At 39.8% G+C, this 131,824-nt stretch overlaps 2 protein-coding genes across 6 annotated transcripts; both read left to right on the top strand.

Annotated features, from left to right (window-relative positions):
- Window positions 1-24,355: 24,355 nt before the first annotated feature.
- On the top strand, window positions 24,356-27,040 carry LOC142079948 (uncharacterized). The gene is made up of 3 exons (XM_075144623.1): window positions 24,356-24,486; window positions 24,713-25,750; window positions 26,009-27,040. Exons 1-3 carry the CDS (start codon window positions 24,356-24,358, stop codon window positions 26,082-26,084), a joined length of 1,245 nt encoding a protein of 414 aa, XP_075000724.1. The 3' UTR covers window positions 26,085-27,040.
- Window positions 27,041-34,364: 7,324 nt separating this feature from the next.
- On the top strand, window positions 34,365-90,721 carry HACE1 (HECT domain and ankyrin repeat containing E3 ubiquitin protein ligase 1). Of its 5 annotated transcripts, XM_075145573.1 has the most exons (25): window positions 34,553-34,598; window positions 39,008-39,062; window positions 39,141-39,195; window positions 40,422-40,511; window positions 42,291-42,395; window positions 43,765-43,840; window positions 44,121-44,252; window positions 45,438-45,520; window positions 46,503-46,599; window positions 49,104-49,205; window positions 51,706-51,812; window positions 55,625-55,871; window positions 62,371-62,708; window positions 65,675-65,743; window positions 66,384-66,471; window positions 68,236-68,347; window positions 68,439-68,536; window positions 68,728-68,815; window positions 69,904-70,053; window positions 74,865-75,061; window positions 79,802-79,933; window positions 80,658-80,756; window positions 81,045-81,115; window positions 85,990-86,103; window positions 86,558-90,719. In XM_075145573.1, exons 2-25 carry the CDS (start codon window positions 39,047-39,049, stop codon window positions 86,658-86,660), a joined length of 2,769 nt encoding a protein of 922 aa, XP_075001674.1. In that variant the 5' UTR covers window positions 34,553-34,598; window positions 39,008-39,046; the 3' UTR covers window positions 86,661-90,719. The 5 variants fall into 5 exon arrangements, with proteins under 5 accessions (XP_075001675.1, XP_075001673.1, XP_075001677.1 ...); XM_075145574.1 differs by lacking the exon at window positions 39,008-39,062 and having other exon boundaries at window positions 34,365-34,598; window positions 55,625-55,775; window positions 86,558-90,720; XM_075145572.1 differs by lacking the exon at window positions 39,008-39,062 and having other exon boundaries at window positions 34,365-34,598; window positions 86,558-90,718.
- The last annotated feature ends 41,103 nt before the right edge of the window (window positions 90,722-131,824 follow it).

Raw genomic sequence — 131,824 nt, 5'->3', positions numbered from 1 at the left:
AGATGATCAAATGCTGGCACAGGCTGCCCAGAGAGGTTGTGGAGTCTCCATCCTTAGAGCTCATCAAACTTTGGCTGGACCCAGCCCTGAACACCCTGCTGTAGGTGACCTTGTTTTACTCCCCGCTGTAGGTGACCTTGCTTTGAGCAGAGGAGTTGGACTAGATGATCTCCAGAGATCCCTTCCCACCTCAGCGACTCTGTGGTTCTGTGATCTGTAAAATGAGGCAAGCCGTGTAGAAGATATCACAGGAGTTATGGTAAAAATGCTAACCTAAGCGAAAGACAGGATATTGAAAGAAATTTGTTTGACTCTGAAAAGATTCGTGGATTAATTTAACATTAAAGAGAAAGGAAAGGAAAATGTTAGCAAACGGAGGGAAAGAGGGAAATGTATCAAGGTAGAAACAAATTGCAAGGCAATGTAGTAGAAACGAGACTGTGCTGTAATAAACACGAGGTGTAATAAACACTAAACAAAGGGGTTCTGCAGAGGATGGACAGCAGGAGAATGTATGTTACAAAACCAGAAATACATAATCATCAACGCAAGGTAAGAGTTCAATAATAATGAAGTAGTAACAAAAGTACTTGATGGTGCCTGTCTTCCACAGCTCTCCAGGCACTTTCACAGAAACAAAACCCAAGCTTAAACACACAGCTGGGAGGGAAGAGGCTTGGTGCAGAAACAGAGCATTTTGCTAAAGGAAGCTCTAATACAGACTGGTTTTAGCCCTGGAAATAATACATAAGCAAAAAGTGAATTGCAACCTAGAAAATGGAGCTAAGCACAAACTTAATCAGAGCCAGCATAAATGGTATAAATCATTCAACATTAAAACTGAAACTCTGCCTACCCTGAGGGCAGATATCTGCAGCTCAGCTGGCGCTGTATGTAGCTGTATGGGCTCATCTGGGTGGAAGAGCTTGCAAGATCAGTGCTCAGGTAAGGCTGTGTCAAAATTAAGAGAAGTAAGAAAAACTAAGTTATTCTAAACTTAGGTTAAGAACACATCTGGCCAAGTCACTTGGGTAACTCCATGCTGTCTGAGCAGAGTTTGTAATGGTGGAATATGATACAGAGTTAGTGCAGTTAAAGTGCATTGTGCAAATTGGAGCTGATCAAGTGAGTAAGAAATTGTCTGCTGAATTCAGACCATGGGTTTAAACTAGTCTTTCAAACATATTTTTGGGAGCAGAGGCAACCAGCGTGGCTATCTTGTTCTCTGTCTTTCAATTACAAAAAAAATAAAGGAAAATTGGAAAGTCCTTTTTTTCTGCACATGCAGAGCAAAGATCTTTCAAAAAATTGATTGTCACGGAATGGGAAACTTTCCTCAAATCTGCTCACATAAAACAGTGACATACCATATATTGTGGTACATAGATCTAAATTTGTCTCCAGGAAATATATTCATTTAAGTCCTATTGGAACAGAGAAAACAGCGTATCTCAGGCTCCATGTCTTCTCATGGATGAAGACCTTTCTCTGCCTCTTGGCCAGTTGGCTTGGGGTAGCCAAGCCAAGGGTCTGTATTATTAAACTCTCTAGTACAACCTCATAATTGGAAATGGTGTCCCCTTCCTCCCCGCTAACTCCTGAGCCGTGCCCTACAATTGCTGAGGAAAGAATTAATTGGTTCAGTGTTTGTGTAGATGAGTAAGTTCCTGTGTGCAGACCCATCTTCTGGCACTGTTTAGTTTACTACTGCATGTGTATCCATATGTTCCTCATCACAGCACCTGAATGCCTCACAGCCATTAATGGATTTTATTTCTTACAACAGCCATGAAAGTAAAAGAAGTATTTTTCTAATTTTACAGATAGGAGATGTAAACTAAAAAAAATGTATTTTCTTGGTGTGGTTGATGGCTGTATGCCTGAGTTGGAAAGTGAACTACTATCACTTAATTTTTAGCCTAGTAGCCTATTCATTAGACTATTTTTTCTTATAAAGTAAAACCTTAAAAAGTTAAGCAAATTACATTTGATTACACAAATTTAGAGGTTATTGAGGTCGTTAGCAAAGCTGAAACAACTGAACATTTAAAGATTTACTATAGATCACAGAGATCTGAATAAATAAAACATCAGCTTTGAATGCTGCTCTGAGAGAACATCTGAGCACATCATGTGTAGAATTTTACGTTTAAGAAAGTGTTCAGTTTTGCCAAGGGGAATTGCAGATCTGACCTGATAAAATAAGAACAAGGTTCTGCAGCTTTCATCACCTTTCAGTTAAAAAAAAATGTGTACATATGTTTACACATTTTGTTATAACTTCTACACCACTGATTTACTAAGTCATCATATGCTAGTTCTTTGGGTTCTCTGTAGGGATACTGTAACATCAGATTATGATCTGATTTGAGGTAAAACCCCCAACAGTATAATCTTTAAAAAATTGTAAAATTTACAGTGCACTAAACACAAACGTATCAAACACAAGATGCCTTAAATGAACAGGAGTGAACACCATTTTAATTATATGGAATAAATATCCTGCATCAAGAAAGTTGGGGTGAATATTTGACCAGTTTTGAAGAAAAATGTCAATTTTAAAAAGAGAAAGTATTCCAAAGTTATAGGTGTAACATAATAGATACACTTACTTTTACTGACTAAAAGTAAGTAAATTCACTACCCTAAGTTCATCCCAATTAAGTGTTCATTTGGAGTACTTCATGAGAGGAGTTCAAGAGTCCTTGAATGACTGAAGAATTTTTTTGATGGCTTAAGAAATTCTTTTTTATTTATTGGTTACTGCTCCAAGATGATTATCAGATAAGATCAGTGTTCTCCTAATTGTATGTGCTACACTATGCAGCAGTGCTAGTTGCCTCTTACCATCCTTCCAGTGAGTGACTTTTGTTACTTACAAAGATATTAGCCTCACTCAAGGGCTACAGAAATTAAGACATAAAAGAATAAATTGTACAGTACCACTCAGTGAGTCACTGACAATATTAAATGTAGAACCAAATGGAATTTGGGGAATCCATTCTGCCTGTTAAATTTCTCTCTCCCATGGGAATCGGATTCCCTCACTGTTCCCTTTTTATAGCACGAGAATAAAAACATCCCTTAATGAAAGACTTTAGAGAAAAGAATTTTTCACAACGTTTGTTAACCACAACTCTCACTGCCTTTCTAAAAAAACAATTGCCAATCTGAGGAAGAGCCAAGAAAGCCTACAGAACTGTCTCCCTCAGCATGCCATTTTCTTAGTATAGGTGACAAATAGCGGGATTCACATACTTCAGCTTGATGGCACGCTGTGTACGCTACTTAAGAGCTAACAGTGGAACCCTCACTGATCAAACCACACCGAGGAGTTTTCTGAAGCTCCTTAATAGATATAGATACAGAACACTTCCTACCCTTCATTATAGCCCTTCCTAGGTCTGGATATCTAACTCTGCTTATAAATTCCTCTGCCGTTCAACCATAAACTGACACTTAATGAGGGGAGACAAGTCTCAAACAGCTCTGCAGAGCCATCCTATTGTGCTGCGCCGGACCTGGGAACATCTAAATAACAGATATGCTAACACAGCTGGAAGTCTGAAGAAAAAAGGATTCCTTTTTTTCTTTTCTTTTGTTTAACTAACCAGTTAGCAACTATGAAGGGGGAAATAGCAAAAGTAAGGAAAGGAGGAGATAAAGGCTTTAGCCCTTCATTATCTCTACGGTCAGGAAAAAAAAAAGAGTCTGTTAAGAACAGAAGAGATTTTCAACTGAGCCTGCATCCTCCTGCACTGATTCATCCTTCAGGCTCTGCTCATGAAAGCTGAACTATAGCCATGCAAGTCTTCTACAACTTTCATTTATTCAAGGGGACCTAGAGCTTAAAAAGTAAGTGGAGCAGGCAGAGAATAGGTGAGTTAGATTATGTGGGGTGAATTCTTTTTCTTGTTTTTTTCCTACCTGACATCTAAGTGTCAAGTCTATTTGTGTAAGGTTCACGGAAATAGAGAAAAAAAACCCCACAGTATCTTCAGTAAAGAGTTTACAATTCAAAATAAGAATGAAGATTGATAAGAAGATATCAGGAGACAATGAGAAGTGATCATGGCACACCAGTAATCTAACTGGTTGTCATATTTTCTGCAGGCATTATGGAAGAAGTGTAAGGGACCTATCTGAAAAATGATAATGAAATGGCCTTGCAGTAGAGAGCTCCTCCTGAGTGAGAGGAGCGGCACAGGAAGAATCACAAAGTTTTGCTTTTTTTTTTTTTTTTTTTTAATTTTAACAAATAGGCAAAGTAGAGCCTGACCTGAGACAGGAACTGACATCTTACTAACAAATGACTTCATCACCACAAATTGAGTTCAGTGGGGAGCGGTATGTGGAATGGCAGTCGGAGATGTGACAGCACTGCCCTCTCCCAGAGTCGGCAGTCCTGTCACCTGCTCTCTCCTGCATGAATGCTCCTGCTGAATCCCTGCTGACACGGAAGAAAGTAGACTGGGAGCAAATCAAACTCTTTGAAATGAAGCTGCTCTCTCATTCCCCCTTCCTCCCCCACCCCAAGGCACTCCTGACATCCTCCAAATTTTGTGTAAAGCTAATTGTCCCTTCCCTGCAGGGACTCCATCAAACAATGCTGCTATTGTCTCAGCCTTCCAATATGTCTACCCCAGGACTCGGCAAGGCAAGTGAAGAGCCTTTCTTCAGTACACTTTGAAGAAACTAAATAATCTTTTATCCCTTTCCTACTTACATTTTGTGTTAAATGAAATTGGACACTCTTTCTACTTACTTTCACCGGTACTCACCAACTAAGTCTGTTCTTTGAAAAAACAGCAGGCCACCATGCAAGCGGTGTGCAAACTACGTAATGGCTGCTAATCAATTCACTTTTGTCCAAAAAACTCTACCTAAGCAGGAGGGGTCTAGCAGGCAGACCTGCTCTCCTGTCCTCTTGGAACCTCAAACAAAACCACAACAGAGCGTGAAGTAAAGTTTCACTTGGGACAACCATTTGCTGTGTGTATGAAAGACACCAAAGTACTCTGAGGCAAACTTTCATGGAGTAAAGTACCATTGTTCCACTGACTTCTGAACCAATTCATCTATCAAATGTGACCTACATTACAGATTATGTCCTGACCTTTGAAGTACCACCACAGCTCTGCTCCTCTTGGGACAATTCAAAGCTCTGGTTGAAGTAAGGAAGGGCTGGAGACAAAACCTTCTCTGTCAAAGAGATACAGAGATAGAGCAAACTTTCAGAGAAGAGGATGATCTGGAGTAGGAAATGCCACCAACCCTTCTCTTTTAAAGACATCTTTCCATCGTTTGTGTCACTCATCAATGCTAACTTCAATTATTTTTTCTTCAAAGGGACTATTATTTTTGTTCTGCTGTTGCCTGATAACTGTTTCACCTAGCAATAAAATACTACAGGAATTAGGTTTTCTGACTACCAAATCGTTAATTTCAACAGGAAAGGAATTGGTGAACAATAATATTTTTCATAACTGTGAAATTGCTTTCTTGCCCTTTCTATAGTGTCAGATTTTTGCATACTCTTGAAGCTAGTCATCAGCTCTCCTTCATAAAAAACAAACAGAAAACCCCTCCTCAAAATTTTTTTGAACTTACAAGAGGAGATTGGAGGTTTGGTGAAATTTACTGATAATTCTCCTTTTTTTAAAATTTTATGTGGAAAATCACTTTCAAATTCACATTAGCAAAACTCCTAAGTTTCTTTCTTACATCTTCTGCATTACACCAGCGTCTTTCGTTATGCCAGTGAAACTTTCATTAACGGACCTGGCTGAAAGGTAAGCCCATAAAATCAGCCAGAAAAGCAAAAAATATTTTAGCCTGTGTTACGTCTGCACTTAAGCCTGTCAGTTATCTGGACTTATGTGGCAAAGTGTTGAAAAACATATAACTTAAATACCAAGTATAGGATGAGTTTTCTTCCTCAGCTAAACTGTGTCCCATCTCAGTCCCCTCGAAGAAACTCATATGTCTACAAGATGCCACCTTACTTTGGTCTTTGAGATACAAAAAGGATGTGAAAAATTGTTCACAGACAGCTCTTCCCTGACCGCACATCTGAGAAGGTTCAGTTGTGCTGTTGAGCACACCACCTGCACAGACTCATGTACACACAAGCACTCAGGGACGGCTACTGATTTACACACCATGGAACATGAAGGGAGGAGAAAACAGCATGTGCTCCAGGGAGATGCGAGGGAATTGAAAGCTTAATGCCTTTAGGATGTCAAGGCAATGTGCTTGGAGGTCTGCACATGTTTGCAAGACGCAGTGCTCGTCTTGCTGCCCTCTTGTAATTCTATGCTAGTTGTCTTCTCAGGCTATTCTGCCAGTTCCACTGTTTTCCCTCCATCTCTGAATTAGCCAGCATTTCCACCTCACTGATGGTAAATTGCATTGCCCTCTGCACCTGTGGACACATAATTTGGCAGACACATATTTTTGTAATATGATTATTTAAGTTACTAATATACAAATGAGCTCAAGAATGGAATAAACTGCAGGACACATTTCTAGGACAGCATATCTAGGAACTGTTTTAGTGCCATATTTGGAAACCAAAATCTCATAGGACTGCATTTAAGATGCTCTTTTTCCCTTCAACCAGGAGATTACTACTTCCACCAAGGTATCTTCCACTAATACACATTATAACAACTCTATGCATACATCCCAGGCTATACCACTCTGGGCTGAGGATTCAGTAATTCAGCAGCTGCTCAGATTTGTTTAAAAGAAAGTTGAGGCAGTAAAGCCTAGCTGACTGAGAGCTGGTGTAGACCTTTAACTAAGTCTAAGGTTGTGCTGACAGCAGTATTACTTAGAGCTTCAAAAACTTGAAACTTATATCCTACAGAGGGGAAAATACTTAAAAAGTACAGATCTGCACAAGCTCATTGGCCAAGCTCCCAGGTGGCTACAAAGTAAAAACAACTCCTTTTCCTTGTGTAGTTTAAGATAGTGTAGTGCTTTTCTTGTCAGACTCAGTAACATATATGCTCTGCCAGGGTTTGAAGGAAGGAAGGAAAAATATAGAATCATAGAATCATTAAGGTTGGAAAAGACCTCTAAGATCATCGAGTCCAACCGATATGAAAAAAGAAAAAATATATGTATGATGAACAGATGGAAAGAAATAGGGAAAACTTATTCTCACTGCTCAGCTTATAGGTCTGTCAGGATATTAAATAAATAAACTTTTTGTGACTGCCCAGAACTTGCTACGTGGATGCCCATTCTTCTGCAACTCACTTACTAAGGGTCTAATTTAGCAGAAATAGGGTCCATAGCTACATAAAGTCAAGCTTTTTCAGTGTTGTCACTGAAGTGATTCATCAGCTTAGTTGGCCTGACTTTAGAACTATTAATTCCTGAGACGTGGTTGTGAGTAGAGACTTTGTTAGAATCTCTTTTCTTCCTGTGAAACACTAATCTCCAAAGTCAAAACTCACCTTACACAGCCGCTGAAGCTATTTTTGTATATCCAAAGTTAATCCAGCTCTGAGCTATAGTAATGATGATATATCCCTTTAACAACAGGCATGGAAGTTTTACTCTGTGCTTTTAAAGCTGTCCCTAGCACATACTCAATTGCATATCGTGGGTATCTGACAGGCCAGTATCTGATGGGGTGCTATTATTCTTCTTCAAAGTTATCTAGTGGTTTAAATAAGGCAAAGATCCAAATCAAAATTTTTTTTGGATAAGGCCAACTTGAATTTTCATTTGTGTTTAAGCTCTAGTTAATGAACAACAATTGACTAAGATGATTATAGACTGGACACCTACATTTTTGATTAACCATGTTTAAGGAGCAAATGTTTGAGTCATGGGACAAATATGTAAATAGTGTTTGCACCATAATTTGTAATTGCATTAATTAATGCACATTAAAACACACCGACAGTTTATGAAAATGCCAGTGGAAAGTCATTATATAATGGGCAATGCGAATTATGGCCTGGCAGTAATTAACAATTAACTCTGTAATTAACTAAGTAATTAACTCTGTTGGGGAACAGAAAATATGAATGATTTTACTAATTTAAACGTAAAGCCCAATATCCCAATCTCAAGCAACGATCAGCACGATTCATTAAAACACGTAAAGCATATAGTGATACTTAGTATATTCCCCTGGTCTTGTCCACTGGCATTTTAGAGCCAGAGTTGTACCCACGACTTTGTGTTTTACAGCCGTTGATGAACTTTTTTCTAGGAACTTCTCTAGCTGCTTTTTGAACCCTTCTATACTTTGGGCAACCACAATGTCCTGTGGCAATGAGTTCCAGTTTCTTATGTGCTGTCTGAAATAATCCTTCCTTTTCTTCATATTCAGAATGCTGCCTGCAAATGTCACTTGATGCTCCATAATCACTTTGTGTGCACCTCTTCTGTGCTATTCCTGACTCTGCAAAGCTCTATTATACCTTCCTTCTCACCCCCAGCTTTGTCTTTGAGTATGTAGAAACTCGTCAGGTGGGAGCAGTTTCATAACTTCGACCATCCCTGACATCCTTTTATATCCTTTCTGAGCTGGGTGAGGGGGCACAGCTGCCCACAGTATTCAGTGGTGCAATGGCGTTTTCTATTTGTCCTTCCTTCTCTGTTGATTTACCCTGGAAAAAGGATCGTTCTCCCATGCAAATACCACAGGGCATTGTTGCTGTCTGCCCTTGGAAGAGATGGTGCCTGTGTGGAGATCACGCCTTGTGGGATTCTTTCTACCAGACCTAGCGTGGGACTTTTGTTAGGAGCCATCGTCAGCTCTGCAAAATAAAACGATCTCACATTTCATCAATGAAGGAATGGGCTCACTAGTCAACTAATTAACAAACTAGTAATTCTCTGGGGCTGACAAAACAGCCGGTGTCGGCCCTTGTTTCTAAACAAGGGTGCCCATATGCACGGTCCCTGTTGGAAATGGTCCCTGGCCTTGGTCAATTCCCAAGCTACGACTGGGAATTGCTTGGAAGAGGTGTGCTGGGCAAACCAATTTAGCAAAACAGACACTTCCGTTCCCGAGCCCGGCAACAGTCCCAGGCACTGATTTACTCACACAGAGAGAAGCTCCGGGGTGGGTAAGATCGGCACAGCGGTGTGCATGCTGAGTGGGTGGAGGTCCTCCCAAACCTGTGACATTGTATTTGCTCTGTATTTGGAGCAGGAGAAGAATGTTTGGAAATTAAATGAGTCCAGCTGTTTTCTTCTACAGTATACCTAGAAGACCTAGGAGACATAATAACATAAGAGAGCAATGCTTAGGATTGAGAAAATGAAAGATATGCCCTATTTATATAGAATATATATTTAAAGAAGGAGATGATTCATGTTAATAAGCAATTAAGTATTTATAAGGTAATCCAGGAATCAAGATCGGGTGATTGCAGAGGGGAGGGGAGGATTTTCTCTGATTTAAGATTAGGAATAATCAGGATTAGATACAGACATTAAACCGTTGGAGTACACAAGTTCTGCAGAGTTAGCATGTCTAGAAATCAGGTTTTGCTTAATAGCACATTAAAGAATTTTTAACATACATACCCATATACAAATCTGGTCTTGCATGGGTATAGATATCTCCCTAATGCTCTATTTAAATATTTATGTAAGGGCATAATTTATATATAAATAGGTAGATACTAATTCCTTTATGGCTGGATTCTGATTCTCTTACTCACAAGGAATAATATTCTGCTCATTATCCGATGCCTTTGCTATAAATAGAAAACTGACAAAAAATATTATTCAACCTTTGTTCCAGTTTTGTCACGGGGATTTTTTTTTTTAAGGAGAGAGACGAAAAATAATGTATTTCTCTTGTATATATATGGCTGCATGTACTTTTGTAGATGAATATGTTTAGATGATAGTTTTTGTTGCTTGCTTAATTATTTAGGTATGGTATGAAAATCAAAGTTGCAGATTAAAATAGCTATTGTCTGCTTTTATGAACAGTCAGAAACTAGGTCATTGCAAGAACTGGAAACACCCCAGTGGTCTGTCATAGGTCTGTCATGTTCTATCTTTTTATGTGTAGGTAATACAGCATATTGTTAATGTGAGATCTGGCATGTCTTATTCTAGCACAGCCTAATTTAAGTTGTGTCAGCTGTGAAACTTGCCAAGGGAAGTAGAAGCCAAGCACAGTCTGCGGGCGCTAGGCTGCCTTAGCAATTTTTATGTGACAGCTCAGAAGGTTTTTGACCTCATGCCCTAAACCTCCTTGCATATGCACATGAAAGTTTCAAAACTCAGGGTTTCTGCTCTGTCCCTCTGGGTGAGCTCCGCAGAGCACAGTCCTGGTGCTCCACGCAGCTTCGCAATGTAGCCAGGACGTGCGGCCTGAGCTCGGGGCTCTGCTGGTAGCGTTTTGTTCATGGGAAACTCATTCCAGTCTCTGGAAGACAGCGGTAGGCAATAAATTACTCTCCTCTGTAGTACTTACCTCCCCGTAGCCTTCTGCCGCTGCTGTTTCCTGTGCATTCCCGTCTTCTTGTCCTACGCGGCCACTGGCATCATGGGCGTACTGTGCCCTTGCTCTCTGCTGCCAGGTGCCCTCTTTGGCATCCCATGCATACCATGGGCAGCAGCTCGCTGGAGAGTGTCACTTTTCCTCCCTTCTGTAACTCAAGTTACAAATAACCAACGTATGAGAAAACTTTGCGAAATGGTCTGTGGCTGCGTGCCACTTTTTGGCTGTGGCTACATCTTCTAGCACTTTATCATTGCTGCTTTTATCATAGCTTCATTTTCCATGGGTTAATCTTTTTGTACATATGTTGCTTTCAGAAGAACTGACCTATAAATAGGGAGGGTTTTTCCAAAGAGTATGAAGTAGACCATTCACCTCTCTGATTTCTCTTAGGTGGCCCCAAAGAGCTCAAAGAGGGAAATGAGTAACAGCCTAAAATAATAGCTCAGAGTGATGTAAAACATTCTGCTTCTTGTCCTGCACACCCCTTCCTCTTTTCCCAGGATCCAGACCCCCTCCGTGCTCCAAGAAAGTTAATGAGATGATGATATAAACAAGGGTGACAAGACTGAGTATTCTATACAGCTATTTTTCCCAACTACATGTGTGTTTTAGATTATTAACTCTTCATTTATAAAGTTGCTTTCACTCATAAAGTTGAATTCTTCGGCAACAGACACAACCCAACGACAAACCTCTCTGAATAACAACAGATATTATAAGAAAGAAAAAATACTGTAATAAGAAATAATAATAAAGTTACCATTTATTACCATTATTACTTGTGTTCTGGTGCTCAAGGTTTGTCAGGTGCTTAGAGACTAACGGAGAAGGAATGACCTTTCCTCTCAAATCTAGATATGTCGAATCATCTTTTAAAATTGATGCTCGCTTAACCTCCCCCTGTCCCATGTTCTCAAGCCATGGTACCAATCAGCCAGCTACCTCCAGGACGTATCCCCAAGCTAACCTGCATCTGTTTTCTGGCTCCAGGGTCCCATAGGCCCCGTGCGGCTGAAAGGCCAGCCGACCAGCTGCGTATGGCAAGGAGGACAAGGGAGGCCACAACGTTGAGGAGCAAGCAGCAGTATGTGCTCAAAGACGCTCCCCAGCTACCGTTTTGTCCCTCAGCAGGTCCCTTGTTGTATGACCCCGTGCTTCAAGGATGGAGCAAGCCACAGGAACTTTGTCAGGTGTCCAAATTCAGGGAGAAAAAAGTGGGTGATGAAAATGTCGAGAGGTCTGAAAATTTCAAAATTCAAATACGGGTTTCACGTAGTACAGGAGAACACAAAAAAAGAAATCTGGAAAAACAGCTTTTCAGGCTTTTTTGGAAGCTGAAACCAGGATAATGCCAAGAATCCTATCCTTCCATGGCCTTGCCATGAGCTGTTAAAAAGAAACCTTATCTTACAGTACACATCACCCCCATTCGCCTGGCTAGCTCTTCAGACACACAACTAAACCATATCCCGCCCTCTGGGAAACCCTCCGGTGCCGGAGGAAAACGAGACTGCAACAGAAAACTGGTAACTGTGCATGTCTCACTGGGCTTGGGCTGGTTTGTTTTCTGCCTGTAAGTGCGTGTTCTGAAGGCCCGAAGTGATACTGGAAGCTGATGCAGGGGGGAAGGATGAGGGTAGTGGTTGTGGGTGGGCAAGTTTTTAAAATCAAAATAAAGTGGCAGAATAGGAAGATCAGGAATGTGATGGGTAAGCTTAGGAATGCAGGGCAGGAAATGGATTGTGAATTAGCATCTTGCCATAGAGGGAAGGTATACATCGTCTATCATCGTCACTGTCAATGGTTAAATCTGATGTTGAAAGAAACATCGATCTATAACTTTGTCTTAAAATGTTAGAACTAGAAAATCACATACTGAGAGCAGGTGAACAAGTGAATAACATTTAAGAAGCTGACTAAGCATCAGACAAGGAAAGAAAACTCTCTAATGGGATACAGTAACTCTATTAGCTGTCTTCAATGAAACCGGAGCTCGGGTTGTACTGACTAATGTAAAGTGACCCATGAAACCAAGTGCTCTAGGAGCTTCTGGAGTAAGAGCTGGGGAGCTACACTAAGCAATTTTGTGACGTGAACAAGCTCTTTAAATGGCAAATTCTAATAGACTGTGTTTAGAAATATTGAAAAATATAAATACAATTAACTGACTGGTCTGAAAATTTGATTTTTGTATGTTGGAAGCATTCGACTTTCTGCAGAAACTATCTCTCAGATATATTTTTAGATAAATTCTGGTATTTCATTTTCTTGCTGACATTTTATATTTCTCCAGTGGTACTCATTACAAAATAATTGATGAGTACTAAATCAATGTATGTTAACTCCTGAGTCTATGATTCTACATCCCTTGTGACTGTGGTAGTGGTCAATATGTCTAGTTGCTTTTCAGAGAAGAAAGTACAAAGGAAGGAACTGATTTTGTACCAAAAACTAGACAGATTCCAGACAAATTACAAGATAGAAGTTGAGAGAAACAAAAACCAACAGCTTTTCATTCTTTACCTTTTTACTTTCAATATTTGCAAAGGATTACTATAAATAAAGGATACTGTTATAATAAGTGATACATCAGGAAGAAGCTTTAACACCCCAAAACATTTTCTCTCCTCAATTTCGAAACATCCTACCATAACACGTCCATTTTACAAAGCACAGAACAGATCTCAGCAGAACATGAGTCATCTTTCAGTCAGGCACACAAATAACCTACGTCTGCAGACACGCTTGTCCCAGATGGCAGGTGACACTCAGCCATGGGATGCAGATTCAGACTTCTGGAGGCTCCACACCAGGGCATCTCCCTCCTCGCCCTGTATGAGCGCATTTTGGCTGTCTGCTTTGGTGGTAGTATTAGGCAGGGTTGTCTCTCTGCTCTCCTTCGGTTTCTTACCATAGGAAAGCCCAGAGCTGAGCCCCGCAGCACCTTTAACCTGCATATTAGGGTGCCTGCTCTCCTCAGAAAGCAGAAACAAATGGCCCAAGGGAGACCAGCAACCATCAAACAGCGCATTATGAAACCTGAAGACACAGCAGGTGAATTAAATTTTAGGGCCAAAGTCACTTTAGTAAAAGTGCCTTCACTTAATAGCCGAATGACAAGAGTTGGTCAACTTCAGTTAGGTGGTTTATAAGGCTGGAGGTGTGCGGTGCAGGGGAGGACGACAGCCTGCGTGAGAACCCTGTAAGCTGGGAGCCTAGAGCCTGCCTGCCTGCCTGCGGCGAGCTGGGAGCCAGTGAAGGAACTAAATGTTCAGGGCTTAATTTCCTGGTAAGTGTTGTGGTGCCTCGGGGTATTTCAGCTACAATTGCTGTGTAAGGGTTTTAGTTGTGTTCTGGGCAACCTATCTGGGATTGCTGAGGGAGCAAATGCTGCAGGTGTCATTGCACCTCACAACGAAGGAACCAAAAGCAAATCTGGGTCAAAGCATCTTTTGGTGTTTTGTCTGTTTTTTCAGAGCATGGGTAAGATCCTGCTGGGAAATTTGCCCATTGTGGCAAGGTCTCTGTGCAGATCCTGGGTATTACTTCAACTTTTTAAGCGCAGCTGAAAGACTGTATGGACTGCAGAAAGAAAGGGTTGAGTAGAGACACAGAAGCAGTCAGCAGCTTTGCTGCAGAACAGAGCAGAGCAAAGCAGCACAACGTGAACAACCAGCAGAAACAACAACAGGAGCTTGTGACTGATGGCGGTAGCTAATGGTAAACCTGGCTAGTGTGAGCAACTGGTACCAAGCACAAGAACATTGCTAGTGAGAGTAGCTAGAGGCAAATAGAGCATCCCTCAAAAAAAAGCAATTGAGAACACAACTCCTTCGTCAGCTTTCAAATGGCAAACTATGGGGGAATAGATCGCAAAGTATTCCAGGAACAACGATCAATATCTGTCACTTGGATGTCTCCAAACCTGGACTGGAAATGGAATTTGGACGTTGTCATTATCTTACAAGCATTCAGAACTGTAGGATGAGAACATGGTCAAGAATATTAGGAAAATAAAAACAGCTGTACAGGAAAAAGACAAAAGTCCATCTAGTCTGATACCCCAGCTCTGACAGCGGATGCTTAGAGAAAGAGTGTAAAAAAAGGGCAAGTGGGGAGTGACAAATCCCTGCTATGTCCTTCCTGTGAGTCTCAAGCAGAAGGGTTAAATCTTCAGCATTTTTTCTAGTAGAAACAAATGTGCGCAGGGACTATATTTGGAGCTGATCATTCGTTTTTTTGAATATGTTTATGACTAGGAATATTATTCTTAGATTACTTTCTCCACAAAATTTTCAACATGATAAATAGTTTTCCCTTATCTAGTTACTTATCAGGAAGGAGCCAATCAGTATAATCTACTGTAATTCATTAAGGCTGACATCTTGTGGCTGGTTTTTGTATGCCTTCTGCTCGAGTTTCTTAGAAAAGACTGAATTTCTCCCTTGGCTTAAATAGCTATTGTACATTTTCTCTATGTCACTGATTGTATATTAGCTACATGATTCTGAAAATTATTCAGTAACCTCAACAGGGAGCTGAGAAAAGAGGCAATGCTGGTACCAAAATTTACTTCCATTGTTTTTCAGAGCTTTATAGTTTTGAATTGCGAATGTACAAAAGCATTCTTACCACTGCAATCACAGCCCTCTTTAAGATGTCTCTGTTTACATGCTGATATTTACCAGCTTAAATATTTTTAAAACTGTTAGTAATCCTACCCTAGAACACTAGACAAACTTAAAGGCATTGGCTGAAGTAACAAGGGACTACACTTTAGTCTGAAAATCTCTCTAATGATGTTCTGTCTTTTGTGAGCTAAAAGCTACCAGCGTCCAGCTGGAGGGGCAGAAGGCCTGCCTTTTGCATGTATTTAGTCCAGATAGTTACTGGGAGCGCTGCTGTGCTCCCCAAGGTTTCATCATGTCTTTTACTGTGGTGCAAGCGTAAAAGACACACCACCAATGTCTGCAAACTAGGGTCCATTTCAGAGCACGAAACACTATTATTGCCAGCCCAAACAGTATAGCAATTGCTGCATTTTTTATTTAATCATCTCAGGCATGGCGTAATAATACGAGGCTACATCTCCATATTCTTCTGAATTTAGAGGTAGAAGTTTCTTTTTTAGACAGCAATTTGCAACTTGCAATATGATGATACAAAGCTGGAAAGTAATTTGGACAGTTATGTGAAACTTTCTGATCTTCTGTTGGTACTTTATTAGCTTGTTCACAGGCATCAACAACTTCTGCAGCAATACCTTACAGGAGGCTTCGGATACCAAGGGGGGGCCACCTGTATAGCATCAGCAGCAAGTAGCAGAGAAACAGCAGACCAATTCTCTCCAGTTATTATTGTGTTAAGGAAGGATGGAAGAACCCAGTATTCTCTGATATGTATATAATTCATTCATTTATTTCTTCGCTTGAGTTAAGGAGACTGCCTTCCTTTGAACTTTTCCAAATGACAGAATGCTCCCTTGTCTGCGCACAACTAAAATTAGCCCAGTTTTAATACACTTCCAAGAAGGAAATCAATTGATCAGGAACAAATTAATAGATTTTGCTTGTCCTTCAAAATAGAATCAGTTCTAGAATGACAGCAAATAGTGCCAGCCTGAATGCAATTTTTACAGAGTTAACGAGGACCTGAAACAGGGATAGATAATGAAAATCTCAGTATATCGTAAACTCTAAATTTGCAGCAAATTCAACAAAATAATTAGTTCCACTGTTCATTTAATATGTCTAGGTTGTTGTTCAGGATGTAATATAGTATTTCAGCATTGTTCACCTTTCAGGTTTCCTTATTGTGACCTTTGATGAGTATAGAGATAATTAATTACAGGACCTTAAGTCATGATTACCATTGCAGAACTGTAGATATGCATGTTCTAGAAATATAACAGAATATGAAGAAATTGCCATAATTATCTGGAGGAAAAAAAACCCTCACATCTGTAGAGAGCTGCAGCTGCACAGAATAAAGCTGCAACACAACTAACCAAAGACGTGGCAGGGAAAACATGACAGCCAGCAAGACTGTTACATGAACAGCATCACCAAAGTTAGAGAGACAAGGACAGAATAATTATTGACTTCTTATTGCCCAAGCAGATACTTAAAATAGTCGTCTCTTCACTGATTCTACCTAGGCGGATACACAGAGAGAAGCATAATGATTAGCAAAACAAAGGCTTGTTTCTATGTCTTGCTCACCTCTTGGTATCTTCTGCTCAAAAATCTTTTGTGCAGAAGATGGGTTTTACTGAAAGAAGAGTGATGCTGTCTTTTTTTTTAATAAGACATAGTTGTAAGCTTTTCAAACTCTAGTGAAGGTCTTGCAAAGTTAAGGGCTATGACATTATGGAAATAGTTCAAAGATTCTTCACTCTAATCCTTGAGCACTGTGGATTTGTTTCAAGGCACAGTAAAACTTCCTTTTGAGAAATTAATAGGGAGAAATGTAACAGAACTGACAGAATTGCTTCAGACCAGGAGCATAGATGTGTTAGACAAAGAGAGAGTTAAAAATATATCTCCGAGGCTGGATGCTTTATTACTGAGAAATTTCAGCAACTCAGCTTTAACGAAATGTAGGTAGGCGTCAAGTAGCACTAACTGCTCTACAGAGAATAGAAATGGATGCTGCACAAACTGTAATTGATGGTACTTTAGTTTAGAAATGTTGTTGAGAGTCAGTGTAAATCATGTGGGTCATAAAAATAGACACTAACATTTTTAACCTTATGTTAGGTTCTAATTAAAACAAATTAAAAAAAGATCTGTACCTCTTTGGCAGCACTGTCATAAGTCTCAGAAAGAGAAACCAGGATTTAGTATAGTTCATGTAGCAAAGCAGGAAAGAAATAGAAGGAAAGAATTCAATAGTTCAACAATGCAGATAAACTAAAACAAGAAAAAGTGATGGGGAGTTTCTCTGATGTCCTGACCCACAGCTACTCACCTGCCAACTGGCAGAACCAAAGCATCTGCAGTGCTTTCAGAGCCTTCTCTGAGTGAATCTCCCCCCCTTGATGAAATCTCTTCATACTACAATGAAAAGAAACCCAGCCGAAGTACACACTATTTGTATTTTCTAGAACACAGCCTTCAGTTCATCCATTAAAAGAAGATATTAAAATGGGTTTAAGTGATTATAAAATCAGCATTTTTACATAGGATAATACTCCTCAAAAATAAGACACTATATAGAAAGAATGTTTCTTATTTTGTGAGATAGTCTCTATCAGTATTGCTTTGTCACCTACAGCACAAATAATGAGGCTCAGAACTCAAATCTGAATACAGCCAAGTTCACATTTCATTTGGCGGTAGAAATAAATGTGGACATAATCCATATTATTATTATTATTGTCTTATAAATCCCATTGACAACAAGGTAAGGTTGCGTTGATTGTTTTTAAGACGGATATGCAAATAAAACAATTGATTTCCAGTCCGGATAACAGATAAAAGTGAAACAGCTTAATGCTACATTTTCTTACCCTCAATACTATTGACAACAAGGCTAAAGATAGATTTTGGAATCCAAAAAGCATCTGGAAAAACAAGGATTCATGTATATATGTATAAAGCCTATTTATCCAATGATACACAGCTAATATATTCTGAAAAGGTTACTGTAAGTCTAAACGCGGTAGCATTTTACGTGATCAGATGTACTAAAATACAGCTGTACAAATTAGTGTATAGTGCAGACATGCAGCTGCGCTAGTAGTGGAATTCAGAGAGACACGTATAGATCCTTCATCATTGTTTTCACTGGGATTATGCATGGTTTTCTGTCTGGAGTGGCTTGATCTGATTTCCTCAGTCCCTAAGAGCATCTCTCCAGCAATAAGAGCAGTCCTCTCAAGAGCAGAGGGAAAGCAGCATGGACTTGTTTTCTGTAAATGTCTTATGTTCTTTGATGGTAACATAGGAAAGAGGAAGGTAGCTGAAGTAGCTCTCTGTGAATTAAGTTGATTGCTACGATAATTCTGCAAAGGTCCTCTGTTACACAGCCTCATCTTCAGCACAGGCAAGTTCCTGCACAGAAGATGCAGGCAGTTTCCAACCTCAGTCTGCTGGCATGTCCAGAAGATGCTGGCTCAGCCCACAGGGAGCACGTGGATGTTGGGAAAAATGGCTCCAAGCCACACTCCGAAGATGTGCTGACTCCTAACACTGCAATGCAGCGGAGAAGAAAATCTCTGCTGGCAGAGCAGCTTCCAGGAAGAACTTAAATTGCACTCGTGAGCCCACTGCTAGGGAAGGAAATCAAGGCTAATGGAATTGCAGGGGGAAGCACATCGGAGCATGCCTGTCTATCTGGAGTGTCCCATAAAAATACCATACTCTGTTAGATTTTTAGTTCATTCCTTGATGAAACATAAGCTACCACACTATCTGCTCCTTCAGTATGAGTGGCAGACAAAAAAAAAAAAAGATACTCTTTTACCTATTTGTAAATATTTAATGATACTTTTCCTTTCTGAAGAGATTTGATCTTTTTTCAAGTAGTCCTGTCTCATAGTTTGCCAGTAACTGAATAGGGCGGGCTAAAGTGAATCTGAACTTCAGAAGAATCTCTTTTTTTGGTAAAAGGAGACAACAGAATATAGCTGAAATGCGCTTTCCCACATATTGAATCCATTCCTATATTTTGGCATCCAGTGGTGCTAAAAATGTCCAGTTTAGGACTGGATGCTTGGGCTCAGCACTGTCCGGGGAAGACTCTTTGTGAAGACCTAACAATCTAATGACAGACAAGATGCAACAAAAAATGAGATCCAAAGTTCACTGAAGTCTTTATGCCACAAATTTCTCTGGGGATTTAAAAACAGAAATATCAGTATCATTTTCTCTCTTCTATGCTGTAGGCTAACTAGCTTAAAGTTCTTATAATTTTGTGTATCTGTGTGAAGAATGTACAGAGGAAAAACAGAAGGAAAGAGCTGAAGGTTTTTATTTTAATTAGTACTGCATTCCCTTTCTGACAACAATCTGCATTCCTCCAAATACTGAAAATAAAATAATTTTTATCTCCGAAGAAGACTTTGCTCGTAGCAAAATAAATGTCACAAATAAATGTCACAAGTTTTAATTGTTTTGATGGTATTATCTTTTTGAAAAGAAACACAGTCTATCTCTGGTCTCCCCTGAGAATGCTCACGGCAATGAACTTCCTATAAAATCCAGGGACAGTGTTTCTCGCAGGGCTGATAATTGATTTGATTTCATTCACTGTGAAAGACAAATTTGACCAACTGCTCTTAGGCAGTTGAACATGACATCTTTAGATATGCGAGTGCAATGGACAGATATATTAGCGTCTGCTTATCTCGGTACTGAAGAGAACTCTGCTGACTGCATTCAATCAGCAAATGACTTAAAAGCTGTAAGTGGTAAGTTGGGAATCTTAGTCTTTCCTTGAGATTACATTTTTTTCCTTGACACCAAGAAAGTTAATAAAATTTGGAAGTATTATTGATGATACCTGTCATGGTGTAACTAATTTTAGCTAATTTTACTACTTTCAGCTAATTTTAGTCACTTAAAAGTTTTCAGTTTGAGACCTAGTTTTACTACAGGTGTCTTAAAGACACCTCAGAAGGTGTTTCATCCCTGTGTAATACCAATTTCTAAACTAGATGGAATTAATTACCACCTGGAGGTGCCTAATTCTCCATGGTAGTCAATATAAGCATGGACAGTAGCAATACCACTGGAAAAACACACTGTTCCAAGTGGGAATTTCCCAGGACACACTAACAGCTCATAGGGTTAAGCTGAGTTTTTTTTTGGATGATGAACTTTACTATATAGCAGTCTACTAAAAACAAAGACCCTTAGCCATTTGCAGCCCTCAAAGCAGCTGGGTGGATCTGCAGTTTAAGTCAGCCTCTGAAAGTGATACTGAAATTTGTGACTACTTACACTGACCACTGAGATCACGTTACCACTACCTGGTTTGCTTTTGGGCCTCCACTGGATTTTCCTTCCTTCAATTTTTATACAGTCATCAACCAAAGGAGTTGTTAGACTTCAGGAGATGCTTTTCCTTGTAGACTTCTTCCTGCTACAGTGGAAAGAATAAGGCTTCAAAGCTGCAAATGCCCATCAATATGTCCTATCTGTTTGGGAACGTCTTGGCAAGTAGAATGAGTTTGTGCAAGAAAACCTGAAACAGGGTCAAAAAATGCAGGAGCAAAATTAGTCAAGGGGCTTGGCTGATGATCTTCCCTGATAAGTCAGGGAAAAGGGTCTTGTTTTTCCTACCCTGATGAAGCCCAAGCTGTTTGGCTGGATAGCAGACCTCATGAGATCGGTAGTGGAAGACCCTTGTATTTAGGGTTGGGAGACTGTGTAGCTTATTGCTAGGGAAAGGAGTCAGGTAGTGGGTATCCTCCTTCCCTTCTTTCCTGAGCAGTTTGTGACAACGTGGAAGGTAATAACCATTGATTCTATCCATTCTGTGTCCCAAGAAGAACTAAGAAAAACCTTAAAATCACAATAAACTCAAGCAACTCTGGCTGAAGGAAGAGCAAGAGTTTATGTTGTTCTCTCTTCACTGTCTACCTGCTCTCTAGTAGCGTTTCTGCCCTGCTGACTGCAGATCACAGTGCACCCAGTGTTTGACTGTAAAACATTCTCTATTTAAAACAAAATTTACTAAGGATTTTATATCACTGCTGTAACAATCCTTTAACTTTTGAACATGCATCCCTAAATATATTTTGTGTTTAGCACTGAACTGGAAGCTAAATACATAAGAATTTATAACATTTTGCAATTGATTGCATATCCTTAATGCTTTTGTTTTGTTTCAGCCCTTTATTTTGATGCTCTTAAAAGATGCCACTAAATACCTCCTGTGGCAGTGGTGTACCCTTGAAATATCATTGCACACAGAGGGTCTCAAAAGACATTTGTTTAGAAAGGACATACATTTTCAAGTTTCCTTGCTTTTCTCCTCTTTGCTTGCTGTGATAAGCAAAGGCAAACAACGGTTGTTGTTCATACATGTTGTGGTTCTACTAGTAGGTGTATCCAGAATCATACACACACAAAAGGAAAGGGACCTCAAGAGGTCATTTAATTCATCCTCTACCCATTTAGAAATTGGAGTAAGCTCTAATCTTAGCCCCTGAACAACCTTAGTTCTTCAAAACTTGGAATAAAAGGAAAAAGCTCTGTATATGCTCACAGATTGTCACTGTTTAATAACATGCTAATATTGTTTGTTTCTATTAGCAGCATCAGCAGCCTTTGGCAAAGCTGAATATGAAGTGCTGCTGACTCGCCTACAGAAGTAGACTGAGCAGGGGAGAATTGCATTATATTGTTTATTTTACTTAGATAGAACTCGCATACTAATTTTTCTAAGGAACGCAAGTATGGAGACATTCTGTAGCTGGTCCTTTTTATTTCTTAATACCAATAAGATAAGAAAGAGAAAAAGACAACTATAGAATGTTTTGGACCAGTAGAGGTAGACTGACACAGGATGGATTTCAAAACCATGAATAACATGATGACACCTCATTTATGTCCTATTGCTTGTTCCATTATCTGCCAGAAGAAACACGTAATAAACTCACATTGGGCTAAATTCTTGTTGAATGTATCCATCAAGTACTTGCAGCAAAATAAATCACATTTTTCACATAATATTTTAGAAAGTATTTAATTTTTGTGCTCTAAAAAGTGTGTATAGGACCCATTTTTCATCTTACATCCGAGCCTCCACACTTAGGGAAAGCGTTCTGTACAAGTGCTGCAGGTGAATATTGTCCTGGCGACAATATCACGCCGGTCTGCAAAGGAAGGAGAAAAGTGTGGCAAGATCCAGGTAGCGGAACCCTGTGATCAGAACACTGAGAAAGCAATGTTTTGGCAACACAGCTCGGGATAGGCACATTTGCTCTTCTGCGGAGATCAGCAAAGGCATCCACACGGATTTAAAAATGCCAGACCAGAGCACATGCTGTTCCAGGTAAGAACTGTCATACCACATAAAGCCAGCCTGGCTTCTTATGTCTGACCATGACGGGTGATGAATACGTCCTCTTACATCTCTTGCATACTTACAGAGTTTATGGAACAAGGTGTGCACAGTGTGATTCTTTTCCTGGTTTCCACACCTGGTTGTGGAAGTCTGTAGTTCAGCGACTGAGTCAGATTGCACCTATACCCATCATGCTTAAAATCTGCTGATGACCCAGTACTCCATGAACTCTTTAATTTTTGTTGGAACACACTTTGCACCCTGGCCTCCACAACACATTTGTTGTAAGCTTGTTGCCTGTTAACTTCATTTCCTAGTCACCTTCTCCACACTGATAAGATTTTATAAATCTTTATCATGTCGACTTGAATCTGCCCTTTTCACATGCAAGGGTCCTAGGCTTGTTTGCTTTATCTCATAGACAAGCCATTCCACATCATTGACCATTCTTCTTGTTTCTTTTCGTAACTTTTCAGAGGTAATAAAACCTTCTTTTCTGAGCCAGGTTGACCAGATACGTGCCCATAATATTCAAAATATGTAATTTTTTTCTGCTTTTAATTCCTTTTACATGTTACAGAGCTATAAAACCAACAGCTTTAAATACTGTCTGTGGTAAAAAAAAGGAACATTGGTGAGGAGGATTGTAAACACGCTCAGCTGCAGCTGGGGTGTCGAAAAACACATATATCATACTAATCGTTGTTTGGCCTTGTGCGTTGGACAAGTAGAACATCTGTGTTTAGATAACATAGGCCTGTGATAGACTCGGAGGCACCCCGTTGAACATGCTGGAGATTTCCCTGCTGTGGGAAAGATCAAAGCACAGTGGTAAACTACGCCTGTGTGAATCCCTGATATACAGGCGAAAACAGCAGGTTCGGTGATCCTCTAGCAAGGACCGAGCTCTGCGGTGCCTGCGTTCCCGCTTGTGTGCCTGTGCCCGGGTGCTGCTTTGGGGACCCCCCGGTTTGCGAGGTAATGAAAATAAATTTACTCTTTGCATTTCATCTGTGGTTTTGTGGTTGTTCCTGTGTCCTGCCTGTGTCGGCTCACACATTTGGCATAGTCAGCAGGATCCAGGAACGGCCATGCCATGGCTGGCAAAAAAGTCAGGCCATGACGGTGACTCCCTGTATTCCGGGATGGCCCAGTACTGAGCGCTGGACCCCCATGGCCACTTTCCTGGCTACATAGGTTCTGCTGGAAGCATGGCCTGAAATAGATGGCAGGGCGGTGGTCACCCTCCAGACAGTTGAAACGGCTATGCGTGGATTGCTACGGAAAGCGGCATTGGATTCTTCTCTCAAGAGTGGGGAGATGGGGATGGTTATTAGTTACAGGTCTTAGAGCTCTTGACTATGAAGTTGTTGCATTACGGAGTACAATGAGAGAATTGGAAAAGGAAGTCGGGACTTTACAAAATGCAAAGGCGATTGTGCTAGGTAATTACTACTCAGGCAGAGTGGTGCCATGGGCTGCAAGATGCTGTAGAATGGTTGATAGCCACTATTGCTAATAAATGGGGAGGGTGAGTGAGTGGCTGCGTGGTGCTTAGTTGCCGTCTGGGATTAAACCACGACAGTCCTTTTTGGCGCCCAACGTGGGGCATGAAGGGTTCACGATAACAACAGATTTGATTGGAATGTGTTAGATCGAATTTGTAGCTGTTACTGCTGTTTAGCTATTTATCGGCAAGCTTCTGTGCTTGCCATGGGGCTTGCTTGCCTCACTGTATGTTAGAGTTGAGTGCTCGTTAGTGGCTGCTTTTTGCTTTTGCTACTTGCTGTACTGCTGTACTGCTGATCGTCTTACTCTGCTGTGCCTGGGAACATTTTGATAATGGCAATGGCTCATGTGTTGGTTACGGGATCCAATCCGGACATACTCAGTAACGAGAAGTATCAAAATGCAGTTTTTGAGAGGAGTGGCTGTCTCACTAAAACTCTTGGTTATACCAGCAGTGACAAATGCTACGGGTAATGCAGGCGCCCTAGCAAATACCTTGAGGGAAATCGGGGCCGTAACTTCGCGACCATCTGTGTGGGTGGTGAATAAAGTAAAGCTGGCAAAACCGAAAGGAGTTACGAGGAAACAAATGTGGAATGATCTTGTACAAGCCGGTGTCCCACAATCAGAAATAAATGAGATTACAACATCAGAAATGTTTCACCAATGGCAAAAGTCAGCGCCTACGTAAAAAAGCCGACCGCCCCTGGCCCCCCACCAACTCTGCGCCCGCCCTCTCCTCCAGCCGAGCGCCCAGATCCTGCGCCTCAGCCTGGGCCTCCCGCTCGCAGAACCGCTGCTGCCGGTCGAAGCCCCGTCCCCGGGCACGGCAGCGGGCGCAGCACGCCGCGACCCCCTCCCGGGGGGGGATCCGGCGGGGGCGGAGCCCCGGCGGGAGGAGGCGGGCTCAGGGACGGCGGGGGCAGGGCCTCGGCCGGCGGGGGCAGGGTCTCCTCAGCCTCAGCCCCGCCCACCCGCTCCTCCGGGACGGAGGGAGGCTCCGGGGGTGCCCCGTGGGCGGGCGCCATTTGGGCCTTTCCTGCCCTTGGGGGGCCAGAGCGCCCCGGCCGTGCTTGAAGTTGAAGTTGCCGAGGTGGCGGCCGGGACCCAGGAACCGGCTCAGCTCGATCTTGCTGCGGAACTTCTGTCCCGTGAGGCCCTGGCAGTAGGTGTCGGTGCGGCCGCAGGTGGCCCAGGATTTTCGGAAAGCCTCCGGCCGCTTCCAGCCGGGCCCCAGGGCGGGGCACTCTCCCAGCCCCTGCCATGCTGTCCGGGGGCGGCGGCCATGTCGCTCCCGCTCGTGGTGCAGCAACGGCCAGCACGAGGGCACCGCTGCGAGGCGAAGGGAGGGGCGGGGCCGCAACCTGTTAGTCTGGACGTGAAGATTCATATAATAACCCCTGAGAACGCCGCGTGGTTCTGTACCCCGACTCCTCTTGCTTTACATCCTCTATCGATATCAGATGCTGGAGTTCTTGTACTTCAGGGACCTTCGAGGAATACCTGTGCCTTCTCTAGAGGAGATAGCACCGGAACGGTGTTACCGGTGTCGCGAACCCAACAGCGAGTTGAAGCTCAATCTGAAAAAGCGCAAGCCACAGCTCTTCAGTCTGTGTGGGCAATTACCCCGCACCAGGTTATCAAATCTGGAGCGATACTAGCCCAAGGAGCTGGAGTAACGGCGCATGTGTTACTGGAAGGAGATGATACTGCTGTTTTCCTCCCTTATCGCAGGTTGGCTCGTCGTGCTTTGTAGTCTTGTACTACAAGCACATGCCCTGGATACATTTCCGTGAGATCAATATGCAAATACTTAGATTTGGTTGGCCTCTGCTGTAACTAACTCACCTGCCTTTGGTATTGAGGGAGGGTTAACAGCTGCAGATCTTTTGACAACGTGTTTCATTGGCGTGCCAACCCAGTAACTGTATTACAGAATTATACTATGTTAAGTGATTTTGATATTAATGTTTCTCATTGCTGTTTTTTCAGAGTAGGTAATGGCTGTACACCAAGGAACATTACAAAATCGATTGGTGGTGGACTATCTCCTTCTTTGAGACCATAAACACTGCTCTGATTTTGAAGGCACCTGTTGCTTCAACATAACTGATGAATCAGCCAGCGTAGAGGACGACATTCAACATCTCCAGGACTTAATGCAGAAACAATCTACTGGTGGTGCCTGGCTGGCTGAGAGGTTTAATTCCCTGCCAGGATGAGTGGGACACCTGATTCAAAGCATTATTGTAGAGATACGTTTATTCCTTTTTCTATGTTTATTGCATGGCTCTGTAAATTACCCTGCCCTACACCCCGCAAGCCCAAATGGACACCTCCAGCTTTGCCAGCCCCAGTGGAAGTGGTCCCTTGAGCGAGGGGGTGGAATATGGGAAAATAATGGAAGATTGGTGAGGAGGATTGTGAACACGCTGAAGTGACTTGCAGCTGGGGTGTCAAAAACCACATATACTAATTGTTGTTCGGCCCTGTGTGTTGGACAAGTAGAAGATCTGTGTTTAGATAACATAGGCCTGTGATAGACTCAGGGGCACTCTATCGAACATAGAATCACGGAATCATGGAATACTTTGGACCTTTAAAGGTCATCTAGTCCAACCCCTCTGCTGTGGGCAGGGACATCTTCAACTAGATCAGGTTGCTCAGAGCCCCGTCCAACCTGACCTTGAATGTTTCCAGGGATGGGGCATCTACCTCCTCTCTGGGCAACCTGTGCCAGTGTTTCACCACCCTCATTGTAAAACATTTCTTCCTTATATCTCGTCTAAATCTACCCTCTTTCAGTTTAAAACCGTTCCCCCTTGTCCTGTCGCAACAGGCCCTGCTAAAAAGTTTGCCGCCATCTTTCTTATAAGCCCCCTTTAAGTACTGAAAGGCAGCAATAAGGTCCCCCCGCAGCCTTCTCTTCTCCAGGCTGAATAGCCCCAACTCTCTCAGCCTTTCTTCATAGGAGAGGCGTTCCACCCCCCTGATCATTTTTGTGGCCCTCCTCTGGACCCACTCCAACAGGTCCATGTCTTTCCTGCGCTGAGGACTCCAGAGCTGGACGCAGTACTCCAGGTGGGGTTTCACCAAAGCAGAGTAGAGGGGCAGAATCACCTCCCTCGACCTGCTGGCCACGCTTCTTTTGATGCAGCCCAGGATACGGTTGGCCTTCTGGGCTGCGAGCACACATTGCCAGCTCATGTCCAGCTTTTCATCCACCAGTACCCCCAGGTTCTTCTCGGCAGGGCTGCTCTCAATCCCTTCATCCCCCAGCCTGTATTGATATTGGGGGTTGCCCCGACCTAGGTGCTGGACCTTGCACTTGGCCTCATTGAACCTCATGAAGTTCACACGGGCCCACTTCTTGAGCTTGTCCAGGTCCCTCTGGATGGCATCCCGTCCCTCAGGCGTGTTGACCGCACCACTCAGCTTGGTGTCGTCTGCAAACTTGCTGAGGGTGCACTCGATCCCACTGTCTATGTCACTGATGAAGATATTAAACAGTACTGCTCCCAGTATGGACCCCTGCGGGAAACCACTTGTCACTGATCTCCATCTGGACATTGAACCGTTGACCACTACCCTCTGGATGCATCCATCCAGCCAATTGCCCATCTACTGGACAGTCCACCCATCAAATCTGTATCTCTCCAGTTTAGAGAGAAGGATGTTGTGGGGGACCGTGTCAAAGGCCTTACAGAGGTCCAGATAGATGACATCCGTAGCTCTTCCCTTGTCCACTGATGTAGTCACTCCATCAGAGAAGGCCACTAGGTTGGTCAGGCAGGACTTGCCCTTGGTGAAGCCATGCTGGCTGTCGCCAATCACCTCCCTGTCCTCCATGTACCTTAGCATAGCTTCCAGGAGGATCTGGTCCATGATCTTCCCAGGCACAGAAGTGAGACTGACTGGCCTGTAGTTCCCAGGTCTTCCTTTTCTCCCTTTTTAAAAATGGGAAATGAGGTTATGTTTCCCCTTTTCCAGTTAGTGGGAACTTCACTGGATTGCCACGACTTCTCAAATACGATGGATAGTGGCTTAGCAACTTCATCTGCCAGTTCCCTCAGGACCCTCGGATGGATCTCATTGGGTGCCATGGACTTGTGCACCTTCAGGTTCCTTAGATGGTCTCGAACCTGATCTTCTCCTACAGTGGGCGGCTCTTCATTCTCCCAGTCCCTGCCTTTGCCTTCTCTGGCTTGGGCAGCAGGGCTTGAGCACTTGCCAGTGAAGACTGAGGCAAAAAAGTCATTGAGTACCTCCGCCTTCTCCATATCCCAGGTAACTAGGTCTCCCATTTCATTCCGGAGAGGGCTCACATTTTCGCTAGTCTTCCTTTCATCCCCGATGTACCTATAGAAGCTTTTTTTGTTGCCCAACAACGTCCCTGGCCAGATTTAATTCTATCAGGGATTTAGGTTTCCTAACCTGATCCCTGGCTGCTCCGACCATTTCTTTGTATTCCTCCCAGGCTACCTGTCCTTGCTTCCACCCTCTGTAGGCTTCCTTTTTGTGTTTGAGTGTGTCCGGGAGCTCCTTGTTCATCCATGCAGGCCTCCTGGCGTTTTTGCCTGACTTCCTCTTTGTTGGGACACATCGCTCCTGGGCTTGGAAGAGGTGATCCTTGAATATTAACCAGCTTTCTTGGGGCCCTCTTCCCTCCAGGGCTTTATCCCATGGCACTCTACCAAGCAGATCCCTGAAGAGGCCAAAGTCTGCTCTCCTGAAGTCCAGGGTAGTGAGCTTGCTATGTGCCCTCCTCAGTGCCCTAAGGATCTTGAACTCCACCATTTCATGGTCACTGCAGGCAAGGCTGCCCTTGAGCTTCACATTCCCTACCAGCCCCTCCTTGTTGGTGAGAACAAGGTCCAGCATAGCACCTCTCCTCGTTGGATCCTCTACCACTTGGAGAAGGAAGTTATCATGGACGCATTCCAGGAACCTCTCGGATTGCTTATGCCTTGCTGTGTTGTCCCTCCAACAGATGTCGGGATGGTTCAAGTCCCCCATGAGGACCAGGGCTTGTGAACGTGAGGCTGCCTCTAGCTGTCTATAGAGGGCCTCATCCGCTCAGTCTCCCTGGTCGGGTGGCCTGTAGCAGACCCCCACCGTAATGTCACCTGTCCCTGCCCTCCCTTTAATCCTGACCCATAAGCTCTCGGTCGACTCCTCATCCATCCCCAGGCGGAGCTCCATGCACTCCAGCGGATCATTGACATAGAGGGCGACACCCCCGCCTCGCCTCCCCTGACTGTCCTTCCTAAAGAGCCTGTGTCCTTCCATTCCAACACTCCAATCATAGGAGCCATCCCACCACATCTCCATGATGCCAATAAGATCGTAGCCCTGCAGGCGTGCGCATGTCTCTAGCTCTTCTTTATTCCCCATGCTACGTGCGTTTGCATAGAGGCTTTTAAGTTGGGCCCCCGATGAAGCTGTCTTACTGGCTGGAGTTCCTTTGTGCTGCTCCTCAGGTGCTCTCCTGCTGACCTGTGATCCTTCTCCAGGCTCTGGGCATCTATTGCTGGCACTGGCATCAAACTGGTAGGAGTGGGATGGATTGAGGTTCCCTTCCCCCAACAACTTTAGTTTAAAGCCCTCTTCACCAGCTTGGCAAGCCTATGACCGAAGATGGTCTTCCCCTTCTCTGACAGATGGACCCCATCAGCCCCAGTAGACCAGCTTTCTCAAAGTGAGTCCCATGGTCTAAACAGCCGAACCCCTGGCTGTGGCACCAGTCCTGGAACCATTTGTTGATTCACCAGATCCGACTTGCCCTTTCAAACCCCTTCCCTTTGACCGGGAGGATTGATGAAAAAACTACCTGCGCTCCAGAGTCCTTCACCATGGCTCCCAGGGCTCTGTAATCCTTCTTGATAGTCCTCAGACTGCTCCTGGCTATATCACTGGTGCCCACGTGAAACAACAGCAACGGAAAATAGCCAGTATTGTATGAGGCTTGGTAGCCTCTCAGTGACATCCCTGATATGAGCCCCCGGTAAGCAGCACACCTCTCTAGCGAGTACATCAGGTTGGCAAATGGGTGCCTCCGCACCTCTCAGAAGAGAGTCGCCTGCTACTATCACCCGTCGCCTTTTCTTAGTTGTGCTGGTTGTTACACGTGGGGCAGACTGGGCTGCCTTACTCAGCTCCAGCGTCTCTCCCAGTGTGACGGGTCTTTCCTCTTCAGTCTGCAGAGTGGAGAAGCGGTTCTGCAAGGGCACCTCAGGCTTCGGGGGAAGTCTCTTCCCCCTGCTGGTCCTTGCCATTGCAACCATCCATACTTCTGCATTATTGGCCCCCCTCCCATTGCGTGTGCCGGTAGGGGAGTTTTTGGCTGTTTAGCTGTGGGCTGTGGGTCCACTGCAGACTGCGGTTGGAACCAGCTCTCTAACTCCTTCTCTGCCTCCCTGATGTTAAACAGCCTTCTCAACACCTCCTGCAGCTCAGCCACCTGCTGCAGGAGGTCCTCCACCTGGGCACACCTTTTGCGGGCCGCCAGGTCTGCCGCCTGTCCCTGCCCCAGGAGGTGGTCTAGGCACTTCCTGCAGTCTGAGGTCTGCACTGCAGCCTCTCCTTTCAGCAGCTCTGTTTGCGTGGAGGCATCAGCCACCGCTGGGGTAGATGGTGGAGACCCCTCAGCCGGAGCCATGGTCTTCAGTCTCAGATGAGTGCCCGCTATTCTGCCTTGAGGGTCAGGTAGGATGAGTGCCCTTGACCTGTGCAGATGGTCACAGAACAGTGCCCGGTTGCTGGGTTATGTGTACGCCAAGTCTCCCACTCGGCCCGTGTAATGCCCCTCCTTCGAAGAGGCGCCCTCCCTGCGCGCCCTCCTGTGCGAACTCCCACACAAACTGACGTGCTTGAGATTCCTGCCCTGCTGCCAGGAAGATCAGCTACACTTGTGTGAATCCCTGATATACAGGCGAAAACAGCAGGTTCGGTGATCCTCTAGCAAGGACCGAGCTCTGCGGTGCCTGCGTTCCCGCTTGTGTGCCTGTGCCCGGGTGCTGCTTTGGGGATCCCCCCGGTTCGTGAGGTAATGAAAACAAATTTAGTCTTTGCATTTCATCTGTAGTTTTGTGGTTGCCCCTGCGTCCTGCCTCACTTTCATTCATAATTAAAACTAAAAAATACTCTTCAATCACCAATAAAACAAAGGCTTAAGAAAACAGATGGGCTTTCCAACGTTCTTGAAAGTTGATATTCTGACTATCAGACCAATGGAGACAACAAATTCCAGCGCTGAAGGTCCTTCACTGTGTATGCCCTCTTAGCATTCTCCAGGTATTTTAATTGACTGACTTTTAGATGGACTGCCTCAGCTGCTATCATCTACCAGGGGAGTTCAGGCTGTCATCCGGGTACCTAGGAGCTTTCTGAAGATCAGGCAGTGTTATTATAAGTTGGAGGTTTTTTTAAGATATGTAGGCAGGCTAGCAACCTGTTTTCCTCCTCTGAACCTCCATCTGATTTCTATTCTTTTTTTTTTCTCTTGTTAAAGGCTGTCTTAGAATTTAAACAACTACTCTGTTTTTATCTGCTATCTGTAAACTAAGTCTGATCCCTAAGAAGCACAAACTCCTTTCGTTCATCATCAGGGTGTGTTAAATTCACAAGTCTTGCCTGCATAATCAACATCTCAATTACCTTTTAAAAAACACTGTGAAAAATAAATCTGATAAAAGGACTGGAAGCCATCTCATAATTTCTTAGAGAAGACTGGAGTCTAGCCACCACATGTCTAGTAGATATTAGTTTGAGACAGGATCTTATTGATGCAGGACACTAATTTTTCTTTTCCCCCTTTTTTGACAGATCAAAAAAGTAAATACCTAAGCAGTTAGGTATTTAAATTTGTCACATGGAACTAGGTATTGTGGTACACCAGATCATCTCTAGTCTACAACAATATTCCATGTAATGCTAACCAGTAGAAACATACATCTAAGAAACCAACAGTTATTAAAATCGCGTTCAAATAATTAATTTTGCTGAGAAAAGGAAGTTGTTAGCTGGTATCTCATTTATACATTAATGATAAAGCTTCATTTGTTGTTAAGCTTATTAACATTTTCGAAATAGAAAATTTGCACGTCACAAATTAACTTACAGAGTTGTTTTCTACTGTGGGTATTTGGAACATTTATTTTTGAAAAATGGAATGGTTTTTTTTGACATTTTCACAGCATTCCATCACCCTTTGCTACAACATTAAAACTCACTCTATAATTCTATTCCTCCTCAACGATTCTGTATTTTCACTGAAAATTATCCTTCTCGCATTTTGGATTTTTTTATATTATGTAAATTGCTTATTTTTGTGATTGGGATTGGGGATTCTTGTTCAAAGAATGTTGAGTGTTACTGTGATATAAGTAATAAATATCTATTATTTTCCACAGAATTTTAGGAAGGGACTCCAAGGTTGTCATCCAGTCATCTCTTCATCCCAAAGCAAGATGAATGGATCTACATGACTCCTCTCATATGCTCCTCTTGCAAATTATCTAATCATATGTCTCCTCAGATAACCTATTCCACTACTGCTATGGCTATCAGGAAATATTTTTCTAGTATCAAAGCTAAATCTAAGCTCCAAATAATTTGAGGACAGTTAGGGGCTTCCTTGGGCAGATATGACTTTTATGTGTTTAGTTGTCTTCTGTTGATGTTTGTTCCATGAACTTCTCCAGTGTTACTATGTCAGTTTTCAGCAATCATCACATCATTTGGCAAGAACTGCAGTTGTACTATCTCTTTTTGTTTGCTTCTGAAACTAATTGTTACTAGCTTCGTTCAGTGTCCCCTTGCCTGACCGCAGAGAGTGAACAATAGATTGCCATCTCCTCTCTCCATGCCACTCATCATTTTTCCACTTCTACTATATCCTCTCCAGTGTTTCTTTTCTAGATAGCAGAGTTCCAACTCAGTTCCCACTTACATAGAAGCCAATCCATATCTCGATTGTTCTTCTTGTCCCTTCTGAACCTTTTCCAATTCTTAGATCTCTTTTTCTCCAATTTATCCTTCCAGGTCAGAGTCTTTGGAACATGTTATGGCATTATCTCACTGAAACGTTGTACAGAATGTAACAATGAAACCATTACACAGAATCAGATCATGACAGATCCCTGTGGATTCCCACACACTTCCTTGCATTTGGAAGTAGATCATTAGTAACAACTTGTTGGGGTATGATTATTCCACCATTTTTACTTTCTCGCTTTACAGTATTTTCATATGACTCACACTTCCCTGGCTTCCCTGATTACATTCAATAACACCTGAAGCATCATAAAGGCAAAAATACCTGACATTGAATGCTTCTTTACACTTGACAACATGCTGCCAGAAGAAGAAATGAATTGACAGGCTCACTCTGGCAGTTGTTTCCTTGTTGACTTTTAGGTATCTCCATTCTTCATTCTGGCACTTTTGCTGGACTTTCTAATAAATCCCTGGGTTTTTCTCCTCCACACGGGCAGTTACTTTGCCTGCTCTTTTTGAACCCCACCTGTCCTCCATGAATACACTTCAGCTAGGTCTTAACAAGTCTTAAGAAGGAGTTCATGAGGTGTAGCTGACTTGAGAGCACCTAACTGATCTTTCTCAGAGTGTAACAATTTCTCCTTGGATTCAAGTGCTTTATCTGCTTTGTTGTAGTTGGGAGTGACAACTGAAACACTTGACAAGAGAAGACTTGTCAAGAAAGACTTGACAAATAGTTTATGAACCTTTGTTCTTTGCTTCTCATGTCTTACTCTATGTATTATTGCTATTATCAAATGCTGTTTATATTTTTTTAGGTTACAGGTCCTAAATCTTCCTTTTCCTGTGCTTACTTTGAAAGTGCTAGTAAAGTCAATCGCACTTTTCATCCTTACTATGTGCTTCCTTCTTCATTTTCAGTAACGCCTCAGGTTTAAAGCTCTGAGAGTTTGGTTGGTGAAAACCCATTTCTCCCCAGCCTGGGACCTCTCTGATGAGCCTGGCTGCAATTTCAGGGCAGGCCTTGCAGCACGGCTGCCCCGTCCTGCTCAGGTGCGTTTGCCAGGCGCCATTACCTCCTGTAGCTCTGGGGAAGCCAAGGCCCTGAGGCCGCACTGGCAGGATCGCTCAGTAGAGGCGATTTCAAAAGGCAGTGATTTTTTTTCAAAAACTGCCACAAGCAGATGTTTAACTATCCGTATTCCACAGGTTTTTGAAAATTTATCCCCCGCCCCCCTTTTCTTTTGTCCCCTAGGGAAAAAGCAAACTGAATCAAGGCAGGCCGCCTCGCCACCGGCGCAGCCTCCGGCCACCGCGCCCCGCCTGCCCCGGCTCCGCCCACCGCGCATGCGCGCAGCCCCCCGGCCGCTGAGCATGTGCAGAGGGTCGGGGGCCGGCGGCGGCCTGGGGAGCCTCCGCGCCGCCAGCGCCGCCATGGGCTGAGGGGAGAGGCGGCAGGCGGCGCCGGCAGCGAGGGGTGTCAGCGGCTCCAGGCTGGGCGCCCCGAGGATGGAGAGAGCCATGGAGCAGCTCAACCGGCTGACGAGGTCCCTGCGCCGCGCCCGCACCGTGGAGCTGCCGGACGGTAGGAGAGGGGCGGCGGGGCGGCGGTCTGCCCCGGGGCCGCGGCGGCTTTCCCGGCCCGGCCTGGCCCGGCCCGGCCCGGCCCGGCCTGGCCCCACCCGGCCCGGTGGGGGTGAGCTGAGCCGGCGGCCGTAGAGTAGCCCCGCCTGGCAGGGCGACTCGGGAGAATGGAAACTGGCTCCCTCCCTCCCCCTCCCAGGAGCTTTTTTATTTGTAATGGCGATAACAACAACAGCAACGACTTCCCCGTCCCCTTCCTTTCCCCGATGTCCCGCCGCCGGAGGACGGCGGTGTCTGTCGCAGGGCGCGGGGTGCCCCTGCCCGCTGCTGCCGCCCTGGGCCCGGGCGATCGGGTGGTCTGGGGTGCTGGACCCTCTTTTTATCCGTTTCTAAATCCTTCGTTAGATGCTTCATTGATGACACGCTAGTGGTGACAAATCTTTGTTGGGTTTTCTTTTGATAGTGCTGAATTTTGTTTGAAAAGGTGTTGTAAGTCTCTGTCACTGCCTAATTTTTTTGGCTCTAAACTACTTCTTATGGGTGCTAGCCACCCGATATCGGGATGGACTTGAAAATACAGCTTCAGGCTCTTATGGCAAGTAGTTTAGTGTTCCAGCCAGGTCCAGCCTTTGGGAAGACTACCCCTGCAAAAGCTTTTGGATATGCAAAAGTTTCTGTTCCTGTGAGTCATGCGCTGTCATTGTACTTTCTTCAGGGTTTATTTTTACGGTCGAGTCTTTGGATGTCTGTCTGCCAGCTTTCATCTCCGGTGGTGGAGGAAGGAGAGTAATATTCTGTTTTCCCTCTGAGTTCCCTGTTCGGACTTCCTGGCTGCTGCACATGGGCTTGCCCCTACTCTGAGCTGCTACACCCTTTCCTTATTGTCACCTGTCAACAGTTTCAGTGTCTGCCAGTGCAGCTGCTCATAAATTTCACAAAATGACAGACAAGTTTCAGATGGATTTTGCTGCTGCTTGTAAGCTCTTGAAAGGCAGCAGTGAAAACTGACGTAATACTGTTAATGTAAGCTCAGATTTACAGAAATAATGTAGTAGCACCAGTTTAACTAATTGATGATGGTAATATAAATAATGCTTAGCACAACCTGTGCCGGTTGGAGCTGCTTTAAATTTACTCCAGTACTAGTGTAGTCAAATTCATTCTGAATTTGAGTTCAGCTGTTTTCTTCCTATCTTGGGCATTATTATCTTACACTTCAGAGTAATTATGTCTGTGGTAGTGCAAGTGCAAGCCCTGTACCTCCAGAACAAGTACTTCTCTTGCCCTGTAGAGCAGAAGGAATGTCAATCCTATGTATTCTCTAAGAATTACATGAAACAAATCACAGCCGGACTGAAATAAGGAGTTAAATGGACTTCAAGCACTGAAGTCTCAAATTGCATTCCAGGAAAACCTCCGTTCAATGGCCATCTAACTTTGGGTACATCTTAGCTCATTACATGTCTTCTTTCTTGACCTAGGTTTATGCAGGCCTGCCCAAGCTCTTCTTGAGAAGCAGGTTTGGGTTGTAGTGTTTTGCTCCAAACATGTCCTGACAGGATCAGCTTAGAAAATACCACCAGTCTAGTATGGCACGTGGTTTGGTGGCTTCTTGTGCGCTCTGTCTGGCCTCTTGAATTATGACCTTTTTTCCCCACATACATTTGAATAGTTTTAATTTGAAAGATACATAGTTTACCTCTCCATCCTTAAACTAAGAGTCATGGTACTCTCTTAGGAAATGGAGATTTATGTTTGAACTTCCTTATGCTGAAGAAGGCACTAAGTCCAGGTATTTAACTTCCTTTGCATGTGCTGTAGCCATTAGGGTATTACGTATGGTGCTGACACTTCTTTAAGATTGTGATCTCTGCCAAATTCAAGCCAATATATCTTATGAAATAAAATATTAAGTGTATCTTGTCAAGGCAGGATTCTAGATGATGAATTTTAAGTGATATTTTTTTTTTTTTTAAAGAAAGCATTAGTAGCTGAGTCCAGTGCCAGTGGATACCCTGGGCTGACCTTGCCAATAGGAAATAGTATTGTTTTTTTCATCACTCTTCTGAAGTATCCTTCAGCAGGTTTTTTTTGGGGCACTTAAGAGCTTGACACAAATTTCTGGATTCTACTATTAAGGCTCAGTGCCTGAAAACTAGGCCTTGCAGCCCGAAGTTGTAGGTTTTGGGCCCTTTGTTGACTCTGACTCTGCATTTTGGGTGCTTTTTTGTCTTTAGGTATTCATGACGTGAAATGCAAGCAAATTAGATAACAAATAAGTTCTGGAGTGCGTGAGGCGTATAACGCTTTTTCTGTCCCTGGTGTCATGTGCTTTTACCTTAAATCAATAGGAGTTTGTTTATGAATAGGCATAATATTTACCAAAAATAGGCACAAAAGCTCCTTAGTCCCACACCCTTTTAATTATTTCTGTACAGAAAAGCTCTGGGAAAATCTGCATATGCTCCACAGTGTAGATTCTGTTAATAGAATAGCAAAGGGCTTAGTTTTGTAACTATACCATAAACACTTTTTATGGCCCAGTTACACTCATATTTAACTACTGTCTTTTTCTAGATCACTATACTTCCAATATAGTTAAATTTAACTAGGATCAATATTAAGCATTTCAGTTAAGAGTGCTGGTATATTTAAAGCATTTCTTTTTTTTTTTTGGCCCCTTCTCTTTAATAGATTGTGAGAATGCGTAAGGATGTCATGCTCAGATTTAGTTGACGTTCTGAAGTTCTAGTTTTTGTTTCAGTTGGAGAGCTTTACCTTCCTGACAAGAGCTCAAGCAGGAAAGTTTTTTTTCATTTGTATATACTGGGAGCTAATCATGGATACATTTTTAAAAAGTGATCAAATCTTTTCCACAATTGATATTTGTTTAGCATCTATTTAATTTTATTTCCAGGACTCTCACTCTGTGTGTGTCCCTTCCCTCCCAGCCTGCCTCCACCTTCCCCCCAGCAGTCAGATTCTAGAGGTGCATGTTGGGGATGGAGTTATCTGATGCTCACAGAGCTCTGCCATAAGGAACAATCTATAGACGGTTCAAACTCTTGAACTTGTTGATGGTTAGAATTACGCTCTGTAGCTTTGAAACCAAATCATTTGGTGTTTTGAGGCTTGTGTCTCTTCCACCATGTGTTCACTGTAAGCAACATTGGGGTTTTTTTAAATTATTTTTTATAAATAACAGAATTAATGTAATTTGAATATGACTTATCTCTTTTCAGTGTTCAAAGGTAATAATAGACTAGCATTGCTTCTTTCTTTTGTTAGCTACAGACAGACTGCTTCAAATAGTGGGTAGCAGCACTAATCTTGGAGCACTGTAGAATAATAATAATGAATAGCATAGCTGCAGCATGATAAGGGTTTCTCTGACTCCACTTAATAACTCTGAAGAATTCTTTGTTTAATATTTGGTAAATGTCAGCTTGTCTATCTAGTGGAAGTAGTGAATGTATAGAAGCATGGTATGTAAAAGATATGAGAAGCTACACTTGTTTGGGTCTGTTTTAATTCTTCCTGTTCTGATTGCTTTGTAACTTTGGTATTTGGATCAATTAAGATGATGAGGAAAAGGTTCAAAATAAAAGTTTTTCAAGAACAGTCCTGTATTTCCATATCCTGGAACCATATACCTGGGTTCTCCCAGAAAGTGTAGTCCCTCCTGTCATAAGCTGGCATCTACGTGAAGAGTCTGTGGAGATTGTACTCCCAACAATGGGTAGTTTGCTTCAAGCTAGAAAATGGAATCGTTACACATCAATAATGATTAATAATAATTATTGTACATTAATATTATACATTAAAGCCTTTTAAGTTTTGTCAAATTAATCCTTTAAAAATAATATCTTACTCCAGAAAGTCTGTAAACGATGAAACAGGCATGTGTGCTGGTGTGTGCAGCAGTAGTACTGACAGAGACACAACAGCTGAATGTCAGTCTGTTCGCACCATTGACTTGGATCTTTGTGTTCTGGCCTTTTTTCATCGCCTTCAAACATGGAATATGAAACTGATTAGAAATTAAAATGAAATTTATATAATTCGGGTATTCAACTTTAGAGACAAAAATGAATAGTTATGGAGTAACTTAGTTTAAAGAAATCACTTCTACAAACTCATAGGTATCAGGATTATGGAAGTCACCTTAGAACACAGGAAACCCTTCTTTTTCAAATAATCTGTTTACTTCTTTTTTGTTAGCACACGTCTTAAGTACTTTGACTTGAGTAAAAGAATTGTCAGTTTAAAGAAATTGATGCTCCATTGAAAATTCTGTAATTATTACTTTGTAAAAGAAAAAAAGCCGCATTGAAATTTCATGTATTGCTATCCCGTTGATTACCTCTTCTATCTAAGTATGGTGGCTTTGTCTTTATAATGAAACTTTAGGTATGTATAACCTGTCTAAAAAGAATGATCTGTTGAACAATGGACATCTTAAAAGGTAAATAAGAGTTGCGAATGAATTTATTTTACATAAAAGACTTCTTTATGATAATGGAGTAACTTAATTTCTTCACAGATAATGAAACTGCTGTCTATACACTAATGCCGATGGTTATGGCTGACCAGCACAGGTAAGACCTTCTTTAAATTTCTTTTTTTTTTTTTTTTTTTTAAGGTCCGAAAAAACGGCATGTTTGCTAGAGTTGTAGTTGCTAGAGCACTCTCAGGGTTTCTGCTGCTGGATTGCTGAGATAGCGTCTGTAGCTGAAGTTAGTCACTGACTGTATGCATCCCAGCATATTCTTACCTGAGAGACCTGTTTTATTTTATGCCATAGACTGGAGCTGGGATTTGTTCTGTTGATACGCATAGAGAAATTGGTCCTAGGATAAGAACAAAAGCATTGTTTTGTAACTGGGTTGTAGCTCTGAGTGTGCATTTATTGATGACATAGAAGCTCGTAGTGTCATTAGACATCTTAGAAAGACATGGAGTAAGAGTTGGACAATGAGATTGATACTTCTGGGATTCCTCAGATGAGCAGCTGTTCCTCTTACCCAGTAGTCTTCGAAGTGGTTGGGACCTGGGAGCTGTATAGTACCAGCTAAGTGGTGCTACCTTCTGCTGAGTTTTGTAGGCAAGCAGGTAGTAACTCTTACTGAAACTATAAACTGTTTATCTAATCAGGATAAACATTTGTTCTGCTACATAATATCTTGTTGATATTGTGTGCAAGGGTTTTAAATTATGTGATCAGCTCATTACTGGAGGTTGAAATCACCAGTTCACTTGCAGTTTCACCTATTTTGAAATATTTTATCTTAACTAATATTTTGTCTTTGCTAATTCATTAGGGCTTGAAGGGTCCTATTTAAATTTCTTATCCTATTGGCATATCATGTGTCCTACTTCATCATGATGATTTCACATACCAGTCTTCCTTCTGAACTTTGCCTATGTTTGGGAAAGCTGCTAGTTATCTGGTTAGGGTGTCTGTGTTGCGATAAGGAGGAAAATGGGAATTTATTGTTTTTCAAACCAAAGCTATTAATATACTTGTTTTCCATATTTGTAAAGAAGTGATTTGGCCATCTGGTGTAATTCTTACTTGTTTACATTTGAAACAGTTGCCCAGTGTCACAGTTCATTTTTCATGTACAAGAACGAAGCGAAAGAGTAGAAGTACTGTTAATATGCAGATGCTTGAAAGCTGTTGGATCTCTTGTTCAGAAATTAGTTGGAGGGAAAAGAAATAGTGATCAAGTAAGAAATAGAGTACTTGTGTACAAGTTACAGTATATACTTTGCTTGGATATTGTGAGGTATTTTTTAATTAAAGTTATATTTCTGTTTGAAGGTCTGTCTCAGAGCTGCTATCAAATTCAAAATTTGATGTGAATTATGCATTTGGACGTGTGAAGAGAAGTTTGCTTCATATTGCAGCAAAGTAAGAATTACTTGAGTCCAGTCCAGAAGTTAACAATGAAAGTATTACCACAAATCTAAGGCACCAATGTAAGCTGGAAAACTCTGTAGTATCAGTTAACATTTTGTTTTTACACTTTTTTGTTATTTTGTTTGTTCTTTTAGCAATGTGCCTGCCTCATTGAGAGGACAGGTTTTACACATGATATCAAATAGCTTTCCAAATTCTTAGAAATTTGGGTGGATATCCCTTTCTGTGAAATCTCAGTCTCTGAAGGAGTGTAGCCATTATGTGTATCCTATATAGCTGGGTTACTCTTGCCTTTGTAGATTTAGTGAAACCTTGTCTTCAGGTGCTGCTTGTTTTTAAAGTATTCTAAAACAATTGGAAGCAGCTATTCCAAAGTACTTCATGTGACCGTAACTGAAGGGGATATAACTTGGCCACTTACTTCTAATAAATTTTTGTATCCTGGATAAAGGACTTAAATGCAAATTTCAAATCTGTGATGTAGATTATTTATTATTTATGTAGCTCTTCAATGGGGATAAATCTATATTGCCAAGAAACAGCCAGATTAACATAACCTTAATAGAAATGAACCAGATAGTTGGTTTTCTTTTTTTTAAATGGCCTTTCAAGAAACTAAACTTTAAACTAATGAATGAGTGTTCTATATGTGGGTCCCATTTTAAATATCTTGAAAGTTCTTACATTTAAACTGTTTTAAAAAAGTAAAAATAAAAGAAATAGTAGTAATATTGCATATAAATAGCAGGTATTTGGGCACAATAAAGGTAGAAGTTCCAGCTTTCTAAGCAGACTGTTTTAGAAATGTTTCCTAAACATTCCATCTCAGAATTACATGCTGCTTATATAAAATTTACTTAAGAAAGTACTTAAAGAAAAAAACGCAAGCAAATTTTTAGCATACATCTTAGAAGTATCTTTGAAAAGCTGTATTTATTGATCATAAAACCCAAGAAATTGTGTTACACTTAGTTTCTGGATTCTCTTTTATCTTGGCTAGTTGTTTTGTCATTAAGTGGTCGTTAAGATGCTGGTTTTGCACTTATTTTACAGCTGGTCTTCATTTTCTTTGGGTTGTTGTGTAGCAGTTCTATCATTGGGAAGACTAGTAACAATGGATAAGCTGGTCATGAGGGATACAAAAATACTATATGTTTATCCTCCCAATCAGCTCTTCCTCTTGAAGAGTTCAGGAGTAAGATAAACATATAATGCAAAGTTTGTGTTCTTGGTGACATTGATTATTCTGAAGAAAAGTAAAAGGGAGTTACAGATTCAAAACAAATAGCAAAGAAATATTTGTATGAGTTTTAGAATTTTTCTGATATTTAAACTTCTAAATGTAACTTCCAGACACTGAAGTGTAACAAAAAAAAAAGATATTGAAATTGTTATTTAATGGAAAATTCAGTCCTGTGAATAGATTAAAGATGAGGGAGGTGAGAGGAAATAGTAAGCAAAACATTTTAAACAGTTTGTTTTAAGCAATTGGCAGTCTTAAAGATTCATTGTTGGGTTTTAAAGTTACTAAAATCACATAGAAGACTAGCACCTATTTATTAATACAAGTTATGGTCAGTCCTCGCTGCATGTAAGTGTCTTTCCTTTAAGTTGGTGTAATTTGAACTATAAGGGTATAAAACCAGTTTTGTGTTAAGATTTTCTACTGAATGTAATATGTACATAGTATTGCTGTTGTCTTTACGTCAATATAGATTTGGTTTGTAAATATCCTTGTTACAGTTTTTCCCTTCCTTACTTTATTCTTAGCTGTGGATCAGTTGAATGCCTTGTTCTATTATTAAAAAAAGGGGCAAATCCAAACTATCAGGACATTTCAGGATGCACGCCTCTTCATTTAGCAGCAAGGAATGGGTAAGAAAAAGAATTTTAAAACTCTTAAACAGGTTTTGTGCATAATGCACTTGAGCTGACATGTTTTGTAATATTTTTGCATAGTTCAAACAAAATACTTCAGTTTTCACTTTTGAAAATAGGAATGGCATACTTACAGGGAATGTGAAGTTTAAAATCCATACTTTGAATCTTCAGAAAATAATTTTATGTAAATAGGAAGTTATATCTGAAGTGCCAGTTTCAGTGCCAGTCATTTTAGTGTTTTCTGTTAAGCAGGAGCTTAATGATTCTTACAACAGTGATTGAACAAAGGATGCATTCACCTTCCAGTTAGCTAAGTAAGAAAAGATTTCGAAGAGGACAGTGGAGGGTTTGGAAGGATTCAGAGATTTCAGATTTTTCTCAGATAGTGTCTCCAAGGAAATTTTTACTACAAGGAAAGAAATACAAAGTTTGCCTGCACAATATTAGGAGAGGGGGGAAAAACCCAAAACAATGAGCAAGCACCTTTTTAAGATCTTTTAAGATCTTATTTCTTGAATTGTAGTATGTGGAAACACACAGCTGGTAATGGTAATGTTGTTGTCTTCTTTTTAGAGCATGTATGTGTCACAGTACCTGAATTGTATAACAGCTGGTACTTGACATGAGGAGGAGGTAGTGTTTAGTGGCTTTTAGGTATGGGGAGGAGTATTTGGAAGAGAAGGGAGAAAGAAGCAGCCAAGTGGTACATGGTGAAATGCAGAAATACACACAGGAGACAGTTATGTGGAAAGCAGGCATGAGAAAGGTGTGAGAGGTACCAAATAAAAAGGAAAAGTAAGAGTAAACTCTTAAGGGTAAAGCACTTAGAGCATTAGAGAGCATTGAAAGACCAAACAAAACATGAAGTAGGAAAAACACCCCTACTTTCATTAAGGCAGTTATTGTACTTGTCAAAGATTTACATAGTGTTATGAGTGTCTCATTAAGTAATGATTTAGTGGTGTACTGTAAATGTGTTCACTGAAGTGTACTGATGATGATGAACTTCATGGATTTCCGTTCGCTGAACTCTAGCTTCTTGTCTTGAGAGCATAGTTCAGGCTGAACTGAAACTGTTAGAGCAGTGATTAAGCACTTCTACACTTTCCACAAAAACATTCAGCTACACAACTATGTTTTTAGCCCTATGCTGTCATATGCTACACTTGCACTGTATGAGTCTCTGGTGCTACTGATGATCACTTCTCTTTTTCACATGCTCAGTACCATACTCCTTGTAAAGTAAAACTACCTGCTATGATTTGTACAGTTATGAATTAGAATGAGTGGAGCGTTGAGAAGATACTCGGTCTTTGTAAATTGTTTTCCCTGGCTGGGTTTTAATGCACTCTTTTGTTTATAGCCAGAAGAAATGTATGAGCAAGCTGCTGGAATACAGTGCAGATGTCAACATTTGTAATAATGAAGGCTTGACTGCAGTAAGTGCTATTTATTCTCATGGTGCTCTTAAAATGAATGAAGAATTTGAAGACTCTCATTTCTTAAGCTTCTGCTGTTTTACAAGTAAATAAACAAAACTGCTGTGTGTCCAGTGCCCTTAAGAATCAAAAGATGTGATCAAAGTACCCAAGCATATGATATTATTGTTCAAAGCATCTCTTTGTGAAAATGTTGACAATAGTACAGTGAGGTTTAAAATCATATTTATGAAATACTTATATCGTTGCTAAAAGAAACATATAATCATTTTGTACTTAGATTCATTGGTTGGCTGTCAATGGACGAACAGAATTGCTTCATGATCTTGTTCAGCATGTCAGTAATGTAGATGTTGAAGATGCAATGGGACAGACAGCTCTTCATGTAGCTTGTCAAAACGGACACAAGACAGTAAGTTTTTAAATTTTATTAACACATTGGATTTGCGAAGAATTGGGTAAAGCCTCAGTGATGTTGTGTGTGGTTTTTTTATAAACTTCAGGCTAGTTATGCACATGATAATGGTTAGAAATGTGAAGAACTCTATTGTTTGTCTTAGTATTGACTGCATACACTTCCATGGGAACAACTAACTTATTCTTGTGGAGATGATTGATCTCAGTGTTTATGGGAGTTTAAGTGACTTACTGTATACTATTCAGCTGTTCTGTAGTACTATTATTGCCTTGTTGATTGCAGGTTTTGATGTAATGTTAAACATTTGAAAATGTTCTTCCTTACTTTTTAGAATGTGTTTGATTCATAATTGTACCAGTTATTATGTGCTTTTGAAATCTGAAATGATCTTAATTTACTGTGAATAAAAAACGAACACAGGGTTGGGTCAGTTAGATATTTAACATTAGAAGTAAACAAGTTCGCATAGACTTTTCTTTTACTGATCTGTGTGAATAATTTTTAGACCTGGCCTTGCATTAGGGCTGACTATTTACTCGCAGAGTACAGGTCTGGATGCTTTACTTGAATTGCATTACAGCCATGTAGAGTAGTGATCTTGAATTACACAAATTGTCTCCAGGATTATTTACAAAAAAAATTATCTTTCTACCCAGATCCTTTCTGTTGTCATTGTCAGAGCTCGACTTTGGAAGACCAAATTCTGAGAAACTGTTATCTATAGACTTACCTACTTTATGTGACTGGAATATAGCAAAAGTTGTTTGAGAGTCTGCTCAATGTTTTCGTATTTTAGAATTTGCTTACTTATTTCTCCCATTCTAGTGTGTGTTTAAAAAGTCAGTTTATGATAAGCTTGTTTATGGCTGTCACTAGCTTGAGGTTTACTTCTCTAAAAAGTGTCGTTTTCCTTTTTGAATGGCTTGTAGTTCCAGGGGTCTTTGGGATTAGCTGAAGTTCAGTAAAAGGCATTGTTATTAAAATGGGAAGTTCGAAGGAAGCTTTATGAGCTCTGACAGCAATGATTTTCTATACAGTGTTGAGGAATTTTGATTTTGAGATTCATTACTGAAAATTAAATCCTTCAGTGTAATTAGACATGTATGACACTAAATAGTTGCAAGCCAATAGACTTTTCTGTTGCACTTTTTCTAACGCTGGTATTTTCTTCTGTTCTAGACAGTTCAGTGTTTGCTAGACAGTGGTGCAGATATAAACAGGCCGAATGTGTCAGGGGCAACTCCGCTCTATTTTGCTTGCAGGTATATATTCTTAACTTTTGAATACTGTGCTAAAAGTGAAATTGATTCCCCTCCTTCCCCCTGCCACCTTCTGCAATCATACAATCATTGAGTAGTTTGGGTTGGAAGGGACCTTTAGAAGTCATTTAGTCCAACCCCCCTGCCGTGGGCAGGGACATCTTCAACTAGATCAGGTTGCTCGGAGCCCCGTCCAACCTGACCTTGAATGTTTAATGATTAGAAGTAAAACTTCATTGAAAAGCTTGTATCCGTAACCTTAATTGCTATGTCTTCTGTATCAGTCTTTCATTTCACCCTTTAGATACTTCTGTATTACATTTGTCAGTATATGCACTAAATATCGGTGAAGGCAATAGTCAACTAGTCTTTCAATGTGTTTTTAATGAAGTCAACATCTAATCACTGGTACCCGATTTCTCGTTTTCTTCAGCAGAAAGACTAGGCAAAACATTCACATGTATTGGTTAAAAGAAAGTAGAGCCAAGAGTGATGTATTGAACTCTTGTGCAAAAAAAGATGTTTTATCAATAAAAAAAAAAATCTTACTAATGTTAAAGCACAATTAGATTATTTTTTTCCCCAAATCTGGTACGAGTGAGCAAAGAACTCAGTGAAGAAAAATTTCTCTGTGAAGTAAATTAGGGTGTGAATTGAAAGAGCTCTTTTTTGCAGAAAATGCAGCTCATACATATTTAGGAGCCTAGACTAATGTGAATGATTTCTGAATGATGAGGGTGACTCTGGCTTGATAAATGGGCTGCACCTAATTTTGCACTGTGTTTCTGCAGTGGCCTTGAAAGGTATTAGAAGAATATAAGTGGCATTATCTTCCATCCTGTGTTTCTGCTTAGTTTCATACCGTAACTATTTGTTTTCTCCTAGCTTATGTTGGTTTTCTTTGTTAGATACAATAAAGTCAGATTTATCACTCATAGTAGAGCAAAAGTGCTGTATTAACTTTTCCTTCTTTTCTTTTGAATAGCCATGGTCAGAGAGACACTGCACAAATTCTTTTGATGAGAGGAGCCAAATATTTACCAGACAAAAATGGTATTACTCCACTGGATCTCTGTGTACAGGTATTGAGTTAGCAACACACTTTTTCTGTGAACTTCTGTCACTTACTACAGTGTCACCTGATCAGTGTTATCTTTTTTATTTTTAAGGCCTATGAAAGATGGTAGTCCTTTGGCAAAACAGAAATGCAAAAATAATTTTTTGGCAATTAAATTAATCCTATAGGCAGGTTCCCAATTTGTACCCTTTGCAAAAATCTTTAACATCTTTAAAAACTTTGCAAGATTAAAGCCCATGAGGAACAAAGAGTTTGCGGAACTCCATTTGACTACGAAGTTTGGGAATCCTTGGTATAATGGTAATAGTTTCTGTTTAGGTGCTTAACTCTTAACAAGTAAGAGGTAAAGGCATGCAGAAAGGAGTGATTTTTTTTTTTTATCTCAAGTAATAGATTTTCTTTTCTCTTGAAGAGATATTACTAATAAAAACAAACAAAACTTACATGGTGCTGACTGTTACTTTTCAAAGGTATTCCAAATACTACATCTGGATGAGGAACAAAAGTCTTAAGCATTTTCAACTACTGTGCAAAACACAGTCTTTCTTGTTTGATAGCAAATATTGGTTGTACTGCTTGCTAGGGTGTCTTTTCTTGATTTGTGAACAGCACTTACACATTTTTCTGTAGAATCAATTTAAGGTCAGTGTGTAAATAACAGCTAATGCTGTTATGGAAGCAGAAGCCTTTGAACCTTTACTAGGTTGAATGGAAGCCTTTGAACCTTTACTAGTAATTGGCAGACTAGAAAACTGTGAACTAAAAAAAAAATCACAGCACTTAGTGGACATCACATTACCTTGGTGCATGTCATTAGTTTGGCAAGATAAAGTTGAAATGTTCAAATCTTTTGCTGTACTAGTACATTATTTTAATCTCAAGTTATTTAATTTCTGAAGATTCCTCATGTGCCTAAGACCTGCAGTTGAAGTAGCTGTGTGTATGTGGTAGAGACTGCTGTCTTCCGTACCTGAATATTTTGGAATGTTTAACTCTGAAAAATTTATTTCATAGACTATCTGTGGAAGGTCTTGATCAAGTTAGGTTACTTACAGCATTTCTTTTTGCATATAAGAAACCCTAGTAAGTCTTCAGCTCCGGTCGCTCAGAAGTGCCAGATCACTATACTGTCTCACTACTGACTCAACTCTGAAGCTCAGAGTTAGATTTTTTTTTTCTTTATTATGGCAAAATGATTTACCATTACCATAAAACCACGCGAAGTCTAGTTAATTTTGAGGCTTTCTGCAGCCACAGACCTGTAAGACAGTATACCAGTGTGTACTTAATGGTACTAAGTTTTTTTTATGATTAGTGTTTTGAATGTCTGCCTCAGGGTCCAGTTTTACAATCCCTAGGGCACCACTTTATACATCAAAATTCTGTCAACTTTTTGCAGGTGTGAGTAGTGACACCTAGTGTTTGTTGTTTTGTAGTGATGGTCTTACTGTGTGCGAGATCATCTAGTTTACAAGTTCATGATACTAGGTAAAAAAGGAGAAAAAATATTTTCTCTCCTCTTACATCACGGGTTTTATTGTTTGCTTACAGGTTTGCTTTTCAGAGTAGATACATGTTTTTAGAAGACTGAAATTGTGGATTCATATACTTCTTGCCAACATGGTGTTACCTTGATTTTGAAGAGCTGACTTTCATTAATTCTTGCGGATTCTGAGTGGTTTTAATTTTAATACTTAATTTCTTGGCACCAGCAACAATTAAATGAATCTGTTTAATGAATCTATTATCACTGAAGTGAGTTATAAATTATCATGTGAAGGGAAGGAACCTCTGGAGTTGCAGCATTCAATACATTACATGGTCATTTTTCCAATGTAGAATTTGATGTGTATTGGGGTGTTAGGTGCCTGCTTAAAAATGCAACTGTGTTAAATAAGAGTTATACAAATAAACCACAAATTAAAGTTCTGTCCTTTCAAAAAAACATTTTTTTCAAAAGGTTGTGGAGTTAGTCTGAGCTGTTGATCTAAGGCACAAGTGGAATCATACTTGTGTATTAATTTTAAAGTTAAAGAACCCTTTCATGGGTTTATCCTGTTTCTTCCTTTAACAAATCATATTTGTACCTTATGAACTTTTAGGAAAATACTTGTTTTGAAGGATTAGATTCTGGGTGTAATTAGGTAGACATGTGTCATCCATCAGCAATGGGAAGAGAAGCTAAATATTGTACTGTTTTTAATCTCTGGTGAATTGTTAGGTGAAGTGTTGTTCAAATTTAACTTTGGCTTTCTAAGTATGAAAGTGTTTCAAAAACCAGAAGAAAGGGAGCGGATATATGTGAGCCGATATACTGAAAGAATTTGATTCTGTCTTCTGAAAGTTTTGTGATATCTAACTTTGGTACGTTATTGAATTTCAGTGTATTTAGAATTGGATTTCTCCATTCACTATTTAAAAAATTGTAGTTTTAATGCCTGTAATAGTATAAACCCCAATTCTAATGTTTCTTTTAATAAAAATGGTTTTTGAACTATTGCTTTTTAGGGTGGTTATGGAGAGACTTGTGAAGTCTTAATACAATACCATCCTCGACTTTTCCAGACAATAATTCAAATGACGCAGAATGAAGATCTACGGGAAAACATGGTAATACAGTATTATGTGTTTTGTGTTTTATAGTTACTGATCTGTCTGTGTTGTGGAGATCTGATTGCTTAATATAAGTGTCCTGATTAGAAGACACTACCAGCAGTTGGCTGTCAGTGCCACAGTAGTTGACTACTCTGTACTTTTCTTTCGCCCGTGGAAAATGTACAGTCTTCACATAGTTTTAAACACAAGAATTTGGGATTAAATGTAGGATCTCTTTTAATTTAGTATTCTAACGTTGCGTATTTCGCAAAGTGATCTAGATAGTGTAAGAATTGAAAGAGCAGACCTGTTGCAAGCTTCAATACAAAGGTGCTGGTAGAGAATGCTATATATAATTGCTTTGTGTAATGGGGTCTGTTTTCCTTTATTTAGTGGTTATCTGCAGATACCCATTCTAAGATGTGACTTGAGGGTTGAATCATCTAGAATGAACTTGAACATTTGGAGTATGAGCACTCACCTGTATGAAGTTGCCTTGTACAATTAGAGTGTAAAAGATTGCAGCCAGAGTTTCATTTGGTTATTATTGCTGTAGATGAAACTATTCTGTTCCTTTTTCAGTGGTTCTTGTATACCTTGTTTCTTTTGTTGTTGTGGGGTAGTGCAATGTAAAGCAAAGAAAAAGCAAGGAAAAGAATTTTTGTTTGTTGATTGTGTAGGGGGAAGGAAGCATGGGGTGTTTTTTGCCCTTTCCAAATCTAGCTAGCTGTGGGTTTTTAATATATTGTTTGCTTGAAAATAACTGCAAACAATTTTACAGACTAAATTTGGGGGAAAAAAAAAAAAGGAAGAAAGAATAGATTTAGTAAGGTATTGGCTGCCACTTCACTGAACTTGGTTTGCTAGATTTTTGAAGTTCTTAATGGGATCACAGACAACAATATTTTCACTAGAAGACTGAGGATTTATGAATCTATATAGAAAGTGTGTTTAAATTTCTGAGACAGGGTTGAGTTTTACAAAGTAAAATGACAGGTGAGAATTCTCAAAGTGTATGTTAGAAGCATGGGGAGATGGTGTAGATGATTTCAAATAAAAGAGAAAGTTAAAGAACTGAAATCATGGAACAAAAAAGACTTTCTACAGAAAGGTAAATGGCAAAACATATTATCGTATATTGTAGAAGTGAAGACAGTAAGTGAGAAAAATGAATGTTTCGTCTGTCTGAGTAATGGTGGAGGTGTATGCAAAAACAAGATCTGAATGAGAGGGTATGCAAAATATATTAGATAATATATATTAGATAATACATGGTATAGTTATGCTTCATTGCCAAAATGGAAGCGTATTTTAAGTATGGTTTTCTATGGCCAAGTCTGAGCTGTTCTGCCCAAAGACTGGTAATGACCAGTCCATATTATCTGGAAGTGATGACAAGAAGAGACTGGATGTATGTTAGAAGTCAGGACTCACATTTTAAATGTTCTTGACAAACTGGAAAAATTATCGACAGGCTGCAGGGAGAAAGATACTGCCTTAGCCATTTGTAGCTAGAGATTCAGCTGAACCTTGAGAAAAACTTTCATATAGTCGAGGACAGTGAAGTATTAGAAGAGATCAGTTAGTGAAGCTGCAGGGCTTCCAGAGTAGAAGACATCTGAAAACCAGGCAAGCAAATTGGGTAAGCCAGTTTAGATTGCAGATACAAGGGCTCCTGCCTTGGGGCAGAGTGTTGGACTAGATGTCCTTGATGAGATTCCTTTTCTTTCCACCTTTCTACAAGAGAAGGTAAGAAGGACTACTGAACTTTCTGAAAGCGAGAGGGAATGGAATAAATGAGGATACAATAAGAATGCATGAAAAGCAGTGCCAGTGAAGAGTTAGTTTACCTGCAAAAAAAAGTCTAGGCTAAAGAAAAGTGTAGAACAAAGGAGTTGAAGGCAGGGCAGTGTGTGAGCATTTGCAACATCTAGTCTTTGTGAGCCAAGTGATGGTATTAGCAACAAAAAGGACGATTTTGAGAAGAGGGTAATCATAACAATTATTGATTAGCAGGGTATGACTTCTTATCGAAGGAAGGACATTCAGTATCTTGAGCAAAACTGAAGGTAGTGAGAGCAAACTCTAGGATCCAAGGCTCATTTACACTGTGTCATAAACCAACCGAGGAGTGAACTGGGGAGACAGGTAAATTATGAATTATGAAACTGAAAATATGCTCTTAGCTTTCAGAAGTTGAAAATATATCCTACTAATTTTTCAGATGAAAATAAGTTGTTCTTATGAATTAATAATACATGCTTAAGCATTCAGCGTTCATAGCATTCCAGAATATTATATATCCTGTAGTACATACATTGGGACTAGAATGTATATCTTTTCAGTAATCTTTGTAAATTATAGTGAAACATTAAGTGAGGTTAGATTAGACATTGGACAATATGGACGTACATTAATATTGCTAGATATTAATGCTTGGGTGATAATGTTCTAAATTAAATGTTCATCTGATGCTCCATGACACTATGTAATTTCTTTTGTTTTAATGTATCAGTTGCGGCAAGTTCTGGAACACTTGTCTCAGCAGAGCGAAAGTCAGTATCTTAAAATCCTAACAAGTCTTGCTGAAGTTGCTACAACAAATGGTCACAAACTGCTTAGGTAAGTGTGAGAGGATAATAAGTAGGTTGATAAGCTACCTGGTAGTTGGTGCCACTTAGTAGTTTTGATAATCTTAACTATCTGATGCTGGGCACATGCTGGAGTAGGTGGATCTTAAATCTGATTCTGTATGACAGTGTGTGTTTAGATCACTGTCTTCACGGGGACTTAAGGTGTCCTTGTATAGCTGCTGGTGCCTAGAAGCTTGAGTTGCAGAGAAGTGTATTTTTTGTTTGGTTCATTTGGCTATGTCAGCTCTAGGAAGGGAAGCTTTTTAGCCAACTATCAATCATTCCTTTTTTTTTCCCCTCTCCTTTTTTCTTCTCTTCCACATCTTTACTTTTCTGCTTTATTAGTATGTTTGAGGAGAGTTTTGTTACTTCAGACACCTGTCTCATGTTTGCTGGCTCTGATTGCCTGCTGTGGCTACTAATATATATGAGACCAAAAATTTCATCTACCAATGTGCTGTCTCAGCAACGCAAGAAGTGCTTACTTGGGGAAACACATAAAATAGGCAAGCATATTTTCCTAGTATGCTTTCCTAGTTTTTGTGGCATCTGTTTGAGGGAGTTTGTGCAAAACGCCTCATCTGTAATCTGTTGGAACACCAGTAACGTTTTACTGTTTGCAAAAGCTAGCAGAATTTGCTCTAACCTTTATGCTTTACTAGAAGCTAAGAAAATCTTTCCTGAAAGAAGTCAAGAGCGTAAAGGCAGGAGTGGAAGTTCCTTACTAACATGTTCTGGATGGTTTTTTGGAAAAGAGAGGTTTAAGAGCATTCTGTAACCAGAGGGGCCTGTCAGCGTTGGTTGTAGAGGAATAATGAATGCTTCTTTTCAACTGAGGCCGGGGCGGGAGGAACCTGTCAGGTAGATGGAGACTAAATAATATATTCTTAGTTTTAGATGCTTTTTCTTTTTCTTCCCCACCAGTCATGTTAAATTTGGATGGAGCTTGTAGATTGCAGGTCAGAACTCCTAGACAATGCTAGGAAATTCATGACGCCATTAATCACAGTCTTGCTCTGATGGGTGTTCGCCTCAATGAATGAGCATAAAAGACTTAAACCCCTCAAATGTTTGGTGTTAAAGTGCATAGACATATTAATGACATTTTGTTGCTGCAAAGATAACTTTTTGAAGAACTTTAACTGTTGTTGGGCTTCAGTGTGTAATCAGCTTAACTTGCAACACATTCCTTTTGTCTCCAGGCTTCATTAGAGCCAATAGATCTCCCACAAATAAACTGTGATAAAGTGCAAAACCATTCTGCGGGAAAGGGTTTCAAACTTGCTTTGTATGGGGACATTATCAGAAGTTGTGATAGCTGGATTAGGTCATATGAGGCAGTATTTGTTTCTATTTCAGTATCTTCAGAGATAAATTAAACTGATTGTGTGTTTAGATTTGATTTATCGCTGTTATTGCTCCGCTGTATTGAGCAATGCTCCCTTAGTATGGCTATAGAAACAGCACCTATGTGCCCATACTGTCTCTGAATTTGAGCCGGTATGTACTCCTCTACTGCTGCATGTGGGTTTACTAGCAGAGGCTGAAGACAAGTTGGAAGCTTTGCATTGTGTTGGATTGAGCAGGCATTTCCAGAGATGCCTGTGCTTGAGGTGTCCTGTGGACTCTTACTGGCCCGTTTCTCTTTGCCACTTTGTAATATGTCACAAGGGAAATGGAATTATTTTCTTTTTCTATTACAAGATACAGTTTCACAAGAACTGTGTCTGTTCTCTCCAATTCTGTTCCTTGTCAAAGGCTTCAATCTCTACTTCTACTAAGTATTTCTCAGTTGCTTTAGTATTAACATAACGAGGATGAAGGTAGTACTTGGTGAATATAGACTCTCTGAGCTTGGGCCTCTTTCCTCTCTCTCCTCCTTCCAACAAATAGTGTGTAAAATGCACTCTGTACATGAAAACCTCCAGTAATGATACTCTTGCATGGCTGAACTAGTATCATCACTGTTAGTTCTCTGGGTGCTAACCCACAGCCCATTGCTGTTGGGTTTGTTTGTTGTTTAGTTCAAAAATATCTGAAGTTGTTTTTTGTAATGCTTCTAGCAGGTAGCCAGGAATGACACCAGGCTTCTGCCTGAGGACTTCTGCCTTGAATACCAGCAAGGAGCCTGTTCAGTTAGCATTACCTCCATCACATATTTCCTCTTTCCAAGAAATAATTGTACTGTGACATGATTTGGTCTTGCTGGTGCAGATTGGGCCTAGCTGAATGTTTACAAACATGCTAGGAAAAGCTTTAGTAAACTATTAAAAGCACTTTAAGGTCTTCCTATGTATGTGGGTGCTCTTCCTGGAGACCAGCAGATTTAATCTGAAATTTCACCAAGAAGATACTGCTGCTGAGGGGTGATAAACCTCAATTGAAATTTTTTTTTCCCAATACTTAAGTTAGCTTCTTCAGTTAGCTTCTTGTATTCATAGATTCTTGTGGTATATAAGCAAAGATTTTACAAATGCTAATTTGTGGCTGTGACCACAAATTCTGGTAATACAATTCTGGTAAGACACTTACAGCCTGCTAGTCAGGGGATTTTCTTTACCTGGTTAAGAACTTAACATGCCTACTGTTGCACTGTTTGCTCTTTGTGTTCCTTTCTTATCTTGATTTACTGAAAACTTCTCTGGTTAAAGTCTAGATTGTGACAAGAAAGTTGTACTTTGTATATCAGTTCAGTAAAATTGTTAGTATGTGGCTTTTTAAAATTAACGCCTCACTGACAGTCATTAAAATGTAGTGCTGAAAACAAATAGGTCTTCTTTTACCCATGCCATAGGGAGTGTGAGGTACTGCGATGTTACAACTAGCTGTGTTTCAGATTTGTGAATTAAGAGAGCATCAGAGGTTTACAGCATCCTCTAAGACGTCAGTTTTCTGGTGTATACTGATCTTATAGTTAGAAAGCATGCTTATAAGTTGCAAGTACTTTAAGGATAGAATTGAATAGGTACTCACTTATATTTATAAGTGAGTAGAGTTCAGTAGAAAAAGTTTTAATTTCTTGCAGTTTTTGTTATGTGTTCAAGACAGAAGAATTCTTACTGCTTGGGGTTTAAAGAAAGAAAACCAAGTCAAATTTGGTGGAGAATGTTCTGCTTGTGCATGAACTCATTAATATCTCATATTCTACACTGTATTGGTACAGAGTTCAGTGTTGGCCAGTTCAGTTAAGAAGACATAAAACTTCTAATATATTTATTGGATAAATAAATAACATAATGGTGCTTTTGTGTAGTATCTTTTAGATGATGTTTCTTTTGAGTAGAAATAGTGGCATCTTTACCATCCTGATCCCTTGTCTGATTGAGGTAGTTAATGGGCATTTAGGATAATAGCTAGGTGAGGATGGGCTGTGGCAGCATATCTGATTATTCAGTACTCTTTTATCATTGGATGCTATCTTTTCTGGATTGAAAAACATTTTCATGTGGATATCCCAATTTGTTTCATATGTCGAGATCCTTACTGTAGTAAGTTGAATTTCTTACCAGCGGTTCATAAGAAGTGTACATGTGTGTAAAAAAACAAATGAAGTATTTTGCAAGATCTGGAATTTGCTATTCTTATTTCACTTCTAGTTAAAATTATGAGTACATGTTAGTAAAATTATAGTGCTTATATCTGACTTTGGGGCTGGTGCAGGAAAGTTAAAATTCATTAGGGTTTAAAGCTTAGGGTTTTTTTCAGCGTGTGACAGACCCTACCATTAGATTGCTTACTCCTTAATATACTACACTGTTTAATCTAGGAAAAGAAACTTAAATATTCCATTTTTTCCCCCAGCTTGTCAAGTAATTATGAAGCTCAAATGAAGAGTCTCTTAAGGATCGTGAGGATATTTTGCCATGTCTTTCGCATTGGCCCATCCTCTCCCAGTAATGGAAATGACATGGGCTACAATGGAAATAAAACTCCAAGAAGTCAGGTGTTCAAGGTCAGAAAAGTATATGATGTTGTTAGGAAGATAGACGTTAAAGAGATGAATTTCACAAAGCATGCATTCATTAATCAGACATCTCATGAACAGGAAGTAAGTTTGGTTGATGTCCCTATCCCTTCTTAAGTTAAGCCTACCTCTTCTCCTTAATTATTTTTTTTTCCACTGGATTCATTTAACCACTGATGCACATCTCATCTTATGATTTCTGTTTATTTCTTATTTAATATATTGTTTATTAGATGTTGAAGGTTTAGTTACCCAGCTGATTTTAGTAAACTTTGTTTTTATTTCTATTATGCTATTTAAGAGTGTAGTAATTTCAAAATGTGGTAGTATTAATATAATGAATTGTATTAATGTAATTTCAAAATGATATATGGAGATTCATTGGGAGTTCTGATCATTCAGTTTTATCCAGCTTCACAAGGTAAATTAAAATAGTTGAATTCTTAATCTGTTCATTGTTTTCACTGTGACCATGAAGTTTTTTCCCAAGTTGTTCTTGAATTTTATTATCACATGCTTTGAAACATACCAGCTTACTACCACCCTTGCAAGGTTATTGATTTATAGCTGTTCTCAAACACTTGCTTTAGGTGCATGCCATTTAGATGTTTAATTTCTGAAGGTTTTTTTTTATACTTGTTGGTTGAGGAATCCCTCTGTAGAAAATCATAGCTTGCCTTTCTGTAAAGCAGTCCTGGTTTCCTGCATGCCACTTGATCTGCATTGGGTATATAACTGACATACTATTCAGAGCACCTAAATAATAAGAACTGACGGGTAGTCTCTTTTTCCCCCCCCTGTCTTCCTCCATACTCTCACTTGGCACAGTTCGTATCACCAAATTTAGATGCCAATGATTACATGAGAATTTTCGTTAACCTTCACGTTTCTTCCAGAGTGTTGTGGAAATGATATTTTGAAATTACTGCATTTATTTGATGATATGTGTTCATCAGGTTACTTCTAATGGCTTTTAAGACAGAGCTATATTGATAAGGTCGTGAAAGATGATACTCTTAATTCCAGCTATATTTAGTTAAGTAGCTCAGTTTTTGCTTAAATTTCTTCTCTTGGAAAGAAGGAAAGCATTAGACTATTTAAAAAACAAGCACAGATGTTTGTTTTTCTGATAGCAAAATAGTTTTAATAACAAATTGATTTATATAATGAATATAAAACTAGTGATTGAGTATGAAAAATACTGTGTCCAAAATGTAATGCGTTGTGCAGTATGCAATGCAATAATTGTCCTTTAGAGTTGTTCACTAAAAGATATTGAGCTAGATTGGCACATTTTGAGTTTAACCAGATTTCCATTTTCAAAAAACAAAGCCCTACCCAAATCACAAGAATAATTTTATTAAAGACAGCATTTTCTAACAGTTTTAATGAAATTTTGTTTAAATATACCTGATTAAATAACAAGCAGATGTTAAATACAGGAATTTGCGCTTAGTACAGAAACTGTATGCAGTGAGATATTCTGTTCCCTTTCTGTGTAGATGTTCTGCTACCTTTTTTTCTTCAAGGTTTTCGGAGTAGCTGGCCTCATCTCCTTGCATTTTGTGTTTGCTCATAGCCCAAAAAGGGAAAAAGATGAAGGTTTCATGCTTTTCAACTCCAGATCATTTCAGAACCCACTATAAAACAAACAAAAACATTCAATTGCAATTTGTGAAGGAAATTGTCTTTCAGCAGAATCACTTATCTGTGTGCCCAAACTACTTTGTATGCTGAAAGAATTGTTTCTTGATTTAGTATGGAGTTGAGTCTTGTGCAGTAGACTTACATTACACAGCTGGCATGGTTGTCCCAGAAAATATCAGTAATTCTTAATTGTGTAAAAACAACATTTATGTTTTTAATAAATGAGCAAAATATATACTACTGTTGCATTAACTAACAAAACAAAAATTTCGGGATGATTTAAAAATTATTATTGCTATTATTTTGAATTATTTATTTTAGAAATATATTAAAACTGAGGCAGCCATTCATTAGGGCCACTGTTGTCTCCATGATATTTTTAAGGTTGATTTAAATTTCAAACTCAAAAATACAAAACTTCTGATGAGAACTTATTCTTGTTTGGGAGTGGGGCACACAGGTCTGGTAATGCTAAGTTAATCTTCAGTTGTGATTGGATTAGCTTGCTCTTCCCTGAATTTACAGTAACTGGGTAGTGGGAGATAAGACATAGTGCTGAGTCAATTGGGTGGCTTCCTGTTCTCTCTTATTTCTACCTTCCCTTTCCTTTTTCTGTTTTGTATTTTCCTTGAAAACGTGGTTGTGATAGTCCCTTTCACCTTCTGGGAGGAGGGAGAAAAGCCCACTATATCTCTAGATTATTACAGTGGTATGGAGGCTACTTGAAGACCTGGCAGTTGTATGTCTTCATTGGTAGCAGTACTTGCATGTGGGACATGCAGGTCAGTGACAAAGAACTCCTTTTCTGTTTTTTTATTTTATTTGAGTTTTCTTGAATATAGGCTGTGTAACTGTTTATTACTGACTATTAAGGGAAACCACAGAGGTTGCTGCTCCAAAATGTGAGTTAAATCTGTATTAAAAAAGGCAACATGGAACTTAAAGATTTTAAATTTGAGATCCATATTGAAAGTTTTAGTGGAAAATGGCTTTAAATTGGAATTTGCTGCTGACGTTAAAATTCAGTTGTGGGGATGAATGTTGTAGATAATTTGAATTTTGATACAGGTTTTATGGGGAAAAACAAGTCTCTGACTGCTGTTTCATGTCCCATGTAAGGTTTTAAGTACTTTCCAGAGCCCAAGAACATGATATAGGGTCACCACCCACTTCTCTGGATGCTGTTTATTTGAGCGAGTGAAGACCTCTAGATATTGTCTATATCTATATAGGAAGCTAATCAGTTGTTCAATACTGTCTTCTTTCAAGAATGGACCTAGAAACTTGTATCTGGGGAGGATTGAGGGTAGCAGTGGCAGTAGTTCTGTCTTGTGGTACCCTTGTGGGATATGCAGAGAAACATTATCAGGCCTTATTGCATGGGATAAGGGATTGTTCCCTTTCCTTCTGAATGCACTGCTGTTAGGTCCAAATAGATCTGTACCTGATGACCTTTAAAGATGTATGTCATAAGTCCTCTTAAAAAGCTGGTGCAAAAATATATTTTATCCAGTATAAGAAATGAAGAAAAACTTTCTTCTGGCATTTTTCTTAATGCTTGTTAAGGTGTTCTGTATTAGTATACTGATTGAACATATTTTGAAGAGTTGTCACTGTAATCTAGCTTGGAAGGGATTGAAAATGTGAGTATATCTTGATCTGAGGCTACTGAGGAATATTATTGCTTGACAAGGACAAGAAAATCAAAGGGCCATCTTTGCTTTACTCAAGTTCCCTATATGTAATTGTCGTGGTTTAGCCCGGGAGGCAGCCAAACACCACACAGCCGCTCGCTCGCTCCCCCCCACCCCACAGTGGAACAGGGAGAGAATCGGAAGGATAAGAGTGAGAAAACTCGTGGGCTGACATTAGACAGTTTAATAGAACAGAAAAGGAAGGGAAAATAATAATAATAATAATGATGATAGGATATACAAAATGAGTGTACTCGCCAAGCAATGCCCCAAAAAACCAGTGATTGCTACTTCCTGGACACACCTACCATTGGTATACTGAGCATGATGTCACATGGTATGGAATACCCCGTTGACCAGCTGGGCCAGCTGTCCCGGCTATGCTCCTTCCCAGCCTCTTGTGCACGGAAAGCTGAAAAGTCCTTGACTAGTAGGGTACGTAGCAACAACTAAAAACATCAGTGTGTTGTCTACATTCTTCTCATACTGAATCCAAAACACAGCACTAGGAAGAAATTTAACTCTATCCGAGCTGAAACCAGGACAGTAGTTCATTGCAGGCATGGTCAATTCAGGCCTATCCAAATGCTTTAAAGTGGAAACACTAGCTAATTAAGACACATTCTTGTACTGATCTTGCAAGAAACAAAATGGCCATTGAATTTTGACACCCAATCTTGAAACAAGCTACTGCTAACTCAAATGAGATCTTACCAGTGAGAAACTTTATGAATAGTAATTTTGACCAGGTTTGTATTCATTACTTTTTCATGTATCGCTCTTCCAGTTGCTGTTCAGTATGATGACATATTAGGGAAAGTTGCTGCAAAATCTTCCTGTCTAGTTGAACAAAGTTGGGAAGCCCATAAAATTTTTTCCCTCATTTCAGATACTACTCTTTTTTAGAATTGAATTGACTTCTGTGCTGTGACATGGTCACTTCATGGATTAGTGATCTCCTGCTCCCTGTGTCTTAAAAGACTAACTATCTGTCACCTGGCAAAAGATTTTGCTCCAATGTCGCAGTTTGAATATGGGTTTGATTTCTAGTGTCTTGCTTTCTAGATGGGTAAAGAGGAAGGCGTTGCATAGCTAAATCCTTGTATTTGAGAGATGAGGTGTGTAGCTGTAAAAGCTTGGTACTTCATCAGACTCAGATGTGTAATTCCAAAGAAACTTTTCTGAAATGTGAGATATGAAAACTGAAGATTGAGCGGAGGTTTGTGTTTAATATGCGGTTCATGGTAAGAGTGGACTGAAGAATGCTGACTTGTAGTTTTGAAAAAATGTTGCTAATGGTTTGATTGAATGTGTCCATATTATACTTGAAAAGGTCTGATCATAACATAAAATGCTGACACCCGTGGGTATGGAGGTGGTGGGCAATATTTAGAGGAGTGCTTTACATCCTGAAGTTAGACTAGAAAAAAGGAAAGTGAAATGTTGAAGTTGCTATGCTTGACTACACTTTTGAATGAGTTTGTGATCAGAATCTGTGAAAAACTAGCTTTGGAAAAACAAATCAGTTGCAAGAGTTCTGAAAGGCATGCTAAGTCTGTGGGAAATAAAAGATAAAACACAAGATATCAGCGGAAAAATGGTGTTTGGCAAGCTAAGCATTAAAAAGTTTTGGAGAAGAAAAACTACATTTTAGTATTCTAGTAAATAATACCTAGTTTCTTGTGAGTTACATGTTAAGAACACAGCTGCATTTTAATTCTTCCATATATTCAGTGAATCCTATTTTCCATTAGAAAGTTCCTCTACATTATGTTTTGTGGTGGTCTGCCAGGTAGGTCTTGGGAAGAAGCTAACTGGATCCTGTATGCAGCCATTTATGTAGAAAATGGTACCTACATTGGAGGTATTCAGAACACCATCTAGAGAAATGTGTGGTTGCTAGCAGTACAAGGATTAAGTGAGTCTCAAACAGTATGTTGAGCAAAGCCTACCAGTCTTAGAGATCAGGCTGGCTTTCCCCAGACTTCTTATTGGGGAAAAAATGGAAGCATAACAGTAAATTTTTTAATGGTAAATTGCAAGAGAATTTTTTTAATACACAACTTTTATGAGAAGTAATTTATTCTGTATTGAGAGTGTGTGGCTATTAGGTGTACTGGCAGTGCTCCAGATAGTGTAGACTTCTGATATGGTGTGCTGTGAATAGCTCTTAATCTTTAAAGGCAACTTTAGAACATGAGAGCATAATTTGCAGTGTCTGCTAAGTCTTTGAATGCTTTAATTGTTGAAAAGTGTTGATGCAACAGTAATATATGGAAAAAGGAGTGCATTTAGAAGCTCACTCTTACTTTTGGAATGCAATGAAAGACTTGAGTCAGAATTGCCTCCCTGCAGGATGCACATCCCTGTGCTCACTAGACTGTATGCTTGTGAAACATCCCCTTAAATACCATGAAGGGACAGCACAGTCAGCCCTCATGTTTTTTTGGAATGCTCTTGAGAAAGCCACAGGTCTCAGCCCTTTCTCTCCTCTGTAGTAGGCCTGCACCTCATACCAAATGTGTAATGATGGAATTGCACCTGCTTTCAATTATGTTGGTTTTAAGCTGCTGGTAGTGAATAAAGAGTGACTTTGTTAAAATAAAATAAAATTTTATAGCTTTAAAAATTGATACGTGATTCTACTGATACTTGTTTCTATTTCATAAAGCTAGGTATTAGTGACCCTTACTCTAAGACATCTGAGACACTAACAAAATGAGCTCACACTGTGCATACAGCGCATCTTACTAGATATGTGCATGAGTCTGAATCTCAGTGGCGTTGTCTGGGGTTTGCTCCATCTACCTGGTAGAGGGAGCTGCTTTGACCAGGGCCTTAAAAAAGAACCGATACGCTCTTATTCTGGAAACTCAGCATGTGAATTACTGTCTCTCTGCTTGACTGCAGCAGTCAGGCAGTAGTGTGCTGTGTAACAACCGTGAGGCCAAACTCTGTTAAATAGTTCAGGGCTTCACCCTTTCCAAATTATTTTATCTTTATTCCATCTGCTGCTTGATTATTTTTCTTCTATATGAAATTTTCTCTTTGTGCTCTATGGCTGCAAGTACAGAATTTTTTATGAGTATTTGACTCTTATCTCTAACATGACTTCTAAAGGATCATTTAAAGCTTTTAAATGTGCATGATATTTATTTGCCTGAAGAGGATTATCACATCATTAATATTATCTAATGTCAACATGTTTCTTTTTTGTCTGTTTTTGCATGTGTTTATTGCAGCCGCTGGAACTGCTCTGGCATTCTCTAGATGAATGGCTCGTTCTTATAGCCACGGAGCTGATGAAAAACAAAAGGGACTCTGCCAACATTACTTCTATTTTACTGAAGCAAAAAGGACCAGATCACCAGGATGCTACTCCTACGCCTTCCTTTGCTGCTGCAAGAACCGAGGGTAGAAAAGAGTTATCCACTGACACCGGCGAGTCAAAAACATACGATGTTGCCGGGAAGCAGGAAGCTTGTGCTGATTGCCAGGATGTTATCTCCATGACAGCGAACAGGCTAAGTGCTGTCATTCAAGCCTTTTATATGTGCTGCTCCTGTCAGATGCCTCAGGGGTAAGGAGGGGATCCTGTTTGTTGCCGAAACTGTTACCATTTTAAAAGCATATATGCTTTCTTGGAAGAATGTTGGTGCTGACCAGGTGATATTAGTGACAGTCAAGGGTATGCTTTTAAATGCTTTCACTAGTTCAATTATTTGAATGCTTTTTTTTCGGCTTTAATGGCACCAAACAGCACATCAAATTTTAAATTTTCCACAGTGGTGCTGCGTGTGAACGTAACTGTGTTGGGGCAGATTTCATATTCAATGTCTAATGGCTCTTTTTAATCATGTGGGATACTTGCAGGAAATGTAATTTTGATCTCTTGAAACTTAGCTGTTTCTGCTATTGATTCTTAATGTGAAATTACCCTAAATTTAATGTGATTATCCAACAACAACTATAAGCTCGGAAAAAAAAGTGAATTATCTTTGTGTATGAAATGACAGCTGGGGCAAAACCTGTTTGGCTATATTGCAGAAGTTTATAACAAGGAGAGTTTAATCTCAAAGTAATGCTCATTTGGAATCCTGTCTGGGTTGGCAAACACAGTTTTGTATGGAACAGGCACTACCATTTAGGCAAATTTAATATCATCAGTGTCTGGTTTAAAAAGAAAAAAAGTGTGTCCACTGTAACTGAGATCTTAGTCTGTCCAAGGCTGGTATGGATTATATTTGTGAACTTGCAAGGAAAGGATCCTTTGACCCTCTTGAGTGGAGGATTAAGCAAGTATAATGGTATTACAAGCTCCCTGAGGAATCTGGAAGCAAGGTTCCCCACTACATGACAACGCTTGGTTATTCCCAGCCACTGGAAGGGTTTTTCTTTCTCTGCCAAACCTAGTGGAATAAAAGCTTTCAAGTCGGCCAGTGCTGTTTGCCTGGGGCACACTCCTCTGTGGACACTCTGGAAGATGATCTGGGGAACAGCATGTTCCACAAGCACCTCAGTACTTCAACTTTTAATTTTACTTCAGCTTGAAAACAGAACTGCTGGTTAGCCATTTCCCTTGAAAATCTCCATCAAACCTTGCTAAGATAAAATGCCAGTAAAGTATTATTTACAGTAGCCAGATGAAAAGCAGAAATGTTTATAGAAGTGATTAAGTACATTTTCCACCCACCAATTTATCCCTTTATACCAAAATTCAATTGGAGAGGTGACTTGTCTCCCTGTGTCCAGGTGACTTGCTGATGGGCCTTGCCCAATGGGTCTATCCCTATGCATAATTTATGCTTCAGGTTAGGGAGAACTCCTGTGGATACTACATCAGTTTAATTGAGAGTTATCACAGAAGCCAGGAGAGTAAGAACTGTTTCAGTGACAACTGGGAGAAATCCCTGGGATGCAGGAAAGTAAGGCAGAGCACACCTGAATTCTGTGTTGCTTTAGGGCTTTTCAGAACTGTGTAGAGAAGCACAAAGATCTGAGACTTCCTCTGTTTTACTGAAGTTTTCATGTTAGTAGGAGTAAATGGCACAATGGTGTAACTCAGTACTGCTGCCATCTTCAAATAACATTTGAAATTATAACAAATGACATTTTCAGACAAAATAATTTAAAATTACTCTAATTTTAGATTTGAGTGTCTTTATGTTTAATGGAGGAGAGTAAACAGAGCTCATAGCTTCCATTGTTCCTAATATTCATACAATAAAGATGGCATTTCATGCTTAAATGGGAAATTAGCTGGTTTACATTTGAAATATTGAGGTTATTTTCTTTTACTTGCCACAATTGCTGTTCTTCTGCAAATGCTGATATTGAATCTGGGCATTCTTTGTTAATATACTGAAATACAGTGTTCCAAGTTTTCAGCATTAAAACTGACAAGTGTATGCTAAGGTTTTTTTCCCTTCTCTGTATATTGCATTTTACAGCTTGTATGGCAATTTACAGGTAGACAGAGTTCATTTGCTTTCAGGGAAGACTCTTTTAGTTGTTTAACTGTTTAGTTGTTTAACTTTCAGATCATCTCTCAGACAAGAAGTGTGTTTAAAATGTTCATATTTGGTCTCTGGAAGATTTTATTTGCTTATTTGTTTTTTGTGTAAATGAGGGGAAGGATATGGTGAAACTTGTTTCTTCAAAAGCAGAATAAGGGAGAGGAGGAAAATAGCTCAGTTTTAAATAAAATGAGCAGCTCTTGTCTAAATTGGTGTGGGGAACAGCAACAGTTCTAGGATTGTTATCCTGACTTCTTAAAGTACTATTTTTCACAGCCTTTCAAGGCACTTGATGAGAGGGCTTTATTCTTGTTTGCAAGTATTCATTAGCTTTTGCTGAAGCTAAAGGATCCAGTTAAGAATTTCTCTTTTTAAAAAATGCAGAACATAGATGTAAATAAATGGAGTAAAATTTGCACCCAGGTTAATCCTTGCCTTGGTCTCCAGATATATATAGGAGAAAAAACAAAAGTCCATACTGGTGTATGAGACGCTTGCCTGGCAAGTAATTTTGTTATTTCATGAAGCCATTAAATACCACCTTGCCCCCATTATTAAGCTTGCTAAGTTTGTAATGTTATTTCTTCCTGGCTGTCTTCCTCACTTACCACAATTTGCAAGGTGAATGGTGGGAGTTTTATACAATGAACAAGAATATAGAACAATGTGCATATCATGTATATTGTGCATATAATATCAGCCCTTCCATATATGTACTTCCATTGTTGTACTGAAAGCTGGAAGGATGCAACAGAAAAATGTGTCTCTCCATTAGTTTGAGCTTTTTTTGTTCATATAGTTAATAACATTTGGTGATCAGGTTGCTTGATCTTCTCGATCATTGGTATTTTTGCCTTTTTTATTAGTTTATTATGAAATCTTAATGCTGCTGAGCATTTCATGATTGACTAGTTAAACAACATTAGTTTCAATTTGCATAGTATTTTATTAAAAAAATCCAACAATTTATGTAATTCAAATTCTTTTCAATTTCATTAACCAAAAGCATCTTACGATTTTCTTTGAACAGGATGACATCGCCTCGTTTTATAGAATTTGTCTGTAAACACGATGATGTCCTTAAGTGTTTTGTTAATCGGTAAGCTTTAAGAAATATGGAATTTCTAATTTCTCCCTCCCCCGTCCCCCCCAATAATTCAGACTTGTATTTTTCTTCTTACTGAGTTGTCTTTTTAGGTTATTGTTGTGACATATGTATCATATGCACTTTAATGGTCCTGCCAAATTCAAGGGAGTGTATATTAATGATCCAGAGCTCAGGCTTAAATGAACTCTTCCACATGTGTAAGCGATCCTTTCGTAAGATTCTGTGAGATTTTGTGAACAAAATCTTTTTCACAGAGCAACAGAATAATTTCCTTAATGGATTCTTTCCTCATCTTTGTCCAAATAAAGCCTTCCCTTTTGAGGCAGATGAAAACTTTCATTCTTCCTCAAATTTGTTATACTTAATGACTCCTTAAAGTCATCTTTGTACACTTGGCTGTTTCCAGAGTTTCTCTGGGACTGCCCAGTTTATAACCTTGCTTATATCCTCCATGTTCAAAGGATGAGGTAGTATAAGTCATTTGGAAACAAGAGTTAGGAAAACATTATGAAATAGAGGAGTCTGGAACTTTTCTATCTGACTAGTTGCATTGTCCCTTTACATAGACTTCGTGTGTCATGAAGCATTATTATTAGATCACTAACAGGTTTCTAACCTATTTTTCTTTCAGAAATCCCAAAATAATTTTTGATCACTTTCATTTTCTTCTTGAGTGTCCTGAACTAATGTCCAGATTTATGCACATCATAAAAGCTCAGGTAAATGTCAGAAGATGCTTGGTTACAGCTTCTATGAATATAAAGAGAGTGTTTTGTTTAAAAATAATATTTTTAAAAAATCCATTTGGGGAGGATGGAAGAACTAAGTGTGGCCTCCAGTGCTACATCCCATCTGGGATGTTGAAAGTTCAGATTCTGATGGATGATGAAAGATCAGATGGCAGCTGGATTTCTGTACTTTGAAGTGTTTAAAATTCATGTGTAAGTCTATTTAAGATGACCCATGTTAAATATGTCTTGCAAGTCCAACTTCCAGTTAAACAGAGTTAACGTTCTATTATTAAATCTATTTGTGCACATATAATAGATTGAGCTTTAAAATGCTGTGCTTTTTCCTTAATTGACTTATATTTTGGACAAACCAGAGTATAAATACACCACTATTAGTTGGTTTGGCCATAGCTGATTAGTGGCAGCTCCTTCAGTGAAACATCATGTTGTCTTGTTACCCTTTGCTATTTCCTACCATTTCTGTTTGTTTGTTTGTTTTTTTCAGTAAAATCCTGATGTCTTGCATAACCTAAACTCACTTTTCAGTTTAACATGGGACGTGAATTCAAGACTGAAGAGTTACTCTAGGAAAAACTAGTGTAGTTAAGTGGAAAAATTAGTGAGCAAACACCCATATGGAAGTCTGCTGCTTTACATAACACTGTAGCGTTAAGCATCTGCCATGTTTTCATCACTTACCTTTAAAAGATTATGATTGTCTACATGTAGCTCAGAAAGAGCTGTGTATTTGGTCTATTACAAATGAAGATGGTCTTTGGGCGATAATGAGCTATTTGGAACTCCTTCATGTAGTGCACACTGGTGTACTTTTGCTTTGTTCTGTACTAGGTTCCTTACATTAAAATATTTTGGTCAAAGACAGAATTTGCTGAAAACAAAGGTAAAGTTCCTTTAACTAACCAGATACCGCCCCCCCCCCCCCCCAATAATTATTGAGAATCTGTTCCAAAAGCTTTATTTCTTTAGTTGTGAACAGTACTGTGCCTTTATTTTTAGATGTACATTGTTTTTGGTGATCCGGTTTCATTTTTAGGACATGGTGTAGGTGTGTTGTTTACTCATTCTTTGGTTGAAATGTGTGTTTTTGAAATTCATTACCTATGAATAATGAAGAGACCCTGAGAACTGATACCCTGTTTGTTAGATCAACTAAAAGTACGTGCTGTGAATCATGATAGATGAGAGAAGCCGTACTTGTGTCATCTCTGTCTCAGAAGAACTGCAAAATGTTTATTTAAATACTGAGTCAAACAAGCTAGGACCTTCTCACCTAGGAATTGCTTTGGAAGGTTTCTGGTTCCTTTGGGCTGTTGCTTGTTGTCAATGAACTGTGCTACAAATAGACTTGTTTATATCACTTGTGCTTCTGTGCTCAGCTGTGTTTGATAATCAGTAGTGTAACAGAGGCCAGTGACTTACTTCCTATCTAGATTCATACCCCCCTCCCCACCTGCTATTTTTCTCCTGTATAGTGAACTCCGATAGCTATTTCTAGGTAACTGGTGGTCCAGTCTTTCCGCATACCAGACTTCAGCAAGCACTCAAGGGCATGTCTAGTCCTTTCCTCTTCCCAAAATACTGTGTAGCGTATTGAGGAAGCACTGAGTAACTCTCCACACATCTCAAAAATGAATTGAGAAGTATGCATAACCATTTTCCAGTCATGCTTATGAGAGAGGAATTATTCAGTTGAATGCATCTATATGATATGGTTTACCCCTTGTTTTGTAGCCATTTAAAGATCGCTGTGAATGGTTCTATGAACATCTGCATGCTGGGCAGCCGGATTCGGACATGGTGCACAGGCCTGTCAATGAAAATGACATCCTTTTGGTTCACAGAGGTATTGTATTGTAAACAGAATTAGTATATCCTTGAAATACATTGAAATATAATGAATTAAGATAAAAAATTAATTGGTGCTTTGTACTTAGATTCTATTTTTAGGAGTAGCTGTGAAGTTGTGTCTAAAGCAAATTGTGCAAAACTAAAGCAGGGGATTGCTGTGAGATTTCATGGAGAAGAAGGCATGGTGGGTAAAATTGCATGGTTTTCTTTTATGGTATTTATATATGGAAATACTAATTCTCTTTCACAAGTATTGTTTAAATCCTAATTTAAAATAACTTTTATACTTTAGTAAGAAATATGTGGTTACCCATTGTAACTGTTTGTGCAGTGAAAGTTCTATGTACTAATATGTTTTATTCTTTTGACGTGCAGGGACAGGGTGTGGTGCGTGAGTGGTTTGATATCTTATCCAGTGAAATAGTTAACCCAGATTACGCTTTATTTACCCAGTCAGCTGATGGTATGTCTCTGCCTTTTTTTTTTTCCTAATTTTAGGGTGTCTTCTTTTATAAAATCATTTTTATAATCCAAGAAAAAAGTCACTTAATTGGATCACTGACAGAATTGATCTCGTATATGGAGAGAAGTGATCTATTAACTGTACGTTTTTATAACTACAGATGAAATATTTGTTTTAATTTGAAGTTTCCTTGATTTTGTTCTCCTTTTTTGTAAGAGGAGAGCAAGTTGTTGGTTTTGAGTCCATGCTATTTCTGCCTGGTAGTAGTAGGACATAACTAGTAGGACTTTGAGAGCAGCGTAGAAAGTGTTTTCCTTTCTTCTGCATCTGCAAGGGAACAGTGGAGGTATTACTTTTTCCTTTTAGAAATCCACAAATTCAATCAGTTCATTTTTGTGGTAAAACCAGATGGTGATCTCCACTGGTCTACCTTGTATTTGACTTTCTGTCTTTTGGGTGCTTCATATAAAGCAAATCTTTATCAATAAAAGATTTCACATCATCATCAGTGATAAATGTTTTGCTTTCTACCTTACAAAGTCTTGGGAAGTGGCAAGGGATTCAGTCAACAGTAGAGGTATAGATTGGTTCCTGGAAGTTAAAAGGAAAAGTTCAGGGATGTCTGTTTGAGGTGATCTTTTCCAAGGAGACTAGGACTGGAATGTCTCCTGTCTCTATCTGGCTGAAGCCAGATGAAAGGAAGCGGATGCATTCTGATCCTTCCTTTTGAGCATGTTCACAAGTTGATAGAAGCGTGGCCCATTAGAGTGAGCAAAAAATGCACATGGCAATACAGTAAGATGGAGGACCAAATTTAGCAGATCATGATTACCCTTATGTTGATGATAATTATTTCAGAGTGGTGCCTTGGAGAGTGGCTAAGCAGTATCATTGTAATAATAAGTTGTCATTACATTCTAATACATTTCTTTCTGATGTCTTTTTGATGTAAACAAAAAACCCCAAACAATCTTCCAGAATGCCAAAATAAAACTCTCTCAGTGGTTTCAGATGCTTACTGTATTTGATAAATATGAACTTCGCTTAAAAAAAAAATCATGAAACACAGTAATCTTTTTATTTTATAGGAACAACTTTCCAGCCCAACAGCAACTCTTCTGTAAATCCAGATCATTTGAACTACTTCCGTTTCGCGGGCCAGATCCTGGGGCTAGCTCTGAATCACAGGCAGTTGGTGAACATTTACTTCACAAGGTCATTCTACAAACATATTCTTGGTATGGTTTTATTAAAATCCTGTTCATTAGTCATAACAGTTGTCTGAGCGGTAAACCTTTCCCTTTTTTACTTTTGTGTGTGTTAAAAGTGAAAAAGTCTTGGAAATGAATGTCTTGCTAATCTTTTACGTACATCAGACTCACAACATAATGTGGGAGTAATTGCTATTCCAGTCTGAGCCTCTCTTAGGAACTGTTATAGTTGCAAAATACAGAAATACATTAGCAAAACTATGTGGAAATTTTATACAGTTAGCAACTTTTAATAAAATAGCCAATCTTTCAATTTATATTTGAATATGAATCTTAAATTAAAAACAAGGAAGGCATCATTAATCTGTCTAAAGCATAATCATATAATTTATTTGTCTTTAAGGTTGCTGACTAGGAGTGCCTGAAAGGCAGACAATTGTTTTTGTGGTGTATGTAATTCTTTGCATCACAGTTGTGAAATTCATCTGTCTTGTCATGTAATGTCATTCTGTCAATGAAAATAATCGTTCCCTAGTTAACTTAGGACAAACTTACAAAGTTGATAATGTTTATGAACTCTGGCAAAAATCTATCAGCCATTTTTTATTATGCCTGCAATTCTTCAGTTGTGTAAAACAAAGTGAATCAATACTGTTGCGAACCTCCGTGTCTACTCCCTCCAACAAATACTGCTTATTTCCTGAAATAGTGTTTCAGAACTAATGCAGGTTCATCCTGTCTCTTTCCTCAGGAAAGTGAACTTATATGCTTACCGTAGCATTCAAGAGGCTTGGTCTGAAGTCTTTATAAAAATATAACTTTTCTTTTTAATAGAGAAGGACAGCTGTTAGCTGGTGGTATCTGTGGTCTAGGGCTCTTCTCTGCTCTTCTTTGAGAACCTTTGTACCTCTTGGTTGTCAAATACGATGCCCCTGTTCGGCATTGTCATGAAAAACTTTGCTTCTTGCATGAAGATGTGATGGAAGGGTAAATTCTTTTTGCATTCCTGTTACTCCTCCAAGTACATAAATTCTTTTCCACTGCATGCAGAATTTCCTTTGTGTTTAAGCGCTATTTAATCTTCTTTATCAGATAGCTTGACGTCGGAAGCTTTACTTTTCCTCAAGAACCACTCCTTACTTTAAGACTAGCAAGGTTTTCAAGGGTTTGTTTGCATCTCATCCTGTTTTTTTGTAATCATTCTCTCTACCTACTGTCTTCCTGTGATGTTTGCTGAGCCCAGAACAGATCAACTTCAGATTTACTGTTTCTCTTCCCTGAAAGTGTTAAGGGAACACTGTTCCACTTTGTCGATGGTGCAGGCTCAGTCATCTTCTTGACAAAGGGATGCATTTTTCTTCTCTCCCGCAGTACTGCTTTCTGCTGCAGGAGACTGACTGTGTACTGGGCAAGAGGCAATGGAGGACAGCCAATCTGAAGCAGCACCATGTTGGCAATGCCTCATCAGGCCTCCCTAGTCATTGATCTTCACATAGGAAAGTGGTTTCAAAGTAGACATATCTTTGTGTGGCACAATTTGGCACTGACTTAAGGGTTGGCCTCTAACATCAAGAGATTCCTCTGTGTGAGCAGAATAATGATGCTCACGGGCTAATCTCTATGTGATGTATTCACAAATGAGAAAAACGTATTTTTCTGCTATTCAGTGACACTCTGAGAATAGTCAAGTGTTGCTCTTGTCACCTCTTTTGGAAATGACTACTAATTAATTTGGGTTCTTTTCTAGTTTGAATCGTGGTTATATACTGGATTTGTTGGTTTCTGAATTGACGAGATGACCTATTGTTTACTCTTTTTTCTTTTTTTCATTTTGCTAGAATAACTGTTGCAAACCAAACAGCGGTGAGTAGTCTGTTAATAAGATATCGCCAGTCCCTCTTAGTAAGGTCTTGTCATTCTGTTTCACAGGCATCCTGGCACTCTAGAGGTTTGTGCACATTCAACTTCTTTAAGTTCAAAAGGTTCACAGGCTTTTATCACTTCTTATCAGACACAGAGAACTGGAAAAATTACACCTCCACTTCCCAAAGCAGTTGATTTTTCTGCCTCAATCACAGTGGTTTATTTCAACCTTTCCAAGGCCTTTTCCCTCAGCTTTGTGCATCTCCTCTCTTCTTGCTTAAGGAACCTGAGTTGCACAGCAGCAGATGCTCCGAAGGGTTTTTGTTTTATTTTTGTTTCAGGTTCAGCTACGGGTTATGCTAACTGTTGTTCATGCCAAATACAAATTACCAGGTTACAGACATAGAGATTCCCTTCAGCTACTTGTCAGGCCTTAAGTAATGGAGTAGGAAATCTTTCGAAGCCTGAGACCGTTTCCATTCCTTTAGTTTATCACCTTGCACCGAGATCCTTGTTTTCTGTAGCCTTTCCTATTGATGGCACTGAATCCACCAGTTGTGTGGTAAGATCTCCTGTATCTGAGGAACAGTGTGAACCCCTTTCAAAGGAACTCTTCTCTTTAGTCAACAGACATGACGTGGAAGTGCCTTAATTAGAAGCCGAAACCGGTATGAACAAATGTGGCTACTTTTTTGAGACTCAGGTGGGTGCATCACCTTTTTTCACTGATGAATTGAGATCTTTCTGCAACAATATCTGGTGGGCAAGGAAAGATCACCAACTTAAGTGATGACGCAGCTAACACACAAGCAATGTGCTTTATAAGATGCTAGATATGTAGCTTGCATGATTTTTTTTGTGTGCCATGAAATCAAACATTGTTGTATAGGTCTTCATGTTTATTAGGCTGCACTCTATTACAGATGTAGAACTGAGGCAGAAATATAGTCAGAAATTAATAAGGCCTCTTAGTTTTTTTTTTTCTCAAACTGCCTATCTGTCCGCCTTCTGCTTAAACAGGGGAAGAGAAGATAGTTTCACTAGTGCTGTTGTCCAGTTACTGTGTATTTTTTATAAGGGCCGGTTACTTTTCTGTTTGGAAAAGGAAACTTCCTCCTCCAACCCACAAAGACACATAGCAGATAAATTCCTAACTGTGCTATCTGCTGTTAGACTTAAGTCCCCTCTTTCACGGTATAATAGAAAATACTCCTTAAAATGGCATAAACAAAAGCGAAAATTAATTTCTGGGTCAGTGTGTATTGAGCTGGAGGCCTTAAATCCTTGAGTAGTTACTGAACTTGTCTCGGAGCTTACCTGTAGTATCTCTTTGAAGTTCTGTGTTGCACAGAAATACCTGTTTATCACAATTATGCAAAGATAGATTTCTCTTCCTTTTCAAGCTACAGGTGCCTTAAGGGTATAGCAAGAGAAAGATACATAATATTTCATGGGATTCAAATTTTGTCCTGATAAATCTGACGGAGTTTCTTTGTAACTGCCTGGCTTGAGTCTATTGATTGGTAAAATACCTGTCCAGCAAACGAGTGAGCCTAGTGCTTTGGTCTCACAACATCCTGACTATGAGTGTAGTCTCATCATAGTGCTCTAGTTCAGTTTCTTCTCTAAAGGAGTCTGATTCCTACTTTTCAGTGTGCTTCTTTTCCCACGTTTTGCTTATATCCCTCAGACATCATTACTTCCACATTTCATATGTGAAATGCACATATGCTTACAAGTTGGCAAAAGTGAAAGTCCTCTAGAAACTACTAGACAGGTGTTAAATTTTTTTTTTTGAGAGAGATGACAGTGAAAAGTCATTAGTAAATTATCTATCCCTCTCTAAAGCTGGAGTGTTGCTTGATTTTTGTTAGAAAAACAATGCCTTACAGCTTGTGTATGCACCATTTCAGCACTAGTCAGCTCTTCCAGGGAAATACTGTAACAGTTTTTGCACTTACATATTTGCACTGGCTGCTAACCTTTGAATTTTGTGTTACCCTCTGGGGTAATGCTTCTGCAGTCCATAGTGTGCTAAGACTTCTACTAATGGGCACCCTTGTGACACTTCACAATGCACAGAAGATGGTGAAGCACAGAGAGTACTTCCCGATAACTTGCTTTTCTACTACCATCCTCAGCCCCTGCCCCGTTTCCCAGCTATTAATCTGTCTTGGTAGAGTTAAATATCTATCATGACAGAGTTAAAGTAGTTGGGGTTTGCTTTCTCGTGTAGTGAAGAGGGTAGTTCTCTTGCACAAACTCAGGGTCACCTTGTTCTGGGCAACTTTGCTAAAATTTGTTTGAGTGCCATGTTTGCTGAGGGGCTGTAAATAGGGAGTTTCTATACTTGGATAAAAGTCAAACTTCTAGCAAGTCTCCTCTTAATGCTTCTAAATGACTTGCAAGTTCAATTTGAAATGTAAAATTCCTTTACGTTTTCTTCAACTGTATAGTAGGTCTCATAGCAAAAATGATTAAAAAGAAGGAAACTGAAGAGCAAAAGAGGTTTCTAAGTACAGAAAGGTTGTCTTTTTTTCTCCCCAGTTCTAAATAATTTTCTGAGGGAAAAGATATTATTATATAGAGAAATATGATATCTGGGTTTCTAAAAGTTATGTAGAAGATGTTAAGATTTTTTAGGAAACACATTTAACATTGTGCATTCTGTATGGTTAGATGCTTTTACTGAAATCTGTTATTGAGCTAAAATTGTGCAAATTGTTGCTCAAGTGGTGTGCCATTTGCTTCATTGGGAAGAAAAACATACAGAGCAAACTTGATTCTTTAATACTTTTAAAATGTGGTAAGTACAGTTCTGCTGTAGTTAGTAATGGCGAATCCCTTTTTCCCTTTTCCTATTACTGCATTATTCTGGTTTCTCTCTAGAGGGCAATCTTCTACCATATATTAACTTAGAACCCTCTTTGTTTATCCTATTTATTTGAGGGGTTTTGTCTCTTTGTTTTTTCCAGGTATACCTGTAAATTATCAGGATGTAGCATCTATTGATCCAGAGTATGCAAAGAACTTGCAGTGGATTTTAGATAATGATATCAGTGATCTGGGTTTAGAGCTGACCTTCTCTGTTGAGACTGATGTGTTTGGAGCAATGGAAGAAGTGCCATTGAAGCCCGGGGGGGCAAGTATACTTGTTACACAGGAAAACAAGGTGAGTATTCAGGTTTATTTAGAAGTTGGTAGTATAAGAAAAGCGATTGGACTGACTTTCTGAATCACTGGAAGCATAAATGGTATACTCGTTTTGAAGGAAATACACATACACAAAAAAGTTGCTGACACTCTTCCCTCTTTTTCTAGCTTAGCATGTTATAGAAATAGTACTATTTAAAATCTCTATAAGTATTCAGGTTTGAGGTGGTTCTTTCTGAAAGAACTTTTGAAAGGAAAATAGGATCAACTTTAAATGACGGGTTTATTTTAAAAGTTACAAATATTCCTAAAGTTAAGTCATGAGTATATATACCGGGAAGGTAAAACAGTAGTAATTGCTAAAAGTAAAATTGTAGGTAATGTTGCAAAGTGTGCTTCCTGCTAGGGCAGTCTATGGCACTGGATTGCTCTATAGTAACATATGGATAATTGACAGAGTAAAAGGCTACAGGAAGCTTTTTCAGCCATTTGCAAGTCACTTGCTGTGTATATGGAAATAATCTACCTTTTAAATTTACTTTAATAGTAACAGCTTGGAAAGTCCCTGAGTTCTCTGCAGCATTAGTTCAAAAACGAATATGGAAAAACACAGCCAGATTTTGAAAATCAGCTAGAAATTAAGATAGACATCTGTCGAATTGAATTCTGCAGTTACCCACTATGTAGTTTTGAGTAACTGCAGGAGTGTCAGGGGTAGACCTGCAATTTTTTGTATGATTGCCTCTTTTAAACCTTATGTCTGCTTTGTGTTTTGATTTTTCATTTGTGTTGAGCTAGCCTAACTTGCTTTGTGTACACAGTATTCATTCAGTGCTACCAGTCGCGTAGACAGCTGCTGTATTGGTAAATGGCCACTTGGTGTCAGCGTTTGTTCTAACAAAATTTTAGTTTTTGTTGGAGCAATTGGCACTGGATTCTTGTATGCTTAATCCTCATTTTCATTAAGGCAGACTGTCATTCCAATAACAGAAATACATATTATTAGCCTGATTCTGCACTGTTTCCTGCAATATAGTCATTCATGAAAGAATACACATGGCAAAATAAGTCTAATTGTGAAGGCAGTGGATGATTAATTTCTTTATTACCTATCAGAGAAAGCAAGGATGTTGATTCTTGTTTCTGGGCAGTTTTAGCTTCTCAGTCTATAAAATAGATGTACTTGGCATAAATTGTGGTTTCATAACTGTTTAAAAACTGTTATCAGTTAGCATGAAATTAGAAGCTTGCCAACAGGAGGATACCCTCAGTCATTAGTAGCTTACATTGCTCTGTTAACTTGTGACTTGGGGCACTGACTAAAACGGGTGGTTGAACATGTGTAGAACAGATGCATCCATTTTAGCTCATCAGCCTTCCTCAGCTGTGGCAGGAGGGGACAGGAGCTTGTGTAGCTGTTATTTGAAAGGTGGTAAGGAACACATGAATGTTGTGGTAGCTTTGAAACTGTTAATATTAATTGATTTTTGAATTTGAACTTGCAAAACGTGAAGTCAACAAACATTTGAAAGATGGCACTGTCTCTTGTTCACTGATTTTGACAATGGCGAACCAAGTCGTTGAAAATTGTAGATCTGTGTTTTAGCGGCATTTGGGGATTTTTCCCAATTTCTTTAATGTGACGTGGTTTTGCAGTATGTTTTAGCTTAGCAGTTGTAACAGGTTAAATAGGAAAGTGTCTTCTTTACTTTATAAAACATCTTTTTTTCCTGCAAGAGAGATCTTTTTTTTTTTTTCCTGCCTTTAGCTGAGGAATAAAAGATCATTGTTTAAAACTCGTATTTGCTATACCTCTGGAGAAGAAAATTCAGCTTCTAAAGGAATTCGCTGTGTATGCACACTAGCAGATTACCTGTTTAAAGGATAGCATTTTTTTAAAAAATGAAATTGAGTGAATCTTTATTCCTTAATAAAAAACACAACCAAAACCAAACAAACACCCCCTCTACCCTCCCCCGCAAAAAACCAAACCAACAAACCTGCAAAAAACACCTCCCCCCGCTGTTTGTAAAAAGTTGTTTTCTTTGAATGAGGGAATTTTCTTTTTTTTACATCAACTGCACAATAGGTGAATGGTTTTGGGACCATACGATGTAAACATTCCAGTCTTGCAATTGGAGGAACATGTAGCTCCAACTGAAGTACGGGTTATAGTAGTGGTTCAACTGCCTTTTGTCATGGTAATGGAGAGACTTCAAAGGGAAAAGTCTGGCTTTGTCCAGTGTCCACGCTATGCATTTCTCTTTGTTCTTTGCTGTGTATATTTTTGCAGCTTTCTACTTAGTTTTTAGGAAAAAAATAAAATGAGAGCTAGGCAAAGTTTGACCATATGCTATTTGAAAAAATGGTGCAAATCTCCACAATCCTACGGCTTTCTCTGTCTTTCCAGGACTTGTCTGTCTGTGAGCTGGCCGTGCTGTTTGGCAGTAAAAAATTACGTGTTTGTTTCAAACAGCTTTGGAATGGAGCTGCTCTCTGAATCTGAACAGCATAATGAACATTGATTCTTGTCTCACAGTATATGGGGCTGTGAAATCAGGGAAGCATGATCTGTGCTTGAGTTACCTCAAAGGAAAATACAAAATAACCCCTCACCCAAACTAGACTTTGTCATCATATTTGTGATGTCCCTCTGAGAGCATATTGATATTCAATCAAATCTCCCCTCTTAAAAGAAGGCTGGATTGTACCTTTTATGCACTATGTAGGGATGCATATGTAGATCTGAAATTATATAGATATTTCTGTTTTGTAATGTGCTCCTAAGGCTTCTGAGAAGGAATAAAATGTAAATGAAGTGAACAGAGGGAAAAACAAATTGACGAGTTTTTTTACAGGCATATATTATGTAAATTCTGTGGTACAGGTCTTTCAGCATGCACCAGTGCTGATAGTCAGAACGCTTGGCTGTTCCAAGCTATTTAAAACATTTTTTGTTACACTTAAAGCACAGCAACTGTTTTCTCTCATAATGAAAGTGTTCAATGTAAATATTTTTGTAATGCAGAAAATAAGTGTTTGTCATATTTTTTCTAATGGATTTTTTTAAAATAAGATTGTGAATTTTTCTTTCTACAACCCTGTTTTCTGAATAGCCTAATTTATGTAACAGCAACTTAAGAGATGTAAACCAAGTATTTCTGATCATTGAAGACCAGTGTTAACACTACTTCTAATCCTGGTATTGCTAAAGTTTCTGATTTCTTCCTAGAGCTGGTAAGATGTATTCACAGGGGCTGACTTTTGTCTAGTGCAGTTAATCTCCTTTGGCTTCCCCTCTAATTCTTTAGAGAGAAGGGAGGTATCTTCAGTTCCACTGACAGTAGAAACAACCTAGGGAGATTACTAGATTGAAACGAGAATTTCAGGAATAGCTCTGCAGTGGAAGATATGATTAGGTAATGTTCCTCTTCTGAGCACTTCACAAAGTAATGGTCTTCTCACTCCAATAAAATGGTGGTAATTTAAAAGTATCTTCCAGCTGCAAAGCAAATGACAACCCCTCTATACTTCCATGAATGTAAGGAACTGCCTTTGAAAAATATTACTCTGTTTTGAAATGTTTGATACTTCATTCTGTTTTTCTGAAAGGGAAGGAAAGAATGCTTGGTTGCTTTTGTGCAGGTTCAGAACCTAAAAGTTTAGGTTAATGTTTTTAAAAATAAAAATCAAGGTAGTGTTTTTGTAAGATTGTCTTGAACGCAGGTGATAACTGAGATGGTTTAATTGGGAGATATGTTTCATGATTTCATTATTAAAAATCATGATTAGGAAGTCAAAGCATTGCTTTGAAACTGAGTACCCTAAATAATCTAGGAATAAATTTTGTTCTCAAGCAGAAATCTCTTTTCTTGAGTAAAGAAACTTTATTAGACTTGCATAGTTCTGTCAGGGTAGATGAGACATGCTTATACAGCTGTAATGTAGGCACTTTTGTCTGTCTCATTCTAAAAACCTTCCTCCATTAACCGCCTCCTAGGCTTTTGTGTTTTGAACAAAAGCAAAGTTCTGGTGGATTCCTTTTCTAACTGCCATCTTTTAAAGGGGACGGAGCCCCCAGATTTCTAAAGCATGTAAACTATGATATTGTCTATTCACATGGTTATGGTATAAATGCTTTTCTGTGGGTTTTTTTTCCTTTTTAAAAACCGAGGAGATTTTCAAGACTTTCTTCTTAAAAAAATTGAAATTGTTATTAAGACAACAAAGCTTGCAAGTATTGTAAGTAACATATTCTGTTAGACTTCCAGAGAGAGGGGGGAAGCAAGAAAGCTTTTTGGCTCACAAATATTCCTTCAGAAGTTTACCCTTTTTCCTGAGTTATGTTAGTTTGCTTAATAGAATATTTTTCTTTACAAACATTCCCTTGTTTATGTCCTTAGATAATCACAACAGTGGTTGTATAAGATGAAGCATGACAAACTAAATTTTATTCACTTCCTTTATCTTAGTCCAAGTCCCTGTTTTTTGATTCGTTTGTATTACAATTTAAACACTTCTGTTTGGGAATTGTTTTTGGATGGAAAGAAAGGGGAAGAGCAGACGGGGCTCTGACCTCTGAGGGGCCTTCTGAATTCTTTTGGGTTGCTTCCATGTGTGAAAAGCATAGGGACTCTTAACATCTTACAGTAGATGAGATTTGTAATGTATTAAGGACTGCGTTTTTGTGTGTGTGAGTTTGCATGAGCACTATGTATTTTTGCTATGGTATATCTTAATGTTGTTTTCTACATTGCAGGCTGAGTATGTCCAGCTTGTCACAGAGCTTAGAATGACAAGAGCCATTCAGCCTCAGATAAATGCCTTTTTACAAGGCTTCCATATGTTCATTCCACCATCTTTGATCCAGCTTTTTGATGAATATGAACTGGTAAGCAGAAATGCCTATACTTTTTTTTGTAATACTTTGTTCAGCATACTTCATCACTAGTGTAATGATGTGGAAGTAAAGCTCAGTACCCACAAAATAAACATTTTGTATCTTTCACTTTGGTTTTGCTTCCTGGGCATCTATCAGTGAGGATCTTAATATGTGTATTCCTGCTTATCCTAATTACTTACAATGACCATCTTCCTGGAATGTGATAACTTCATGTGCCAGTGATAAATACCTTAAATTGTAGTTTCAAAATGGGATCAGTATGTTGTGGCCCTTAAACCTTTTCATATTTTATTTGGGAGTACAGAAGTTCTTTAAAAGTAAGGACTTGCTGTCTATTGTCTTTATCTTTTCTGAGTCACAGAATCAAATTCCAGTAAGTTTGTGTGGTGGTTTGATCTTCTGTAACCAAGACATCTCAAGTTTTGTCTCGAGTCATGCCAAAACTCAGAGCTTTTTTCTTTTAGGTTCTTTGGCAATAATTTCTACCTCTTGATACTGTGTGCTTAAATTTAAACAGACCATGCGAAGTTACCTGAATTCAAGAACCTTCTTACATTAAAATTTAGTTGTAGGTTCCATAAGGTTGCAACTAAACAGAAAAAGCATTGTAATTTTACTACTTCTTAAAGCATTACTTTTTAAATTAGCATAAACACTTGAAATGAATGGCTAGTCAGGAGGACTAATCACAATCTGTGTGCTTCTTCTGAAGGAGCTTTTGTTGTCTGGTATGCCAGAAATTGATGTGAATGATTGGTTAAAAAATACAGAATACACCAGTGGCTATGAGAGAGGAGACCAAGTTATACAGGTAAAATTATTTTTTTTAATAATGTAGACTGTTGCATTTTAATCCAAAAAAAGGTGCTGCCCTTGTTGTTGTAATTTTCTGTGTGTGTTTATGGAAGCTTATTTTGGCTGAAATTTGTGGAGGTTTTTTATACTATGTTGCTATATTAAGTGACTTAGTTCTGTATGAATTTCATATGAAAATTACCATCATTTAACACACAAATATTCCATTTATTGTTTTACCATTGTCTTTTCAAGTACTGCAAGTATTTAATGGAAAATACAAACTAACTTATTTTTCATTTAGTGGTTTTGGGACGTTGTGGAAGAACTAACTCAGGAAGAGAGAGTATTGCTGTTACAGTTTGTTACAGGCAGGTGAGAAACTCTTCTGTAATAACGAATATATTGTCTGGAAACTCTGAAATGAGTCAAGAGACTTCAGATTACCATACATGATCATCTAACTAGAAACTGTTTTGCATACTTTGGTATTCCATATGTTAATCAAAGTAGACAAAATGTGTGTTAATATTTTTGCTGCCTGTATTGCCAGCAAAATTATTGATTGCGTATTTATTATACTTAACTACTTTGCAGGAGGCCTTTGTATAGTTAAGTTGCTGTCCCAGGCAGTTTTTAACAAGGCAGTAGTGAATTTAACTGTGCTTTATGTTCTTCTTCCTGTTGCATATTTATGTGGCTCTTGGCTTCTCCAGTAATCAATATAGGCTTTAATATATGAGAGAACTAAGTATCACTTCAGTCAGTGTAAACAGAACATCCTTCTCCTAAAGCTGAGTTGAATTTAACATCAGTGCAGCGTGTCAAGATCAAGTGAAGATGTAACCTTATGCAAGACTCTGTTTGCTTTATATAGGATTTCTGTCCTAAATTCTAGTTGCTTTTCAGGGAAAGCCACGTCTATTTCCTCTATGGTTTGGGGGCAGTGGGGGAAGGTTTTGAGCAATAAATGCCACTGTGAGCTGGGTGACTTGCTGAGTTTGTGTATATAGGCATTTTGCAAAGTGGATCCACAGACATACATGTGGCAGCTGGGCTGCGTAATCCGTGTCTTTTTCTGGTGGCAGGTAGAGATCGCACCATCTTCTTAATTTGATGTTTCCTTCATATTCTAGGATTAGTAGAGTAGTTGACCTTTTGTTTATAAGTTTTGTGGTTAAGCAATGGTAAAATACAAATTAAGATCATCAAACCTTGTGTTTTATACCAAGGAATTTCAGTCACGGATGTATCGTCAAATGGCACAGTCTTCAAATTCTGTTAGTTTCACTCGATATATCATGAATTTCATTGGTTTTAGGGATCACAGGTAATTTAAGAAACTAATTTAAGAAACTAGTTCTGTGCACATCAATCTTTTCTTTTTGTCCTCTGCAGAAATGATTCCTGCAGTTCTAACTGCACATCTGTTGCACGCCAGCTGCTGGTCTTTCATTTTTAGTGGACTAGTCCATTTCTAAATCTAGATGGCAAATAAGGATCTTTTGGATGTAAGGTCATGTTTCAGATGCTTCTTAAAACATTCCAAATGATACTGAAGTGGCATTCACTATTTTCATGGCATTTGGGATAATCTGCTGGTTTCTAAGGGATGCTTTCTATCAAGTAAACAATTATGTTGTCTGATTAATATGTGCCTGAGCACCATTCATTTTGGTCACAAATCACATACTGACTTGTTCTTACCCATTTCTTGTTAGTAGGACAGAAATTTTTGGTATTTTAAGAACTCTGGGCTGGAGTTTAAAAACAAATTGCTTAGGTTTTTTCTGTATCAGCTAGTAGGAACCCGTTGTGTTTTTTCTTCAGTGGTTGAAATGTAATAGGTATGTTTTTCTGTAAAAACTAACTTTTGAAAGTTACCTGTAATAGTGGTATGCAGCTGACATTTTTGCACATAACTTCGCAGACAGTCCTAGTTTCTGGGCGTGGAAGATTTAGATGCTGTGTTGTCTGTGAGATAAAACTCCAGTTAGTCTAGTCTAGGCCAGTATCTTAAATAAAGTTTTACACTAAACATATACCTGATTTCAAACTATGATCTTTTTCTGGCATCACATTTCCTTAGCGAAGAATTTGTTTCTGTGTGTACTGTTGGCAGGCTGCATTCAAAATTCTTATTGTTTTTTCCATTTCCCTTTAATCTCTTCTGCATATTCATTAACTTGATTTTTTTTTTGTGTGTGTGTGAAGTGGTACTATTCTTTCTTTCCAATCAAAGACTATGAAATTAATTTAGCAAATTAAATAAAACAGTTATATTTATGATTGTCTTCAGTGTTTCTCTGACATCTCTAAATATTTCTTAAACTTTGCCTTTTGTCTTCTTCCCATATTCTTGCACTTTTTTCTCTTCAATGTAATGAAGTCTTGCTTTGGTAGTTTCAGTGGAGATACCATTGCATTCATCATTAATACCAATTTTGAGACATCTTTTAACAGTAAAGTATTTGTTGTGAGCAATGTGTGAATAGCAGATTCTGTGTGTTTGGAGGTCTTAGCACACTCAAGAAAAAGCCTAAATATTCTTGTGCCTCATGCTGGGGATCTGAAAGTTTACTTATGCACCACCTACTTAGGGGACTTAAACTCCTTAGGGGAGTCCGTAGTTTCTGTTGAGTAATAAGCTGTATGCTATTTTAAGGGAAATTCATCATATTTGATAAATGTGATGGATATCTACGACTACTTTTAAAAGTAAAACAAAACATAAGGGAACTGGCTTAAAGTATCTCTTCTACACTCTTTTCAAGTAAATGTATGCAAAATCTGTAAGTGGAGAAATAGGTAGAAAAGTTAGGATTCAGGTAAACTTAAACATTTCAATAGTGTTGCAGTTTCCAAAGCTATGAAATTGTATTGTTGCTCTTGCTGAAGGCTGTTTGCACATGCAGTAAGAGAGGTAAGATCTTGTGGTCTTATTTGCACATATTTGGAGGGCTTTCTTTACTATATTGGTTGTGTTTTGCTTGGAAAGAAAACTCATTCTTGGAGACATAAGTTGGCAGCCATCTGTTACTTTTAAATGTTCAAAGCCCTGATCATACGATATGATTTTGACCTCTTGTATGAAAAACATTTTAATAAGTTAGATTGTAAAAACTTTTAGCTAATAGTGGGCTGAATGAGAAATTTTCAACAATTAGGTCTGTGTTTTATTGCTCATTTGAATGTGGAATTCTCTTGGTTCATCAGAGGAAAAAAAAAAGTCACTGCAGGGGGGGCAGCACTGTATTAGAAATGCGAGCCGAAACCATGGTATAAAAGATAAAACAGTACCACTGTAAAATCTTTACAACTGTTCTGAATTGTGGCTATGAGCAGAATTCCATTTGTATGTCACAAATAGTATGCTGCAAATAATCAGTTCTTCCCTCCATAGTGGTTGCCTTACATACCAGTGCCAGAACTGTATGCCCAACGTTGCTGTCATTAAGCTACGTGATACAGATTTATCTGTTGGATACTATAGGTAGCTCTTAAAGGTATGTTTAAAAAGTGTTACTGCTAGCTGTGTCCTAGCTTCTTAACATTTGGCACTAGTGACCCTTACTCTTTTGCATTTTTGCCAAGTAGTTTTACTGTGAGTGGAAACGTTACTTCATTCTTCTTTTCCATTCTTGCTCCTGGTTTTTACAGTCACTTTGATTTTGTGAATATGGGAGCATTGCTTTTAATGTAAGTACCTGTAATCCAAAATTCTAACAGCTGTTTTATATTTTATGGAAGTTTTATTTTGTTTTATCAGATTCTTTCTTTGCTAGCTACAAAGTTGCGGAATAGCTGAGGCTGGAAGGGACCTCTGGAAATTGTCTAGTCCAACCCCATGCTCAGAGCAGGGTCAGCTAGAGCTGGATGCTCAAGGTCTTATCCAGTCAGGTTTTGACTGTCTCCAGGGGTGCTGACCCCTCAGCTTCTCTGGGCAAGTTGTCCCAGTGTTTGACCAACTCACAGTAAAAAAGTTTTTTTTTTTTTGCATGTTTAAATGGAATTTCCTGGATTTCGGTTTGTGCCCATTGCCTCCTGTCCTGTCACTGGGCACCACTGGGTGCTCCATATTGAGACTTGAGATCCATCTTATTTATTCCTCCCTTCAGATATTTATACACATTGATCAGGTTCCCCTGAGCCTTCTCTTCTCCAGGCTGAACAGTCCCAGCTCGCTCTCTTCCTGTGTCGGGTGCTCAATCCCTTACCATCTTTATGGCCCTTTGCTCAACTTGCTATAGTATGTCCCTGTCCCTCCTGCAGTGGGGAGCTAGGAGCTGGACTCCAGATGTTCCTCATGGAGTACAGGGAAAGGATCACCTCCCTCGACCTGCTGGTGACATTCTTCCTGATGCAGCCCAAGAGGCTGCTGGCCTTCTTTGATGCGAGGATGCATTGCTGGCTCACATTCAACTTCTCTAATCCTTATCCTTTCATTATAGTTTTTTGATTTTTTTTTTTTTTTTTGGGTGTGAGGGCTGTGCTAACAACATGTTACCTTGTAATGCATACCAACTTAAGTTGATGTTATAAAAATACCTGAATGTTATTCTATTTGTCTCTGTTAGTTTAAAATTATAGGGAGGGACTCTGAAGACTACGGAGTTATTGTCCATTTACACCCTGAGTAATCCTTGAATAATACATTGGTAAAAGGAAAAAAAATTGAGTAATATGATTAAGTGAGAATGCATTCCTGAAGATGCTAGTGATTTTTTTTTTTTAGTGTGTTCTGGTTTTGCCATAGGTTGTCACTGGGTGATAGTGTAACTGGTTTTATTAGTTTCTTGAAATACTTGGTCTGAAGTAGTAAATGAAAAGACATGTCAAGGACACTTTGGTCAGTTGTCCCACGGATAGTAATCGGAGAATAAACCTTTTATGACGCAGTATTTCTTAAACTGTAACTATAAATAACCACAGATATTTGCCTAAACTGAGATAATGTTCTGTTATAAAAACTGGTTGTAGAAATGAGTCCTCTTTGCAAACAGAATTCTCTTAAATATCATTCAAAAAATTTGATGCCTAATGTAAATGGACAAATGCGTTATTCAACATTGTAACTAAAAGCATTTAGACAATGAGAATTTTGATGTGGGTAAGAAAGAGGGAACCTTGATAAAAGTATTATTAGTAACTCTCTAATGACTAGCAGTAAGAGATATTTGCAGTGTAAAGGTTATATTTTTTGGCTTATAACATTCCTGTAAAGGTCTAATTTCTGTGAATTTTCTCAGTTCCAGGGTGCCTCATGGTGGCTTTGCCCATATAATGGGTGGCAGCGGATTGCAAAACTTTACAATTGCTGCTGTGCCGTATACTGCAAATCTTTTACCAACATCAAGCACATGGTATGTTAACTAGTCTCATTGAAAAAATCTTAAAAACGGGGCTTTTGCTTGTTAGTCACAGTCAAAAGTACAGTTCTTTTGAATATTTTCATTAAAAGGCCAAAAAAAAATTTAGGCAGTTTGTGGAGTATTCACTATCCAACATGAAAGTGGTGGGTTTTAATCCAGATGATGTTACATTATGTTTGCTCACTGTTTACTACTTCATTTTGCTTAACTAAAGGCAGTGGGATCAATAAGGGAATATTCAAGTTAAATTATTGTATTACAATTTACTGAAGTGAAAAAAACCCTTAATTTCCTGCAATATATTGAAATGCTCAATGATACTGTAATGCAGCACAGGTTTGTTTTCTTCCATAAATGTGACATCTTCAGGGTTTTCAATCAGAAAACTTTACTGTTGGGTTTCTTGCTGAACTGTGGTGTGGCTTTTTTTTTTTTTTCTTTTCAGCATCAACATGCTCAAGTTACCTGAATACCCAAGTAAAGAAATACTTAAGGACAGGCTTCTTGTGGCATTGCACTGTGGAAGCTATGGTTACACAATGGCATAGTGAAGTCTAGAGGACTCATCTGACTACTGATGTGCAATTCAAAGTGGCAGAAGTAATTTTGGAAACTGTCGATAGAAAAGCAGCTTAGATGCTGCAGCCCATTGGCAGGGCTGGGCTTCAGAATTCGTACAGGATCATCAGCTTTTCCTCCATTATATGTTGTCAAAGTAACTGATACCGTCATGACAAACTTCTCGGTATGCTGTAGTTTCGTTTTTTAAAATGATGGATCTGTATGGAAATCAGTTTACATGCTTTTCATTATTACTTCAGTCTGAATCAGGAAGTTTGTCAGAATTTGTTTCCACCGTTTACTTTGGGTTTTCAACTATATGGTTGAATGACATTTGCATTTCAGTTTACTTTGCACTCAGATGGCATATTACTAATGGACAGACTTGTACTTTATGCCTTGTTGCATGTGAAAGTGCTGTTTATTTTTGCAGAGAACACTATAGAAAGTTCAATTTCGATATTGTACAGTAAGACAGATCTGATGTATTTTCCATTTCTTTGCAGAGTAACAGAAATAAAATTTTATAACTTTTTAGTATTTTAATGTATATAGTATGTAAAGATAAGACTGTTATCACTGGAAAAATAACAGATGAAGTTAATATCTAATTTATATTAGAATTTACACTATATTCTACTAAATATTTAAAGTATTTGTGACTTTATAGTCAACTTGCAGTTTAGAATTTGTAAATATTATTTAAGATCTATATCCATTTGTCTGAATGCCTTTACTCTTTCCTTGACATAATTGTACGTTCGAAAGGTATTATTAAATTTTAATATTTTTACCAGAATCTGAATGTGACAAGTTTGTGTGTCTTCGTGGGTGGTTTATTCTTTTTTTCCTCTGGGTTTTTATTCATCTTACTGTAATCTAAATTGTCATGGAAGCAGCATTTGAGAAGGCATTGTCAAAGTGTATGGTTGGGCATAAGCAAATGCACAAGGCAGGAACTTATGCTTTTTGAGGTTAACTGGCAAGACTATAATAATTAGAATCTCATGTCAAAATTTATATAAAATTAGAATATATTACAGAAATAATATGTAAAAATACACAGCAATGGCTCATCAGCAAGTGTTTTTGATGATAAGTGGCTGCACATGTTGGGGTAGATGATGCATTTGCATAACTGCTTTTTAGGGACCCTAGGGTAGGATTACATTATTGTTTTGGTTCAGGCTAGGAGTGGTTTTTTTGGTTTTGTTTCATTGTTGTTCGTGTTTGTGTTTTTTGGTTTTTGTGTGGTTTGTTTTTTTTTAATTAATCTGGTCATCCCTGCTTGTCATGCTTTTGCTTCAGAGAATGCAAACTGGATTCTCTCCAGGTGAAACTAAACAGAAAAACATGATCCACAAATTAATCAAATGCTAATGGATGAACATCTAATTAGGTCTGCAAGACCTAACTGATCTGAAGAGGTGATCTGTAGAGTTAGTAAATGAGTTCAGGCATAGCGAACCCCCCAAACACGTAAATTTTAAGATTCAGGACCTCAGCACAAACTGTTTGCTACTGATCCATTCATGTTTTCCTACACTAAGTGCTAATACATGTGTAGCCTGAGTTCATTAGCTGATTTGTCTAGGCTACTTACTTGGTGCTATTTTTTCAGATTTTACTTACTTATTTTAATCTAAAGCATACATAACCTCTCTGGGGGTGTGAGAGCGAAATCTGTGGACCATCTGATTCAGTGGTGCCACCGTAATTTTCCTTTGGGCTAAGCTTTATACATAGACTTACTAGCTTTTTTTCCCTTTCAGTTCTGTTTGTGCACATGTGTGCATAAATGGTGGTTTAAATTCTTACGCAGTGTTCGTGACTGCAACTTAAGGAGAACACTGCTTTTAGCCAAAAGAGCAGACTTTTCCAGCAGGGCAATCTAGTGAAAGCTGGTTAGACTGTTGCTTCAGTCAGTGGAGAGATGCTGTTCGTCTCTGGCATGCTCTAGGAAGCTTAGAGTGTTTAGATAGCTTAGATGTTTGAGGCTGTGGGGAGTTCTAGTGTTAAATCTCAGTTATCTTGGATCCTTCAGTTAGCAGAAATGCGTTATTCTGCACGCTGGGCAGTGCTTGGTTCCCTAGCTATATAGCTTATTTCTTTGTGTGCCTCTGCAAGGTAGATTGATTGCAGGACAGTGTTTTGAGCAATACAAGGTATTTGTCAGGAATTACGTATTTGTTTTCTTTATGTAAACTGGGATTTTATCTGAGGGTTTTACTGTAGATACTGTTGTCATTAACTACTATGCAATCTGTGATTTTTTTTTTTTTTCATTTCACATCTTCTGTTTCATGATAATATACAGCGGTTTGCAGGAAGTGGAAACCTTGTGTACTCTGGCATAATGTCCAAAACATGTCATACCATAAGGCTGAGTGAAGGGGGAAAAAAAATCAGATTCTTTTTCTTTTTTTTTGCACTTATACTTTTGTATTTTACTGTAGGTGATGTAGGTATCAACAAGCTGAATTTGGTCTCAAACAGTATTCTCAAAATGCTCGGCAACTGGTTTTGAATTGTAACGGAGCGCAGAATTTTAATGTTCTCAACAGTTCCCTACGACAGATCTCCCTGTTACAGCCTCACAAATGGTTCAGAAGCAGATTGCTCCTTCCTTCCCCATACTGATGTTACTCATGTCCCGTATGAAGTATCTTGTAGTATTTCTTGTAATATTTGTACTCCCTTGATATGTCAGAATGAAATTTTGTTAAAATACTCTTGTAATAAAAAAACATGATGAAAATATGTAGAAAATGGGAATAGAGCTCTTGATACTGGACCCTTGGTGTAACAGCAACCTTGTTATTGTTTGTTTTGATCAGGTTTTTTTCCTGCTGAAATGCTGAACAGTACTGTCTGCTGCAGTTGACCATGTGAAGTTAGCAGGATTTAATTATTGCATTGAAAGACTGTTTTTAGGACCTTGTGCCCTATTAGCAATGGGGTATGAAAAGCCTGTTGAGAAACTATAACTTAATATAGCTTATAGTTTAGAATGATGAATTGGTTTATATTTGTTCTCTCCCACTGTGCCACAACAAGGCAGGGTGAGTGTTTTATCTTGAAAAGAACAGAACAGATGTCTTGTCAGATCATAGATCATGAGTGCTCATTAACTTTTATTATCTTTATGAAATGTTAGATAGCAAAGCCTAGTTTTTGATGCTTGAAAATGTGTTGTGCATCTAATGTTGCAAAACCATTAAAACCATAAACTGTGAAATGTGGCTTAATGACTTCTACTGTATGTTCTATAGTCAGTAAGATTGAAAAGGGAATTAGAGGGAGAAGGTGGTTAGCCTGAACTTTTCAGAGACGTGGAGACTTCCACACGTACAGTAGAAAAATATTAGGACCACCTATGCTTTGGAAACGTGTGAACTCTCTGTTTAAGAGTATAAACTCAAAACTGTAGTTTTAGTTTAGTTGGACTGTTCTTGAAGTCTAAAGAGTTGGTTCAGCTCTGCAAGTACAGCTCAATAGTGCCTCAGAAAAGCCTTGCTCTTCCACTTCCAGACCTGAGCAGGAGCGGAAGCTCTGCTCAGTGATGGCCGACCTGGGTGTATGGTGCATAGAGCAAGGAAGGGGAAAGAAGACTGCTCAGATTGCTTTTCTAAACCTTTTGAATAAATAAATAAAAAACCTTATTTGCCCCTCACAATATGCAGACAAGCGATGCTCCGTAGGTGTTCCTCCAAGTCTTAACGTGTAGGTAATTTTCCGGTAATACTTCTATGGCATTGCACATGAATCAGGTGTAGAAATTGAACCAAGCAATTGTCATTCCTTTTGCACATGTAGTGGGTTGATCTTTCACTCTGAAGGAAAGTAGTCTTTGCAGTTCTGCTCCCTGGACACAAGAGGTCCTTTGCTGTTCCGGCAGTGGAAGTCTTTTGCTGGCACTTCCTTCCAGTGCGCTCTGCCAGGCAGGCGTCTGTTGCTGAAAAGCAAAATCCAGAGTTCCCTCAATGATCGAGACTTAAATTTTTTAACTGATTGACTCTAAAGAATGCAGCTGCTGAATGCTTCCAACAGGATTAATTATTTTTGTAATAATGCTATTTTAGTTCTTTGTGTGAATTGTTCTTGGTATTATTTAAACACAGTTGCTGAGTTCTGGATCCTTGGTTCAGTAAAGACCCTGGCTTTGGTTATGCGTGGTTATCTTGAATTCCTTGCAGTGTACTACTGCTGATTGTGTGTCAGTAAATTTTGACAAAAGGCAGATTTCTCAATTAATAAATTTTTTATGTTTCTTCTAGAGTATAAAAAAAAAGCCTATCATAATCAGCAGTCTTGCTAAGAGCACCCAGTCACCATTTTAAAGACCTTGTAAATAACTGCTTATTATAAAACATTCTATTAAAGACATGTTTCAAGCAATTATTAAAATACTAAAGGATATTGAAAAAGTACTGTAGCATATCCCACTTTCTAATACAACTTTCGTGTTGATAATTTCAAAAAGTCCAGTGAGTTCACAAAGGAAATTTTTTTTTTTTTTAGGCACCTTTATGAAGAAGGAAGACAGCTAGTGAATTAAGGAATGCCTTATCTTAATACCTTTTTCCTATTGTAACACCACTGCAGCCTCCAGAGTGGAGACAATATTCACCTTAAAGGTCTTATAATCTGTAAAGATAGGGGTGTTTTGCTGTGATTCTTTTTTTTTTTTTTTTTCCCCTTCCCAATTTGCTTCTGTATCTTAGCTTTTGGGGAGTAGTGTTCATCTGGGGAGAAAAGGCAAAAGAGGAATAGTGCTTCCTGGCCTAGTGATGGGGGAAGCAGAGGAGAAAGTTGAGAGCAAGTACAGTAGTGCTGGTAGTTGAAGAAGGAAGGCTTCTTCCATGAGGTCTGATGTCTGCTTAATGCTGGCAGACCAAAGTGGAAAGCAGGACTTCTTCAAGGTTTGTTTTCTCTCTTTTTCCCCGTCTTACATACTTCTCTTTTTATGCATGTTAAACAGAAGTTGTTGGCTCATAATTGAGGTCAACCTCAAGTCTCTTGATTAATCAACAGAGATGCGAGGAGGAAGAGCAGACGGGATGGCTTCTAGAAGAAATCTGAGATGGTGTCAGTATGTGATGCACAGGAACAGCTGTTTGCCCGGGAACCTTTACAGTAGTCAATCCCTGCTTCTGATGCAAGATTATTTTCTAGGAGCTGCTCTTTCTACAGAAAGTCTTTCTGGAGTGGGTACTTTAGGAAGCCTAATAGCTGCAGTACTAAATCGAACATATTGCTTTATTGACTGCCATTCTGGTACCCTCTATTCCAGGTAGTAGGTAATCGGTTCCCTTTGCAGAAATCAGAAAACAAAGGTGACACTCTATGAGAATTTTTCTTGCATGTTAGAAAGAATGCTTGAAGAAAACCAGCTGATTAATTAACAGACTGATAAATATGAACTGTGGTAAGAGGAAATGTATGACCCTGTCTTAATTCTTACCAGACAGACACAATGATCTGTGTTTAGCACCTTTTATCTCACCACAAGCTTTTGGAATGTGATGCAGATGTTGAAGAGTGGAGAGCAAGAAGGTATTTTCCCAAGACAGTTTTTAGATTTTGAAGGCTAGTTTCTTTTTCTCTGTAGTTTCCATGCTATATTATATATAATATATAAGAATATATATTAAATATATACATTACAGAAACCCAAAGCATTTGAATTATATAATATATTTAAAATACATATACAATATTATTAGTACTGCTATAGTAAATGCTACATACCGAAGTGTTTTTTAGGCTGTGGAGATTTTGTTTTTTCCTCTATTAATGCTACTAACTGGATTATTTTTGCATAGATTAAATAAAGTAGGCTTTCAGTTTTAGCCTTGTAGTTGGGGATTTTGCATGTATGTTTGTTTTCCTTACCTTCATTTTGAAATAGTGGGTGGGTTTTCAATTAGGCTGTTGGAATTATGGGCGAATCAGTAGTTTTCATATGCAGCTGTTGTTACTAAGAATTTTTAACATGTCCATAGAAGAGTATTTTTCCAGTTAAGAAGTAAAATTGGCCAACTACTAAATGGATGTTAAGAACCAAAGCTTTAAATCAGCTAGATTAAACTTCCTCAGGGATTCTTGAGTTGTAAAGATAAGTGCTTTTCAAGTCAGAACATCTGTTTATACCTAGACTTAGTATAGATAATCATACAGCTGATAGACTAGAGACTGATACATGTTTTATAGACACACTTGTCAATTCAACATTTTTTTTACTCTCTAAGGACAGTAACAGAGTTAATACACTTCTGTGGGACTAGCTGTAGCTTAGAGGCAGTAGGACTTAAACCACGTAAAGAAACCTAGTATAAGGTTACTGGCTTACTCATATACTTAGTTTCCTTTGAAAATAGCTCTATACAGTTAGGTAGATTGAAACATTTCTAGTTATGCATATGAAGCAGTATTTCTAGTTGCAGTTATAAAAATCTGCATGTAATTCAAACTAATAGAATAAATTAATAAAATTTGAATTAAAGTAGAATGAGTTTCCTATGCACCTTTAGCTTGGGTTTAAAAAATGGCGTTATTGCATGTCTTTGCATACATGGCATATAATTTAGTTGGAGCACATTATTTTTTAAATGCTCACTTCGTATGTTTGAAATGTTACAGATAGGCTCAAAATATCAATAAGAGGGGCTGCAATGGTCCATCGAAATATTTCCTCTGAAATCAGTGTCTTCCACTCATTTTGGTCTCTTCATGTCACTGACTGAATATTGCTAAATTTTCTCTTGCAACACAACCCTTCCAATTTCTCACCCAGATTTTTCTGGACCATTTTCTCTGAATGTAACATGTACCCATTGATAGGAATAGCAAATAATATCCCTAAACATCTGTTAATTTTTTTCCACGAGAAATTGTTAAAAAAAAAAAGTTATGCTAATATGATTAGAAACTGATTAATACCAAAAGGTCTAGGATTTCAGCATGAGTGCAAACACTGTAAAGGCACGTGTCCTTGAGCCCGCTGTTTACAGCTGTATATACTTGCTGCATTAAGTGCTTGTGACATTCTGTGCCAAGAGTTCAACTGCTGAGTTTCATACAGCGCCGAGTGATTCATCGGGATTATTAGGATTCTCCTGGGATAGCTTCACTGTACTGATTGCCTCTGACAGATCAGTTTGCTTAGATTAAAAAGCAATTGTTGCTGTCTAGTCAAATTTATAACTTCTGCTAAAAGGAAACTGAACCCTAGTGCTGTCCAGTGTATAAAAACACCTTCGTCTACAAATCATGTGGATTGGAAAGAAAACTGACTACTTGAAGAACGATGCTGGTTTACATGCACATGGGCAAAGATTTCACAGGTATCTAATACACAGCTTGTCTGTGCTAATGTGATGGTTTCGGCTGGGATAGAGTTAATTTTCTTCATAGTAGCTGGTATGGGGCTATGTTTTGGATTTGTGCTGGAAACAGTGTTGATAACACAGGGATGTTTCCGTTACTGCTGAGCAGTGCTTACACAGAGTCAAGGCCTTTTCTGCTTCTCACCCCACCCCACCAGTGACAAGAAGCTGTGAGGGGACACAGCTGGGACAGCTGACCCCAACTGACCAAAGGGATATCCCATACCATATGACGTCATGCTCAGCACATAAAGCTGGGGGAAGAAGAAGGAAGGGGAGGACGTTCAGAGTGATGGCGTTTGTCTTCCCCAGTAACCGTTACACGTGATGGAGCCCTGCTTTCCTGGAGATGGCTGAACACCTGCCTGCCGATCGGAAGTAGCGAATGAATTCCTTGTTTTGCTTTGCTTGTGTGCGCGGCTTTTGCTTTACCTATTAAACGGTCTTTATCTCAACCCATGAGTTTTCTCACTTTTACCCTTCCGATTCTCTCCCCCATCCCACTGTGGGGGGAGTGAGCGAGCGGCTGGGTGGTGCTTGGTTGCCAGCTGGGGTTAAACCACGACAGCTAATAAATTTATTCTGACGTATTTAGGTGAGTCTATGTATAAGCTTTATTTTAGATTAATTCTTCTAATTGCTGTCTTTGTGGAAATAAAGTGATGCAGCTATTGATTGGTATTTGGATGCCTGTGGATGTTATGGCAGTATGGCTTTTAGGTGTATGTCATCTAAAGGAAGGGATTGTACTATAGGGAATCTAAATTCCATAATAGATTAGGCCTGGTGAGCTGGCCTGGAGACAACTACTGCTCTTTACCCCTGATTTGTGGCACATATTAGTGATGTTCTAGGTGTAAGACGTAAGCAAGAGAAAAGAGAAAATAAAGGGTAGAAGCACACTTCTGAAAATGAAGAGGATCTTCAGGGAAGAGGTGAGTAGTGTCCTGAGTGTAAATGTAGAATAACAGATGTGTTTTCGACAACAGATATGTCATTCAGCTGGTGGGTGGGAAAAGTGCCCGGGCCTCCTCGAGATGTGATCCTTTTTTCTTCCCCACCCGGTCCGATGGCCGCAGTCTGTTGCCACAGAGACTGGGAAGACTGGTTGGGCTCGGCAGGTCTAGAGGAGGGTTGGTGGAGATGGTGAATTTTCTCTTTCATGTTTGATACTAGCTCAGAATGAGTCTTCTGCTGACTCGTCATTTTGGTATTTCACCCCTCCCACCCCCCTTCCCCTCCCGCCATGCCTTAAAGTAGATTTTCTTGGCAGTACGTGCTAAAGCAAGTTAAGCTTCTGCTGAAAGGGCACCGCTTCAGATTGTATGCAAGAAGGGGCTCCCTCCTGTACAGACAAGATGCTCCCCATGCAGCACAATGGCAAGTGTAACTGCTGAAATGCGTCTCTAATTTAAGAAAACTTCAAATGTGAACTCCATGGGCAGGACACATGGGGGGTAATTATCGTATTTGTGCTTTTGGTCCTTAGCTCGTTGACATCTTTTTGAAATGCACCTTATTTATGTTGCCTGTTTGTCTTGGAAATAGTCTGTGTGTGCCTGTGTGTGTACTTTTAAAAAAAAAAAAAGTTCTGAATGTGAATATTACCTTCCTTGCCAGCAAAGAGCCGTTTTCCTGACTTTACTCAGAAGTTATTCACACACAAAGGTTGAAAATCCAGTTGGATGAAATTCAAGTAGATGTTGCTTTCTTTATTTAGGTTTGGGGTTCTTGTGGAAGTGTTTTTATTTTAGCATATTTAGAATCTCCATCTCCAGTCTTGACTGGATTGTGGCAATTTAAGAACTGTCTTAGAAAGACCAGACGAACATATTTAGTCTTTGCTCCTCTTTACAGTTTCTTTCTGTGTATTTGGTGATGATTTCCCGTGTCTTCGTGATAATGTTACCAGAGAAATGGACTGAAATAATTGAAAAGGATGAGTGACTAACTGTGATAACCTTTAATGTAAAGCTATGCTTTCTGTAAGTTGTATTAATATTTTGATTAAAACTGTTCAAGAGACCAGCTGTGTGTTAATTACATCTCATAGCTATGTGTACTTTATTTGTGTGTGTGTGTGTGTGTGTGTGTAAAAGCCTGAAGAAAATCTTTTCCTTACTGTCTTTCACAGAATAAACCCACCTTTGGCCACGTCTTGCACTGCTGGACTGTAGGTTTTGTTTCTGCTTCTGCGTCTGTCTTGTCTCCAGTACCAAGCTTTTCTGTTAGTCAGTTGCGACTGGTTTGATGTGAGTTCACCAGGGACTTTTGCTCTGGCGTGTATCTTTGTGCTTAACAGCCAGCAAAGTTCAATGGACAGACAGATTACACAGACTGCCGAAGCTCAGGTTTGATGTCTACTTCTGCCACTGACCTCCTTTGTAACCTTAGTAAATCACTTCGTGTCTCTGTACGTAGGCCCATGCTATTATAGTTAGACTGTGAACTTCTGAGGAAAGGAGACACCCGTTGTGTGTCGGTGTGATGCCTCACAGAACAGATGAGTTCGGTAGGGACATCTGGAAGTATCCAGATGTAGCGTCTGTATTTTTACCCAGGGTTTAATTCTGGTGACTGTTCCTTGAGTGGGGCCTTAGCAGCCTACTTGCTCTTCTTCTGTCTCACCATACTGCTGAGATCTTCTGGCAGCTGGAGCAAACCAGAGCGGATGGCTGTCATAAACATGCAGTTAGGAAACCTCTGTATCTTGAAAATGCTATTCAGTGCTCACTGGTCACAAATTTTGAAAATGGTAATAAAGTTATACAGATACATATATCAGCCAAACACTCTCCAAGGCTTGCTTCTTGTGTCTTGTCTTCCCCTGTCACCTTGACTATATGCTTGGTAAAGTATGGGGCAATAGATTCATTCCTGTGATCTATCTGGGAAGTGAGCGTGTTTAAGAACTAGTGAACTGGTGGGGATGCTCCATAAGTGTGACTCAGGTGCTTTAACTTGACCTAGAGGCATCATCTTCTCAAGAGCCTTCATTGCTTTGTTGCTGGAGGCTTTTGCATCCAGAAACTGATGGCCTGAATGGAGAGGTGCATTTGATAAAGGTGGAAAATCCCCATGGTTTAATGCTGATTCCTTAACTTTGAGATAAATAAGTTTCTTCTGACAAAGTTGGAAAGTTGCTTTTAAGCAGTAGGGGTCATCTTATGGGAAATCTTAGTTTCTCCTCGCAGCAGAAATGAAATTCATTTTCAGAGGCCTTGATGTCAGTGTCACGCTCCTCTTGTTGAAGTCTTTTTCTGTATCCATTCAACATTACTTGGCAGCTTCTGTACCAAGACTAACCACCTAAAGTTGAACCCACAGTCCATCTTGTGTCAATCCTACCTTTTTTCTATACGTACAAGCTCTCAGTAGTACAATCTATACTTATGAAAGGCTGCCTTTTTTTCCTCTGTTATGTAGAGACTCTGACACTAAATCTAATATGTGCCTTCCATATACATTTGCTACAAATAATGTATTTTTTTTAGTTTAATAAAAAATAAAATGTGGCAGGGTAACCCTGGCTGGACACCAGGTGCCCACCAAAGCTGCTCTCAGCTGAACAGGGGAGAGAAAATATAACGAAAGGCTCGTGGGTCAAGATAAGGACAGGGAGAGATCACTCGCCCATTACCGTCACGGGCAAAACAGACTTGACTTGGGAAAAAAATTAATTTAATTTATTACCAATCAAATCACAGTAGGATAATGAGGAATAAAACCTAAATCTTAAAACACCTTCCCCCCACCCCTCCCTTCTTCCTGGGCTCAACTTTACTCTCAATTTTCCCTACCTCCTCCCCCAGCGGCACAGCGGGACAGGGAATGGTGTTGTCTCTGCCGCTCCTTCCTCCTCAGGGGGAGGACTCCTCACACTCTTCCCCTGCTCCAACGTGGGGTCCCTCCCACGGGAGACCGTTCTCCATGAACTTCTCCAACGTGAGTCCTTCCCACGGCCTGCAGTTCTTCATGAACTGCTCCGGCGTGGGTCCCTTCCACGTGGTGCAGTCCCTCAGGAACAGACTGCTCCCCACGGGGTCACAAGTCCTGCCAGCAAACCTGCTCCAGTGTGGGCTCCTCTCCCCACGGGTCCACAGGTCCTGCCAGGAGCCTGCTCCAGCTCGGGCTTCCCACGGGGTCACAGCCTCCCTTGGACACCCACCTGCTCCAGCGTGGGGTCCTCCACAGGCTGCAGGTGGATATCTGCTCCACCATGGACCTCCATGGGCTGCAGGGGGACAGCCTGCCTCACCATGGTCTTCTCTGCTCCGGCGCCTGGAGCACCTCCTCCCCATCCTTCTCCACTGACCTTGGTGTCTGCAGAGTTGTTTCTCTCACATATTCTCACGCCTCTCTCCCGCTGCAGTTTCTCCTGTGTGTTTTTTCCCTCTCCTTCTTAAATATGTTACCACATATTTAGAGGCGCTACCACTGCTGCTGATGGGCTGGGCCTTGGCCAGCGGCAGGTCCCTCTTGGAGCCGGCTGGCATTGGCTCTGTTGGACATAGGGGAAGCTTCTAGCAGCTCTCACAGAAGCCAGCCCTGTAGCCCCCCTGCTACCAAAACCTTGCCATGCAAACCCAATACATAAAATAAAGCCCAATGCCTATATTTTAGCAGGTTTTTTCTAACTTAAACTCCTGAGTTATTTTTCCCCAGTATTGCACTGGCATCATGCTCTAAAGGCTACTGTTGGTGTGACTGGTGTAGGTACATGCCTCCTGCTTCTGTAAAAATTTTCCTGGAGGGGAAAAGTGAGTTGGGTGTTGGTGCTTCCTATAAAGTAGAAAGCGGTTTCTGGATGGTGTAAAAATAAGTAAGTGTTTTTTGATCTGTTCTGCTCTGCGCTTTGTATCTCTGTAAGATGAAGAGTTACATACATGCAAAAACTTTAAGTTTGTATTTGAAGCAGGCAGCACTTAAAGAAAAGAAGAAGTTGGGGAGCAAGGGTGGGGAGTTTCTTGGTTTTCCAGAAATGTGGCAGTCTCTTCATCCAGGGTGCTATCCTGCAGCTCTACAGAGATGCTGGTTTTTTTTAAATGTGTCTTGTTTTTCTGTGACTGTGGAATATGAGGTCTTTAAATTTCATGCCATCCTTCCCTTCAGAGAAATCAAACTTCACAGCATCAGGAATGTTTCTGAGCGTGTCTTGATGAAGGCAAGGATAGAAAGCAGTAAGCCAGCAAAGGATCTGCAAGGTCTGAAGGTCTTTAATTCTGAAGGTGATATATAGCCAGGTGGTGATATATGCCAAACATCAGCTCCTACCAGCCCTAAAAAAAGGAGTGCCAAATATAAATCTATCTGAAATATTTCTGTTGCTTTTTCTGCTTTAGAATAACTATCTACCCTGATCCTGGACCATAAAGCTGTGCTAGTTCAGTATGTCTGAATCTGCTTAAGTAAGGGAACTTAATTATTTGTGATTTTTGTGACATTTGTATTTCCCTGGGTGTAATGCAAAGATCGACATCATCAGAAGCAAGAAAATATTTCATAATGAAAGATACGAGCCATGTATGTAGGTGGCATAACTTCTCTATCTCTGATTATAGCACATGAAATTCAGATGGTGGTCTCAGAGTGTACAGGGCTATTTGCAGAACACCTACTTTAGCTGACACTTGTGTTTTCTTTTTGACTGCAGGAGAGTTGAGATATTGGTGGCACCCAGCTTTACAAGCGAGATCATCTTGCCAGCCATTCCATTAAATATTATAAGACATTGTTACTTCAGGGCTTTAAGCTGCTTTTTTGGCATATAAAGTTACATCAGAAGGTAAACATCTGGTTTTGTTTTGCTGCACGCTACATGCAAAGAATGAATCAGTATCATCAAGCAATGGGAATGCATTTAAGCATAATTATCTTGAATTATTTGCTGCTGAGTCTCCCTTGCCAGTGGTAGAATGCTCTGATGTCTATCTTTGCAGGCCTTAAACCTGTCAAAGGCTAAACTAAATGCTGGCCATCCTGTACATCAGGCTTCTGTAACTTGGTTGGTAAAGGAAAGTCTCTATTCAGAAATCTTTGCTGAACTTCCAGAGGTTCTTGGCTTTTAACTTTTGGGAAAAGGTGTCATTTATATCAACAGCTTGTTTAAGAAAATGGTCTCTTGCTTGTAAAGGTCTCTTGCCTGGTATAAGAAATTGCTGGAATGGGAGAATCATACAGTATTCCTCTAATGAGCAGTATTATATGATAATTAGTTTAATTCCTCTTTCCTCTAATGAATTTAGTGATTATATGTTAGCCCTTTTTTAATGGACTGCTGTCTATGGGAGGTGTGGGTTTGACCTTTGAATAACATGCTTTGTCATTTCTTTCCATTTTTGATTGCTGGCCTTTCTTTTTGTTGTCAAACGTCTATATTTATGTTCTGAGCAGAGACTTATCTAAATCTTTACTGAATTCAGGTAACACAAATAAGGATACTTATCTTAAAGGAGTCTTTTACTCGCTTTAGATTGTCTTTCTTCACGTAGAAGAGCACATTGAAATATGAGAGTTAACATCTGCCCTACACTATATATTTTTACATGTACTCTTGAGGAGTTCTTAAAATCCTGAATTTTACAGGAGCATGTGGTTCTGCTTATGTTGTCCTAAGACCATATTTCCTCTTTATTGCTGGATCTTGGTTATGTTAGGAAAAGACTCTGATCAGCAGTCTCCAGGGAAAGTATCAGTGTTTTGGGAAGACATTTCTTCTGCTACTTATCAGAAGGATACCTGGGGCAAACTGCAGAAGAAGTTTCCGCAGAGACATGGTGTGCACAGGCTGCTGAATGCGGCAGTACGCACCATCTATTTCCTTTGGAGCTGGGACTGCAAATGCCTCTCAAACGTGTGCAGTAAAACAGCTTTACTTGAAAGAGGATAAAATTAATGTAGTGAGGGAATAGCCTGATGGGCAAACAAAGGGACTGTAAAAAAATGTTGAGGGCCTTTCAGATGCATCGACAGGAACAGGCTCCTTTCGTTACTAATCGTTTGCAGAAACTGCAGTACAGCTGCTGCAATGCTAACGTGGGGCGGGCCAGCTCTTGGATGCGTTCCCCTTTCCCCCCAGCCTCAGTGGCTGCGGCCGCCCTTCTCTTTCTCTCTTGCTTTTCCCTCTCTCTCTCTCTCTCTCCCCTTCTTTCTTTTCTCCCCCGTTTTTCTACTGAATGGGAGAATGATCATTCCCTTTGTCACAAAGAAAGCTGGCCAAAAATGAAGAGCTCTGTTTTGTGGAAACACTTAGGTTACATTTTTGCTCTGCATCAGATCTTGTTTAGTTCCTGCAGCCAAAAGTAACCGCTAGTCTAGTTTTCACCGTGGCCTCCTCAGCTCACTGCTATTCATTGTTTTGTGTGTGTGTGGGACTGCTTTACTTGCCAATACATTATGCACGTGCCCATATTAGCCCTGGGAAATGTTTATAATAAGTTTTCCTTATGGACAAAACTTTCACAACAATTTCGTGTTTTCATGATCAGCTCCAATTATGAGGACAGATACTTTAAAGGTTGGGACGTATTAGAAAAGTGCAGCAATGAAGATCATGGCGATACTGGAGGGGACTCTCTGAGATCATTGTCGTAGGAGTGAAAACAGGAATATTTAAGGCAAGTCAGTTCTTGCTCTGCTCTTGATTGTATCCAGTCATTACATCATGTTTCCCAGACAAACTTAAAAGTTAACACCACCCCCACCCCTCCTCAAAGTAAAGATTTTGTGGCAAGGGTTCTGCCTTTCACTTTGTGAGAAAAGTCTAACTGCTATAGAGAGGGAATAAATCTATAGCTACGCAGGTTGTCTTTTTTTTTTTTTTTAAATGTAAATTGCATCTGAGTGAAATGGAATCCATCTAACTCATCCAAAGCCTGATAAATTAAGATGATTCCTTCCTTTTGTACCATCTGCATTTGGGTTTGGCTGCAAGGCTGATGTGGATTGAGTGGTGGTGCCCAGGCATGTGGCTTTGAATTTCTGCCTGATGCAAATCCAAATATATTGATATGTAAGAGTTCTCTGTATTTACTGCTGTGTGACTGTGCAGGTGGTATCTCTCATCTAAGCCCCTGACCAGTGCTGTGTGTTGCACTCCGTGAGATGGTAATGGTCAGCAGTAGATAAGATTCAAAGAAGTCTGTGGGACAAGTCTATCTAAACATTACTGAGATTGCGGTATTGTTCTTCTTGAAAAGCAAAGGCTGTAAAATTTGTCAATGCTGCAGTAGATTCTGCTGCCTCCTACCCCTATCCACCCCGCAGCTCTATTGCTGGCCATAAAATTAAGTTGTTTTGTCGCCTGTGGTTATTCACTTTACCTTTAGCATAGTAAATTTAATGCAGAAACATTTACTTACTGTAAATTTGTCTCCCATGAAACAAAGGGGCACTAACTTTGCAGACTTATGTAAAGAGTATCTGTTTCCATTAAAAATAGCAGAGGCTGCAGGTTAGGACATCTTGTAGAGTAAGTATATACTCTAAAAATCAATAAGTGTTTTATTAGTGCCTGGAGATTATTTGACTATAAAGTTTTTTTTTAAAAAATCCAATTGCTATAAAAAGGTAAATAAAAAAGTTAACTCTGTGTTGCCTCACTTTCATTTAAAATCTTATATTTAATTTCTTCTTTCTAGATAACCAATCTTTGTTATTTTGCTCTAACGTTGGGGCTTGGAAGAAAGCAGCTTTAATTTATAGCTTTTATTCAAATGTATTGTTGGCGTCACAGGTTTTACACTTCCTATTAGAAGTTTGGAAAATATTTCTTGCTACACTGAAAGAGAACAAAATTCAATTTAGAAATATAATTTCCTACCACTAAGACACTTGATAGCATGGGAGAGATTAATGGAGCCTTATGACAGAAACTTGATTTAAAGCAGGAGATTAATACTGTTTTGTCGGCCCGTACCACAAGTGAATTAGCTCAGGAAATCTATTTGAAGCTGCTGAGTTGTCTGTTAGGAAAAAGGTCTCTGGACATCTATTTGATCATTGCTGAGTACTTGCTATAGGCTTGTCTATCTAAGAACACAGGAACAAACTTCATACCAACCTTGCTTATTTTACAATAGGATGTTTCTTATTATTCCTTGTTATCCCACAGGAAGCTGGAATGCTTTGGAGGCCAGCTGCTGGCTCGGGGGGATTATTCCTATTAAATCAAGCTAAAGTTAACAAACAGAATTACACTGACGTTCTGATTTCATTGAGGACAAAAAAAATGCTTAAGCCATGTTTTTAATTGGAAAGGTTCTGTCCAGGCCTGCAGTAAATCATATTTTTATCAGCAAAAGAAGCCGCTCCTTTCCTTTCCTAAATATAGGAGTGTTTATCTTTGGAGCACATTAAAGCAGCTCAGAAGTTGGGCCTGACAGGTTGATAGATCTACAGATGTACACAACTAACAGAGGAATCTGGGAGCTAACGCGCTGGGGCCGCAGCTGGCCGCTGGTCCAGGTTGGCATTCCAGCTCTGCTTCTGATATAAATTACAGCGGCATCAAATAAGAAAAAAAAATATCTGTGGTGATCAATCCATTTCTCTGTCATTTGGCAGATGTGCTCTATATCTGAAGATACAGCCTCCAAATTAACTGGTAGTTCTTAGGATCCTGTATGCTTTATTCAGTGTAAAGGAGAAATCACACCACGTGCATGCATAAATATAATGCATGTGTCTGTGTGTATGCACAAGATACTCATGCGTGCACACAAGTGCTTTTTCCTCTGGTGGCTTTCAATTCTCTTGGGAAAATGTCTGAAGCAATGGTACTTGTAAGTTCAGCCAGTCCAAAATGAATTCTGCATGATTTTGTAGCTCTTAGTTTTTATTTCTTCTAGAATTGTAGCATCCAGGGTTTTATTTCTGAATCTCTTTCTTTTAAACATTTTTGCTATGCTGTCTATGCAGATGAGTCTGCAGAGTTGACCTTCTAACATATATATTGGATGATTGTGAAAATGATACGTTGTCACACTAAGCTTGTATTTCTAGCCTGCATTATGGTAATATGTAAAGGTACATTCTCAAATGCTGCACTGCAGAGGTATACACAAACAGTGGTGTTCTGTATGCACTATGTATGCGATGAAAAGTGCTTAAAGAATACCTTCAAAGAGCATCCTGTTTCTTTGGTACAGATGAGAATTAACAGTAAAGAGCCTGGAAAAGCATGTAAATTTTGCTGATGTGAATAGTCGCATTTCATAAAACCAAAAGAGTGTATCTGCAGTACGCAGACAGAATTGTGCATTTGCGGACAGAAGATCAGCATTTAACTGCAAACAATTTAAAGCCCATTTGTGAGAGCTGAACAAGACATGGGAGTCATCTTAGGGAAGAGGGAAGGGGAAAGATCTCTCTGCTTCAGGTCCCTTTGGCTGCAGCGGCTGGGCTTTGCTCCATGCCTGCAGTGTGGGCATGAAGTTCTGCTGATCTCATGGAGTACCACATCAATATCAAAATCTGCAGCTTGAAGGGTTAGGATAGCAAGCTGTTTAAAAGGGGCGGACTCAGGCAGCAAAAGAAGAAAGCTAAAAAAGGATTGCTGAATGTGAGCAAATGACCAAAGACCTGAACAAAAAAGGACAGTTACCTGCCAAAACATTGACCTTGTTTGTTCTCACCTTGGGATTTCTCCAGACATTCTGATACACTTCAACGTAGGCTTGAACCACTTTCAAAAGTTCAGTTGAAGAAGGCCCTGGTCTCTGAAGACTGTGAGGAGCAGGTGACAGCTCTGCCCATCTTGACAAGGTTGCCAGATCTGTTCCTCTTGATGAGCTCATACCCACCAGGCTCACCCCCATGTAAAGGGCAAACAGAAAAAGCCCTGTGGCTTTGGGAAAGCTACTGTCAGTGGAGGTGTTACCTTGTGAACTGTCAAGATTTCCTTTGTGCTCTGTTCTTAGGGGCTCTCCTTCCCCCATGTGCCATCAAGGAGACCAGTCGCCATCTGGTCCAAAGTGTTTGTAAAGTTCACCGCTGCAATAAATGTCATTCTACAGAAATATAAACAGGCTGTTGCCCTACTGCATTACTGGTGTATTCACATCAATATGCCTAAAACTTTGTCTGAATTTATTAATGCAAGTAAAAGGAAAATTAATCTTTTCCAGCAGAAAGTGCCTTAGCAGCTACACTGAACGTCGTGCAGCTGGGGACACCTCTGACTTGCTATGGTACTTGCTGAGAATTTTGTTTGCTGTGTAGGCAGGACCAAGAAAATACGTGCTTTCTGCTGGTTTCAGTCTATGAACATTGAGGTCTATCGGTACGTTTGCATCTGAGCTTTTGTATAAGAGGCCACAAGATAGATTTTTTCAGGAGCCAATTATTTCTGTTCTGTTAAAATATACTTTCCAGAAAGACTGCCAGCAAAGAGAATTGAAGAGCTGTAGACTCCACCTTTTTCTTTACAAATGTGTTGTACTAGTCAACTGCCGCACTATTTTAAAAACTTACGTATAACTTAAATTTACTTGGCTTCAACTTCCATTGGAGCTTGGCTTTTTCTATTCCATTAAATTAAATACTCCTTCTGTAAGGTGTGCTTTCCATGTCCATGGCACTTGGACACCATAGCCAAAATCTTTCTTGCCTCTAATTAATTCTTGAGACTTCGAAATAATTTGAACTCTGTGATCAGTATGGGGGAATACTCGTCACTGCCGGGGAAGAGTATCAATACCCAAGAATACCCAATTGTACATCCCTTCTCTCTTCCTGTCTGTCCTGTAACACTGCCTTCAGACCCCATTTCACCCTCTCCAGTTTATCTGCTTTTTTGTGTGTTTTATTTTCAGACTGTGGACATGGGAGTTATAGCTAGCGTTTGACTATTGATCTTATGAAACCCGTATACAGGCAAAAAGAAAGTTTTTAGCTTACTATTCCAGTTTCTAGCTATCCAAGAACTGTGATAGCATTGATATGTATATAGATAAACAGAACTTCTTATGAGAAGTATTGAAGAAGGAGAGTTTGCTTATTTTCTATAAAGGCAGACAATCAATCAAGTGTTTGTGCAGGTACTTATGCAGCATGGGAAACAAAGAGAAGGAATTTGAAATCCACGTGTAGTTGCAGATTTATGATATCATTGGGATTACAGAAATATGCTGGGGTAACTTGCATGACTGGAGTGGACCTGGATCTAGTGAAGGGCAACAAGAAGGGCTTCTACAAGTACATTGGCAACAAAAGGAAGACCAGGAAAACTGTGAGGCCGTGGCTCAGTGGGACATGGGACCTAGGGACATGGAAAAGGCTGAGATATTCAATAGCTTTTTTGTTTCATTTCTCTGAGTCTAGTGGTAGAGACTGGGAGGGTGATACTTGACTTACAGGAAAGGCAGACTGCGTTACTGAGCGCTGAAGTCAACAGGGCAAACACCAGACTGTGGAATCACATGGGTGATCCAAGGGTGCTGAGGGCTGGCTGATGCAACTGCAAGACCCTTTTCTATCATCTTGAAAAGGTCATGGCCGTCAGGGGAGAGAAAAAAAGGCCAATGTCATGGCTATTTTCAAGAAGGGCAAGGAGAAGCAACCAGCGAACTATTGGCCTAACCTCAGTCCCCAAGAAGATTATGGAGCCTGTCTTCCTGGAAGCCATGTCCAAACACATGAAGGATGGGGAGGTGACTGGGAACAGCCAGCATGGATGTACCATAGGTAGATTGTGCCTGATCGACCTGACTGCCTTCTGTGGTGGGCAGATGAAGGGAGTGCAATGGGTGATGTTTACACTTTAGTGATGTTTTCTGAGGTGCACAGGGAAAGAATGAGAGGCAAGAGAGACTAGCTGCAACAAGGGAAATTCCAAGTAGATATTAGGAATTTTTTTCCACCATGTGAGTGGTCAAACACTGTAACAGGCTACCCAGAAACGTTGTGGTGTCTCCGTTCTCGGAGGCGTTCAGAACTAGACTGGACATGACTATGAGCAACCTGATCTAGTGGATCTGCTTTGAAAAGGATGTCAGATCACTTGACCTTTTGAGGTCCTTTCTAGACCTGGGATTTGAGAAAGACAAACTGAAGTCTCTGCTTTGCCTAACTGACAGTAAGATCTCAAATGCGGATCTCCCACTTTTCAAGTGACGGTCCTAACTGATGGGTGGAAATGGTGACATTTTCTTAAAAAGAAACATTGGAAAAATCTTGCTTTGTTTTCACACTAGCAAGTTTTGCAGGAGGTGGAAATGTGAGTTCTTGGGGGTTATCTTTTCCTATGCCCCATTTCATCTAAAAATAATTTACTCCTGAACAGATAAAAAAGATAAAAACAAATAAAATCATTACATAATTTATTCTTTGCTAACATATTTTTGCACAACAGTGGAAGCCAATGCTTTTTTGGGAGATTTTCTTTTACAGCATTTCATTTCAGACATCTTTGACACTAACCAGAAAAGCAATTTTCACACACAGAGAACAAAAAACAAATAGGACCTGCTTTGTGATTAAGGAGTCTGTGATTTTGCTATTCATGTCGTAAACTGCATGAAAGTAGCTCTGATGGAAAGAAACAATCTTTGAGGTTAAGTGTCATAAGAAGACATAATTTTGTTTAAGCCATTCTGCTTTCATTTGCCTTGGAGAATATATTTTCAATAAGAGGTCTAAGTCTGCTGGTTTCTGCAGTCGTGCTGACGTGTCCCTGTGGTCATCTGACAGAACAAATTCTGCGTTTCCCCTCAGCCAGCTGAAAATGTTATTCAGTTGGAAGAACAAGGTGTGGTAACAGTTACCACCCTTTTCCACCCATGTTCCTCCTACCCCAAGACAAGCTCTTCTTCTGGCAAGAGCTGTCTTTTCTAGTGCAAAGAACTAAGAGAAGATCCTTAAGCAGGAGCGAGTGGGTGACTGCATTGCTGCGTCTGTCATGGCGCCAGGCAGGCAGCTGCTGTGGCTCCAGGTCTGGCAGCAGGCAAAACCACCGCTTTGTTGCTCCTCCTGCTGAAATACACTTTGTTCCTTAAAGTCTAGAGAGATGTGACAAGCTCCAGGTTGTTGAAATTTTACTTGCCAAATAATTTGCAGATGATCCTAGGCGTGTTTCTGCAGCCTCTCTCCCACTGCCCATCTGGGATTTGGAAGGGACGTGCAACACCTCCAGAAAAGAAGGGAAGAAAACCTTCTCCTGACTTCCTGGACAACAGAATAGGCTTGCTTGACCAGGAACCAGAGGCACTGGCCCTGCACACCCAACCAGTTGTCAGAGCCTTCGTGCTAATCACAGCCACAAATGAAAAAAAGGGGCAAGTGGGTGGAAGAGCTTCAGAACTAGGTAAAGGAGTTACGTATTTGCAGATATTCACTTAAATAGTTGAGATAGGGATGAGGTTTTTGTCACTTACCCTCACTTTTATTTGATCTGAAAACCAAATGGCAGGTGCCAAAGTTTGTTTGGGTTTGTAATACATTCGTGAGGTCAGCAGACAATACCCTTGAACAGGGGCTGCCTACACGAAGCTGAGTGAGGGATTCGAAGGCTTCTGAAATAGGATGCCTCAATATGGAGTTGTTCACTCAAATGGGGGCATGCAAAATTGGGAGTGAAGCTCTTAATTTTGGGGGCAAGGTAATTTCCTTAAGGGTCATGAAGCTGATCTGAACCTTCAGACAAAAAGTTCAGGGATCAAAAATTGCTTCTTCCTAATGTAAAAAAGGGGCTGTAGTTCAGCATAAGTAGCAGGTTTATATGGGTCATGTTTGAACTATTCTTTTTGTCATTTTCTACTTAGATCTCTGAGCGTACGCTTACAAGAGTAAGAAAGTTATTGCTAGAGAGATTGGAAACTGGTAGTTGATAAATCGTGTTACATCGCTCTGCAAAGAACAGTTGATGAATGTTACCATTGTATGTGAAATGTTTCTTTTTTTTTCCTCTTTAATAGCAATGTTTTAAACTACATTGTCCCACACAGGGGACTGCTAAATAAACCAGAACTGACATATGATAAATGCAAAGCTGTGGTTACAACTCCAGAAATCAATGAATTGCATGTTTCACATGTAGAAGGGCAGTCATTCTGTTTCTGCTTGTAGAGTGATAAATGTGATTCAATCTATGAGCAGTAAAACATGAGTGTAACTTGCTAATGCAAGTGCATGCTTCCAAGAGGAAAGAAAATTATGTGAGAAGCTATACTGCTCTGCTTTAAAAGCACTTGTAAAATTATTAGTTCTAAAATTTGCAAGGAAAATGTACAGGAGAACAATGTTAAAGTCAATAACCCAGGTTATGGGAAATCTTCCACTGTCCTTTGACACTGAACTTAATGCACTGCTGATCTCAACAGAATGTAACGCTGCTTTGATGCTGCGCATCAAGAAGTACTTTCCAGGCAAGTAAGGTGCAGATGATTATTACAAATAATGATACCTTGTAGTGCAGAAGTGCTTAGACATCCAGATGGAATAGGTGGGTGGGTATCAGAAGAAAGAGTTGTTCAACCTTACTGCTTGCTAATGGTGTAAAGCAAAAGCATTATCCATGTAACCCCAAATGTGAAAGGGACCTGTATGAACTTTCAGGTAGTAATTAAATGCAGTGCACCTAGCTGGCAGTATGTTTTTGAGCTTTTTGAAACGGAGACAGGATTGGATGAACAAAGCAGATGAACAAGCAAAAGCTCAGCTGGTTACTGCTGTGGAATAGAAAAAAGCAGAAATTAAAGATGAATTTGTGATAAACAAGATTGAAATTCCTTGGGAGAATGCATGTGTATTTAACCTCTTAGCATGAATGTATTTGTTTTTTGTCAGAATAAATTGCTAAAACCAATCATGAGATAGAGAAGTGAAGAAATATGGGGAAAATCTCTGGATTATGGTGCCAGCAAATTCAAAAACTCCAAAACTATCTCTAAAAATACTGATTAGAAGAAAGCAGCATCAAAATATGATGTCTCTTAATAGTGGCTGAGGGTTTCCAAATAGATATTCTTATCAAGGAATGAACTATAAATACCTCCTCAGCTGCTAATAGATTGTTTTAAGAGATGTTGTACTTAGAAGTTGATGTCTTTTATCTCTCTTTGGTTCAAAATATTTTATAACAACATATAACATTTCAGTATTTGATATCACAGTAAACATCTCTACACTTGCTATTTTCACAGGTGCTTATATGTTTTTCTGTCAGTTGTGTAAAATCAATCCATGCCCTGGGGAGAAAGCTGAAGCTCTGCTCTCAACATGTGTGTACTGGGGGGACACAACAGAGGACCTGTCTCTGGGGGTGACAGTGACAGCCCCCAATTTGCTGGCAGCCCAGTTTCTACTGGTTTCACCTCTCAGCCAATTCCACAACAGTCACAGGGTATGTCTGATGCCTCTCTAACTCTGATGCTTTAAAGATAGTTAAGCTATCTCAAAAAACCAAACCACAATCCAGGTAGGTGTTGTGATGATGTTAGAAACCAAATGCTTCATTATGTTAAGTTTCTTTCTCTTGTTTTTAAGAGCTCAAAGCTATCACCTTAAAGAAAAACCTAGATTAAAATATTTTGGAATTGTAAATAAAAACACTTTTCTCTCAATATTTTTTTAAAATCAAACTGCTTCTAATGATGACAGTGAGTCAAGGAAGAAGTAGCAGCTGATTTCTGGCAGAAACTTGAGTTTAGTCTGGGAAGTGACATTGCAAATTTTAAAAGAAAAAAAAACCCCACACCCCAAAGCCTTATCAACTCAGTGAAAGAGGTCAGTAACAGTGCCCCAAAACTAGGAGAACTTTAAAATTTTTTTCTGTGCAGTCTCTTTTCAGAACAACTGAACAATTGTTCATCCCCTCGCCAGGCGCCTCCCCTCCCTCCCCAAGGCAAGTTGAGGTGAGCACACTGGGTGAAAAAAGCACCTGTGTAGTTATTCCTCCTTATTCTTCTGCTGGTACTAGACCCCTTGCTTGCGGTCTTCTTCCTTTAACACAGCAGTAACTAGACTTCAAGACCTTAAACTGGCAGCTCGTTTTAGTTTCTCTTTTTACAGATGCGCTCTCTTGTTTTTGAAAAATGCTGGTAGGCTATAGAGAGCTTGAAGCAAAATGTGGAGGAGCGCTTCATGTGGCATTGCCTTCTGAACACCACTGGATATGCTGTTTGAAAACAGGTATTCAGGTGAAGTGTCCAGGTGTCTGTTTATCCCTCAATCATATTTTATATGATAAGACTGGGGAAAATATGCAGCAAATCTGAAAACTCAGTTTGCAGGATTTCAGAAGAAAACTGAAAGTCTTGTTGAAAGGTCCCGGGTCTAATAACCTCTTGCACTTTAGCCAGTAAGACATTATTGATGGGACTTGTTTAAAATCTACCTTATTCCTCCCTGCAGCCCCCAAACCCCGTGGCGCTGGAGTCGATGTTCTGCCAAGCAGGGGACCACTGACAGCGTCAGGCAGAAAGAGCATGATGTCCTTAGTGGCTGAGCTACAAGTATTTTTTTTTTTTTAATCCACTTGAGAAGGTTTTGCCCTGGAATTTTTTTTGTCAGATAAGTGAAAGGAAATCTTGCCTGAGTGTGAATGTTGTTCTGCTCTAACTGTGTCAGGACAATGGTAGGGGCACAAACTTCCCTCCTCTCATCCAGGACAGACCCATGAATACCACTATGAAGGTGTCTGATAGTGGTACACCGATGACTCCCATGTGGCCAGCCTGTGACTCCTGAGCCACGTGCAACATGTCACTTGTCCTGGTTTCGGCTGGGATGGAGTTGATTTTCTTCCTATTAACTGGTATAGTGCTGTGTTTTGGATGTAGTAGGAGAATAATGTTGATGACACACTGATGTTTTAGTTGTTGCTAAGTAATGTTTACGCTAGTCAAGGACTTTTCATCTTCCCGTGCCCTGTGAGGTGTGCGGGGGGCTGGGAGGGAGCGTGGCCAGGATGGCTGGCCCAGCTGGCCAATGGGCTATTCCATACCGTATGATGTCATGCTCAACATATAAGGCTGGGCGAAAAGGAAGGAAGCGGGGATGTTCAGAGTGATGGCGTTTGTCTTCCCAAGTAACAGTTACGCGTGATGGAGCCCTGCTTTCCTGGCGATGGCTGAACACCTGCCTGCCGATGGGAAGCAGTGAATGAATTCCTTGCTTTGCTTTTGCTTTACCTATTAAACTGTCTTTATCTCAACCCACAAGTTTTCTCACTTTTACTCTTCTGATTCTCTCCCCCATCCCACTGTGGGGGGAGTGAGCGAGCGGCTGTGTGGTGCTCAGTGGCCCGCTGGGGTTAAACCACGACGTCACTACAGGAACCCGTCACTAGATGATGTTTGGCTGAACATTGCTGGGGCACCCTTGGATCCAGCCGGATATTTTGCTGAGTACCATCCTGCAATAGAGCCCTAGGGTATGAGCAGCTGTTATGCCCTAGCTTTTCTTGTCACCTGCCCCCTCTTTTCCCCTTGGCTTTCTGACATACCTGATTTTATGGCTTTTGGTCATAGGAGTTTTGTATGCTGCTCACAGGGTTAGTAAGGCTGGTTGTCTAATTGGATAGGTAGGAAAAGAAATAATGTTCATACATGATATAGTGGGTGTCTATCATGATATAGTTGGTGTCTACATAAAGGGTTATGCTGATAATTTATCAAAAGTCACATCTGTAACAGGCATAATTTTAGTTTTATAACAGAGTATGCCCTGGGATTGTAGAAGAGCTCTGAGAAGCTGTTGTAAGAGATGAAAGAACTGAAAAATCCTCAAATGGCACCTAAGGAACAGGCTGCAGTGGCAAGGAGGGGGGATGGAGGCTTCTCAGTTCATGTTTGAGGCTAAATGTTCAGCATACAGTTTTGCAGCATCACTGAAGTGATGTGGACCTGTTTCGCTGACCTCTTTCAAGACAGCATTTTGCTTTCTGTATCTGAAATCATTCCTAGCTCACCTTGTGAAGACCTTTCTAGCTCAATCTACAAAGCCTTTTGCAACTCACTGTTCCTCAGTGAAAAGCTATTTGGAAAGGCAATGAATCGTGAAGTGGTCTGATAAATACTTGGCAGAGGAAAGATGTTCCAGTGCTTGGGAGGCTAGCCTGGGATTTGGATGATCAAGTTGACTTTTTTAAAGTTTTTTTTTTTTTTTTCTCTTCAGCAGACTTCCTAAAGAAGCTTGGGTATATTATTTAGCCTTACTCTTCAGCTCATGGAAGTGTTGTGGGTATGGCCTATGAGATGATCAATGATAACAGCAGGAAGGTATCAAAAGAAAAATTGGAGCCTCTTCTACTGTTTTTTCTTCTATTTTTTGTTAAATACACTGCCAATTTCAGTTGATTTCATATCATTTCCTGAGATGTATTAAACCAGACTCAACTTTTATGGGACAAGGCCTCATCTTATGCTCCTGTTTTGACACCCAGAGGATGCAGCTGTGCATTGCTCCAAGGTCTGGAAGAGTCCTTTGACCATCTTCCTTACTGCCACATTCATGTTAGCTTCGCATGGCAAGGTTTACCAAGGACAGGATTGTGTTAATCTTTGCAGAGTGATGGAACAGACGAGTTGTTTCTATTTATTAATCTCTGATCACTTCAAAGAGCATTTGAATCTATGGAAAAAGATAATAATAAAGAAATGATGCTTGACAACTCTCTCCCTTCAGTGCTATAGATGGTGAATCGTACAATCAGATATTATGCATGACAACTTGAAGAGGTCAGTTGTTGTTGACAGAGAGCTTTCTGTGTAGCACATGTAATTGCAGAAGTACTGTTTGTCTTCCTGCTGATTCATTACTATCATTTTCTGTGCAATTTCGATGTCATTTCACTCGTCCTGATTTCATTTCATGATCCGGAAAGGCATTTGCTATTAGCACAGGTAAGAGGATTTTTCATAGCACTTATCTGCTGAAAGTCACCCTGAGCAAACACACACCTGAAAGCAAATGTGCCTTCAGGCAGCATTTAACGTAGGCAGCCAGGCACCCATGGAGTGAAGAGCAGAATCTGTAGCAGATTCCTGCGATCCACGATAGTGCACAAAACAGGGGATCCCCTTCCTTCTCAGTTCCCGAAGGGGATCTCCTTCCTTTCTTTGCTTCCCAAGAAGCAAACACTTCTCCCAAGAGATACTTCTCAGCAGAACTGAGAGCTTTGTAACAGCATCTGACTTCTGAGGCTGTTTGTTGATGTCCTGAGGTCCCTTTATCTTGGCCTATTCATGCTGGCTTCAGAAAGACTCTGACAGAGAGGCATCATCTTGTTGATGCTACTCTTCTTCCTCTTCTTTAGCTGACCCTTTCCCCTGCACTCCTGAAACACAGCGAAACTTGAGGAGAACTGGCCAGAGCATCTGGAGAGAGGTAACCTATTTGTACACACTGTCTTGTGACATCATGTGGTTAGATCTGGAGCATCTGTCATTGAAACAAAAAGTTGGCAATGTAAGAAACCAGCAGTGTGGGCTGTGCACAGACGTGCTGTGCCCTGTCTCACACCCACCCACCCATCCATCCCTGACCCAGACAGGGAGGCAGCTCTGCATTCGTGTCCTTGCCACATAACAAAGCCAAAAGAAGGGCCTCGGAGAAGACGACTTTACAATGACACTTGACAACAGTAAGTCAAACTGGATCCGATCACAGATTTGACACTCAGAGACCACACAAAGGTAGTGGGTTCACAGTAGAACTGCTTGATGCTCAATCTTGCTCTCAGTGTTGAAGGCAGAGCACTGAAGCAAGGGTCCTGGACGTTTGCTTCATTAAGGCAGCAGTCTCAGGCTTTCTTGAAAAACCCACTTGCTATCTTACAAATGAAACCCTTGTTAATATGTGCTGGAAAAACATTTGGTTTAGGTGCTGCATCTTCACACTGGTGATATAACTCAGGCTGGTTTGCCTCTATCCTTCTGAGCTCCCAGCAACCTCCACTCTCTAGGGTGGAAATGAATCAACACATTTACAACTTTAACTGTTGCATAGGAGAACTGTTCACCTGTGAGATTCATCCACCTCTGATCACTGAAGCACATAACTCTGAGTATAATTATGAGGAAAAAATGAAACTAGAACAGCTAGTTTGTAGCTTACCCAAGTTAATTAAATCAAAGCCATAATTAATTGTGTGTCCTTTTTTGTAATTTGGCAAGCTCTTGAAAAGCTGTTTTGCTGAGACCTGATTTTTACCACTTTACTTGTCTGATGAAGAAGGCCATTTTTATGAAAACACTCAAAGAAATAGATTAGTACCTAGTAGCACCAAAACACTTGAAATCTTCTGGTTCAGATGTCAATCTTGTTAGCTATCTGAGCCTTTTCAAGTAGCACAAAAGCTATTTATTTACAGACTGCCACATAGTAGCTTGCTTGATTCCTTCTCCCTTCCCTAAAAAGAGATACTGTTTACTCAAAATCAGCTCTTTTTCAGTATAAATACTAAAGAACACTTTCTGTCTTCAAAGCACTATAGACATACTTTTAAGCATTGACTACTATTATTAGCTATTACTTTAAGCTTAAATGATATTGAATTAAAATCATCTCTCAATGATAATCTCCTACTCACAGGACTTAATGGTTTTTAAATTGGGTTTTGGCAAATGTGATACTAGGCAAGGATGCAAGCCTGGGCCTTATCCAAAGACCATTTAAATCAATGAAGTCATCAGGTTGTTTAAATGCATCATGTCACAGCACGACAACTAACATTTAGTGGAATGTTTGCAGAATATTACAAAGTCTATAAAATATGGATTAAATGTACCTGAGACTCAGCCAGTTTCCTGACAAACAGGAGATGAAACTTTTTTTTTTTTTCAGATTGACTCTGCTGATCTGACTTGCTGCAAGCTGTAGAAAATGCCAACTTCCAAGCAGTAATATTCATTACAGCAGGCAGTCCAACAAGTCTCTTAAAAATGGACTTTTCTATATGATTCTTTTTCTTTGAAAGTTGATGGATTTTGTTAGATAAATGATAGATGTAAGCTGTAAAGGACTCTATTGACTAACATCCCCCTCTCCTCCATGCCAGTAGAAGATGGTCTGCATCTTCCTATTCATACTACTGTCCATCCCTGAATGGTGGGTAAACTGTTGCACCTTGTCAAGGAGTGAGTTTTATGCCTTTTCTGAGTTTTGTCATTTGTAATGACTTTATATTTCTTTGTAAATTTCTCAAGAGTTTACAATTCAAATGAATAAGCTACCTTCAGATGCTTAAGGCTCAAATTAAAGTGTGGTCTTAACTACCAGGAGCTGGTACTGTGCGGCCTTTGTTTCTCCTGCATATATATGGCTGTTGGGTGAAAAGGTACATTCCTTACTTGCATGAAGCTGCAGAAGTTTTGGATAATCTTAAAAGTAAATGAAAACAAAACCAATCACTCCTTGCAGTCCCATGTCCTTTGTGTTTAAGTTCTGAATTAATGCAAAAATTCAACACATCTCTGGAAAAACAATCCTAAGGGTAGTTTGATGACAGGGTAGGAAGACATCAGTAAGGACAGGAAGATCTGAGGTGATCGAGGGAAAAGAAGACGACAGAGTCTTGAGCTCACTACTTTTATAGGTAAATTTTAGATCCACCCTTGCTCATCTCTTCCGCTGTATGTGTCAGGCAGTCTTTGATACAGAAAAGAGTAGTTTTGCATGATAACATGCAAATTCAGAAGATGATGTTGGTTTTGATGTTGGTGAAATTTGCTGATCCCCTTTTCCTTAGAGCTCTGAAGCAGCCATATTTTGTGGAAAAACATGAAAACCTTGTTCCAGAAGAAAACAACTGTCCTTTGCAGGAGAAATAACTAGAGGCAACAGAGGTGTACTGCAGAATCTGAGCAAAAAATAGCTGAGTGTATCACACTTTTTTTTTGTGGGCCCTCAAGCTGTAGAGTGAGAGTCTCTAGGAGCTACTTTTGGATCCTTTGTTTTGGAATAAAGCACACACTGTGCAATGCCAGTCCTGCGTGTTCCCAGGATGCGTTGTTGTTCTGCAAGCAAAGCCAGGGCTTCTGTTGGAGAGGGAGAGAACAAGGGAGGACTGCCACCCATAAAGGCTGTAGGTAGTGTAATTCCCCACAGGCAGTGTGAGGGAGACTGTTTTGGAAAGATGTCTTCCTTATCTTCCTTTCTCACTGTTTTTTCAGACCAAGCTAATTATATTTGCATATACAGTCACTATTTACTCCTGTGACAAGACCATAGGGAGTGGTGGTTTTGGCTGGAAAGGATGCTATATTTGTGGGGGAAGGAGAGTGGGATAGTTGGGCAGAGCTGCGATTCCCTTCTTCCTTGCTCCCTGATGTGATGTTAAAGCTTGCTGTTGATTGGCCCTGTATCCCCTGTGTCCCCTGTAACTTTTCACAGAGATTTCTTGGCTGTTTCAAGGCTAACTTTGCTAACTTTGTTTGTGCTTTGTTAATACTCACAGTTACTGCCATTTTGCAACCTTGTTCAGGCAATTACATTCTGTCTTTTGAAGATTCCCATTGCTGAATCAATAGAAGAAGTTTATTCTTCATTTCCTTCATAATAGCTATTGTATAGTGCTGCAAAATGGCTGTTGTAGCCAGCTGTAATTCGGCGGTGGATGAGCAATCCTGCAGTCTGAAAAGCATCCAAAGATCTTATGGGATGAAAAGTGATATAATCATTATTGGTAGCTCTATTGCTCCTTTGACGTCTCCTTTAAGTATTAGTTGAGAATTGGAAGGTTAGCTGGGCATAAATGTTGCTTCAATCAATTATCTGTGCATTTTCCCCATCCCATCTGATGATCGCTTCTGCCGCAAACCATTGATATCCCACAGGGTCTCTCGATTGAACTTGAGTCTACAGAATTTCGTATCTGGTTCCCTGCGGCTTCCCAGTCATCCAATGCCCCTATACAGAACTGGGCCCTCGAGGTTAGGATTGTTGGTTTCCTTTCTCTCTCAAACAGCTGGCATGTCATTGCTGTTGTCTCTAGACATCAGGAAGTTAGCCTCCTACAAGCCTGCTGGCAACATCTGATGTGTAAAGTTACGTGCCTGATGGCAGAGAAAGTGTTGAAGTAACCCACTAATTCAGCTATGATGATACTGGCTTCTGTCTTTTGGAAAAGGCAGAGATGGGAGACCTTCTCAGGGTCTTGGGTTACAGATTGGAGTGCTTTGTAGTTAAGAACGTCTGGGTCAAATAACAGAAAAAAATGCTTTTATTGTTGCATAGCATTGTGAAGCCAAATGTGTGCTTGATTTTCTACCAGCACGGTGCATCCAGCTGGCACCTATAATGGTTCTGTCTCCTTAAAGGGCTTGGCAGTATGAGAGACAGTAATCACATCTTGAGCAGGGAATGATGCCTGTACCACTGCGAAAAGTAGGTGGAAATGCTGCTGGGTTGCAACACTGGTGTTTAATACCTGACTTTTAATAGTTGAAATGTCTGTTCATGGTTTGGGTAGTGACAGTAGCTGGGTTCTGTGACTTTAGTATTTTGAAACACCATCTCAAAAGAAAAATTGAGGAGGTTTTATTATATTGCACAGCCCTTGGTGGGGGGCTAATAGAAAATGAGAACTGATGGGGCAGGTAACTTGCAATGATGATATTCCAAAGAAAAACATGAAGGAGTGTGTTGTTTTGATTCATCTTTCATGAGGGATGTTGAAGAAATTAACCTTTACTTAGGAAACAGGCAGATGTCATATTGTGAGGAGAGGTGAAGAAAGAGTAGGACCAAAATTTGGAAGCCTGAGTGAGGCATGCTCTCCACAGTCATTAAAAAACTGAACTTGTCTTGTATGCAGTTGTGATAATGAACAAAGAATTCTCCAGTCTTTAAATGAGCTACTGCACAGAACGCACATTTATATAGCAATCTTCTTACTGCATCTGCATCACCATAAAACCTTTTGGCATAGCATTTTTATAACTCCTGTCTACATATGCATCTCATGCAAACTATTTGCTTTTGAGTGTGATAGTGAGGTCTATTGAAAACATTAAATCATAAATTATGCAACTTTCTCATTCCCTTTCAGCTGAAATGCTTAATAGACAAAATTCAAACACAGGCTTAATTCACCTATAAAGTACTTGGGCATCTGAATTACAGTTTTAATCTGCAGCAGTTGAGTTATGTCCTACTGTTACAATATATTTAGGGAGGGAAAGCTGGACAGGTAGAATCTCCTTATTTTACGGATTGTGGGGATAACTTATGCAGACAGCTAACAGCCTGTTCCTACTAGGTGGGGAGAATTTATTGGAAGGGCTCAACATCTTGCTCCTCCTGTCACTGGTGGGTTATTAGCTTGTTCCTCCCCCGCGGAGCTGATCCGTTTGTTCAGCCTTGAGCTGACTACAAGTACTGTCTTCTGGAGAAATGGGCTTGTGATGTGAGAGGAGGGTTGTGCCTGCATGTGCTCCTGACCAGGAGAGATGCTCAAGTGAGTTAGCTTGTTTTTTCATTATCGCAAGATAAAAGAGACAAGCCTTGCTATTGTTTCTGCTGTGGGCTAACATATGAAGTAGCTATACAGAGAGCTGGCAGAATATGTGTCAATTTATATAAACATGAGGACTGTCATGGTCTGATACTTGTAAGGCCTGAACCTGCAAACCTTTCTTCTGAATACTCAAGAGGGTACTCAGCTGGAACGTAAGCTGGCAACTCAGGCTCCTGAGGACGATAGGTATCTGCCCAAACTATTGGATGTTCTGATCTAAATGACCATGAACTGAGTGTGAATTAAGCATATTGTTAATCTTACTGGGTGAATATCAAGATTTCTTTTTTCCTTGGAGCACCCAGAGAGACAAAAAGCTTGCTACTTGCTCAGATTCCCACATCAGCTCCCGTGAGTTTTATGGGTAAGCAGGCGTCTCCCTTGGCCTCCGCTTCCTATGTTGACTCCTCGCTCTCTGACAGACAGAAGACAGAGGCTCACAATACAACCAACTACCAGGTACTTTTGCCTACGAGTTGTTCTCCAGCCCCTCCAAACTCCTGAGGAAAAGGTCTGGGGGTGGAAATCAGAAAGGGCTTCACTCTCTGCAAGTATCAACACATCATGAAGGTAATTATGTGTGTTAGCAGTTCAAAACGAGTCAGGGGGAACATTCCTTTGAAGAGACTCCTATGGCTGGCTTGGGAAAAAACCCCGCATTTGGATTCTGGCCACACAGAGAACAGAAACTCAAATGGATCAAGAGCAGAGAAAGAAATCTCATTTGGTAGCATGTTAACCATTTTTGGTTAATATCTTAATACTTCAATACCTCAAAAAACACTTAAGATTCTCAGATGAAAGACAATGTGGAAAAAAGATATTAATGCACGTTCTGTAGTGTGTAAGAGAGCTACACGGTTAAATCTTACTCTGAAAAATAGCTTTACTGAAACCTCTGCATTTTGCAGTGTCTGCTGGTGGAAAGGAAGATGCAGCATTCAGATTTAATGTTGGATCCATGCTATTCTGCATAGTATTTGCCTGCTAATGTAAAAGTCTGGGCACACTGCTCTTATCTCATATTTACTAAAGATGAACATATCATTACCAGTTGCTTTCCCAATTAAATTTAACCTTAGACTGGGCTGGGTGATTTTGATAAGACAAATGACAACTTGTCCCTAGGACAAGTGAACAAGATACTAACTGAGAAATATAAAGCTGGAAATAAATAATATAATTGTACCTAATGGAGCAATTTAAAAGGGGTGCTTTTTATGGTCTTTGAGAAATATTTTCAACTTGCAATGATTTATTTCCACTGCTCACAGAAGCTACATGAATAACTAATATTCTCCGATAAAGCCTCTATCCTATTAAGGAGTCAACTTTGCAGTAAAGGCAAAGAAGAATATAAAAAGTTGCAAAGACAAGGTAAAGCTATTAGCAAATCTCCATTCCAAAGTTGTTTCCTACTTGCTGTAAACCATTTCTATCAAGGGAGCAATTTCCTATGTGCTGCCATTAGTGGATAATATTTTCCTTCAAATAATGGGCTGTGGATGGTGACTAACCACAAATGGTAATATTCTCTCTTTTAAAAGCCTGCACAGCACACTTTAATGTTCCGCCATGATGCATTAAAACATAAAGTAGGCTATTTCCAATATGAAAACTCATTTGTTTAGAAAAATCTCTCTCCCTCTCTCATTACCTCTCTCAAAACAGCTGAATGAGAGTTGAGGTTCCCATTAAGGTCCAGTTGTCCCGGAGTTCAAAGGTACATTCTATAGTTAGCAAACCTCGGAAGAACATTTTATATGGGGCTTAAAAAAATACAATAAAATCTGATGAACAAGGCAACAGCATGTGCGCATATGCCATGAGATTTGTTACTGCTTACATCTGTGGGCTGCACAGACATGCACACAAGATAAACTGGGCTAGGATTAACCAGGTGCAGTATAACAGTGTTCTGTTATCTGTCCCTGACAAATTACAGGCTGCTAGCTGGAATTGCCACTTGCAGATAGTAGTCATTTAGTAGTAAACTGTGCTTGTTTTTTTTTCTAAAAGCCTGAAACACAGGCATATTTATATAAGTATGTTGAAATATGAAATGCTTTGAGTACATGTAAGGGAAATCAAAACCTTCCTAGCCTTTCATTTCCTACCAAACATTTACTGCATTGCAGGTCTCTCCAGCTCAGTAGCAACGTCAGTGTAGCGTACCTCATGCACACCGTGCTTTATAGTGTCATGGTAATGTATTATTTGAGGCCTTCTTTAAACCTGTATTCTGCTTTTATAGAACTGATTTTGATTAAAGAGAATACAGAAACACTTTTTGGATGTTTTCGAGTGTGACAATTTGTGAGGGAAAATAAATGCTCTACACTTGTATGTTATTGCAGGATTCATTGCTCTGGAGGAAAAGTCCCTGCTCACAACTGAGCTTGCTCAGTGGAACAAGCATAGCAGAAAATACTGAGCTCCCTAACTTAGTTTTAAACTAAGGTTCTGTTTTCAAGGGGTTTGATTTTATTTTTGGAAAAGTGAAAATGCAAAATAAAGGCTACTGTTTTGCACTGCAGTACCATGACACTTTCCTTTCTAGAATTGTCTTAAACAAAACCCACTTATATCTCTTGTCCTACCATTGAGGCATATATCGGGGGATCATTTTACTCACCATCAAGTGAGAAAAACAAAACCTCCACAGCTGCAGGAGATAGGTAGTGAGAATACTGCACCTAAAAGGCATTTAGATGTAAATTTAAAGAGAAAATGTAACCAGAACATAAGAGCAAATGCAGTTCATTTTTTAAATGCAGTGTACGTTATTGTTTTCATGGATTACCAGAAAACTGCACCTTCGTTAATACCCTGTTCCCACGCTCCTTGCTCATTGCAGAACAGATTGGGGAAGTTTCATACTGCATACTCGGAAATTCATACTGAAATATCTCAGCCAGCAGTTTATGAATCACCTTAAAAAGAAAATTGTGATGTCACTTCCATTTTTCCGTCTCCTTGTACACTTCTTTTATGTCTCAATAAGCTAAATATTTTCTAGAATATATAGTAAAATAATGCCAGAGGAAATCTAAAATATTTAATTAGAGTGTCCTTTTAAAATATGTCAGGTCTTTCAGGCAATGTATCAAAAGGAACACAACGAAGCAGTCATTATTTTATATCTCTTCTATTACTCAAATTACAAGAAACAATTAATAAGGCCATAAACAGTGTCTTGACCCATTTCGGTTTGCTACTGAAATACCTTCACTGATCTGACTTTTGAACTTGTCTAATTTAAGTGTGAAGTTCCTACTTTCTCTTGTTTGGATCACTTCCAAGCGTGAGGCAAAGTCTATGGTAGCAATATTACAGCATGTAGCTTTAGTAAAATACCAAAATTTTGGCATAGCTCTTGAAATAGCTGAAAGGCTGTTTCAATGCATGTGTTATGGTGGGTGACAGAGATAGCAAAACCAAGGGGATTCAGAGGATGCGACACCGGGTGTGAGACAGCCTGAGTTTCCCCTTGCATCTCAGCAATTGGGATGTCTTTCAAAGTACATGGAGGCTAAATACATGCAAAGGGGTTCCCTCTGTTGTGAGACAGCAGAAAACCTAGTCAATGAATTATTCTGCTTGGAAAGACCAGCAATGTATCTGCCATGGAGCTAACGCAACTTTTTGAACTGTTGGCTCAGTCTCCTAACAGCTGCCCGGACCAAGGAGCACATGGGTTGTTGCACAGGGAGAGCAGCAGCAAGACTGGGTTACAGCAGCAGAGGTGCGGTGGCACTGACTATCAAACAAAATACGTACTCATCCCCTGGAGAGTTTAGGCTCCGCTAGCTTCTGCCGAGCTGAGGCATGAGATAGAGAGTGCAGCATTGTATGCTTAGCTTTCAAGAAGGAGACAGTAAATGAGACCGTTTTGGGCTGTTCTGGTCATGAACCTCTGATCAGCAGGTCTCCTGTGTTACGCATCTGCTCCAACTTATCAGCAGGATGGTATAAAAGATGCTGCCGCTGCTGGTTTCATTTGCTGAATACAGAAAGCACCATGTGGGTTATAAAATTATGCAAGATGTTTTCAACAACTGACGTAGGAACACTGCTTTTTAGCTCCTTTACCAGCTGCATCTTGTTCCTTTTTGCTGTAAACTAACTCTTTAAGACTTTTATGCCTGTGTGTTTAAAGAGTTAGGGGTGGACTCAGGCAATAATGCAGGAAAGCAGAGGTGGACCCTTCTTTGCTTTGTGGCACCTACAGCCCCCTTTGGAGCATCTTGAGTACTGGTGTGTAGCAGATTTTGCTTCTCAGCAAAATCGGGTTGGCTTTATTGGGGCTATCTGGAACACTACACTGGGTCAGACCACACACACAAAACTGCCCTATGTGGGTGTGTGCACAGCTTGTTAGCAGCTGCATTTCTAAGGGATCAGGCACCATGTTCTTCACTTCTCAGAAGTTGTTACCTTTTGCATGCAGTGCCAGCTTTGCTGGCATCCCATTTTACTGTCGTCTGTGTCTGGTGAGATGATGTTGGTTCCTTTGGTCATGCCTTGTAACTCCTTGAGTCATAACTACAAATACCAAAATTGTTCCCTCATACCACGTATCACAGGCAAAATTCTCTGTTCCTACCTTATTACCCCCCAGCACCTTTAATGCAGGTGGAATCAATTTAGCCTTTGCTATATTTAAAAAGGGTAGATGCCCAGAAGATGAGGTCTGAGAAAAAATATTTTGCCTTTCAAATAGATGATTCCAGGATTAAAATCTGGGATAGTTCATTTTTCCCCTGGTTTCAATCATTTCTGTTTTTCAGATACCCTTCCTAGCTCTTTAAAGTGTAAATCTTATGGGTTTTATGTGTCTGTAAATCAAAAACTGCAGAACTCATTTTAGCCTCTTTAAAAAAAAAATCACATCTGGACTAAGGACTTTGTATGCCACGCTACAGCATCATGCACATACGGAGATGAGTTAAAATCTTTGAAAAAAGGTGGAGGTTTATAATGGGAATGCTTTTTGGAGTGGAAGTATGTGAGGGCACCACTACAATAAATCTAGGGAACAGAGATAAAATGAGATCTTACGATGCTTTCATGCAGTTTGGCAAAAAGCACTTTTGCGTCTGAGTTCAGCTGATTCTGCCCAGGAGAGGCTTTTCAAATGCTTATGTTTCACCATGTCCTTCTTTCATTTTTTTTCAGTGTGAAGAAAGTCACAAAGTCAATGACCCAAAGGCAGAGCTGTGCTTGAGAGGTGCTAAAGATGGGACATTAGCCCCCTTCAACACTCTCTCCCCCCCACCTCTGGGTATGCTCTGACATGTGCCAACCCCCCTTGGGGCTGCTGAGCCGCAGCTGACCCTGAGCCAGGCACATTTTGCAGGTATTTGGCTGATTTGGTGTGATGCAAAACTTACTATGGCATTTCTCTGCCCTTTGGGAGCTCCCTCTAAATACACAGGGACTCAAAGGGATAAAGAAGGCAGCTCTGCACTACTGTGTGGGGAACGTCTAGGCAAAGTGCTAGAGTTGTTTATGGAGGCTTTGTGTGCTCTAGAAATGCCCAGGCAGCACTTACTTACCCCAGGTTTTGGGCTCCATTGTGCCAGCAGAGGCGTGCAAAGTAGCCTTGCTGAGACAAAAACACCCAGCCTTGAGAGCTCCTGATGAGGAGCGTGGCTGTTTTCAGAGGTCCTAATAAAGACTGGAGTCCTGCTGAGTCCGGAGGAGCTTGGCATCTCCTGCAAGTGAGAGTCTAATTTTGTGGTAAATAGGTTTTTTAACCTTTGTGACAGCCTGAAAATGTTCGATTTAAGCTTTCGTACACTGGACTGACCAAAATAGAAGGATTAGAACAGAATGAGAAGCAATATGCCCTGGAAAGTGCAATTATGCGGGAATCCATCTGAAAACAGCTGTCTGCAGGAATAGACCAGAGGAGGCATTTTTAATACATCACCAGGAGATGGGGGTGCTGCACCTGTAGCTCAGCAGTTTGAACCCTGATCACATCAGCGCCGTGTCACTGTCATTTTAGTTGCTAGTTACTCTTCTGCATGAAAAGAATAGACTTGACTAGCAGGAGACATAAGGAGCAGCAAGAAATCATTCTTCAGCCATACCTGCTGATGCCCAAGAAAAGGGTTGGTTTGTTGCTCAACAGAGCAGGAAAGCTGTGGACCAAAAATGTCATCGAAACAGAGTGCCTAAAGCCTTTTGCTTTTTCATTTTCATTGCAGGTTCAGGTACCCCACCTTGAGTTTGGGAAGGTGGAGAATAGTTATCTGAAGTTCAAGCTTTTGAATTCACAGCTCCTGCTGGGCAGTAGGGAGCTTAGCACTAGGATATTTAGAGCCCAAAATGATCCTGGAGCCATAGGAAGTTATCTCTGAAAGCTCAGGGAGTGTGGGTGAGGTTCTGGGAGAAGGTCAGGTACTGTCTTTTTTCATGAAGGATAAAATGGGTGGAAAAGCTGTAGGAAAATAGAGGAGTAGATGAACTACATACAAGCACCTACTGGAAAAAAAACAAAACAAAATGAAAAAACCCTTGAAGTTTGTGAGGCTTCTGAGTCTGTCTTTACAGCATTCTTGGAAGCACGCTGGGAATTATGTACTGGATGAAATTACTGCAAGGTAGATGCAAAACACATTAGAAAAGTACTCAGACTCAGAAGTACTATTTCACTGACAGAATGGATGTGTATCTGCAGGGGTCTGTTCTTGTTCAGGTACAAGTCAATGCTGTCATTAATGTCCTACTTAAGGGATAGGAAATACCCTATTAAATTTAAAGTTGAAACAAAATGAGGACGGGAGAGCAGCCATGTGAAGGACAGGTTAAATGGTGTTGGCAACATGCAGAAATAGTCTAAACACAAAAAAGATAATGACAAAGGCAGGACTCCATGCTCAGTGCAGTTGTTTACTGCTGCCAAAACCAGGATTAAGAAAACTGCCTGGGAACCAGTTCTGTGGAAAAAATCTAAGGCTGTTGTGGACCATAAGCTGAATGTTCTTGAGGCAGGATATGGACCCATGAAAAAAAAGCAGAAGAACTTTATCCCCTGTTCTGCTCATCACTAGAAAGGCCTCAGCTAGGATAATGGTCTTATTTTGGGTAGACCCATGAAATTTCTTGCCACAAGATTGTGTGGGTGCTAAAAGTTTACATGAGTTTAAAAGATAACCTGAAAAACTAAATGGAAAAAAAATGTCCTGTTTGAACAACAGCATTTTATTTAGGGGTTCGAAAAAGTCCTGGGAAAATATTGCTACGTGTTTGCTCTGTGCTTAACCCCTTAGCAGGTCTGAGCTTCAAGAACTTTCAGGCTGCCACACTATGTCCATTCTTCTGTTCTGCCATGGTCCTAGATTCAACAGTGAGGGTGAGGGATGGGGATGAAGGAGCATCAGGTTGTACCAGAAGATGCCAATGGCTGCCAGAAGCTGCCCAGTCAGTACTGGAGGGCCTGTGGGGGAGTGATGGCTGGGCAAACTGACTTGCTGGAGTGATAGGTTTCCTCTGCATATAGCTCTTGTATTACCTCCACACCAGTCCTTTGTCAGTGCAAGTCCTTCTCTCCTTATATCCAACCTGCTTCCTCCTTGCCACATCCCAGGCTTTGCTGACACCTGCTCTGAATGTTGCTATACTGCAGTAATACTGCTTTTAATTTTACTCCTGCACATAATTCTGAGGTCATCTGGTAATCCAGGCAGGCGTCCAACGTAGAATTTGGATTTATGTTTTAAAAATCTGCCTGACCTGAACAATAGATTACAGTGATTGTGAAGGAGATGTTGTCCTTTCTTGGCTAAGTTCTCATAAAGTTTTATATGACAGATTAAAAAATAATAAAACGAAGAAAAATAATAAAAGAGGACATTATAGTAACAAAGGAGCAGAGCAATTGAGAAGATTCAGACTCCAGACAAAAGCCAAGGGCAAAAATCCATCTCACTCTATGAGGTTAGTGCTGCTTTTTGGTTTTAATCCTTTTGCTTTGGTGAATTTCAGTCCTACCCTTTGCAGGGTGTGGAAGCTGAACATTATATTCTGGTCATTTAATAAAGCCTATCATCTTGTTTATTTCAATCATTTCCTCACTGGGCTGAAAGCTTTAGGGATTTCTTTCACAATAATTCCCCAGATCTCATTCTTGGTCATTACAGTGCAGCTGATTGCCACTAAGCAGATAGTTCCTCCTTTTTATTCTTTGCTTTCAGTCTCATAATTCTGTGCTTATCTGCACTGAACTTCATTTGCATTTATTAGCTGTGTTGGTATTTAAAATATCTACTCTAAGACCTTCTTTATCTGTCTGCATTGTTTCTTATTATTTGCTGTCTCTCCCGATTTAACTTTAAATGCAAACTCGAAATGTTTCTTCCAAATGGTTGTCAAAATTCTTTGCATAAACTGTTGAGTGTGGATCTGTTCCCATTTCTCAACTACCAAATTCTTTCTAGCTGAGAGGTTATCTTTTCCAATTGCAGTTCTTCCATGAATCTCCTTATAGCTCCAGCTGTTTCCCTCCTCTTGCTCCTCTTTTCCGCCCTGTCTGGGGCATGCGGCTCTCCGGCAGGCACTTGGCAGGGCAGGGCCGCCTCTTCTTCCTACCGACACCCTCGCTCATCTCCCTGAAAGCCCCCACCTCGTTGTCCCCGCGCAGGTCTCCCCCCATGTTGGGGTAAGTGTGTTGTCTCAGCGTCCGCACTCCAACACTGCCGCGGGGCGATACCTATCTTCTGGAGAAGGTAAAAACCACCCTGATGGTGCCATCACTGCTCCTTATGTTTTCTCTGGTATCAGAGGCAGTTTGGTTAGTGACTGAAGGCACCCCGCAGGATGTGGGAAATGCCTACCCGAGGATAGGCTGGTTACAGTCAAAGCATGGACCCTGGTTCCAGTTTTTGGTTCTGGCGTAGACGACTTCTGCGATTTCAGGCAAACAATTCTCTCTGCCCTAGTTTCCCCTAGTGTGAAATGGAGACTATAATGCTTATTAGCAGAACTTCTCTTTTTTTTGTTGTTGTTGGCCTTTTCTCACATTTTAGGAGATGTGTTGTTCCCAAATAGAGCAGAACTAAGAAGCTGCAAGTCCCAGGATGGTTGTGGGACACGGTAGGGTTGCAGTGCACACCAGGTAAATACAGCAGCAGTCACCTACAAGCTGTGACGGACAAGTAAGGACAGACTCTCTGGGAGGGGATTGGCTCCGGAATTCAGGTATTTATGGAGTAATAAAATAGTACTTGCCTGTAGCCATAACTTCAGTATCTCTCCTCCTCACTCCCATCAGAAATCCCCTATTGTTTAGGGCTTGCCAGTGCTGTTGAACGTGACAGTCTTCCTAAAAAGTGATGTCAGAGGCCAGAGCCACAGGGATACAGGGTTTCTGCACTAATATCTAGACCTCATGGAAGTGCACACGAGTCCAACATTTCAGGCAATGGTTATCGCCATTTCCTTTCATCTGAGCCAATTAGTCAGAACTGAAACTATACTTTTAGGGTCTGATTGAAAGTACAGAAAAGTCAAAAGATCATTTCTATTGGCACTACAAGGCTACAGCGGTCTCAAGGGCATAGCGTTGAGAAATCTAAAACTGTTCTTCAAGTTTCTTCAGTATTTTAAAGCTTGATGGTATTTTACCACACTAACTATTTAAGGCAGAGTGTTATAGTGGTGGGAAAGTACAAAAATATTCTGTGGTCTGTGGAAATTTAAAAACAAATGAAGCTGCCTACTGTCCCTGATGTCCCCATACAAAGCTCTGAAAATACAGGAAACCATAAAATACTATTTTCATTGCTGTTAGCTCTAACATCTGTTTCTTGTGTCTCACACAGGAGGTACACCTCCCCCGCCGCCCCCTCCCCCCCCCCCCCAAATTAAAACTCTCATAGTTTTTCCCCCTTTGTTTTTAGTTGTAAAAGAAAATTATAGTCCATCCAGAAAATAGATGTGGAAAGTATGAGAGTTTTGGTTTTGGAAGAGCAATTAGATACAAATTCTGGAAACAGTGCTGTAATTTACATTGCAAACATTTTGAAAGCTGCTTTCTGAAACTGTGAATTGTTTCTTTAATATCAACTCTTTTGAACCTTTATCTCCAGATAGGCAAGGAACAATTATATGTTTATGTATGCTAAAGCATACTGTCAGTGAGTCGTAGAGACCAAATTTAAACTCTGTCAACTAAAAGAATTTTAAAAAGCTACCCTAATTTTATATGTAAATAGTTTCCTAACATCACTTCTTTTGAACTTTCTCTGCCAGTGTGAACACTTCCTTGTTGCTTGCTCATTTTCCAGGGTGAATAGGATTTTACATCTTAATGAATATACTGCTATTATGGGGACCTGAAAAACTGGTAATGCCCGCACTCTTTTCTTGCTTTGGTACCTTGTAGTTTATGGCTTCCCCTCTCCCCCCCCCTTTTTTTTTGTGGTATGAGTTGTTTGTTAGCAACTGTTCTGTGACTTGTGGTGCATTAAGAAGACCATCTGTTAACTGTTTAGGACTAAAATGGCTGTTAAATGATTTGCTAACATTTCAGGGAATTGGACTTGAAAAAAAAAAAGATGGCACCCCTTAATTCTGGTATCAAACAAGTCTTTACTAATTCGTTTAGATTAGAACACTAGGCTGACCAAGTCTGCTTTCATTTTTTCACTTAATGCAATCTGGAAAATAAGAATAATTGGCATAATGAAAAAGAAAAATTCCTACATAATTACAATGTTAATGATACTTCTTGTGAAGTTTTTTGCCAACAACTTTCCTTTTGTCTCATGGAGGTTAATCTATTGTACATGTCAGGGTCTGTGAGTGTATTTAGTGTATTTAACATTTTGCACAGTCCTTTTATTCTTTTACTGAAGATGTCCACAACCTTCTTAATATTATAATTCTGTTTACTTCATTATTATTGCAGTTATAGTTGTGTATTCATGGTTGCCTTAAGCTATTGATGAATGTGTCTACACGCATACAGATCTTCATGAAGATATAAATTAACTGTCCAGTGAAGCCTTTGGCAAAGACTTCTGGGGAAGGCTAGCACTTCATTTTTTGCACTTTTTTCCTGAACATCTAGGCTGAGCCATAGCAGAAAACCTTTTGTACCAGGGTTATCCCACATCCTTCTTTCACCTCCAGACATGCTTGTGCTGCTGCCCTAGACCTGTGCCTGCTCTCCTTGGCTGCTGGCAAGGCTCGGGCCCATCTGCCTTGTTCTCATCTGGTGCCCAGGTTGGAGACCCACCAGGCATCCTCTGGTGCTGCAAAAGGCTGGTATTTAAAATTCTTGCTTCCCGGCACGTTTGTCAACAGGGCAGAATAGAGGAAGTTGAAAAGAGGAAATATCCTCATGTTTTATGAGCAGGGTGGTCTTTGCAGATTGATGGATTCATCCTGGAGTCTTCTCAAGTAGAATGGGAAGAAGAGGGGAAGGTGTGCATTATTTCTCCTCCTCTAGTAATGCAGCCCCAAAATACCCATGCTACTTCTGCAGCCAAGATTTCCAAAAGAAAAGGTTTATCCTTTCTGCATCTAATCACAATAACAAGGAAAAACAAGTGTTTGGAAAAAACAAGTTAAATAGAAAAACATTTTTACAGGAAGCATAAAGTCCACTAAAAAGTGTTATCAAGTGTAGAAAAAAACTATAAATTACCAACTTCAGGACTTGTAACTGTCATTTGTAATTTGGTTGTCTTGATACATGTTTCCTCTTCTCTCAGTTCTGCAATTAAACAGCAGCAATATATTCATGACAGGTCCTGGCTATGAAAACTGCACGACAGTTTGCACAAAATACTAGTAATTAACTTTCAGAGACACATCAACCTTTATGTAAGAAGACTCTTTAAATCTATACCATATCATCATATTTGACAACTGTCCATCTATTGCCTCAATTACAAGCTGGTGAAGCAGGTCGCATTTCTTGACAATTTAAGTCAGAATGTAAAAAATTTCAATTTCTTTTGTTACTGCAACTTGTTTTATTCTAGATATATGGATTTAAATCCAATTCTTGGCGCTAATGAATTTTGAAAACTTAATTGAACTTAATCCATGGAGTATTTGAATTTATGTCAGGGAGTTTTGAGGTCTATGAAACTATTTTGGGCACCTCTGGTCTGTTTTAAATGAGCTCACAGGGAGTCTACAATGGGAGAAGAATGATTATTTCAATGTGCAAAAAGCAGCCCTGTATGCTCTGAGTTTGCTTGAGGCTAGATTAACTCAGATGAAAGAGGATGGTATTTGTAGGATTTCAATAAGACTAATGGAGCTCTGAGTTGCTGCTCATCTTTTC

This window comes from Calonectris borealis, chromosome 3, assembly GCF_964195595.1.
Source record: "Calonectris borealis chromosome 3, bCalBor7.hap1.2, whole genome shotgun sequence".
In the NCBI taxonomy this organism is placed as follows: Eukaryota; Metazoa; Chordata; class Aves; order Procellariiformes; family Procellariidae; genus Calonectris; species Calonectris borealis.
The sequence above is the reverse complement of the archived record's forward strand: the minus strand, read 5'-3'. Positions and strand labels throughout refer to the sequence as shown.

Bases quoted from the DNA above. Each gene is read 5' to 3' on its own strand.
- LOC142079948 (XM_075144623.1), top strand. From the start codon at position 24,356: ATGGCTCATGTGTTGGTTACGGGATCCAATCCGGACATACTCAGTAAC. The intron at 24,487-24,712 runs GTAATGCAGGCG...TACGTAAAAAAG, and splicing joins AGCAGTGACAAATGCTACGG to CCGACCGCCCCTGGCCCCCC. The intron at 25,751-26,008 runs GTTGGCTCGTCG...CTGTTTTTTCAG, and splicing joins GTTTTCCTCCCTTATCGCAG to AGTAGGTAATGGCTGTACAC.
- HACE1 (XM_075145572.1), top strand. From the start codon at position 34,523: ATGGAGAGAGCCATGGAGCAGCTCAACCGGCTGACGAGGTCCCTGCGC. The intron at 68,816-69,903 runs GTATGTCTCTGC...TTTATTTTATAG, and splicing joins ATTTACCCAGTCAGCTGATG to GAACAACTTTCCAGCCCAAC. The intron at 81,116-85,989 runs GTGAGAAACTCT...GAATTTTCTCAG, and splicing joins TTACAGTTTGTTACAGGCAG to TTCCAGGGTGCCTCATGGTG.